Below are 121,896 nucleotides of genomic sequence, written 5' to 3'. Positions count from 1 at the left end.
ACTTAGCACTCATTACTTTGTAATGATCTATTTATTTGTTTATTATTTGTTGAGCCACAAGAGATTATAAGCTTCAGAAGAAAGCGCTTGTTTGTTCCCAGCTGGACCTCCCACCCTCCTTCTGTAGGACTCTGCACAGAGAAAGCACTGATTACTGTGGCATCAACGCACAGATGGATGGAGCTTCCCTTACTTCCAGGTCACCTGGGCTGGACCACACCGCAGAAGGCAGATCTGAGGATTTTCACCAATTTTGGCTTCCAGAAACCACTCAGGCAAAGGTTCTTAACCTTTTTAGGGTCACAGATCTCTTTAGGTATTCGATAAAACCGACTCTCCCAAACGAACATAAAAATGCACTCATAACTCTGCTTACAACTTGGGGGTTTGGAGACTCCTAACGGCCCAGGTGGAAACTCCAGACATAAGAAAAACTAAGGGGAGAAGGAGATAGATTAGAGGCTCCACGCCAGTCTTAGGAGAGACCTCTTAAAACCGGGCCAGTTTAAAATGACCTATGCCCTTGGATTGCAGAGATTTTATATATATATATATATATATATATATATATATATATATATATATATATATATATATATATATATATATATATAATGCATGAATATGTGTGATTATGTATATATATATGAAAAGAAAGAAATCCGAGGCAAGAAATCGCTTCTTGCCAGCAGAGTTCCAGATCTGCCAAACGCTCCCCCCCTTATGCGGTTTAGGACAAGACAACCAGTGACACTTCCCGCAAGTGTCTCGGGAGATCTCTTAGCCAGGTCTGATCAACGTTTGTGGGATGAATGAATGGCACACTCGCTCGCAGAGTCAGGAAAGCAGCTCCCTCGGCGCTCCCCGCGCGCGGCTGCTCAGCGCGGAGCCCGCAGGCTCTGGTTCCGGGCGCCTGGGCTTAAGAGGCTGGAGGCAGAGGCGCGCGCGCAGGTGTATTCGCACCTAGGGCAGCCCGCGCGGCGCGGGGCGGGGCCAGCTGCGGCGGGGCGGGGCGGGGCGGGGCGGGAGGAGGGGGGAGGAGGGGGAGGAGGGAGGAGGGAGGAGGAGGGAGGTGGGGGAGGGAGGGGGCAGGGAGGGAGCTGGTAGGAGCAGGAGGGGAGGGAGGGCAGAGGCGCGGGGAGGAGTCTGCAAACTTTCGCTTCGAGGGCATTGTGGGAAGCAGCCATGGTCTGAGGCGGGCACCTCACCTGTCAGCCGCGCCGGCTCCTGCGCTCGCCTCTCGCCCTCGAGTCCACCGCGGTCGTCTCTCGCCCGCGGGGACGGCGGCGGCGGCCCGGCCACCATGGTTAGTGCTGGAGAGCGGGGCGGCGGCGCGGACCAGGGCGGACGTGTGTGTGCGCGCTCCCGGGAGGCACCTGTTGCGCCGAGCCGGGCGCGCGGCCGGGTGGGCGAGCAGCCTCGTCCCGCCCCGCTGGTCCCCCAGCCCCGCCGGCCCGCCCGCGCCTGTAGTCCCGGCGCCCGGACGGTGCGGATGCGCCCGGGGCGCTAGGGACGCCAGCTTGGGACTCTCGGGCACTGCCGCTTCATTCATTCCACCGTTTGCTGAGCGCTTAGTCTGTGCCAGGCGCGGTGCCAGGCGGTTGGAGATGTCGCGGGGACCAGGTGGAGCCCTTGCTATTGGCGGCTTACCTTCTAGGAGGACGATGTGGAAGGAGGGAGATGAGTAATATACCAGTAAAATGAAGATAACTTCCTAGAGTAAGTGCTCTAAAGTCTCAAGTACAACCGGATGGAGGGATGGAGAGGCGGCAGCTGCAGAGCGGGCAGGCAGTGAAGGCCTCCTTGAGGAGGTGACCTCTGAGCTGTTGGAAGTCCTAGGGGGGCTCTGCAGGCAGTGGGAGCAGAGAGAGCAAAGGCCAGAGAGAAGGGACCCTTGCTTGTAGGGAGAAAGGTAGGCAGGGGCCAGATGAGGCAGGTCCTAAGAAACCAAGTGAAGGAGTTTGGATTTTATTTCCACTGAGTGGGGGAGACTTGGGAGCGGTTTAAGCATGAAAACTGACTTTATCCCTTCTATACTTTTTAAAGATCGCTTTGGCTGTTTGTGGAGAGTAGCCTGGGGTACGTGTGTGAGGAGGTGTGGAAGTGGAGACAGGGAGACCAGTTTGCAGTGCTCCAGGTGAGAGATCCTGGTTGCCTGCCCTTGGATGGAAGCAATAGCTTCAGGCACCTCTTGTTCTTGCCTTCTGTTTAGGGTAGTGTTTTGAGAGTTCAATGGCCTGAACTGCACGAGTTCCACTTCCCCAGCTGAGCTTACTTCCCATTCAGAGGAGGAACAGAAGTGACCTGCACTCTGGGCTTGAGTACCCACCACAGGCAGGAGGAGGAGGGCCATGTGGGTTATGATAGTTGATGGACAAGGAGAGATGTGGAGTGCCGAGCCCCTGGACGGGAAGACCACAGATGCTTTCCAAGGAGAGGTTTGGCTGCACAGACTGGAGGCGCCATTGTTGTTTGTTGAGGGTTCCTTGTAAATATAGCATGATGCAAAAAGGAGGCTGTAAATAATGGAGCAGCTCTCCTGGCTTGCTCAGGTTTCCCAAGGAAGAAGGTGACATGTGTACAGCCCGCCACATTTTTTGCCTAATGGAGGGTGGAGTAAGGCCCTGGAGTTTCTCAGTAGCAAAAATCTTCCATCCCGAGAGCTTGTGTAGGGTCCATGCTCTGGACAACACCTGCAGTGGAATTTTATTTTTTCTTGCTGGTGTCAAATGATGAGTTGATCAGAAATGTGCAGTTTCCCTAGCTTTTCTACTAGATCTAGCCCAGTGGGAAATATTGATGTCGTTGAGTGCCTGTGATAGGCGGATGCTCAACTCTTTACCTTCATGATCTCAGTCAGTTCTTGCAACAAACAACCAAATGAGCGTATCATGCTCTTTGTATTTTACCTGCTCTGACCTGTCCCAGCAATGTGTCCTTGGACCATGACTTGACCTCTCTATGCCAGTTTGCTCATTTGTAAAATGGAGATAATAACTGTTCCCAACTCATAAGGCAGTGGTTCTCAAAGTGTGGTCTGGGTACACTTAGGAGTCCCCAAGACTTTAGAGGTCCACAAGGCCAAAACGATTTTCATAATAGCACAGAGATATTCTTTGCCCTTTACACGTTCATCCCTACATGACTGTACATGAAGTTTTCTCAAGGCTAACGTGACCTGGGAGAGTGCAACAGAGTGAATGCAAAACCGGTAGCAGAGTCCAGCTGTCTCCTATTGAGCCAGACATTAAGGAAATTTGCCAAAAAGTAAAACAGTGCCACTCTTCTGACTAATTTTTGTTTTTGCTTTGGAAAATATTGTTACTGTTCATTAAAGAGTTGTTTCTGATAATGTGTAATAGGTTGATTATAATTTTTAAGTGAATCAGTAAGTATCTAAAATTTTTCTCTATTTAAATTTGCAATACAATGCAGTAAATTCACCTTCCCAAGCTGAACTCTGAAGTTATTTCTTTGTCTGAATTTATGTTAGAAACAGCATGAGTGCTTCCTTTTCCTAAATAGGGTAATTCCAAGTTTCCCATGTTCATCATAATCTCACTGTATTACAGAGAAATAGGAACGGTGAGAAGCCGAGAGGGTGAGGGTGGAGATATCTAACTCTGAACCCGGAGATCCTGCATGTGACCCCCTCTCCAACACCCAATATATCAATTTTATTGTCTGAGGCTTAAGTAAATTGTGATTAGTATGTATTGTTATTTTGGTGGTTTAAATTCCAGCTTGAGAGTGAGGAAGCCTATTATGGCAGCGGTAGCGAGCGCCGTCCTCCACTGAGACGTGGTCTGGGCTGCTGGCCAGCACTTAATGTGGGGTTGAGGGGTTGGGAAGAGACCCTCTGCGGTGTTCGGTTCTCCCAAGAGGGTTCACCCGCAACAGGCCCTTCCCACGGGCCTCCCAACAGCACCAGTGAGACTTGTGTTTACCCCTCCCCAGGGTTGTTACTTCTGAGTTCCCATTACTGGTTTCTGTGACACATACTGTCAGCAGGTTATGATTTTTGTGTGGTATTTTATTGACAACAGCTGGCAGGAAATGGTCAGCAGATTGTGTATTTGCCCCACTGTTTCCAATGTCTGTCCTTTTGGGTCCCATGAATTATTTTATTACGGATGAAGACATAATGGATAAAGTCACCCCTTCCCCTAACACAAATAAAGAAAGTTCCTGTATGAGTCCCCAAAGATTAGCAGTCCTTGACATCTCTATGAATCATTCTTTCAATTTTATTTTCTTGTTACTGTACAGAGATTCTCTGAGTGAGCTGAGATTTCACTGGTGTTCCTTCTTTCCTGGGGCTTGTCTTTGCCTCTCTCCCTTTTTTTTTTTTAATGTTTTCCACAGCAGCTACACCATTTTATTTAAATTATTTAATATTTATTTATTTATTTGTTTGCACCGGGTCTTAGTTGCGGCACGTGGGCTCCTTAGTTGCAGCTCATGGGCTCCTTAGTTGCAGCACGTGGGTTCCTTGGTTGTGGCATGTGAACTCTTAGTTGTGGCATGCATGTGGGATCTAGTTCCCTGGCCAGGGATTGAACCTGGGCCCTCTGCATCGGGAGCGTGGAGTCTTATCCACTGCGCCACCAGGGAAAGTCCCCTTGCCTCTCTTATAGTCTCCCTTTCTCACGAATCTTGTTTTTCTCTGATGCAATTCTTTGTTTTCTAGCCCTTTACCCAGGAGAAGCTCCCTTTCCAGATCCTGTGATGTAAAAGAATGTATGCAGAGATCAGAGGCAAGCACCCCTAAAATCCTCTCAGGGGTGTACTAAACTGTCTTGCCAGCACTCTGACTAACGAGAAAATGTACTTCTTGCATGACTGCTAACGTGGGATAAATTAAGAATTTTTACAGTGGAAAGGGGGTACTGCACACACTGTTTCAGTTAGAAATGAAATGCCACTGACCATTTTGAGGAAGCTGTCCTTCCTTCAAAAAATCTCCCACAAAGTCCCAAGTCTGAACACTTCCCAACAGGTAGAGCTGGGTTCTGAAATAGCTCTCTCTAAATAGTTTCTGAAAACTGCCTGGGGAAAAATAATATAACCACTTGTTAGTCCCTCAGTGCGATGGGGCATAGACCTATATTACATTCAGTCAAGAACGTAGGCATGCAGGATTCCATTTTTAATGTCCTTGTTGGATCTTCTCTAGCAGGGCTTCTGGGCCGGTAAGAAATGATGGGTGTGTGGCAAGGTTCAGTGGCCACTTAGATGCTACAGGAGCCTTCCTTCTACACTGGGTCTATTAAGGAGGAGGAACTAAGGCCACAATCTGCAAACTGTGGTGCTTCTGCCCTTTGTATACTCACCCTTGTCAAGGGGGGACCTCCAGGGGTTAAAGCAACTCATCCAGCTCATTATAGATTAAAAAAAAAAAAATTTTTTTTTTTTGCATTAAAACATCAATGCATTTGGATCCAAGAGGCAAAATTCACATAAACTTTAAAGATAAAAGCCTAAGAAATAGTTTGTTTATGGCTAGTTGCTTAAGGCTGACCCTCCAGGACTCACAAGGCTACCTGCCTTTTCTGCAGTTCTAATTATTTGGGAAGAGAAATTTGAGACAGTGTTCTAAGGCAGGTGTCAGAAACATTTTTCTGTAAAGGGCCGGATTGTAAATATTTTAGGCTTTCTGGGCCTTACAGTCTCTGTCACTATTACTCATCCCCTCTGTTGTAGAGTGAAAGCAGCCACGGACAAGATGCTGTGACTGTGTTTTTTTTGTTTTTGTTTTTTTTTAATAATCTTGGTTTTTTTTTTTTTAATTAATAGCTACTCTATTTATTTATTTATTTATTTATTTATTTATTTTTAGCTATGTTGGGTCTTCGTTTCGTGCGAGGGCTTTCTCTAGTTGCGGCAAGTGGGGGCCACTCTTCATCGCGGTGCGCGGACCTCTCACTATCACGGCCCCTCCCGTTGCAGGGCACAGGCTCCAGACGCGCAGGCTCAGCAGCTGTGGCTCACGGGCCCAGTTACTCCACGGCATGTGGGATCTTCCCAGACCAGGGCTCGAACCCGTGTCCCCTGGATGAGCAGGCAGATTCTCAACCACTGCGCCACCAGGGAAGCCCTGTGACTGTGTTTTATTTATTTATTTATTTATTTATTTACTTATTTTAAAATAAATGGAGGCCATTTAGCACTGGGCTGAGCTTTTTTTTTATTTTTATTTTTTTAATTTATTTTTGGCTGTGTTGGGTCTTCGTTTCTGTGCGAGGGCTTTCTCTAGTTGCAGCAAGCGGGGGCCACTCCTCATCGCGGTGCGCAGGCCTCTCACTATCGCGGCCTCTCTTGTTGCGGAGCACAGGCTCCAGACGCGCAGACTCAGTAGTTGTGGCTCACGGGCCCAGCCGCTCCGCGGCATGTGGGATCTTCCCAGACCAGGGCTCGAACCCGTGTCACCTGCATTGGTAGGCAGGTTCTCAACCACTGCACCACCAGGGAAGCCTTGTGACTGTGTTTTAATTAAACTTTATTTACCAGAAGAGGTGGAGGGCCAGAATTGACCTGGAGGCTGAGTTTGTTCTGTAGACCCATGTTTTCAGGCAACTTCCATTAATTCACTCATGTGTACATTTGACAAATAAATTGGACACCTGCCCTATGACAAGCAGTGTTCCAGGAAGGACTGGCTATATAATTTGTGGTGCCCAGTGCAAAATGAAAATGTAGGATTCCTCGTTCAGAATTTATTGAGAATTTCAAGACAATGGCAGCAGAGCATTAAATCAAGGGTGCTCCCTTTGTGAACCCAGGGCTCTGGTGTCCACAAAAGCCAGCCCTGGATCTAGGCCCCAGAGGTTGTATTGAACAAGCCAGAAGCTCTCCTGCTCTCCTGGAGCCCACGTTCTTGGCGGGAAGTTCTCTAAACTTTCTTAAGATGTGTTTTGTATCAAGCATACAGAAGAGGATTATACTATAAAGCACTGGTTCATCATCATCTCATTTTTACTTCATGGAAGTTGTAGATGATTCCCAGGCAGGTGGCATGGGGACCCGAGCAGTGCTAATCCTGGTGGCTATGTCAGGCCCTGCCACCGCTTCCCTTCTTGTCCTGAGGTCGTGGGGCCGTTCGTCCGGCTGGCTCGGACTGTGCTTGGCCATTTCCTGAACCAGTTCTGACTGGATGGGGAGTTCTCAGCCGTATCCGTCTCCCCGCGTTTGCTGCAGGTTAGATCCTTGGGTTAGTGCTTCTGCTACTCTCATTGCCTTTGTCCACGTCCCAGCGGAGCCCGGGGCACGGGATGCCATGGCTTCCCCAGCTCTTCCTGGGTCTGCCCTGATTGTCAGCTGTGGTATAATTTGTCAGCTTAGACAAATTTGTGTAAAATGATGACACAGATATACCTGCAAATAAATAGAAAACTTGTAGAAGGGTATGCTAGAGACAGTGATGGTTTCTGGGAAGGGCTCTAAGCATCTGGTGTTGTAAAAAGAGTCACTTTTTATTGTGTGTTCTATTAGACATCTCAGTTTTTTTTTTGTATTTGAACGTAGCACCTTTTAAATTATATGAAAAATGACTTAAAAAATGTTCCCATTTATATTACTTCTCCAGCAAAACTCTGCTTTGTTTTTCCCTATGTTTTGTAACTTCTTAAGCCTGGATGTGTCTGGAATTGGGATGGAAGCAGAAGTTTCCTTAAAATACGTACACACACACACACACACAGACACACACATGCATGTATACACACATACATGTGCACATACATACATGTACACACACACTTTCTCTCTTCTATTCTCTTTAACTTGGGCTCTTGGTCAGGCTTCCAGGACTCCTGTTTGTACCTTGCTTTTTTTTTTATATAAATTTATTTATTTTATTTATTTTTGGCTGCACTGGGTCTTTGTTGCTGTTCGCAGGCTTTCTCTAGTTGCGGTGAGCAGGGGCTACTCTTCGTTGCGGTGCGCGGGCTTCTCATTGCGGTGGCTTCTCTTGTTACGGAGCACGGGCTCTAGGCGTGCGGGCTTCAGTAGTTGTAGCACGCGGGCTCAGTAGTTGTGGCACACGGGCCCAGCTGCTCTGCGGCATGTGGGATCTTCCCGGACCAGGGCTCGAACCCGTGTCCCCTGCATTGGCAGGCAGGCTCTCAACCACTGTGCCACCAGGGAAGCCCTGTACCTTGCTTTTGAATGAGAATCGAGACTAGCTGAGGGGGAAAAAAATGTGATCCATCTTTCTCACTTCAGCGACTCTGAAAACTTTTGGTAAAAAGGTAAAATAATATTGCTAGTCACTTCACAGGACGGAACCATGAAAGCACAGAGATGCTTGTCAGATGAACTAGGGTTGGCCTCACTGTGTTCAGTAGACAGTGGAACATTCTAGCAAGATTGAGATGTCCTGTCCCTGAAAGAGTCAGGAAGGATCAGTCAAGCCCGGTACCAGATTCAGATTGGGACTGAATAGTTTAGCCCCCAGCTTCAGTGTCTGCTGCCCACCTACAGCTTCTCTTGGCTTCCCTGAAAAAAAAAAAAATCAGGGCAGCAACTTTTCATTATGCAGGTGAGGCTACAAGAGACCTGAAAAAGATGACTGTTTCTTTTAAGAGAAGTGTCAGAACTTCCTCGGGAGGCAGAAGTGCTGCTGGAGGAGACATCTCTGTTGTGTAAATGTTGAGCCACACGTTGCCTGTGGAGGTGACATGCCTACAGCGTTTCAGGAAGCCTGCCTGTGCTCATTTCCAAAGGCAGGTGTGGGATACAGGTGTGACGTGGTGGTGAGGCAGACGGCCCTGGGCTCCTGGGTGCAGGCTGCGTGATCTGGGAGGCTCTGTTCTTTGCTCTCGTAACCAGGCCCGCTTCCTAAATTTCCCTGAAGATTGAATGAGCCAATCCAGTTCAACCCTTAGCTCGGGGGCTGGCACCTGGCATACATTCCATAAACGTTAGCCAGGACGTTTTTAAGGGAAATAGGAAAAAGCTAATGAAAAACTTAAAAATAGTTAAGTTTTTTTTTTTTTTTAATGAGAAATTTATTTGAACGGATGAAACAAAGAAACAAAATATCACAGACTGCAGATATTGGGGAGGTGGGAGAAGATAAGGGTTATTGTAATACCACACTTTAAAAAATGTGATTCTAAACTCAGAGTGTGTACAGAACGTTTTCCTTTTATTTCTGAAACAACTGCTTGCCTCCAGTTTCTTTGTAAGAAGTCAGGTCCTCAATTCAAAGTGTCCTGTGTATGAGTCCTACCTTTCTAAGTCTGTTTGGCCTCACGATTTGGATACTTTAAGAATGCAGAAAATCTAGTCTACGTTGACAATCTTTGTAAAAAAATAAGGGGAAAAGAGGAGGCTTGACTATATAACAAGGCAGGTCTGTCTGTCAGATTGAACCTGAATTTTCAAAGAGTGTGATGGATGTGCAATCTCCCACCTCTTAAATTTTGTGCACAACCGTTGGCATGGTTGTCGAGGTATAAAGGCCCTGGGGACAGATTTTTAATGAGTGTGGAGTATAGGCTGCAATAGGAAGAAAAAGGAAGGTTCTTAATAAACGTTTAAGTGATCATTACGATGCAGGGCGCTGAGTTTAGCATAGTAATCATAGCAAGTTGTTCCCGGCCACAAAAAAGTTCACATTAAGAAAGATCAAATAAGCATCACTATGAAATATGAATGGGGCCCCAAGTTATTAAGGTTTCATTCGACTTCAAAGGCGAATTGAAAATTGCTTGGAATTTCTGCTCCCTGTTTCTAGGACCTTTTCCTCCTTGAATGATTTGAAATAGAACCAAAGGCCAGTCTGCCTCTCAAAAGACTCCAGGAGAAAACCTAATTAGGGACATATTGACTACAAGACAAAATTAAACCACCAACAGGTATTGTTGATATACCCTAAGTTGATTACCTTGTCCGGATGAAATGATAAATGGAGAAATAGTACATGAATCACTTTTCAGGGTTTTTTTTTTTCTTCTTCATTTGTTAATCCTTGTGTTCTTAACCAAGGAGGTTATTAGAAAAGAAAACCCCACAAGTGTGAGATCTGTTTCTTGATTACAAGAAACTTGTGTTGTTGGGAAGAAATTTCTCACATGCGTAGGAAACCTAGATGAGTATGGGAGTAGATAATTAAGCTGTGAAGTATGTCGTTCAGATTACATAATTGCTGCAGGAATTCCATGCAGGAGGACATGGGACGGGCTCATGGGAGAGACGGGCGTGGGGCTGAGCCCGGAAGAGCAGGTGACCCTGCCTTCAGCTTTTTAGAAAAGGGTGTGTGTGTCTGGTATGTATGTGAGTGGGATGGGGTTAATAAGTAGACAACACGGAAAGGTGGTGTTAAGAAAATGTAAGTCCTGGAGGAGGGCCTGCTGAAGGTCTACCATGACAAACTGGTTTCTTTCTTTTTTTTTTTTTTAAAGATGCACCTTTTTTTCTTAATCAGTTTTATTTTATTTATTTATATTTTTGGCTGTGTTGGGTCTTCATTGCTGCACACGGGCTTTCTCTAGTTGCGGCGAGCGGGGGCTACTCTTCGTTGCGGTGCTGGGCTTCTCATTGCGGTGGCTTCTCTTGTTGCGGAGCATGGGCTCTAGGATTGTCCAGAGTCAGGAGGAACCTCACTTCACGCAGCTGCATAGTTTTGGAGATGGGTTGCCTTCTTAGCAGCCAAGAAACAATGTTACTGAAGTTGCAGGTGTGTTCAGGGATGTGTGTGTGTGTTTTGTCTCTGAGTGGGCTAGTTTCCTTGTGTATCTCTAAGAAACAATTGCTGTTACCTTCCTCCATCACTCTAAGGAATGTTTTGAAAAGGAAAGCTTATTTTAATAGCAGCCTAAAACAAACATCACTAGAAAGACACAAGAGCATGACGCTTGGAAGGATTGCTAGACGGGAAGATAAGGGGATTCGGGTCCTGTACCCAGCTATGCCAATAACCATGACCTTTATTTACCATGTTACCTAACTTCCCGGGGCCAGTCCTCAGCTGTCACTTGAGGTGAGAGAGAATCTCAAAAATCCTTTCTGGCTCTCACAGTTTGTAATCAGCTACAAGAAAGTCATATGCCTCTCCAAACCCAATATACATTATTTTCTGCATGTGTCAGATTCAGAAGCATGGCAAGCCTGCTGCTGAACTGTTGGTTCATACGTTCTTCTGCTGCTGTTGATCAGGAGCTGGGCTCCTCTTAAGCGCAGCTTGCAGGTGGGGTTGTCATGTACCATGAAGGCCATACCCACAGAGCTCACGTAACTTTACATCGAATCATTGCATTGCTCACACATCTATCTGTGTGTGTGTTTAGGCACAGGATTAAGCGCACTTTTGGCTTCAATCAAGTCAAGTGTAAAAGAAGCACAGCATTATTATTTTGCTGTAGGTACACATTTACTGAATACCCACTGTGTGGTCTGTACCCGGAATTAGAGATTATTAAGAGATATAAAGGAGACAGAAATAATTAGGCTTCTTATCCCACAGGGAGGGAAAACATAAATAGAACAACTTGCACGTTTCTTTCAAGAATGTCGAAAATAGAGATGTAGCTGGGATGGGATAGGGTACATGGGGAAGTGTAAATTTTATGAGAGATTCTGGAAGGATGTTATAGACTTGGTTGGGTGAGGAGTATATTTCGGGCATGGGAGAGGAAGGAGGAGCTGGGGTGTGAGATGGGTTCTAACAAGGCGCGTTTCAGGACCTGCAAGCAGATTGGCATGGCTGCATCTGGGAATCAGTTTGGGAAACATACACACCCAGAAACCTAGTTCCCGAGAAAAAGTGGAGTCATTTGGCGGAGGATGTTGAATGCCAGAGGAGATTTTCTCCCTGTCATTTGTTGGGAGGACAGTTCAGGAAGGTCTGGCTTTTTTGTTTTCTGTTCAGAAAGATTTTAAAGTGAAATTTAAAGTTTTATGTTCATTTTCTTTTATAGTAGGTAAGTTGAACAACTACACCCATATCTCAGAAAAACTTGAATCTATCTTTCATAATTTTTTCTTTTTTCTTTCCTCTTTATTGAGATGAACCTCCTGATCATGAGCTTGGGTGTTGGGGCAATGCCAAATTGCTATAAAAATTTTTTTTTTGAGATGTAACTGACATATAACATTATATTAGTTTCAGGTGTAACTAATATAACATAATGATTCAGTATATGTATATATTGTGAAATGATCACTGCAATAAGTCTAGTTAACACCCATGGTCATTATTTTAAGGAAATTCAGGCCAAATATATTTATTTATTGAGCAGCTATATGTCATTGCTTGTTAAAATTCAAACCATTAAACTTATTGAAGAATAAAATATTTAAAAACATAATGGACCAACATGAAAACTTCAACTCTTGCTCCTGTGTAAAGCATTTGTTAAAAGACTTATCCTATGTCAATTGTAAGACAAATAACTTTTGGTCTGAGAAAAAACCTTTTTAAAGTGACTTGCTTTGTAATAATGGGCTTGTCTGATTAACTGATGTTGATCCATATTTATTAGTAAAATCAATATCAAAAATGCCTTTTAAATCATGATAGAAAGTAATTTTTGGAGCAACTGCTTAGCAAACATGATGCCAATAAAATTTGCGTTAGTGCCATCTCTGCTGCACATAAGTCAGTTTTGGGATCAAAACATTGATATTTTAAAGACCCCACTAAATCTTTCTAACAAGAATTATGTCAAGACTTTTAAACAAAGTCAGCTTTTAAATCTCATTTTTCTGAGCTCCTTTTTATAACCAGTGAAGACAATTGTGTTTTATCAGTAAGAGTTCAAGAACAGAATATTTAAGATAACTAACTGCAATAATCATTATATTTTTAGCAAATATTTACAACATGAATGCTTCCATAATATACTTCCAATTTAGAATTATATTCTGTACTAGAGTCTTAGATATGGAAGCTAAAAATTTTGGACCTTGAAAAAGTGACCAAAAAAAAAAAAAAAGGCACAAATTCTTTTTTAATTAACTGTGAAATAATCACAAACAGAATAGAACTTTACTTTCCAAAGCTTCTTTTTTCTTCCCAGTTTTATTGAGATATAATAGACCAAAGCATCGTGGAGTGGTATTTTTTTGGTAACATGCTTGAAAGATTTATAATTAAACATCAGTTTTACTGCCAACTGCCATATTTATTTATGGGTGCCAATGACTTTACAGTTTATATTGTAGTTATACATTGCTAAAATTAGGTTAGATTTCTGAATTTTAAATAAGTATTTAAAATGTTAGGCAAGGGAAAGAATTGAGAAAAATAGAGTGTGCTTTTCTTTCATTGCCTGTTTCTCTGCTGGATGACGTAAAGAATGGTTATTTCCCGCAAAAGTGACCCCAAAATATCTGTCGCATCCTCCCCTTAAAAAAGTCATACTATTTGTCAGGTCCAATGAAAAAAGAAACAAGTTTTCAGACTTGAAGATGTCAAGTCCATCTTCAGCCTGCACATGGCTGATTGCCATGAACCCAAGATGGGCCAGGCCAATGCTGGGTGTGGTCTGGTGTTCCCTGAGCTACTGCTGTGTAGGGATCCGGAGACCGCCAGGTAGAGAACGGGTGCACTCTAGCCAGTGCACGTTTATTTACTGCCCAGCCTTAGTCTCATCACGTTATAAGAATCGAGAGAGCCCAGAAAGGGGTTATATAATGAGATTTGAGCAGAAGCCCAGACTCACTATCATGTAACTGCCCTGAAATTACTTTGTTGGCAATTAAAATATATTTAAACTATTTCTCCATGACTGAAGCTTAAATCTGTGACTATTAAATAATGTCCTCTTCAAAGCAGCTGGTGATTCTTAAAAAGTTTTCTGGGATAAGAATCCTTTCGGAAATCTGATAAAATTTCTGCACTTTGTCCTTAGAGCAATGCTCATAAATCCAAAATATACTTTTAGGAAGTCTACCAACAAGTCTACCTTTTTCTTCCAGATTATCCTTAGACATTGGACATTTCTTGTAAAGCTATAGAATGCTACCTGAATTCAATACTTAGCCCTGCCATCTATAGCTTGATGACTCCAGGAAAGTCTTCTAAGTGTCAGAAACTTAATTTATTATTATTATTATTATTATTGTCTTTAATGTTGGTACATCGCCTCAATATGTGGATTAAACAATATAACGCATATAAACATACCCAGCATTGTGCCTGCCACGCAGTGGGCCATTTTTACTGATAACTATAATTGTCATGTGGAACACTGCACTCATTTTAGTTGGTCAGCAGATTCACATCTTCCTGGAGGAAAGGCCCCCTGAGAAGTTAGTTGATGACCAGAAGATTTTTGGGGGGCTTAGGACCGGAGTAGTGAGAGTTGGTGGGCCGGTGACAATGTCTCTAGTGTCATATAACTCATAGCTGTTGCATCTGTGTCCACTTGAGGTAGAGAAGTCAACAGCAGATAATCACAGAGGCCAGTTGGGGGTACCTTTGTCCCTGGAGATGTGTTCAGAAATTCTTCCAAACTGTCTTCTTTTTCAAGGAATCTAACCAGACCCCTGCTGTTAGCACAGCTTGCTTCAGACGGGCTCCTGTAGAGTAGATCCTGGAGCCACTTTCTGATTGTCATTCCAGCCGTGTCGTCCTCTGACCACACCGTGGTTGTGTTGATTGGAACATGTCTTCTGCAGAGGGCTAATCACGCTGCCTATGGACTATTTTATTTTAATTGCCAAGTTATGGGGATTGCATGTAGTCATTTGTGAACAGTCTGCAGTATTGTTGAGCCTAGTGTTGTGCATCTATTTAACACAGACTCAAAAGACTCATGTAGTGTAAAGCAGTCCCATCTACACTGTGCACATAAGAAGACTGCCTTTGATTGTGGGAAGGACTGATGTGTGGATAACGGGAACACCTCAGGCTTTACAGTCAGATCTGTGTTGGAATCCCTCTCTGCCATTTACTAGCCTTACAGCTCAGTCATGAATGTAGGTATTACGGTGCATCTATCCGTGCCCTCAAATGAACACTCACTATCTGTTCCTTGCTGGTGGTTAACTTGATGGTGATGGCTTGTGACTACTTACATTTCCTGCGTCTTTTAGCAGTGCTGCGTGTTCATGCCTGGAACCCTGGCTTTGTGCACAAAGGGCCATCTGATCTGTTGATTCGCTTTTGACAAGTGACCAGCTGAAGTAGTTTTTTCAAATGCATGGGGATGGAAAAAATAATCATCTACTATCTGTCATGGAGATTTATCATTGAATATATTACTTACATTCCTAATTTAACCAATTAACCTAGCTGATGACAAAGTTCATTCTAGTAGTATTGTGTTCTGTGGAATGCAGAATAATGTATAAATAAGAATGGTTTATGCGCTTGGATTATTTGCTGTGGAATTTTAAAAATTTTAGATTTTAGTCAACTAGGACCCATTGCCTTTGTTTTTCTTACAAGGTTCACATGTTAGTTTGGTTTCACAAATCTATGCAATATTCATTTTAGGCTTGTTTCTACCACAGTCCTTAGGAATTTGAAGTTAGTTCATAAACTTAGGAGGGAAAGTGATTGTTATCTGAGAGTTGAGTCAGACCCTGAAGAATCATTACTTGGGTCTGTCTAGAATTTAACCCAGTCTCTGCTTTCCTTGAATTACATCCAAAATCAACCCTGGATGGTTTCTTCCAGAATGAGTTCCTTCAGACTCTTCCTCTCAAAGAAAATATGACCTACACTGGAGGCCACAACTGAAGTTTACCAAACAAGGAGAACCAATGAATGTCCTAGTTTCATAGCAAAAGATTCTCAAAGGTTTTCCAATGTGGTTTATAGAACGTTGACATTTACTTTCAGAATCAATGGTATTGTTTTCCTAACTTTATCTATCCTATTGGTAGAATGAATTAAAAGTCCAAAGGTCCAAATCAAAAATGAAATCACATTCATTTAAAATAAAGATTGGGTCTTTGTTATTATTGTCAGCCTGAAATCTCCTATACAGTCTTAGTATTTTTTTGTTTAATGTACAAGCCTCGTTTTGATTGAAGTACAACTATATTTGAAACATGAGACTACATATTTTGCAAATGGTGGCTGTTACATGATCAGTGAGAATTTTATTTGTGCTATTTGGTAGTGTCATTGGAAAACCTGTCTTGGCCACATGCCCCTGATTATTGTGGCCTAGAGGGCGGCCAGGGATGGTTTAAATGTTAGCTTCCAAGCATATTCAGTTTCAGAATTAGGTGATGTCTGAGAAGCAGAAAGGCCAGCCCTTTGTCATTTTTGCCTCTTTGTTAAGCTCAGTACTGATGGGCATGGTCTCTGCTCCTGGGCTGTGAACTAAACAGAGCAGAACAGAAAAGGAAAGGCAGAGAACAGCTGCTTACCATTGTTATCGGATGAAACATAGAACAGAGGGTGGGATACTCAATGATGCCAGCTGTGTCCACCGTGGTCTCTTCCCTGTGATTTTTCTCTGACTTGCCCAGCACAGTCTTCCTGGCAATGAGAGCCACAGGGGGTTAGAGCCTGGGAGGCAGAGGGGGCGCAAAGCCCAGGCCACTTCCATAGTCTAAAGCCACTGGCATGTGACAAAACAAAGAAGTGCCCAAACACGGCTACAAGTATTGTGGCACCTTTTCAAACTTTATGCCTAACAAGATAATACATGCAGTGTTCATAAAATTCTGTGCACTTCCATTTTGCCTTTTGCAAAATATTTTAAGGATTTATAAAAATATATTGATTCATTGTGTATGCCAGGATCTTGAACTGGTAGTGGGATACAAGCTTATAGCCACATAAAAATGCCTCTTTCAGACTCATTGGGTTTTTTCTGTGATGGTCTGAGTAATGCATGATTCTAAATTTCATTCAGTGGGGTTACCTCCGATTCCGAGGCTGATTTGTCTGTCTTTGCTGTCCCACACATTGGCACTCATAGTGTCCATATTTTGGAAAATGGCTTACAAGAGGCATGCAGGGGCTGTGTCAGAGTGGGCTTAGCCAGGCTGTGTCCTCCAAACAGGGCTATAGTTGGTAAAAATTATTCAGAGTTGGGGATCTACTGCCAACCTGCCTGGCTTCCAAGCCCAGTTCTATCAACTATAGCTGTGTGACTTTGGACAAGTTACTTAACCACTCTGTTCCTCAGTTGCCCCAACTTAAGAAATGGAAACTGACTGGTAGCAAATGATATTCCGAATAATGTATAATGGTGATAAATTACTGTTATTTGTTGTACTATTTATTCTTCTCCCCAAGATTTTAATCTATTTGTTCTTTTGCTCTTGGGCTCAGGTAGGAGATGAAGGCCCATGAATATACCGCATGGAGATGCTGTACTCCATCTCTAGGTATCAATTCTAAACGACAGGCTTTGAAAGTCATAGACAAATCGCTCACACAGATTTTGCTCTCTGCTCTTGATCCATATAGCTCTTTTCTAATTTCTAAACCAAAAAAACTCCAAGATTGATTTTGAATGAACTATAGGAAGCCTAGCAGACTCAGTCAATAGCCCTGACTTGAGAAGGGCCATGGTCAAAGATGTAAAGGCCTCTTGATTTTAGAAGGTGTTCTATTACATCGTTCTCAATATTACTGATAGAAACATTATTGGGAAAACTGTTATGAAGCCCTTGATTCTAGTGCTGATGGAATCAGTTATTCACTCATTCTAGCGTTCTGCAGCTGGTGGACATTGCTGCTGTTCTGTGACTTGAAGGACACCTAGAAAAATCATAAAGAGAAGAGAAGGGGATGGATGATGACAAATGCTTGGATCCCCATTCTGAATTTAGTGGCTTGGAAATTAAAACTTAAGTTTTTCCAGAAAAACAAAAAAGTAAAATGGCTACCCCTAATAATGTCTTTAAGAAAACTCTTAAATTTCAATTCATACTTACCTATAGTTTCAAGTGTCCTTAGGTAGAGGCTTGTTTTCTGTTTTTGTACAGTGGGAATTCTCATATAATCTAGGTGCATCCCAGATGCACAGCCTAGTCTACTTTTGTGTTGTCAAGACTTTTCTTTTGGCCATTATTTGTTTTCTGATTGTTTATTGTCTCTGTCTCATTTTCTAGGAGGGGATAATGTTGAATGTATTGGAAAAACAGATATTTGGTAGCCAGTTGGAAAAGTTAAATGCTCATTTCTTAGTTTTGAGTTCAAGTAAATGTTCAGTCCCCATGGCAGTTACTTTATGATTGTTAGTCTTACCAATAAATGGGCTAAGGGAGATGTTTTTTGACTTTGCTATGATGGATCATTGCATCTTTTTTTTTTACAATGACATTTACAGGAAGGAAAATTCATAGTGTTTTCATGTTGCTTTTAGTATGTTGTCCTAGAATTATCCATCAGAGATTGACACCAAATATACTTGTATGCTGATAGTACATCAACAATTTCCAGAAAAAATTAATTTATCTCCTCTCCCACAGGCAAAATCTGCCATTAAAATGTGAGGCAGCAATGGATTTAGACATAATTCTAAACCCATCAATATTCTAAACATTAATCTTCTGAATTCTCACAGTTCTATTGTAAGTTAATTAAGTGATTACATTTTACACATTGTATTTTCTTTTTTGTATTATGGAACTACTATTAAGTAAATCGTTGTCTATCATCTTCACACAAGAGTTGATCTGCCATAGAACTTCATCCATTCATTCAGAAGGTATTTCTTGAGGACCTACTATGTGCTGGGCACTGTCCTGGAAGAGTGGGAAACAACAGTGAACAAAAGGCAAAATCATTGGCTCTGGAGCTTACATTGTAGGGTGTGGAGTAGCAACAACATAATAAGTAAAATAGTAGGTCAAAAATACTGTGAAAAGTAATGGAGCGGGGTTCAGTAGTAGGAGTGTTGAGGTAGGGTAGTGAGAGTGGCGCGTTTTATATGGAGTGTTCAGGGTAGGCCTTACTGAGAAGCAGATTTTTTAATAGACTTGATGGAGGTGAGTGAGTGAGGCAAGCAGATATTTGGGGGAAGGGAGCATTGAGCAGAGGGCAGGAGTAGATGATGACCTCAGAGGTAGAGAGGGGCATGTGGAGTAAGGCCTCGTGTAGGTCATGGTAAGGACTTGGCTCTTGCTTGGAGAGAAGGGTTTGAGGAGGGGAATGACCTGCTCTGGCCTACAATCGATCTGGCTGCTGAATTAAGAACAGATGGTAAGGGGGCAATGGTGGAAGTAATTGTTATGATCTTCCTCATGATCTCTCCTAAAACTTCACCAGCCTGTCAAAATTTATTGAAAAGAAAATGTTGAATACTTCCAAGGAAATTTAGCTACATTGTTTCCTAGTTCATGATGCTAGTGCATTCCAGTTGATTTGCCATCAAAGAATCAAAATGTAGGGGCCTATTTAGGTCTGCATTAATGAAAAGATGTCATTTAAAATTAGAACTTATACATCATACAACTTTCAAATGAAAAGTGATTGGAAAGAGTCCTTCCTTCTGTAATGCTTCCAGCGGCCTATGGAATGACCAAAAAAAAAAAAAAAAAAAAAAGAAATCCCCCGTCCATGTAGCATTAAATCCCCATTAATTAGCCTAGAATTTAAAACTCATCCAAAGGGGTGGGGCTACACAGGGTGAAGCAGAAGCAGAGCTCCTCAGCCTGGCTTCCCGGGGCCCTCAGGGATGATGTTGGTTAGTAGCTGCTGGTGAAGACAGGGTGACAAGACGGGCTTCTCCAAATCCTTGAAGCCCTTTCTACCTATGTCACCTTCTTGTGTTCTCAGGCCTTATCTTGCCATTGGGAAGAATTTATGTTACCGATTTTTTCACTTCTTTTTTTTTTTTTTAAATTTTATTTATTTATTTATTTATGGCTGTGTTGGGTCTTTGTTTCTGTGCGAGGGCTTTCTCTACTTGCGGCAAGCGGGGGCCACTCTTCATCGCGGTGCGCGGGCCTCTCACTGTCGCGGCCTCTCGTTGCGGAGCACAGGCTCCAGACGCGCAGGCTCAGTAGTTGTGGCTCACGGGCCCAGTTGCTCTGCGGCATGTGGGATCTTCCCAGACCAGGGCTCGAACCCGTGTCCCCTGCATTGGCAGGCAGACTCTCAACCACTGCGCCACCAGGGAAGCCCCTTTTCACTTCTGATTAAGGAAATTCTTATAAGTGTTAGTCTCTTTCTTGATGTAAGCCAAACATCAGCAAAGCCATATTTTCTTGGCTGGAGTGTGTTAGGGCATGGGCTGGGGTGTGTGGCAGAGTCCTTGCTCCAGTGTCCCTGAGTAATAGCTCTGCCTCTAGCTATGCAGCATTCCAGAAAGCCCAGTTCTTCCCTTCCTGTGTTGGATTAGCTACTATATTCTATATTTCCCTAGGAATTGTAACTTAAATTTTTTTAAAATTGTGACTAATACATAATTATTATAGAAAACTTGGGGAAAACCCCCGGAATGTGAAGAAGAAAATAAAAACCACCTGAAATGATGCCTTGGGAGAACCACTGCAATGTTGTTTATACTATTACTTTTTTCTTCAAATACTATAAAAAGTAAACATGAACAAGATCTCAGCATATATATATTATATATCTATATATAAGTATTTACATATATTCTGAATAGTGAAAGTATAAAGTTAACTTCCAAAAATAAGAAAAGAAAAAAGGGGAATCTAAAATGATATGCAGCTAAAATGATATAAAATACAGCTAAAGGACATAAAATTATATAAAAACAATCAGCTAAATGATATGAAAATATATACAGCTAAAATGATATAAAAATAATTCTTCCCTTATACCAAAAACTGAAATATGACCATGAATTTCACAAGACGTGCATTTTGCATTTACTGGCGTGATTACCAGGAGGGGTTATTTGGGTTTGGCACTTTCAGAAGTGAAAGCATCCACTCACTTGGAACCTGTCTGGTTTCTTTTTAACTTGGCAAGCATACCTGCTAGAGAGCTATGCAGTTTTTCTAGTGTTTGTACTCAAGTTTGTCTTTATTTTTGTTTTTCTAGAAATTAAAAGTTTGACATTCTTTCTCTGTCTCTCATTTGTTAAAACCTTTACTTAGTACCACCAACTCTCCTGTAACATTTGATTCTGTACTTGATCAGTGTTAGAAATGGAGGTTTCTGGTATACTCAAACTAGTGAAGGCACAGAAAGTATTCAAATTTAACCTCAGATTCACCATCATTTGCAAAAGTTCTGAAAAAAATTGTAACTCAATTATGTATACTACTTGGGTAAAACAAGTAAAGCAAAAGGGGAAAAGAAAACCCTCTCTGAGACTTCAAAGCAAAATAGGTCGAGGAACAGCCTGTGAGAAACCAAAATACTTTTTTTTAGAAGTATAAGAAGTTAGATGTAGCTCTGAATGACAACGAGGTATTAAGCATATATTTGTTAAAGTAATTTGGAATGGTATTAAATACACATCTAAAGTATCCTATGGATCACTTACCAAGCGGAATAAACTGAGACTAAATAATTTTGTCTTGACATCAGAAGTGTAGCACCATATATTGTAAATATAAAGGCACAATCTTCAGAAGTATTTTGGAAAATTGTACATCAACATATGTTAAAGCTGTAATGGTCACTATTTCCTACTTCCTATGCCCACTGACGGATTTAAAGGCTTCTGTTCAACGTTGGCCTTTTCTTTGCTGGCCACTCAGAGGCAGATTCTTACTTCACTTGTTTCTCCAGGAATGTTTTCTCACAGGTTCATTTTACTTGACTTGTACATGTATGAGCTTAACGCCTGTATAATTTTAGCTGTTAGTTTAAGGTGGTTTTCAACTAACTAGAAACAAAGTGCCCATTCCCTACAACACTGCTGCAAAATTAAGACTTTACCTAAGATTCAGTATTCAAGATGGACATACATACAAACGCAATTTGTAAATTTTACCATTAATATCCTAACTTTAGAAACTCCCCTTCCTTTCATTTGATCCAGAAGAGTCTTGTCTTTTCCAACCTCCCCTAGTTTGGAATCAGGCACCTGGAAAACTGGAAGAAAGGTGATTATGGCATTGGCAAAGCACACATGCTCACTTGAGAGTGCATTGTGGAGATAATTAGTGGTTCCACCTCCGTGTTGGCAGCGTAGATTTGCAGCCACTAATTTGGGTTTGGGATGTGTGCTCAGCCACTGGCTGCTGTGTCATGCTAGAGTCATGGGTGGGACCTAAATTTAGGGGCATGAACCTAGGCGTCAGTTGGGAGGTTCTCCACATCTAGCTTTACCTGACTCTCATCACACATTGTTTTTTGTTAAAGGGCCATTATTCAGCCTATGGAAAAGGGGAAATGCAGGGTAGGTTGGGTCAAAATCAACATTCTACTTAAGTTTGAATAGACATCCTTACACTCCACATTTGTGCTGTCCATTCCACCTTTCAAAGGTCAGGAAAATTGTACTCATTATTAAGTATTCTTTGGATACCTAATTTTCAAACCAGATAATCAGTGACCTGCCATCCTGGGACTTCTTAAGAACAATTTTCTTTGAGTCTGACCTGTCACTTTTACCCTCACGCTAGGTGCCGTGCTATTAGGGTAAAACCAATTAATTGTTGCGTGAAGTGAAAGCACTTACATATGGAATGCTGAGCAGTAACATTTAGTGACATTAAACTTGCACCATGAAATTGGGGCATTATAAACATTACCAACAGTCTCTAATTTTTGCATGCCATTTTGGTGCCTCTTGATCACTTTGGATATAAATTTTAAAAATTAACTGGTTGCATTCAACTTTGAATAAAGTTTTAGCTTTCTAAAAGAGGAAGACTGATAAGTGAATTTATGACCTATTTGAGGATAGATCTTGGAGTTAGGGTGGATTGTCTTCACTGAGTACCAATGATTTACACGAAGAAAAAACTTGACTGCTGATGTGTGTTTATTTGCATTTGATAACATCATTGCAGTTTAAAGTTACCCTAAACAGGGTTCAAGTAGTCATAGAAAAACGTTGGTCTGAACTATCAACCAATACAGAAATATTGGTTGATGGAAATGTTCAGACTTTAACACAATTAAGTAGATTGCCATAACTGGAAAACCATCTTACTTTGGTTCTAGCATATACTAGTTTATATAGCCAAGGATGTAGATGCTTATTTATTGCAGTTTCATCTATAAAAAATGCTTAATTGTTCAAAAATATTTCTGGATTATCTATGTTGCAGAAAGATATTCCTTTTGAGAACTGTGGATGGTGGAGAGGACTAAACACTTAAAAAAATGCTCCTTTTTGAAACCATTGATGAAACTCTTAGTTTACTTGACACTGAGGTTCAATAGAGGAAAACAGTTTGTCTTTGCTGCATTTGGGATTTGTGTGGTTTTTTGGTTAAAACTGTGTAAGAGCTACTATTCTTTAACATAGTTCACATACTGCTTAAGAACGTAATTTATGATTTTGGAAATTGTTTTTTAAAAATGGGATTCATTACTGGGAATCAAAAAGGCAAAAGACTGTTAGTAATTTTTACATTGTGTTTTATAAGAAAATACTTTTATTTGTCCTTATTTTGAAAACCTTTGAAATGGCTATAACAATCTAGCAAAAATCACTATGAATTTTTTTTACATGTTAAAATAACATTAATTGGGACCCTGCATAGAAGCATTGCTGATTACATGGTTTATTATTGGAAAGTGGTTCATTATTGCGAAATACTGAGACACTCCCAATCGACATAGTATTATTCTTTTTTTCTGAGACATTTTCAAATGTTCTTCTTTAGTGAATCCAAAATTTAAAAAGAAATAGATAAGCAGCACAGAATATAACTAATGCTGTCTTTCTCTCCAGGTTGTACAGATTGGCTCTAGGGAGGTGATGGGAAGGGGTAAAGAGTTTGACTCTTGCTTCATGAGAAGCACTGTAGGTTGGTGGACATGGGCTGGATACTACATCTGATCTTACTCACTTCCTTGTGGTCTTGGTGAGTCATTTCCCATCTCTGTGCCTCAGTTGCTTTATTTAAAAGCATGGGATTAGAGCCAGTGATTTAGAAAGGTTCTTCTCGCTTAACTCTATTCTAAGCCTCTGCTGGAAAACAGTCTCTACATTCCAGAGGATCTTGAAGCATGACCTGGTTGAGTCTCCAAGCCTGTTGCCACCGCCATGACTGCCCCCTCCTCTTTGGTGGTTTATCTCCTACTCTTCCTGGGTTCCCTGGCTCAGAAAATTTGCTACCACTCTTCGGAATTATCCTTGACCCTTCTCTCCCTCTCACACCCACAGCTAACCAAGTCCCATTGGTTCCACTACTTAAATAGCTTCGACTCCTTCAACTTCTCTCCATCCTCACTGCTACAGTGGAGGCCACTATTGTCATCTACTGCATGTGTTACTCCATTCTTGGGCTTTTTTTTTTTTTTAAATATTTGTTTCCCTTTTTAAGGGCCCCCCCTTTTCTCTTCCCTATTATGAAACTTTTTTTTTTTTTTTTTTTTTTTTTTTATGGCTGTGTTGGGTCTTCGTTTCTGTGCGAGGGCTTTCTCTAGTTGGGGCAAGCAGGGGCCACTCTTCATCGCGGTGCGCGGGCCTCTCACTATCACGGCCTCTCTTGTTGCGGAGCACAGGCTCCAGACGCGCAGGCTCAGTAATTGTGGCTCGTGGGCCCAGTTGCTCCGCGGCATGTGGGATCTTCCCAGACCAGGGCTCGAACCCGTGTCCCCTGCATTGGCAGGCAGATTCTCAACCACTGTGCCACCAGGGAAGCCCCATTCTTGGGCTTCTTTATTCCCCTTTCCCTTAGACTAAAGCCCAAGCTCCTTACCCTGGCTTACAAGACGCTCCTTCTGTTTGCCTCTGCCATCTCTCCCGTGCCATTTCTCCCCACTCTTCCTCTCCAGTCAACCAGCCACATGTGCTGTCCTCAGTTTGCAGAAGATGCCGTAGCCTTTCCTTCCTGTGGCTTTCCTGTCCACCGTTCCCTCTGCCTGGTCATTCTTACTTAGCTCGACCCTTTCCTTTCCCCGTTTCCCTTTGGCTGATCCTCTTCATCTTTCAGATCCTATCTTGAATGTCACTTCCCCAAGGGTTCCCTGACCATTAGACAAGGTTATTTTATTTTCCTGTAGCTCTTTGTGCTACTTGTGCTTTAACGCATCGGGCTTGGATAGAATTCATCCTGTTTAGTTGTCCATCTCGCTGTGTTAGAAGGTGTGCCCCATGAGGGTAGGAACTTTTCTGTTCTGCTCCTGGTGGTATCCTCATCTCTTGACACGGTACCTGGCACATAGTAGATATTCAGTAAATACTTGCTGAATGAATACGTGAAAGAAGGAAAGAAAGGAAGAAGGGTAAAATTCTATGCATTTGCAATAAGAAAGCAAGCCCAGCAGGCAGCAGCTGTACCTTCTTCCTCTCTTTTCTTGCCATGCTCCTCCCTACCTCCTACCCCATTTCTGTTAGGTACAGGGACTTCCCTACCAATACAGGCCCTGTTTTAGTTATCACCTCAAAGGAAGTAATGGCCTTCCCTCTCAATAATGTTACAGACCCTGAGTAGAGTTATCCATGCAAATTTTTCCCAAGTTCAAGTTCCTCATTGCTCCCATTTATATGAGAAGTGATACGGGCCCATGTTGGATCTAGCTAAACTGCATAGATGGCTTTAGATGATCTTTCTCTGCTAGCAAAAAGTTTCCAGTCCAATAAACTTCGCTTAATACTTTCTCTACCCATCTTGATGTCACTGCTGCGATATGTTTAATAGTAGTGACTCAGAGTGATTCAGTGCTAACGTCATTATTATCTTCAGTTGAATATTTATTTCTCTTATTTTGATTTCTATAAGTACAGATCGTTTGGCCCTTTCTGCTCATTTTTAAAATTGTTACAGAAGCTCTTGGTATTGGATAGGGCAGGGAGAGCTTCAGGGACTACCTTCTAGTAATAAAGATGGTCAATATCATATTGACTTTAGAAGTGGGTGAATCCAGCCTCATTGGTGCCTGTGTCTGTATCTGTGCTGTCTCCCCATGAGGTGATGTTGCAGAGCAATTTAAAAAGTGGGCTCCAGAATCAAAGCCCACCTCTGGAACCTTCTTGCTGATTAACTCAGAGCAAGGTACTTAACTTTGCTGGGACCCAGTTTCCTTACCAGTCAAATGAGGGTAATAATAGTATCTACATCTTACAGTTTTAATGAGGGTTAAATGAGGTACTGCATGTAATGTGCTTAGCATGGTGTTGGCACGTGTTCAACACATGCCAGTAATTGTAAATAGGTCTCTGGGATTAGCATAAGACTTGCCTATTGTAATTATTTGCATAAATGGGAAAAAAAGTAGTAGTTAATTAGCTTTGCCGGAAAAAAGTGGTTTAAGGTGCCAAGTGCAAAGAGCCTTGGGCTGGAAGCCAGGAGATTGTCTTAACTCTGCCACTTGCTAATTACCCATCTGAGGGTCCAGTCACCAGCTCTCTGTCTTCACTTGTTTTGTTTTGTTTTTTTTTTAATTAATTTATTTATGGCTGTGTTGGGCCTTCGTTTCTGTGCGAGGGCTTTCTCTAGTTGTGGCAAGCAGGGGCCACTCTTCATTGCAGTGCGCGGGCCTCTCACTATCGCGGCCTCTCTTATTGCGGAGCACAGGCTCCAGACGCGCAGGCTCAGTAGTTGTGGCTCACGGGCCCAGTTGCTCCGCGGCATGTGGGATCTTCCCAGACCAGGGCTCGAACCCGTGTCCCCTGCATTGGCAGGCAGATTCTCAACCACTGCGCCACCAGGGAAGCCCAGCTCTCTGTCTTGAGATGAGGTTTGCACCAAATCAGCTCTGCTGTACTTTCTAATGTTATTAGCATTTTGTGAGTCCAGGAATGAGTGGTTATTTCATTTTAAATACCACACTAGGGTAGACACTGAATAAATATTTGCTAAGTTGAATGGAATCTGCTGACTTTATCTCTGGAATGTAGATGATTTTTTTAAAAAGCTTTTTCTGCATCTGTTGAGATGATTGTATTTTTTTTTTTAAATAAATTTATTTATTTATTTTTGGCTGCGTTGGGTGTTCATTGCTGCGCACAGGCTTTCTCTAGTTGCGGCGAGCTGGGGCTACTCTTCGTTGTGGTGTGTGGACTTCTCATTGCGGTTGCTTCTCTTGTTGCAGAGCATGGGCTCTAGGCGCGCGGGCTTCAGTAGTTGCGGCTCGTGGGCTTAGTTACTCCACAGCATGTGGGATCTTCCCCCACCAGGGCTTGAACCTGTGTCCCCAGCATTGGCAGGCGGATTCTTAACCACTGCGCCACCAGGGAAGTCCCGATGATTTAGTTCTATGATATTGAATCGTAATGACAGAAAACAATGGTGGTGATATTGAGATTTAAAAAAAAAAAAAAAAAAAGACAAAATGAAAAGCCAGAGACAAGCTGTATATCAGGGCTGTGGTAACAAAGTACCACACACTGAGCGGCTTAAACAATAGAAATATATAGTTTCATAGTTGTGGAGGCTGGAAGTCCAAAATCAAGGTTTCAGCGGGGCTGGTTCCTTCTGAGGATTCTGAGAGACAGTCTGTTCCATGCTTCTCTTCCAGTTTCTGGTGCTTTGCTGCCAATCTTTGGTGTTCCTTGAACTTCTGCTGCATCACCTCGATCTGCCTTTATCTTCACATGGTGTTCTTTCTGTGTGCATGTCTTGTCCAAATTTCCCTTTTTTATAATGACACCCATCATATTGAATTAGGGGCCCACCCTACTCTAGTATGAGCTCATCTTAACTTATTACATCTGCAGTGACCAAGGTCACATTCTGAGGTGCTGGAGTTAGGAAGCATGTCAACATATGAATCTTTGGGTGATGCAATTCAACTCCTAACAGGCTGCTTATCCTGTCCTTTTTGTACAACTATTCATCTCTCCATCCTTCTTTCTTACCTTCCTTCCTTTCTTCCAATAAACTTTACTGTGTAATACAAGCAGATGGATAACAGACAATTTTAGAAGCATCTTTAAAGCTTTACATAAATGGCCTCGAGCTAATTCTCAGCAGTTAACTTTTTAATTTGTGGCTTACTCATGACTTTTGTTTCCATCTCATTTCCTTTTTTTTTTTTTTCTATTGCTGCCCCTCTTACTTTACTCTTCCTAACTCTTTCTTCTTCACCCAATTCACCTAATTTTCCTTCTTCACTGAGCATTTCACTTGTTATAAATAGATAGTTCTGCCACCAGATGGTGTGCAAGGCCTGGGAAAGGATTTGAAACACACTGGCCGATGTGGCAGCTTTTCAACATTTTATCTCAGGAAGAAAGTTGACATAATAAGCCAAAAATGAGATCCTGAGATTGTGTAGATTTTACTTCTCTATATATGTTTTCTCTTCCTGTACTGTGGAAGCAGAAACCTGAGCTGGAAATCTTGAGGGAAAAAAAACAGTTAAAAATTTTGATGAATAAGAGTTAACAGGAGACACTGATCTGAGAATAGTTTCAACAGTAATATTAGGCTGAGAGGTGGAAGCCAGGTTCTGGGGTCTGAGGGCCACTTCCTCAAACAGGTAGATTCAGAAACCACAAAAAAAGGGGAAATCTGTTGAGCGCAATAAAGCTGTAGAAAGGCATTCGTGAAATACGGCTCTTCAGCTGTCATTTAATTCAGCAGTTTCAAATGAGGCCTGCAGCCCAAATGCAGCTCACAGACCACAGCTACTCACAATGTGCTTTGTTTGGCTTGCACAGGGTTTTGTTATCATTATTCCTATTAATTGCCAATATTAAAACAGTCCCATTATTTCACGTAATCATCCAGGTTTCAGGCTTCTTCTGGAAAAAAGAAAAAAATATCTGAAGGCCTGGCAATACTGGCTGAATGTTTTTTCTTGGCAATACCTTCCTATGGCTGAGTTGAGGCTGTCCCTTCAGATGGAACTTGTGATTTACAGTTTGACTTTGTGTCTTGCACCCCTTTTGAATACGGAACCCTTACTCTCATTGAAAATGTTGCCTGCCTCTGCCCAGCCTGTGAAAGGTATTTGAATACGTGACCCTGCTCTCCTGTTAAAGGAGGAGATGAGGCCCAGAGAGGGGAGCTGACAGCAGATTCAGTGCCGCACCTGCCCCGGAATTCCCGCTGAGCCCTGTTGCCCCGTGAAAGAGAAACTGGTGGGGAAGGTGTGAGCGTGACCCGCCACAGAAGTGTGATGCAGTTCAAACAAAGAGTCAGGAGGGAAGGTGAAAAACCTGAACACCTGTTACTCAATTATAGAAGAAGAAACTAGAGCCATACACAGACACACAAGTGAAAAAATGAGGAACCCCCAAGTAAACACCTTACAGGGAACTTGGAGAGAACTAACAAATACATGATCAGAATACCACTGGTCAGCAGTTCAAAGAAAGAAAGGAACCCTAAAGGACTACCTGCACGTTTGGGCTATCTCTGGACCAAACTCCTTATTTAAGCATTGAGAAGGTGGTTGATGAGACAGAGTGACTGAGAAGGCAAGGTAGCAAATCAGCTAGAAATTGGATGGTTTATTATCCAAAGAAACAGCAGAATGCCTTTCTGGGTACCTATGAAATGGCTGTCACAGACACTTTCCATCAGAATGTGGGGACCAATGAGTGGAAAAGTGACGGGATAGACATGGAGTGATTCCAAAGGTGGAAGCAGGGAATTTTTTGCTTGCCTCAATGAAGATAAATGGGATTGTAAATGGGCTGGGCTGACTCCTGGATGATTCGTTAGCCATAGCAAGTATTTATTGAGAGCTTACTCTGTGCTAGGCTCCGCACTAAAAGGTAGACGTGTGACATCATCGTATCCCTCTAACATTACTGATGTCATTACTGTTGTCATCCCTACTTTATAGTTGAGGAGACTGAGGACCAGAGAGGTCAGGTAACTTGTCCAAGTCCACTTAGCTCAAATGACAGAACCAGGATTCAAATGCAAACTCTCAAGCTGCCTATCACCAGAGTCTTCCCACTTAACAACCAACCTGCTCTACTGCCCCCCAGCCCTGGCCAAGGCCTGGCCTAGTGATAAATGCCCTTCATGTCCTGAATCCAATTTGGGTTGGCCTGGTGGTAAACGCACAGCATGTCCTGGATCAAATCTGAAACAGCGGTGGAGGTACACCACTGTTTGGGCTGGGTGACATATAACGAGTTTGAAAAAACCAAAATTTAAATTTCCAGGGAACTCCCTGGTGGTCCAGTGGTTAGGATTCAGTGCTTTCACTGCCAGGGGCCTGGTTTCAATCCCTGGTTGGGGAACTAAGATCCTGTAAGCCGTGTGGTATGGCCAAAAAAAAAAAAAAAAAAATTTCCAGCATGCAACTAGTTAGTTTCAAAGAGTCACTAAGTTAGAGGTCTAGCCAGTTGTCCATGAACCTTTGTCCTAAGGACACGAGTAAATGACTTCTGGGAAACTTTGTGGTCTGACATCATCTTCTTTTTTTTTTTCAAATTGCGGTTTTTCTTTTTCTTATTTTTTTTTAAATTAATTGATTAATTAATTTATTTTTATGGCTGTGTTGGGTCTTCGTTTCTGCGCGAGGGCTTTCTCTAGTTGCGGCAAGCGGGGGCCACTCTTCATCGTGGTGCGCGGGCCTCACACTACCGCGGCCTCTCTTGTGGCGGAGCACAGGCTCCAGACGCGCAGGCTCAGTAATTGTGGCTCACGGGCCCAGCTGCTCCGCAGCATGTGGGATCTTCCCAGACCAGGGCTCGAACCCGTGTCCCCTGCATTGGCAGGCGGATTCTCAACCACTGCGCCACCAGGGAAGCCCTGACATCATCTTCTTATTTCCACCTGGGGCATGCTGGTAACATCTATAATAAAGGTAGATCACTGGAAGCTTAAGCAAATGACCTTTTTGGAGAGAAGGAAACTTGGCTTGTGGAAGAGGGAACTGGAGCCCAATGAGAAGGTGAATACATGAGGCTGGTGAAGAAGCAGTGGATATCCCTTCTTTCTACTTTCTGGAAACCCCTCTGATAGGGGTTCTGACCAAAGGGAGATGCATGAGAGGCAGCAGCCTTGGAGGGTTAGTCTTGTCACTTTCAGAGCAGGCTTAGAGGAAGGAAATCAGGCTAATTGTTAAAGGGATCATTCCTACGTGCAAGTATCAACTGTGGGACCCCAAAGGAATGAGTGCCCAGACCAGTTGTGGGTAACATTTTTTACAACTGATCTAGCAGAGAGAATAGGGCAGCGGGAGCTCTTGGTTTTTAAACGTTATTAACCTCTTCTGGCCAGAGAACTATTAAGCCGGACAGGATAAGCTGCCAGAAGATCTGGCAAATACAGCAAGTGAGAGTTGAGTTTATTGCATCTGGAGAAAAGTAATCCCAGTTACAAGCATATGATCCCAGTAAAACCCCAAACCACAGTGTTCTCTAACCCTTATAGAAAACTCAGTTCTCTACTCAGAATATTAATAAAGGGCTAGTTGCCGTTTCTCAAAATTCAACACTTCCACCAATATTTACTAAGTCCCTGTTATGAGCAAAGAGTCAAGTTAGACATGATCCAGGAAGAAACATGCAAAATGATAAGGGAATTGAGAAACCCATGGTATGAAAAGAAGCTTCAGAGGTGAATGTCTTTGCTGCACAGGTGAAAGCTAAGGGGGATGTATAGTGAATTGTTAGTACATGAAGGATAGGTACAGAATCTGCAAAAACTTTTTAATCCATCCTCTCTTTTTAAAAATTATATTAGGAACAGTAAAATTCTGGTCAAATGTTATGTGCTTGAAGTAAAATCAGGGCATAAAATGTATTATTCCACCTGGAAGCTAGTAAACTAATGGCACTCTTATTCATGAACTGGTACAGGTTGAAAAATAAAACTGCCTCAGATAAAATCAAATGAGAGCTCATAACTGATAGTTTAGAATAGTTAATGTATTTAAGGATTTTTCCCTCTAAATTTCAGAGTTTAATATTAGGAGGGAGAAGAGAAAATATCTTAGAATACGTTTTTTTAAAACTAAATTTATTTTTTATTTCTATTTATTTATTTTTGGCTGCATTGGGTCTTCGTTGCTGCCCGCAGGCTTTCTCTAGTTGCGGTGAGCAGGGACTACTCTTCGTTGTGGTGCGCAGGCTTCTCATCGCGGTGGCTTCTTTTGTTGCAGAGCATGGGCTCTAGGCACATGGGCTTCAGTAGTTGTGGCACACAGGATTAGTTGCTCCGTGGCATGTGGGATCTTCCTGGACCAGGGATTGAACCCGTATCCCCTGCACTGGCAGGCGGATTCTTAACCACTGCGCCACCAGGGAAGTCCCTCAGAATATGCTTTTAATGTCACTGTCAAATACAGGCATTCCACCATCCCTTATTTATTTATTTTTAATTCCTTAAAAAAATTTAAAATCTAAGTAATATAGGTACATAGTTAAAAAAAATCAAACAGACATATTTATAATGAAACACAGCAGCTCTTTTCGTTTACCACGTTCTTCTCCTAGAGGTAATTACTTTCAATAATTGCAGTCTTTCTTTGGGTAGTTACGTCTACATTTCTAAATAATATGCTTACGCTGGCAGTTTTCTACTCCTAATTCTTTACATTGTCTCCTGCCTTCCTGTCATGGTAATTGGGCATTTACTTCCTTCTCACACACGTATTTCCTCACTTCTCTTTCTCCCAAAGTAGTTTTAAGGATGATGATTTCTTGCTTGTATCATTTCTTTTTCTGGAGTTTATATTTTTTCCACTGGCCTGGTTTTCTATGTATCTATCCCTGTTTTTTCCCACCAATGCACTAGCAGATCTTTCAGATGGCTATCAATATTTTTTCCAACTGTAAAAAGAAATGAAATGATCAATAAATTCTATTTCTCCCTTCCCCTCCCCCTCCTCCAGCCTCCGTCTGGAATGCTGGCTTTCTTGGTCTGATATGTGGCTGTCATTCTGGCCTTTCCTTTCAGCATCATTTTGCTTTGGGTTCCCTGTGCCCTAGGTAACCATATCTAATTCTTTTCTCCTCTTTGCTCAGAGACGTCTTGCAGTGGCTTCCTAAGAAAGATATACTGAGTGCAAATTTCTTTATTTTTCTCTCTTTATTTTTAGTCTTTGCAAGTGTGAAAATTCAAAGGTCGTTTCCCCTCTTTCACTCGATTGATAATTTGGTTGGATGTAGGCCTGTAGTCTTCCAACAAATGCAGGTGAGGAGTCCAATGTTCTTTTGTTTTGTTTTGTTTTTTTAAATGTTTATTTCTTCATTTATTTGGTTGTGCTGGGTCTTAGTTGCGGCAGGTGGACTCCTTAGTTGTGGCACATGGGCTCCTTCGTTGCGGCATGTGGGCTCCTTAGTTGTGGCATGCAAACTCTTAGTTGTGGCGTGCATGTGGGATCTAGTTCCCTGACCAGGGATTGAACCCAGGCCCCTGCACTGGGAGAGTGGATTCTTAACCACTGCGCCACCAGGGAAGTCCCCTGATGCTCTTTTGATTGCTGATCCATTGAGTGTGAACTTTTTTTTTTTTTTTTTTTGAGTGTGAACTTTTTGTCCTCCTGGAATTTCTTAGGCTGCTCTCCTTATCATAACTGTTCTGAAGTTTCATGCAATGTACTTTTAAGATTCATTGTGCTGGGCACGTGATGAGCCTTCTAATCTAAAGTCCCATCTTGTTAGACCTAGGACATTTTTTGAATTCTTTCTTTGAGATTTTCTTCCTCTCCATTATCTCTGTTGTAGCTCTCTGGATTTTGCACCTTCTGGGTTGACCCCTTATTAGTTTTATTTTTTCCTCTAATTTTCCATCTGTTTTTCTGTTTGTTCCGATCTCTTAGAGAATCCTCTGACTTTATTTTGGTTATTTTAATTTGCAAGAGTTTTTTTCTCTTTTTTCCCCAATAGAATGCTGTTTTTGTTTTATTGATGTAGGAACTCCATCTTCTTTGAACTCTCTGAGCATATTCATGTTTGTGTGTGTGCGTGTATGTGTGTAACAGTTTGTCCTGCTCCATGCTTTCTTACTGTATCCAGTGCTTAATTTTTTTCTATTTGTTTTTTTCAGTCTCTTTCTTTGACATCAGAGACTATTCTCAAATGTCTGGTAATCCTTGGCCTCTGCTCATATTTAAAAGTGGGTGCTAAGATGCTAATAGGCAGTTCTGAGGGCATAGTCAGGTGGCCTGGAAATCTCCATTGTTAGTACCTAGAGGTCTTTTCTCTGCCATTTAGTGTCTCCAGGGAGGAATCATTCCATTTCCTGATTAGGAGATGTGTTTTTTATACAACAGAGTTGGTGGTAGAGGTGCAGGGACATGTTTCTCTTTTAGTGAAGATACATATATAGCTTTGCAGGCTCTGAATTACGTTTAAGGTCCAGGAGGGTTGCAGGTGTCTCTAAATATTTCTTCTTACGGGCATAGATTGCTTGTGTAAGGTCTCTGAGAGCCTTAAGTAGAGAAGAAATACGGCATTGCACAAATTTGAGCTTCTCAGGTTGAGTAAACCATGCCTTGTTTGGATCATCATTGGCAGCTGCTTGCTATCCATTACTGACTGGGGGCCAGAGGAAGCTGAGCTAAGAGGTGCTTCAACTGCATGACCTCCACTAAATTTCTGTGCCCTTGAATAAAGCAGCTGGGAACTTACTGAGGAGTGCTTGTATGTGCATGTGTGCTATGTGTGTACACATGCGTGAGTGTCCTCACTTAGCTGTAATCCCCTGGAAATGCCATGGGTGGTCCATGCCAACCACTCTGTAGGTGGACCTTTAGCCAGTGTCCCTGTTTTTAGAACTTTGTGGAGCCATGGTACCCACAAGTGCTGCCCTCAGGCTTTCTCTGGGAGAGTTGGCTGGTTTGTCTTTGTAATCTACCTCTTAAGCTACGATTTTCCTTATTTTGCTAAGTTAGTTATCAGTCTTCTGTCTCCTTCCATCTTCCAAAGATTTGTTGAAATCTCTTGGCTGCTATCACATCCCCTGTCATTCTCCTAGTCTTTGAGGGTTAATGCATTTAAGAAACTTCTACTATTGTCATTTTAGTGACATTTTGGGAGGTAGAGGAGATAAAGCCCTGTGGTTTAATTCAATATGTTTACTTTGGGTTTTTTTTTTTTTTTGTATTCTTTATGATGATTAAAAGCACTTCAAGGTAAAGAACCAAGTTTTACGTTGTAGGTTCATAGTGCACAGAGTAGGCCCTCAGTAAATATGCGTTGAGTGAATAAATGATCTGTGCCCTAAGGTCTCTAAAATACAATTAATTCAGCCGCCAATGTGATTATTTCCTCTGCGATTGTCTCAGGTTAACCTTGAATGAGGGAGGGGAGATCTCAGTGAAATCAGATGCCTTACCTAAGGCCAGAGCATTTGGGCCAAATGTAAGAAGTCAGCCTTGCTCATCACACTTCGTTGGATGTTATGGTTGTTTCTGGAGTTGGTGTTTCCCAGAAGAGGATTACCAATCAGCCTCTCCATTATTCCTTTCTTGCCAGCACTATTATTGAAACAAAATACCTGGGTGTTCTGAAGTCAGTTGAAGTTTGTTTATGACATCAACTTGAGTTGAAGTTGGCTCTTTGTAAATATTGGAAAAAAACCCAAACCCTCCCAATTGCCTTTTTCTCATACTCTCAAGCTAATGCTAATTAAAAATGGTATTTGATTAACCTCTTGAAACATATTATCCAAATATGCCTTGAATGACTAAACTGATAAATTGAATACAATTAATTGCTCGAGGTGATGAACTCCTGTGAATCACTACAATTCATTCCACCAGTTTTCTCATGCTACACTGTTAACTCTGGAGAGCGAGCGACACTACTTCTCCCTCAGAGCAGAACTTGAGAGGATGAAATCTGTCAACACTGTCTTATGCAATGCAATTATTGGATAAACTTGAACCTATTTGTTACTTCTTTTGAATTTGAAACACATTTTTATATTTTAAATCGCTTTATGGATGTGTGTATTACGTTCCTGATCATCCTTTCTCTTTGAATTCATTGTTAGAATGAAAAAGAGTTATTTGTTTATTGTCTACCTTGTTGAGCGGTTTAAGAAGGCAGGCACTTGATCTTGAGAGAAAGTTGCAATAAACGAAATAGAAAGTAATCCATAATTAAACTCAGCAATAGTTCCAGCCACTCACTGGAGCTCCTTGATCTGAGCTCCTTAAATTAAAAGCGACATTTATCTATGAAGTAATCCTGGAGGAATTGTAACAATGATGGTTTTGAAATCTGATAATAGAACCAATAAGAAGACATGAAACCAGGGTAGTTTCTTCCGGAAGGAAAGGACTCCAGGTACACTTTAAAGTCTGTCTTCAAGTATTTGTCTTTTAATATGCTCTGTGGATAAAATCAGGGAAAATCGGTTTAAATTGTAACAGAAAAGATTTAGGTTAGATGTGAAGAAGAAAATTTTCTGACAGGAAATGCAAAGTAAACACCAAGAAAATGTGTGGATTTCATTTCTCTAGCAAAGGTCTGACCAGTCACTAGAAATAGGATTGAAGAGTCTTAGCCACCGGTGATAATCCAAAGGTGAACCTTGTTCTCAAGATCCTGGGGTTTTATTATTCTATTCCGATTCAATTGTGTACTTTTAGAATATCACTTTTATGATGGTCTCTTCTTGGAAGCAAAAAATACCTTTCTCAATGTGATTCTTAGAAAGCGGTAGCTGTGTTTCATTATTGAATTATCTATACCTGTGCTGATAGTGAAACGTGTATTTAAGAAAATGCTCTGTTCTAAGCAGATGCTTAAAATTCCAGACTGAGGGTGATTTTTCTTAAAGCTGCTAGTTGAGCAGGGCTTTTTTTTTTTTTTAATATTTCATGAACATCTTTTATTTATTTATTTATTTATCTATTCATGGCTGTGTTGGGTCTTCGTTTCTGTGCGAAGGCTTCCTCTAGTTGTGGCGAGCGGGGGCCACTCTTCATCGCGGTGCGCTGGCCTCTCACTATTGCGGCCTCTCTTGTTGCGGAGCACAGGCTCCAGACGCGCAGGCTCAGCAATCGTGGCCCACGGGCCTAGTTGCTCCGCAGCATGTGGGATCCTCCCAGACCACGGCTCGAACCCGTGTCCCCTGCATTGGCAGGCGGATTCTCAACCACTGCGCCACCAGGGAAGCCCGAGCAGGGCTTTTTAACTTGCTTTCTTTTCACTGGCCATGTCTTGGTTTTCAAGTCCTTATTAACAGATGTTTCCTTTCTAAGAAAGAATAGAGTTTATTAAGAAGACCTCAACAGACACATGAAAGAATGCTCAACATCATTAATCATTAGAGAAATGCAAATCAAAACTACAATGAGATATCATCTCACACCAGTCAGAATGGCCATCATCAAAAAATCTAGAAACAATAAATGCTGGAGAGGGTGTGGAGGAAAGGGAACACTCTTGCACTGTTGGTGGGAATGTAAATTGATACAGCCACTATGGAGAACAGTATGGAGGTTCCTTAAAAAACTACAATACGACCCAGCAATCCCACTACTGGGCATGTACCCTGAGAAAACCATAGTTCAAAAAGAGTCATGTACCAAAATGTTCATTGCAGCTCTATTTACAATAGCCAGGACATGGAAACAACCTAAGTGTCCATCATCGGATGAATGGATGAAGAAGATGTGGCACATATATACAATGGAATATTACTCAGCCATAAAAAGAAATGAAATGGAGGTATTTGTAATGAGGTGGATGGAGTTAGAGTCTGTCATACAGAGTGAAGTAAGTCAGAAAGAGAAAAACAAATACAGTATGCTAACACATATGTACGGAATCTAAGGAAAAAAAAAAGGCCATGAAGAACCTAGTGGCAAGACGGGAATAAAGACACAGACCTACTAGAGAATGGACTTGAGGCTATGGGGAGGGGGTGGGGTGAGATGTGACAGGGTGAGAGAGTGGCATGGACATATATACACTACCAAATGTAAAATAGCTAGCTAGTGGGAAGCAGCCGCATAGCACAGGGAGATCAGCTCAGTGCTAAGTGACCACCTAGAGGGGTGGGATGGGGAGGGTGGGAGGGAGGGAGATGCAAAAGGGAAGAGATATGGGAACATATTGTATATGTATAACTGATTCACTTTGTTGTAAAGCAGAAACTAACACACCATTGTAAGGCAATTATACTTCAATAAAGATGTTTAAAAAAAAAAAAAGAAGACCTCAAATTCTATAGGTTGGGGGAGGGGATGCTGTGAGGAGAGGGCTTGGTCTGTTGGTCTTTGGATTTATCCGCCGACTGAGTTTGTACGATTTGTGCTGTGACATTCAGAGCCAAATCTCTTTAATAAAAAGAGTTGAATATTTTATTTGTAGAAAGTTTTAAAATTTTAATTATTTTGGCTCCTAGTATATATTGTTCCCTCCATGACACAATTAACCTCAATAATGAATTTTATTTTTTTAAAGACAAAACAAACACACCACAGAATAAATTATGATTCTAAACTTGATCTTCTCATACTGTGGATTGAGAAAACTTAATCTCATAAAATAAAGATCGGACCATCTGACAATTTCTGAAAAACAAATCTTCTGTACCTCCCAGGCGCCACAGTAAATTTCTACAGCGTCTTCTATTCATTGAAAGCTTTCAAAATTCATTGAAATAGGAATGTGCATTTCAAATACACACTTTGAAACTTAATTGAAAATAAAATCAGGTTTCTTCCTAATGTGGTCAACACACTATTTATATTGTAAACATTTACTGTGATGCCAAACTGTATCTTGAGATGGTTGATTCTAAAACTCTCAGCCAAGTAACCCACAAAGTGGAGTAAAGAGCTTACATTTGAGACTTAGTTTGAACTTTGAGAAAGGTGCCAAGAACGCCCAATGGGACAAGGACAGTCTCTTTAATAAATGGTGTTGGGAAAACTAACATCCACACACAGAAGAATGAAATTGGACCATTATCTCACTTCACATACAAAAATCAACTTAGAATGATTAAAGACTTAAATGTAAGGCCTGAAACTGTAAAACTATTAGAAGAAAACCTACGGAAAATGCTTCTTGACATTGATATTGACATTGACGTTGATCTGGGCAATTTGGATACGACTCTAGAAGCACAAGCAACAAAAGCAAAAATAGGCAAATGGGATTGCATCAAACTAAAAAGCCTCTGCACAGCAAAGGAGACAACAAAGTAAAGAGACAACGTATGGAATAGAAGAAAATTTTTGCAACCATACATCTGTTAAGGGGTTAATACCCAAAATGTATAAGGAATTCAAACAAGTCAATAGCAAGAAAACAAATTATCCAATTTTAAAAAAATGGGCAAAAGACCTGAATAGACATATCTCCAAAGAAGACATACCGATGCCCAACAGGTATATGAAAATATGCTCAATATCACTAATCATCAGGGAAATGCCAATCAAAACCACAATGAGACATCATCTTATACCTGTTAGAATGGTTATTATCAAAAAGATAGGAGATAAGAAGTGTTGGTGAAGGTGTGAAGAAAAGGGAACCCTTGCACACTGTTTGTGGGAATGTAAATTGGGATAGCCATTATGGAAAATAGTATGGAGGTCCCTCAAACAATTAAAAAATAGCAATACCATATGATAGTACTTTTGGGTATATTTCCAAGGGAAATCTTACTTCTGGGTATATTTCCAAAGGAAATGAAATCAGTTTCTCAAAGAGATATCTGCACTCCCATGTTCATTGCAGTGTTATTCACAATAGCTAAGACATGTAACCAACCTAAGTGTCCATTGACAGATGAATGGATAAAGAAAGTATGCTGTGTGTATGTGTATACATATGTACATACACATACAATGGAATATTATTCAGCCTTAAAAAGAAGGAAATTTGTAACAATGTGGATGAACCTAGAAGACATCATGCTAAATGAAATAAGACAGGCACAGAAAGACAGATACTACTAAAAACATCAAACTCACAGAAGCAGAGAGTAGAACAGTGGTTACAAGGGATGGGGAGGTGGGAGAAATGGAGAGACGCTGGTCAATGGGAACAAAGTTGCAGTTATGTAAGATGAATAAATCTAGAGATCTGGTGTACAGCATGCTGACTATAGTTTATGATACTAGATTGAATACAGGAAATTTGCTAAGAGAGTATATTTCAGGTGCTGTCATCATACAGAAAAACTGAGAACTGTGTGAGGAGATAATATGTTAATTAGCTTGACTATAGTAATCACTTCACCATGTATATGTATACCAAATCATCATGCTGTACACCTTAAATATATATATAATTTTTATTAAAAAATTAGAATATGGTCCCCTTCTAGTTTTCTCACTTTTCCCCCTTGCTTCATCCTTATTTCCTTCCCTTACTTCTCTTCTTTATGTCTATATTATCATTTGGTTTCTATACTTGTGATGTGAAGCAAGAGTATAATTTTTAAAGTAAACCCTTCTACTGTTTTTAACTTTTTTTTTGGCTTGTGAAGGAAGAATTTAATATTTTCTCAAAAGAGTTCTGTTCTGCCTTGATATATTTTTTCTCACTATGAGTCTGTGACTCATGAAAGAAAACTTATCTCTCTCCTATAGTATAAATAAGCTATGTTTGTGGTGTATACATTTCTTTGTTCTTTTTCGGTTAAATGTAATTGTCAGATGGGATAGTTTTCATGCTGGTAATTATTTTTTTCCTCTGTTCAGAATAATCCTTTGTAAACCCTGCTGCTGTATTTTAATATCTATGGTAGAATGATTTGGCTGACCAAATTCTGGTTTTTTTCTCTGCTTTATTTGTTCTAGATTCATTTCATATTGCTCTTCAGTCGACAAGGGAAATTACGGCTGCAGAAATGGTACACTACTCTCCCTGACAAGGAAAGGAAAAAGATCACCCGGGAAATTGTTCAGATTATTCTCTCTCGTGGTCAGAGGACAAGCAGTTTTGTTGATTGGAAGGAGCTAAAACTTGTTTATAAAAGGTGTGAGTAACTTTATGAGAACTGAATTTCTTACTACTATTTGGTTTATTTAGTCCTGAGCATTTTAGATTGCAACACCAATTCTATTATTTACTGAAATCTTTGAAGGCTGGAGCCCAAATGTTTGTACCAGTAGACTAAATAGAAGAGAACTCTCATTTATTGAAAGGCTTTCCATGTGCCAGGATGGATTCTAGATACTTATTCTAGATATTAATTTATGTGTTGATAATGCACACATGCATTCAAGAAATTATGAGCATCTATTATATTTCCAGCACTGTTCTAATGACTGTGCATACAGTAGCAAACAAGACACAGAACATTCCTGCTCTCTTGGAACTTATTCATCTGTTAAGCAAACAGAACAGTTTCAGTTAGTAACAAATGCTATAGAAAAAAGGTTAACATGATAGAGAGATGGGCAGCTCTTTATTATTCACGTTTGCAGATGAGGAAACTGAAGCCGCAGAGAGTTTAAGTAATTAGTTCCCAGTCACAGTAATTGAGTGGTAATCAGCAGAGCCAGGATTCAAATCCAGATTTTTCTGACTTTAAAGACTGTATATCCTCTCTTTACTGTACCTGCTTGCCATGGCAAGACCATACTAGAAAGGGACCTCAATTTCTAGGTGAGGAAACTGAGGCCCTGAGAGGTAAAGCCATTTTGCTCATAAAGACCCAGATAACTGATGCCTAAACCGGGACCAGAACACAGCCGATCTGACCCTGCATCCAACATCATACTGCAACTTTCAGAGGGAAAACACACATTAGAAAGGGATGTGTTTGCTCTCACAAGGTGTGTTTATAAAACTGGAAGGGGAAAGACAGAGGTAACATCAAAGGCTGTTTTCAATGGAGTAAATTACCAGGAAGTGCCTGGAGCAAGCTTCTCTTGTTGGGCCCAGGGTCAAAACTTTTCGTACTAGCATCGTGGGAGATGTCAGCAAAGGCCCCTTATAGTGATAAGCATCCCAGGGATAGAAAGACAGAGTCCCAGAAATACTTGCCGACAAAAGGCTTGTCCCTACTCTCTGCCTGGTTTCTACAACTTGGGGTTCAATTGTGATTTAAACCATTACATGAAGAATAGGCTTCAGCAGTTCTCTCAACAGATATCTATAACTACTGAGTAAACAACGGTGAACAACTCAGACTCAGTACCTGCCTTTGGGAAGTCACTGATTTAGTGGAGGAGAGACAGGCCATGAAATACGGAATGAAGAGCTCTGGATGCGGGCTTCCCTGGTGGTGCCGTGGTTAAGAATCCGCCTGCCAATGCAGGGGTCATGGGTTCGATCCCTGGTCCAGGAAGATCCCACATGCTGTAGAGCAACTGAGCCCATGCACCACAACTACTGAGCCTGCGCTCTAGAGCCTACGAGCCACAACTACTGAGCCCACGTGCCACAACTACTGAAGCCCACATGCCTGGAGCCCGTGCTCTGCAACAAGAGAAGCCACTGCAGTGAGAAGCCCGTGCACTGCAACGGAGAGTAGCCCCCGCTCACCACAACTAGAGAAAGCCCGCGTGCAACAACGAAGACCCAACGCTGCCAAAAATAAATAAATAAATAAAATAAATTTATAAAAAAGAAGAAAGAGCTCTGGATGCTCTGTGAGGGAGGCACAGGAATGCATAGCCAGGGCATCCAGTGCAGTCAGAGAGGACAGAGATTTCCTGGGGGAAAGGACATCCAAGCTCAGAGCTACAGGAGAAGCAGGAGTGAGCCACATGTATGGGGTGAGGAGGAGTATTTTAGGCAGAAGAAACACACATGGGAGGCGAGGACTTGATAAGCTGAGGATGGGAGACACACTGCAGTACAGTATGAAGTAAGAGGGTGGGCACGTGGGCCCCTGGACCCCTTGGTCAGGGCTCTGGAGTTTAGAAAGGACAATTCACAATCCAGGGCGGGGCATGAACGGGCACCCTGATTGCCATGGGTCAAAGGACTCTGTCCCCTGATCACAGCTCCTCAAGGTAAAGTTTTGAGGACCTTTCACATAATTAACAGAAGTAACCCAATCCCCACCATATTTTTTATATATTCTATTTTACATTTTGGGAGGATATTGGATATGATGAATAATGATTTCCCTCTTGGATGTGGACAGGAGAATCCCCGGTGAGGTAGTGGTAACTGCATATTCATGGAAAAAACCATCTTCAGGTTGTGTAATGTGTCATTATATTTTACGTTATCTTCTTTTCTTTTCAAGGTATGCTAGTTTATATTTTTGCTGTGCAGTAGAAAATCAGGACAATGAGCTCTTGACACTAGAGATTGTGCATCGTTATGTGGAGATGCTGGACAAATACTTTGGAAATGTAAGTGGTGTCCTGGTCTCTAGAATGAGTCAGTCTCCACCCCAGCTCTGACTTCAGTTCTGTCTGTCATCACATTCCTTCTCTCTCTCAAGTCTAAAATATGAACTGCATTTGCACCGAGGATCAGAATGCAAGGCTTTCCCCCTTTCCTGTAATTCTTAGTAAATGGAAGATCCAGAGCTTTCCAGAGGCAGGTGGTGTGTGTATGTCCAGACCACAGCCACACTAGACACCTTGTTTCAATAAACTAGAATTTAATTGTGAAGGGTTCCTTGATATTTTGTCCTTTACTCCCCATTGACTGTCTTCTCTTTTCTATTGTGACTTTTTATCCTCTCTCTGGTTTCTTTTACTAAGCTCCAAGTGTTCTTTAATATTATTTATACATAAGAAAAAAAAGAACAAAACACCAGACAAACAAAACCAAAATCCTTTTCCTTCACATTGCTATTCAGTCTCCATGCATTTACTGCCAAGGAATACACTCTATGAGGTGCCCTGATCCCCAGAACACATTCACTCTGCGGCAGCTTATGGCTTGGCTTCACCTTTACTCCTGCAAGGAAATCATAATGGTCAACACCAGTGATGCTGCTTTTATCTTCACCTGCCTTAACCTCTCTGCAGCACTGGACCCTTGCTCAGTGCAATCCTTTCTTTAAATCTGCTCCTCTTTATTTTGCCCTGACACTGAGTTCTGCTAATTCTCATCCTGTGTTTCTGAAGGCCCCAACTTGGTTTCTTCCCCAGCTCCCTCCCTCCCCCTGCCCTCTAAATGCCCTCCTGCTCTTTCTTTCTTCTCTCCTGTGTGTCTACTAGACTCTCTTTCCTGGAAATCCATCACCAGATGACTCTTCTTCACTTTGCTGATGACGGTCTTCTCTGGGCTTCTCACAGTCACCTCAGTCTTCACGTGACAAGAACTAAAAATCAGCTCCTGAAAACCTGTTCAGTCTTGTGCTTGAAATTATTATGTCCTAGGATCTTTCAATGCAGAAGGACAGTGTTCCTTACATATTTCTCCACCCTTTACTTAAGTCTGCCTCTGTCTATTCAAATTGGACGAAAATTCATCTCCTTTCACTCTCACTAGTATAGTTTCACTTGGGATTACAGTTTTGCCTTTCCTTTAAACCTCACCTCTCCCCCTTTCTGCCTCTGGGCTCATCTCTGCCTGCCTTTCCTGGCCTGTTTGTTACCATATTCCTTCCAATGTAAAGATCTCTGGTGACATTCAGTCACTCTCCTCCATCTTTAATGAATACAATTCAAATTTCTTAGCTTGGCATTTACTCATTGCAAACATTGGTCCCAGACCACTGCTCCAACCTTCTCACTTCTCTGTCTTTTTACCCCTGACATATCCAGGGCTCCAGCCACACAGAGCAGCCTTGTATCATCCTCAACTTGTACAGGATTTGCCTGACCACCAAATTGCTAGTATCTCGAGATCATGACTTGGGACTTATCTGTTCGATTTTTCAACACTTGGAACCAGCTCTGGGCCAGATTTTAGAGAATGTTCCAGAAACATTTTATCTAGTTCACAGTCTCAAGAAATGAATCAGTGGATTAGGAAAATGTTTTCTTCTCAGTAATACTCTCTTCCCTATTTCCTGGCTCACTGAAGATTTTTATTAAGTGCTGTTAGGAGAATTTGCTTTCAGAAGAGTTTTCTGTACTGTATTCTATATAATGGAATGAACAGCAGTTGAAGTATTGCTTAAGGTTTTATCAGATTTGTTGAAACAGTTTTCACAAGGATGAGTACCTGAAAGGTTTCTGAAATAATTTTCCCTCCCTCTCTCCCTCTCTTTGATTCTTCTTCTTCTTTTTTTTTTTTGTCTTGTAAGTTATGTTATAAGACCTAAATATTGCTTCAGAGATTTCAGTTTGTTCGTCAGTGTATAGAAATAATAAGACAGACCATTTTTCTTTTGCTGTCTCCTGGTTCACCAAGTTTACTTTCATTTTTTAAAAGAGAGATTTTTAAAATATATAGTGGCAAGTTTTCAAACCTGAGATTATTTAATTTTATGCTTTCAAATATTCAGAGGAATTCTGACATTGCAGTGCTTTCTTTTGAAATAAACCACAGACTTGGCCTTTAGCAAAGCCCTGAAAGAGTTCTCCTAAGGCCCAGAGATTCCCATAGCCTGCCTTTTCCCCCTCATTTCCACACTCTGGTTTGACCTGTTGTGTTTTCTTAGATTTATCCAACTGTGGTAATGTGAATTGGGATTGAATTTTATCTCAATCTTATCTGACCAAATATCAGATATTTCAGAACACGTTGCTTTCTCGAGAGAATTTGAATCAACTTCACTAATTCTAAGCCCAGTTAAAGTGTCAGTAGAATCAGGATGCATTCCTATTTCTCTAACATTATTAATTTTTCATCCTATTTTGGCATACCTTTAGAAGCTCTGTCTTTGTCATGGACCAAAATTTAATTCACTAAAAAAATTCAATGAATCTTTCATTAAGCTAAGAGCAGCTAAGAGCAGTTCAAGCCTCTGTGCCCAGTACATGTTCAATTCTCATTAATTCACTGTGATGAGTAAGCCCAGCAATACTGATTCTTATGACATTGTCTCAGGAATGATATATTTCTCTTTGGTTTTCTTTTCCTCTTGTGTTAATCCTGAAGGTTTCCTTGAATTTTGCCCTTATATTATCCCAGAAAAGAACTCTGTACTGAGTTTCTCGTAAGACTAGAAAATATTACCTTCCTATGACAGATAAATCAAAATCTCTGTCTACTAATTTATTTATTTATTTATTTATTTTAGCACTTTTCAATTCCCAGGAGATTTACAAGGATTAACTAGTTAATCTTTCGGTCTTCAGTAAGTAGCATGAAGCCCAGTTTATAGAGGCTAAGAGGCAATGCCTCAGAGTCTCACAGTAGATAAGGGTCAGTTTGAGGACTTAGACACCTGCCATATTTTCCCATTACAGGCTGTTATGGGAGGTTTTACTGATGCCCCCAGACGGTGCAGAGGTTGCTGTGCTGGAGAGGTTCTGTCTTGATTCAGGGAGTTTTCTTGTTGTCGGGGGAGGGGTGCTCTATGTCCTCCTGGATCCTGGTGTCAGCTGGCTTTCTCACCAAACCCATGATTTGACTCATCATAGCTCTCTATTTCACAGATAAGAAAAATGACATTCAAAAAGTTGAATAGAAATATTTACTCTGCTCATCTCATGGGGGCTATTATGAGGATCAAAGACATAGTGTAACTAACAATACTTATAAACTGTCAATCGCTATGTAACTGTACTTTGCATCATTATTTTATGCATCCTTTTATGCATTTGCTGTACATAACTGGAACTTTTTGTACTTACTTTAGAACAGAATTCAGTAAAGGAAGGTCCCTCTTAGATTCTATCCAAAAAGATTTAGTTATTTAAATGTCAGAAATAATCTCACTACATCATGTATTATGCTATAACAGAAGTCCCTCAAGCCAAATTATAGTAAAATTGTAGTAAAGCACAAGGCTAGGAGATCAAAGATAACATTAAATTACCACTGTTTTTTCCTTTTATAAGCTTTCTTCCAGAATAGAGAGACATGAGAAAATGAGAAAAAATAAGGAAAGAGGCTCATGTGTTTATTAACACAGAAGCCATGTGCTTTTGTGGAATTAGATGGAGTGCAGTCATCTGAGCATCAAGGGTACATTTCTGATATACTGGGGCAGCACCCTGAAGGTAGAATTAGGAGTAGTATTTGAGGAATTAGACAGTAGCTGAAGAAATCTACATTATGTCTCAGGTTCTGAGGTTTTTTCTCTTCTTACTCTCAGGTACAATAACCCCTTGGGGTTAGACTCAAAGAATAGCAAATAGAGTAGTATTTTGAAGTTGCTGTATATGAATGACTTGCTTGTTTGTAACATTCTCCATAAGGCCAGCAGAACTTGTGTAGCCATTTCCCTTATGATCTGGAGACAGTAACTGTATAATCAAGGTGTGTGTGTGTGTGTGTGTGTGTGTGTGTGTGTGTATCTGGCTTTGCATATTACCTAACCTTATCCCTACCCCTTGAAACTAGGTGCAGTAAATTAATTGCCCCGTGGCCATTGGCAAGCCCTACAGCCTTGGGGATGGGTTGCTGCTAGGAGAGTGGAAAGTGGGGTATGAAAAGTTCCCAGAGAACTTGCATTAGTATCTGTCAAGTTCACTTCGCAGGATTCTGGTTGCTCGTTTCTTCTCATGAGGTTCCTGTCTGTCCTGGATTCCTGGTCTACACCTGCCTTGAACTCTGGGGTTCCTCCCCAGCTCTTGCTACTATAAATCCTGACTTCCCACCTCTTCTGATCTCTGGTAACTGCTTACTTCTTGTACCTTCTTTAATGTGCATGAATGTGTAATCTACTGTGCTTTCTTTCTGTTTATCTATATTGTTTAAAATTGCAAAATAATGCATATTGTTACATATCCTTCTAGACATATACAGTTTTTAAAATAAAAAATGGTATTGTATTATGCATATTATTCTGCAACTTTCTTTTGTTCCCCTTACCAGTCTGTCTATCTTAGAGCTATTTCCACGTCTATTCATGGAAATCTACTTCATTCTTTCCAACTTTATTCATGGAATTCCCATGGTATATAATATGATACACAAGTAGGGGTAGACCATACTTTATTTAAGCAATTCTATCATGGCTGGATTTTTGAGTTGTTTCCAATTTTTATTATAAATGATGCTGCCATCATCCTTGTTGTTAATATATATTATTATGCACTGGTTTGGGTATAGCATAGGAATAAATTCCTTGCGGAATTATTGGGTCAAAGGATTTATACATTTGAAACTGATGGACACTACAATTTGAGCCTTCAAAATGCCTATAAAATTTACAAATTCCACCAACAGTGAGTGCGAGTACCTATTTATCCATACACTTAACCAGCAATGGATATTATCTCTTCTTAATAGTCAGATGGTCATTAATTCAATTTGCATTTTTCTGATTACTAGTGAGGCTGTATATATTATTAGATGTGCATTGGCCTTTTCCATTTCTTGCCTTGTCTATTAATTGCTTCTTGACAGCCTTTATTTGATTTTTTATGTTGTGGTGTTTATCTTAGGGATTCATGAGAATTCTTTCTATATCATGGATACTATGCTTTCCTTTCTGTTATATATGTTGCAAATACTATTCCCAATCCATTGTTGTACTTTTAACCTGTACTCTGATCTCTACATTTTTGCCTGGGAAGCTGAATTCTAGTCTCATTCAAATTCCTGGAGTGAGTGTTCTAGAAATAAAGGGGTTTATAAGCTGAGAATGTTTCCTTCTGTGATGCCATCCTTTTTCTGATGGTTGTTCTCAAGAGGGAACCCTAAAGTTCTGGGGAAGTCGTGGATTATAGTATCATGTCCCAGTGAATACACTCTTATTTTCAACTGGTTTTACACATATATGTGTGTGTATGTGTATGTGTGGAGAGAGAGAGAAAGAGACAGACCCTGTAGGGAGGGGGAAATTAGCTGTGTGTGTGTGTATATACATACACACACACACACACACACTTGTTGATTTGATGCTGTTTTCTAATGAATGAAGAGACCATAACCTTTGCAGATTCATTAGATTAGTTTTTCTGAGCTGGCCATTTATTATAGTGGTTTTGTACTTATTTGTTCTTATGCTTCTAGATTCAGTTGGATCTGTCAATATAAACCATTTTCCTTGGAGAGTCTGCAAGTTTATTGACCTAAATCCTAAATATATGGAGCAATTTGTTAAAATATTGGCATCCATTTTATGTAAAGTCATAGAATTCAGCAGGATCAGAGGATTGTCGATCTGGGAAGCCATTAGTCCCCAGCATCATAAAAATAAGGCCTGTGTGGTGGCCGACTCATTCATTTATCCTGCGAACATTTATTGCATCCTACTATGTGCCAGGCTCCAGGGGTATATGGATGACTGAGACAATTTCTGTACCTGAGCTCACAATACAAGGGGAAGTGATTGATAAGTAAACATATACTTGGGCACACAAGATGTAAGAGAACACAAAGGAAGTGATGCAGAATCTCTATGGGAGAAAAGAGGATTTGGGGGAATCATTGTGCTCATACCTTTTGAATATGGCCTTGAAAAATTAGTTTGATTTTGCCAGCAGAATAAAGGAAAAGACATTTGGGGAACATTCCAGGAATTTCTGGAATGTGCAAAGGGCAAAGGCATGAAAGAACGGGGTGAGTTTGTGGAATGTGTAGCTTTAACATGGTGTGGGTACCGGCACAGGAAGCCAGAGAGCTGGGCTGTAAAGATTCCTATATGCCATGCTGAGGAATCAAAACTGTCCTGAACAGAAGACCTCACCCAGGAAAGGACCCAGATCAGCATTTTAGCAAAGTGCTAGTGGTCATTGGACTCACGTGGGTAGACACCACCTAGAAAGTCACTGCAGCACCCCAAGCGAGAGACGTTGCAGGCCTGAGCAGCGGTGAAAATGGACGAGAGGTTAGGGGTTTATTTACAAGATGGAATCAATAGAAATTGGTGATCAAATTGAGAGGGATGAGATCAAGGGGGAGAGAGGAATGAGAGGGAGGGGAACTTAAGCTGAACTGTAGAATGAATTAGATTTAGCCACTAGATAGAGCTTGCAGCTACTAAGCAAAATAGGGACTAAAGGGAAAAGAATATGCCTGATTCAGTTTGGAATATGGGGACGTGGATTGAGGAATATCCAGGCAGAAATGTCTGGTGAGTGGGTGAAAATATTGGATTAGCGCTGCAGAGGGAGATCAGGCCCAGACAAAGATCTCACGTTGTTAAGCCACCTGCATGGAAGACCCAGATGTAGAGAGTCAATGAGATTATCTAGGAGAATGTACGTGTTGCAAAGAGAAGAGGCTCTCTTGGGAAGCACCAGTCTTTAAGAAGAAGGTGGGTCCCTAGAATGTAAGCATCCTGCTGCAGAGATGTTTGTTTTGCCGATTGATGTGTCCCAAGCATTTTGTAAATACTTCTTAAATGAATGCAAGTTTCAGGGGGGGGAGATAAATCATCCAAGGAGCCTGAGAAGGATCATCAGAGATGGCAGAGGAAAACGGTCACTGAGTGGTATTGCCAACATCAGGGAGTAAGCAAGGGGAGATTTTCAAGCAAGGGATGGGTGAAGTGTATCAGTTGCTGTTGAGCCATAAAGGTGGGAGAGGACTGAAAACTTTCAGTGAGCAGACCTTCCGTAAGGTGTGGAAAGCGAGAGTTGAGGGATATGTGAGAAGGGAAACAGCAAAGATGGTGCCTGAGTGGCTGTCTGGTTGAAGCATTGGAATTGAGCCTTATTTGGATTATGGGGAGTGGTCTTGCTACTTGCTACATTTAACCAAATCTATCAGACTCTGCTTTGGTCTGTGACAGTGGTAGCGGTCGAAGTGTGGTCCCCACACCAGCATCATTAGCATCACCTGGGAACCCATTAGAAGTTCAAACTGTCGGGCTTTACCCAGACCTACTGAATCAGAAACTCCAGGGTAGGGCCCAGTAGTGTGTGTTTCAATGAGCTTTCTGGGTGATTGGGATATACTCTGTAGTTAGAGAAGCACCGGCCTGGGACATAATTTTGAGAAAAATTAACACAGTTGAGCTAATTTGCCTCTGAAGAATGAGCTTCTGAGAGGTCTAAAGCTAGGAGCCAAATGTACAGACCAGAGGGCAGGAGCAACGAAGCACTGCCCTCGTGCCTGAAACGCAGGGCGGCTCAGCTTTTATCTGGGCGGATGGAGAGATTAGCTGGGCAGCTTGACTCCTGGACTGAGTCTCAAATTTCCTGTTGTGACATTAAACAATATTATCTAAGGACATGCTCTGCTTTAATAGAATGTGGTTTTACTTTTATTCAGGGCCCGGATTTCCGTAGTTCTACTTTTCTGGCTTTAAAATACCATCTGATATTTTAATCTTTGGTGTGCCACGTGGGTGTCACTGTTGAAAAGCTTGAATCACTGGCCCATGTCTCCCCTGATACTACTGCAAGTTTATCAAAATATTCGTTTTTGTCTTACCAGGTCTGCGAGCTAGATATTATCTTTAATTTTGAAAAGGCTTATTTTATCCTGGACGAGTTTATAATAGGTGGAGAAATTCAGGAAACATCCAAGAAATCTGCTGTTAAAGCCATTGAGGATTCTGATATGTTACAGGAGGTCAGTACACAGTTTCTCATGCCCCGGGAAAAGATGATGGTGGTGCTGTGACGGTGATGGTGGTAGTGGTGATAGATTGGCTGACACTTACTGGGTGTTTACTCTGTGCTGGGTACAGTTTTTTTTTTTTTTAAGGTAAATTCTTTATTTTTAATTTTTATTTTATTTTTTAAATTTTCGGCTGCATTGGGTCTTAGTTGCAGCATGCGGGATCTTTTGTTGTGGCACGTGGGCTCCAGAGTGCATAGGCTCTGTAGTTTGCAGCACGCGGGCTCTAGTTGAGGCGTGCAGCCTTAGTAGTTGTGGCGCACAGGCTTAGTTGCCCCGTGGTATGTGGGATCTTAGTTCCTTGACCAGGGATCGAACCTGAGTCCCCTGCATTGGAAGACGGATTCTTTACCTCTGGACTACCGGGGAAGTCCCAGGGTACCAGTTTCTAAGTAAGATACGTGTATTAACTTATTTAATTATCACAGCAACTCTAAGAGGTAGGTATATTGTTACCCTCATTTTAAAGATGAGTAAACTAAGACACAGAGAGGTTTAATGACTGCTCAACCTCACACAGCTAGTAAGCATGGGATAGAGATTTGAACCCAGGTAATTGGGCTCCAGAGTCTTTGCTCTTCATGTCTGAGCTTTTCAGTGAGGACACCACACTATCGAAAAGGGATTACATACTTGGTGCTATTCTTTTCAAGAATAATTTTATGGGAGGTATAAAAAGCCTTTCATTAAAATATCTGTGCTGCCCTGGGAAAGGAGACTAGCAATACATCATGATTTTACTTGCCAGGGATACTAGAGCTTTATTATTGAAGATGACGATCATCATATTAATGAAAATTTCCTACCTTCCTCGGAGGCTGTATGTGTGCTCCTATTTGCATAAATAAACTGGGAATTCTGTGGCTTGCTTGTCAAGGGATAAATGGGCCCTGCAGCAGCCGTTTGGTCATGTTCCTGACTCTGTGATACTTGTATAAAATACACTGGGGCTTTTCTTGTAGATACAGTCCAGATTTGCATCGTCCCTAATAACGGAACGTACCTACATTAACCCCTTCAGTCCTCCCGTGGGCACTGTGAGAAAGAGCGCTTCACCCCACTGAACTTTGCCCTCCCAGCATGCCTTTGGGGAGCTGGGTTCCATCCCAGCTCTGCCACCTCTAGGTTCTTCTTCTCACAGCATCATTGAATCTATCTTTCTGTTTCCATGATAGCTGGTCAGAAGATTCCAGAGCATTATCAAGTGTCTTTTAAAAATTGGCATTAAAGCCATTCTTGCTGCTGTTTGGAAATAAGAGCCTGCTTCAGTTAATAAAACATTAGACACGACTTCCAAGCAACAGTTTTGGAACATCTTTGAGCTGATTACTTGCTGCTGCCCATCTAGGGAACCAGTCCTCAGGTGAATGGATACCGAGAAAGATACAGGGTACCCCTGAACCTCTGTGCTTGCCTATTAGGAAGCTGATGCATTTATTTCTAGATGTGTTATCACCTCAAAAAAAATGCATTTAAACTTTCTGATGTTCACTTGGCTCTCTCCAAATGACACAGGAAGGGAATTTTACAAGGTACTTGAGAAATCGAGTGGTTTGGAAATTCTACATAACCTTTCTTAAAATATGCCAGGGGGTTATTTATAATTCTATCCTCAGGGTCCTTACTGTGGAATCACGTTATAGGAGAAACAGACATTTAACAGGGTCTTTGGCACTTCAGTAATTAAAGCTCCTTGAATTAGGGCCAAGATATACCTGGGTTATTTTGAATTTCCCCTCTGTAGGAAGTAGAATTTAAAGGGCTTGTGGGTTATCTGGTGCTTCTAGTTCCATTTAAATCTGGGAAGCAGGCATTGACTGCTATTTCAAGAGAGAGGCCTTTCACAATTAAACATTAATTGGTCGTTCCCTGGTGTCCCTGGTGTCCCTGGTGATTGAGTGGAAGGTCTTGATAGGTGAGTCTCAGGGGACCCTCCATTTAGCTGCCGTTTCCCCATAGTGGGCAGGCAGTATCATGACTGCCCTCTAAATCTTTCACTGAATTCACAGCACCTGCCAAATAGAAACAGTGTTACCGGTGTTCTCTTGGGATCTGGTACTTCAGCTAAATCAAGGAACATCTGGGGAGCTGGCTGAAAAATTGACTTTGTATATATGGTTTGCTTAGTATATCTGGTCAGAGCAGTTGAGCATATGAATAGGCACAAGTAATATAATTGCATAAAGAGAAAAAAATTATTGCTTTCTTTTTTCCCTGTCCTTTGGACCTGAGCACGTATTTGTATTGAATACAAACTTAGTTGCTTAAGTTTAAGGGAGGCCTTTGTAATATTGCTTTTACTTTTAGCACAACTGAAAATCTCAGAGTAGGCCCTGGTCTTTTCCCTGACCCCTACCCAATAAAAGTTTTTTAGAATAAAAAGACTGTCTCTACATTTTTAGTAAGAAGATACGTAGTCTTAAAGCCCTAAATGCTCAGAGCTTATTCTGAGTGTACCGGGGCTAGATGTTGATAATATGGAAAGAAAGGAACAGTTTAATTGGTTGGGAATGACTTTAAGAGGTACCTTATTTTGAAGGTACCTGTGGACAATGGTGCAAAAATGATTAGAAGGAAAAAGAAACTCTGAAAGGAGAAGGTAGTGATCCTTAAATACAGAGGTTGCAATTCTTGGGATCACCAGTGGGGGCGACAAACAGTAGATGTTCCGACCACAGAATAAGAAAGCAAGTTAAGAAGGGAGGGTCAGATGGTACCTCATTAGGTCAAGCAATGGGATACCTCATATGTGTATGTGTGGATTCATGAGAACTGGCTAGGTGCACCCCAACACTGTCACCCTTAAAAACACAGACCATGTTAAACAGCTATTGCATTATGGTTTAACCAGGTTAAACCATAATGCAATAAAAACTCGTAGCATGCATAGTGCTGAATGCACAAGAAACACTGCTGTGCTGGATGGATAACTGGGGTCCCAAGATACCCTAGTCCTCTTGTGAAAGGCTAGGGCAGAGCTCTTTAAGTTTGTGCCAGCCTTAAAAGTCTGTTCCAGCTTTTAAAGGGGCAAGCCCAAGAAAGTACCAACCTCGTATGTCACTGGCTCGTGTAACTCTAAGTAACAGCACAGCTCAGAAAGGGCAGCCAGCGCAGTCTCAGGCAGATTGACTTATCCGGTGGTGTGAAGCAGTGCCAATAGCTAGAGGCCAATGAACTGTGAAGCCAGTGAAGTGACAACTCCAGGGCCTTTCCTGGCCCAGACCCCTTCTAAGGCTGCAGGCTCATATGGTCAAATTTGCAAAGGTAAGATAGCTCAGCTGCAAAGAATTTGTGGCCACGTAATGAACATATAAGATGTTATAGAAGTGTGTCAGGCACTTAATGAATGAAACCCATTCTGCTATTGTTCTGGATTTTGTGATATTTGTAATTTAAAACAAAATTGTAATCTACTTTCATTTTTTTCTCATTCTAAGTAAACTTTATACCCAATTTTATATTTGTAATTTTGTATACTCTTCTAAATGGGATAAACTCTAGGTACCAAGAAACAGTCATGGGCCCCTGGCCAATGTGATACCCCTGCCAAGTTGACAGACATGGGCAGTATCTGTAAGAGGAGAGACAGGGCAGAGGTCTTAAGGTGTGGGCTTCTCTTGGCCATTGCTCATCCAGGAGGTTCAAGAGCTTTATAAGAAAGTGTGGATAATGGACCACAGGTATTTTCAACAGAGGAGGACTGGAGTTCTACGTAGAGCTGGTGAACACAGTTAGAAAACCTGATTTCTAACCCTAGTATCTTCTGAGCAGTCTTGCTTAGCCACGGTCTCGGTCTCTTTGGGCAAGTCTGGTTGATGTCTTCCCGGGCAGGTGCACGTGAATCACATCTCCTGGGGTTCAAGCTTAAGAACAGGTTAAGCATTGCTGGTTACGCTGTGACTTCCATGGAAGAGGTAGGGGTGTTACCAAGGGCTGGCCCCTTGAGCTCCCTGATTGATTCAACCCAGGGGCCTTGTTACACAAATATATTTGTTACACAAACATATGTTTATAACAGGAGAGGGTGGAAGAGGAAGTCCATCCATCATGCATAATAAAGGGCTTGCAACATGACTGTAACTTTGAACTCTGCCTGTGGCTGTGAATCCATTTAAACATTTTTTTAAAGTACTGGGAAAAAATTAGGGCCTTGTGGCATGTTAACAAACTTGGTAAGTGATGAGGAGGATGAAGAAACATAATTTATGTACTTTGGAGGAAAGCCTTTTCAAAATACGTGAAAGAAATTCTTAAGAATTATGGTCTGTTTATCCCTTATGTCTTGGCAATAAGATGTTCTGTACGTGTAATGATACGTATGTTATGTATGTATGTAATGATGCATACGTTATACAAATACAATTCAAATTTCTCTAATACCTGTGTCTGGAGGTAGTCCTCATGGTTATTTTAGCAGGCACATTTTTCTGAAGTCAACAGTGATAGCTTCGCAGCTGTTGCTTTAGCATTTCTCTTATCAGACATTCCTTTTATGGTCAAGCTTAGCCATTTCTCTGTTGAAAGTTATTTAATTCCAGCCGTATGGATGTGTATACAAATTATATTCAAACTTTGAACCACCTTTCTTGATTAGAATGCAAAGATTTATGACCATGTACACTTCAAAAACTTCTTTTTGGGAATTCCCTGGTGGTCCAGTGCTTAGGACTCTGGACTTTTACTGCTGCGGGCCTGGGTTCGATCCCTGGTCGGGGAACTAAGATCCCACAAGCTGTGTGGTGCAGCCAAAACAAAAACAAAAACAGAAACTTCTTTCGTCTAATGGCAAAATAAATGAGTAAGAGAATGAAGAATTTTCACAGTCTGCTAAAGGATGTGGTTTAAGGGAAAATTGCTCTAATCTATGGTTCTCTTTCAGACAATGGAAGAATACATGAACAAGCCTACGTTTTAACCATGCATCTACTTGAAGACTCCAAGTGCTACATGTTGTGAACCTGTAAATAAGCAGTGCCTTGCATCCAGTTATTTGACAGAGCCTCTGGCACCATGCCAAAAATAACTTAAAAGGGATTTTTTTTTAATTAGCAAAAATTAAAGTTGTTTAACATAATGTATTTATCATTATTCGTGTCTGTATTATACTGTATATGACTACTTGGATGTTAAAACAACTGCTTCATTGCTCAATAGGCTGAATGTTTGTTTGCAGTGTTTTAACTCCATGTCATATTTTTGAGCTAATTTAAATACATTTATTTTGTTGCATTTGGTCCTCTACTGACAGGGTGTAAACTATATTGTCATTAGCCATGATTTTGAATGTAAAGTATATCTTGTATCGATAATACTTTTTCTAAATGTTTAGCTTTTTAAATTGTATAATGATTCAAAATTATGTTAATAGTTCAGAGTTCATACATGACGTTAGACATTTTTAATACACTTAATACTGTAATTTCAGTCCAGATACAGTGTATCTGATTTTAATGTCCTGAATTCATTAATTTTTCAGAGCTGGAATTAAGGGCAACAACCAAAGATAGTATAGGCCTTAAGTGTTTTTGATGCCTTGGAAGCTGCTATCTAGGCTGAGGTTTTAATTTTACCTTTTAATTGAATATAAGGGGCATTCCAATAAGGTTGTGTTTTGTATAAACTCTATGTATTTATTAAGGTTTTGAGACATCTGAAAAAGTGTCTATAACTTCCCTTACTTAAAAATAGTATAATAAAGATTAATAACAGTAGCAATAATACTTATTAATACTATTATTTTAATAATCTTTTATGTTACAAGCACCCTTAGTTGCTTGAGAGATTTTTGTTTCCAGTATGTTTTCATGTATATCTAATATATTTGAAGACACTGTTTATTAGGCTTACTTGGAGCATTTAATATTATTGCAGCCTGTATAGTAGGTACCTTTCCTCCTTTTTCTTTCCTCATCTCCCAAAGAAAATATTTGCTGCTGACTGTTATTATTATGACTATGTCGCATTCATGCTTCCTGGAAAGTTCTATATAACCAGGTGGTAGAAGTGATCAGACATTCTAGGGAAATAGCTTGTACTGTTCCGTCTGGTGCCCCACTTCTGATGTCTTCCCTGTGCATTTTCAATGTTAGTTTTGAGGTCAAATGTCATCATGTTGCAGTGGTTAGGGACCTTCTAGTATTCTTCCTAAGAGAAGAGTGTGCTTGCTGTTGGAGAATCCAACATGAGGGGAAAATGTCCTCTTTGATTCATCATGCCGGACGTATTTAGGGAAAGATGGCAAGACAAGAGTAGAAGAACATGAGGAAAAATTGACCAACTCTAAAATATAACCATTATTAAAAGGAAATACTTCAGGTTAGTATATGAAGTAATTATGGGGCTTTTAATATCTAATATTTCCTCAAATTAATCATGTATTTACAATTAGGGCATCAGATTGAAGTTTGTCATTTTTATCACTTTGTTTACTTTAGATCTTTGATTTTGTGCTTTAGCTTTTTTTTTTTTAATATGGCAGAACTCTTTATTTTAAAAAACATTGTGTAAAGATAAACTTTATGTAAATTGATGTAAGTTTTTCTGGTCCTTTTGAAGCTCTCCACCATTTTTGGATGAAGGTATTGATTGAATCTCATTCAAATGTACTCCACATATTCTGGGGAATTCCATATTAGACACTGTCTAGTTATAGCGGGGCCTCCTCAGACTTCGTGTCAACAGCACACGTAGAGCGTGAACATAATGATATGGCACTCGGGTAAATTTGAGGGATTTGGGGGACATCTTACATGGACTTTGGTGAAAATAATCATTATGTTTTCTTTATATCATATAATTGTCATTATGTTTTCTTTATATCATATAATTGTAATAAAACCACCAAGGGAAAGGAAAGATAAGAAATATTAAACTTGTATAAAAACTTCCAAATAAATTTTTTTTTAAGTTTTTTATTGAGGAGCTTAAGTGTGTTTTTATGAATATAATTTTTTTTAATCAGATTTTATGCTTGAAATTGCTACCCATAATTCTTGGTGAAGTCCTTCTAATATAACCTCTTCATTTTTTTTTTAAGTTTTTTATTGAGGAACTTGAGCATGTTTTTATGAATATAATTTTTTTAAATCAGATTTTATGCTTGAAATTGCTACCCATAATTCTTGGTGAAGTCCTTCTAATATAACCTCTTCATTTTCTAGGCAATTACCTATCAAGGTGGAACTTCATAAGCAGGTGACAGCAAATGAGAGAAGAGAAGTTACTGTTTTGCTCCTATTGGATTTTTTCTCACCATTCACCCACATTTTGATAATCTGATCTCTTTACATGTAGTTAATGACTCAATCACCCTTTAAATCTACTACTTTTCTTTCATTAACAAATGTAAAGTTGACATTTCTTATGATAAATCAAGTGAATTTTTTTTAAAAATTATTTATTTTTGGCTGCATTGGTTCTTCGTTGCCGCATTCAGGCTTTCTCTAGTTGTGGAGAGCGGGGGCTACTCTTTGTTGTGGTGCGTGTGCTTCTCATTGCGGTGGCTTCTCTTGTTGCGGAGCACGGGCTCTAGGCGTGCGGGCTTAAGTAGCTGTGGCATGCAGGCTCAGTAGTTGTGGTTTGAGGGCTCTAGAGCGCAGGCTCATTAATTGTGGCAGAGGGGCTTAGTTGCTCTGCGGCATGTGGGATCTTCCCGGACCAGGGCTCGAACCTGTGTCCCCTGCATTGGCAGGCGGATTCTTAACCACTGCATGACCAGGGAAGCCCAAGTGAATTGTTAATTCAAACTTTTTCCCATGTCAAGTCTTCTAAAACAGTATAAAGCTTTTTCATCAAACATACAACAAATGTTGTTCTTCTACAGCTAGTAATTCTTCTTTAGGATTTGTATTATAATACCCATGAAATATCACTCAGAACTGTCTTTAACTTTACTTTTCTAAGTTTTAATCAATAAACTTTATTGGTAAGTGTTAATATATTTTTTTCACATGGTCCCTGCAATTTTAAATTAAGTTCAGTAGATGCTCTAGAATGTAAGCAAGCCAATGACTCTTTCAATAATTTGTGATGAGAGGGTCATTAAATTTTTTTTTAATCCTTATTGAATGTTCTAAGCATTTCCCTTCAGGGCTTAACAGCATAGTTCCTAACAAGGGTAGACTTAACCGTCTTCTAGATTAGATAGAGTTTTCATGTCGTTGACTTGTCCTTTGTTTAACTAATAGTATTATTCCAAAGTGGTAATTTTTACTCATTCCTTTGGAAAATAGTGAGTGTTTCCATGGAGGGTGGTAAAGAGAGCATTTATGCAATTGTGTGAGTTAATGTGGGCTTTTGCTGTTGTTAGCATGATCTTATAACTAGCTTTATGAGCTACACCTGATATTGCTACAATTTATAAGAGAACTTTGCTTCTTATTTTATACTTGTGCATGTTTAAAATGTTAATCTTGTGTAAAGTGGATGTTTAGTAGAAAGATGCCAGCATAGTTTACTTGATAATATTTTGAAGTAAATAAGACATTTAGACTGAAGAAGAGGAAAAATTACGAGAACACTTGGTTCCAAATGTGAGATAATCCTCATACGGCTTTAATAGTGACTTTAAACTCTCTTTTGTACTGTTTTTTGGAGGGAGAGAAATCTGTTGAATTTGTGAAGCCTCCAGTTTTAATAAAATTTTTCCTCTACGATAGAAAAATATCTGTAAAATTTGAGACTATATAAATGTGAAGAAAAAAAACTAACGGACTTGTAAGGGGTTTATGGTCAAAAATTGTTTCAAAAATAATTTAAGTTTTTATGTGTTTAAGAATGGTACAAAAATAAATTTTAAAATTATAAAAATATAATTTTGAAGATGAATGCAGTCAGTGTTGGAAGTATTAAAATATTAATTTCCCTTTAATAAAATAAACTTCGAAAAATGTCTTAAAGTATAAACATAACTTTCACTTATGTAGGATTAAATAATTTTGGAGAATCTGTATTTAAAGGATTGATTATATTTTCCTGTTTTTAGAAATTAGTATTTTTATTTCTTGAAGCCAAATTTTAATGCTCTTTTATTGGGTCAGAGTTTGGCTAATTATAATATTAAAAGCTAAAACTGAAACGATGGATGGATGAGTGAATAAACCAAGGCACATAATAAGAAAAATGGATAAAATCAATTATGTTCTGCTTAAAATGTCTAATCTTATATGATGATAGTAATAGTTGTAAAGAAAATGATGTATACATACTTCCGCTATTAGTTGAACACTTCATTAAAAATGTAAGCGCAGAGAGCAAATTAAGTTGGAAGAAAATTTAAATTTTTTACATACACACAAAGAAGCTCAAAAATGATAAATCATAAAGTAAAAATCAGACTACCTCATCTGGAAGTGTTACATGTGTGTATATATATATATTTTTTAATTTATTCATTTATTTATTTATGGCTGTGTTGGGTCTTTGTTTCTGTGCGAGGACTTTCTCTAGTTGCGGCGAGCGGGGGCCTCTCACTATCGCGGCCTCTCCTGTTGCGGAGCACAGGCTCCAGACGCGCAGGCTCAGTAATTGTGGCTCACGGGCCCAGCTGCTCCGTGGCATGTGGGATCTTCCCAGACCAGGGCTCGAACCCGTGTCCTCTGCATTGGCAGGCAGATTCTCAACCACTGTGCCACCAGGGAAGCCCCATGTGTGTATATTTTATTTACGCCCTATCAGTTCTCTGTGCTTTCTGTATTCAAAATCGTATGAGCATAATTACTGAATTTAGGAATTTTTCTGAGGCAGCCATCCAAATGCTATTCAAATATAAGTTCAACTCTTGTGAACTTTTGAATCGATGGGAAATAATTGCTTATCATTTCTAAAACTTCTGTATATGATTTTCACCCATCAGTCTCAGAGCGAGCAAGTGGGTTTTCTGTCTGGTAGGGATGTTCTGAGACATAAGACTAAGTGTCATAATGATGTTTAGAGCATCAAAATGGACTAGGGGTTGGGAGCCTTCACGCTTGTCCTGCATGTACCACTGACAAGGTTCATGCACTTGCTCTTTGGAATGGATGGAATGGCAGAATCAGATGGGATCACGGAAGTGAGCTAGTCTGAACCACTCATTATACAGAAGAGGAAAGAATAATCATTACATTGACATTTATGTTTTGATCAGGTCCCAGTGCTAATCATTTGCTTAATTAAATCTTGCCTTGATCAAAGGTGTTACCTCATGAAAGTATTTTTTAAAATTTTATTGCATTTTTATTTCTTTTTATATTTATTTTTAGCTGTGTTGGGTCTTCGTTTCTGTGTGAGGGCTTTCTCCAGTTGCGGCAAGCGGGGGCCACTCTTCATCCCGGTGCGTGGGCCTCTCACTGTCGCGGCCTCTCTTGTTGCGGAGCACAGGCTCCAGATGCGCAGGCTCAGTAGTTGTGGCTCATGGGCCCAGTTGCTCTGCGGCATGTGGGATCTTCCCAGACCAGGGCTCGAACCCGTGTCCCCTGCATTGGCAGGCAGATTCTCAACCACTGCGCCACCAGGGAAGCCCCTCATGAAAGTATTTGATGAGCTTGTTTCCTGGTATGAAATAAAAGCCTAATGACATTCAAGCATGTTTTTCACCCTTTTAAATGATACAAGTGAAGTATATTGAGTGCACTTTAGATGAAGGGTGCCATTATAGGAGTAGAAAGAAGAGCTGCTCTTGGATTACAGATAAAGAGTGAATCACCAAGGTTGCATTGGTGAATTTTGGAGGTGGAATATCTTACGTGTTTTAGGTGAAAGGAGAGAACAGAAGAGCAATACATTTTTTGGCTAATGTGAATAAAAGGGACTAATGATCTAGAAAAGTCATTGAATTATGTGACATTTCTTGCATTCAGCTAAAGCTTGTCATTTCAACCTTGTTTATACCTAACTATGAAGTAAGACCTTCACATGTAGTTCTGAGTCAAGGAGCCAGTGCTGGATGAAACCAAAGCACTGCTTGGAAAATATGATAGAGACCAGATGTTCGTTTACCAGACCATTTCCTGTTTCCTCCTGGGTTTACAGCTAGACTTCACTTCCCACCCTTCTTGAAGTTTGGTTTATCCATAATGGAATCATAACCAGTGGCATGTGGGTCCAAGTAACATATACCCAACTGCAGGTCTGACTCTTAAAACACTCCCACGTGTGACCCTCCATTCTCTGTCTTTCCCAGTTTATAGCCAAAGGAAAATACTCTAGGATCCAGAGAAGGCAGAGAGCCATGAGATGGAAGGAACCTAAAAACGGCTGTCAGGAAAGCCAACCAAGCAGGAATAGTCACACTGGACAGAAGTACACATGTGTGACAGAAGTAAACTTCTATGGTGTTAAGTCCCTGAACTCCTGGATTTGTTGGTTAGGGCGGTGAACCTACCCTGACACATGAAACAATCGTGGGCTACCATCAGTGGGATCAGAGAAAGCCCATGCACAGCAACAAAGACCCAACACAGCCAAAAATGAAAATTAAAAAAAAAAAAAAACTAAATAAATTTATTTTTAAAAAAAAAGAATTGAGGCTGCTGAGAAGTAGAAAGATAATGTATCCACACAAGAAGTCAGTTTTGTAGAGGTACAAATTGGGTACCACAAGCTACCCTGAGCCTGCATACAAATTTTGTTTGGCCCTCACTGTATGAAAAATGGAATCAATTTTGTGATTTTATATAAAACTTAGATTTTTTTCCCCTTCTCTTGAAAAATTGTAAGAACTGGCCACTTACGGCCTGCACATCTGCATGCAATAATCAACTGAAGCTGGAGGGTGTGCAGTGCTGACTTCAGTCCCCACCACTATACCTGCCCACCTCACTGATTTACATACTTGTCACCCTGTACTAAATTTTTACCTTGCTTCTGTGGTTGCTGATGCAGTTTCTTAGTCTGGCTTTTGAGACCTTCCATGATCTGAATTCCAAGTCACATATCCCATCCTTTCACAGGTCGATGTATTACTCTTCTTCTTGGCTGTTGCTTGTTCTACTTTTTCCCTTTACCTGAAATGTTATTTACCCCCTCCCTATGTCCAGATTCTTTAATACCCAGCTCAAGTGTCACTTTCATGACTCCTTTCTTATTCCAGCCTTCCTTCCTCCTCTAAAACTCCTTTGTTTTACATTTGTACCTCCCAGGGTACTTATTTTTAGTATTATATTATAAATATTTATATATGTGCCCTATCTCTTGCTGACATGAACAATCCTTGAGAGCCATGTGTGTGTGTGTGTGTGTTTATGTGTGTGTGTGTGTGTGTGTGTGTGTGAGTGAGAGACAGAGAGCCAGAGAAAGATTGCTTTTCTGAATATCCTAAAGGGCCTGTTAAAGTCTTATATTCACTGACACAATTTCTCATATAGTTATTCCTTACTTTACGAAAGTTCGCTTTACGCCCCTTGGCTTTTACAAAAGACCTGCATTAGTACCTGTTTTCTATAACCAAAAGAAATCTGAAGAGGATTTTTGATTTTACAAAAAAGCAGAAAACGAAATAGGGTTCAGTGTGTGTTTTGCGGGGAGCCATTATAAAGGCAGCGGGCACCCTGAACAGGAGACTGGCGCTGCCAAGCTCCTTCCCCAGGAGCTACAGTCAGCATCTCAGCCTCAAGCCACCATAGCTTTGAACTGTATCTATAAGCATCTGTGCTTTATCTGCTTTTATACCATTTTGGCTTACGAAATGTTTCATAGGACACCCTGCTTTCGGATAATGGAGGAAACCTATAGATATCAAACCAGAATCTGGAACTCCCCCGTTTAAAAAGGTATGGTTTTTTTGGCAATTCCCTGGTGGTCCAGTGGTTAGGACTCGGCGCTTTCACTGCCATGGGCCTGGGTTCAAACCCTGGTCGGGGAACTAAGATCCCACAACCCGCATGGTGTGGCCAAAAAAAAAAAAAAAAAAAAATGAAAAAAGTATATTTTCCTTAACACTCCCAGATTGGAATGCTTTTGAAGAACCTTAAGGAATTCATTAAAAAAAAAAAAAAAAGAAATTCATTAGACCAGCAAGCAGTCTGTTCATTTCTAGAGTATCACCAGAATAGTTTATTTTTGATCAAGATATACAATCTCTTGTATTGTCTTGAGTTCAGAAATTAGGGACTTCCCTGGTGGTCCAACAGGGAACTAGATCCCACATGCTTGCTGCAACTAAGAGCCCACATGCCACAACGAAGATCCCACATGCCTCAACTAAGACCCGGTGCAGCCTAAATAAACAAACAAACAAATAAATAAGAAATAGCATTAAAATCTTGTATTTCTGAAGCACGACAGGCTCCCGAAACTTCAGGTGACACTGCTGCACTTCTGTCTGCAGCTGGGTCCCCAGAAATCTTACCAGTGCCTGACACTCAGTAAAATATCAATAAATGTTTGCTAAATGAAACTGGATGACAAAAAACTAAATTCAATATGGCAACTAATTGGCTGCAGTTGTTCCTGTGATAGTAAAGTGACTTAAGTTTAAAACTGAGCGCTTAGTGGTGGTACCATAAAGATATATTTATTTTCTTGAGAAAGAAGAAACAAGAAAAGAACACAAGTGAGTTGGGACCGGAAGTTAAACTATCACATTTCCAGGTCAGCATTAATTCAATATCTTTTATGTGAGTGACACTGAGCTTTTATGTTGAAGCCATTCATCTGGGTGGCAAACCCATCACCAGCTCTTACCAGCAAGGTGAGAGAACCCGAGGGTTTTGTTGATGAGGTTGTACAAGAAGAACAGCCTCCTAAAAAAAAAAATATATATATATATATATGGGCTTCCCTGGTGGCGCAGTGGTTGAGAATCTGCCTGCCAATGCAGGGGACACGGGTTCAAGCGCTGGTCTGGGAAGATCCCACATGCCGCGGAGCAACTAGGCCCGTGAGCCACAACTACTGAGCGAGCCATAACTACTGAGCCTGCGCGTCTGGAGCCTGTGCTCCGCAACAAGAGAGGCCGCAATAGTGAGAGGCCCGCGCACCGCGATGAAGAGTGGCTCCCACTCTCTGCAACTAGAGAAAGCCCTCGCACAGAAACGAAGACCCAACACAGCCAAAAATAAATAAATAAAAATTAAAAAAAAAAAAATATATGGTTCACTTTTACCCAAAGGTGTACACTCTTTGTGTTTTTAACTGTGTCACATGGACAATGTATGACTCCTCTATGTGATTATTACAGGGGTTCGCTTTTTGTTAGAATGGAACCTCCCTTTCTGATTATTTTTTTCTAACTCATGGAGTAGAAAGTAGTGATGTGCTAATTCCTCTCTGTCTCTTCAGTCTTCCTTTGCCCTCTGCTCCAAAAATGAGTTGACTTGCTTTTTAGGTACCATGTGAGATCTGTACAAATGCAAGTGATGTGAAAACAAAGGTATGAAGGCACATTGGTAAACAGAAATGGAAAAACACCTTTCAAAGAAGCTTACTATAGCAGAAGGTGGTATTTGCCATGGGAATGGTAACCACCAATAAATTACAATTCACAGTAGACCTAGCTAAGATATTACTTATAAGGGACAAGAAAGGCAGTTTCTTTTAAAAATTTAGAACAGATGAGCAGGTAAGGAAGGACAGGCAGCATAAAAGACAGTAAGTTATTTGTGTTGGTAAATGTAAAAGTTCTCCATTTATTGATTCTCTCATCTCATGCTCCTGTTAATAGATGAAAAATAGTAGCATAAGAATTTAGAATGAGCAAAAATTGTCAAGGAGGTCTGAGAGCCAAGTTGGATTATTTTTTATGAGTGCTATGATGTAAAAAATGTTGGGAAACTGCCATAAACTACCCAGTAAAAACTAGCCTTACAAAGTTGACCTTAGAGAGAGGACTTAGAAAAGTAACCTTATTTATATATCTATATCTATATCTATATACATATATATATATATATATATATCTTTTTCTCAGATCACAACTAGTACAGAAAAGGGTTAATTCAGCAGGTCTGGGTTGCTCAGACCCTGCACATTCTAAATAAAAACCTGCCTCCAGCTGGCTGGCTCTAGGGAGATAACCTCTGAGCCCTTGGAGTGTTCTGCCTGATAAGAGTGTTTTTTATGCCTGAGGGCTGGGCCATGCTACCGCAGTGTGACAGTTTATCCTGACAATGTGATTGATGGTGAACACCTGTTTTTTTTTTTTAACTCTGGGTTGGGGCTGAAGTCTGAGTACCTGAGATCAGTCACATGGGCTCTGCTCTTCTTCAGGACTGATCCCCAGTAGAACTCCTGGATACCAAGGCCCGGTGAGCATCCCCAGTTGGCAGCACTTAGCATGTTTTGTGCACATGGCTGCTGGGAGAATTAAGCGTATTCCCATGTGACACTGAAACCGTGCAACTCAGATTGGGTCTTGAACCCATGGTTCTCTAACTGAGATCACACACCTGGTAACAGGACTTAATGAAGCTCAGGTTCTTGATGTCTCATCACAGAAAGAATTCAGTGAGAGAGAGATTAACTAGAGTTATCATGATAATCATTGTGCAATACATACAAATATTGAATCAATATGTTGTACCCCAAACTAATATAATGTTATATATCAATTATACCTCAATAAAATATTACACTATATATTGAAAAAAAAGAATTCAGTGAGAGACAAAGTGATAGGTAAGAAGTGGATTTATTTAGAGAGAAACACACTCCATAGACAGAGTGTGGGCCATCTCAGAAGGTGAGAAAGGCACCAGGGTATGGGGTTGTCAGTTTTTATAGGGGTGGGTCATTTCATAGGCTAATGAATGGGAGGATTATTCCAGCTATTTTGGGGAAGGAGTGAGGATTTCCAGGAATTGGGCCACTGCCCACTTTTTGACCTTTATGGCCAGCCTTGGAACTGTCATGGAGCGTGTGGGTGTGTCATTTAGCTTCTTGATGTGTTACAATGAGCATATACTGAGGTTCAAGGTCTAGTGGAAGTCGACTCGTCTGCCATCTTGGACCTGTTTGGTTCTAATCAGTTTATGTCATGTCCTTGGGCTATGTCATTCTTTTAAAAGTTGTGCCCTGCCCCTTTCCCTCCTGTTTCAACACCACCAAGAGAGGACACATGGAAACTTGTGCCTGGTTTCTCTTGGACTTTGCCCCACATCTCTTTTCCCTTTGCTGATTCTATTTTCTATCCTTTTACTGCCATAAACTGTAACTGTGCCTCATAGCTTCTGAGACTTGTGAGTCCTAGTGAATTATCGAGCCTGAGGTTGGTCTTGCGGACCCCCGACAACATCCGTAGTCAGATGCTATCGCTTAGGAGTATGGTATTGAAAACAAATAATTATGGAGACCAGTAAGGGGAAAGCCAGGGAAGGTGTTTTGGAGGCAGAGTGTAGTGGGTCCTGTGAGGAGTTTGGGTCTTTCCTCTTTCCTGGGATTACATAGTTAGAGCCAGAGTTGAAGTGGCTGGGGAAAGACTCTTAGCTCTATTTCTTCTGACATTGGAGGCATCTCCACTTTCCCAAGGGAAAAACATGAGGTAAACAAAAGGTAAGTATGTAGAACTGACAATTTTGCAGACTTGGGGTTCTAACTCTGCCCGGGGAAGGTTGTCCATCAGCCTTGCTGAGACTGGTCCCTCTGAGGGTCAGGAAAGGCAGACCTGCACGGGAGCAAGGGGAGAGGTGGGTCTTTCTCAGCTTCGAAGACCAGGGGAATCTCTTTACGTATTCCATTTTATAAACTCTTGAAATTAGTACCTAGAATCTCTGAATTGATTAGTAAGGTGGGTTTTGGACCTGGAACTTCAGGATTCAGTCACACACCAGTTGTGTGACTTTGGCAGGTATATTCCGCTGGCCTCAATTTCCTGTCTGTGCTCAGGACAGGGTCTGGAACTTCAAAAGTGCTCAGTCAATGCTGGTGTTGGTTTCTCTTCTGGATCATCTTGAGCCAGGAGATAGATAGGCCCCAGGCTGAGCAGTGAAGTCTGTCCCCTGTAGACAGATACTCCAAGATAAAGACAGTGGTGGGGGAAAGGAGGAGCTGAGTCCTGCCCAGATAAGAGATAAACAGACCACATATTTCTCATTCTTGAGGTCAAGGAGAACTTCCTGACTACACTTGTGCAGAAAGGTTCCTCGGGGGCCAAAAAGGGAGGAGGAACCCCCCCATAATAGGTGGTGTCAACCTTCCCACAGGCCTCTCTCTGGACTGGAATCCATCTTGGCTAAGAGATGCACACGCGCACGGGGAGGACCCTGAGATAAACCAAATGCAGACTCAGAGCCAGACAAAGCAAGATAATTGGCCAGAGGAAACCCGGAAGAAATGCCCCACATAAGTGATTAAAACTACTATGGAGGTGTGACTCTCTCTCTGAACCCGCCCGTGTGTCTATCCACAAGTACTATACTCTTTTCCCTCCTATTAAACACCTTACTTGCTTCACTACTTTCCATCTCTTTGTTGAAATTCATTTCTACAAAGCAGACAAGCCAGAGCCTTGTCGCTAGCCACTGGCCCTCATGGTCTAGTGGTTAGGATTCAGGGCTCTCACTGCTGTGGCCTGGCTTCAATCTCTGGTCGGGGAACTGAGATCCTGCTTCAAGCTGCTGCCGATCCAGGCCATCTGAGATCAATCTGATAAGTGGCAGAAGAGCTATCCCAACTCTGATGTTGGCCAGGTGGTTTGTTTTGCCTAAAATAGCTTCATGGAAGAAAAATAGAGCATCCTGTGAGTTTACAGAAACTAGAGATGACAGAAATTGCACTTGAATACCAGTTCTTACATATTGAATTCAAAGAAGAGGATTCCTTTAAGGCAAACGTGGTGGTCTTCCTCCTCCCCCTCTCCCCGTGGGGTCCTTCCTGGACTCCTGCCTGCAGCTGTGATGGGGGCCAGGACGAATTTCTCGTTTCACTGCACAAAGCGAGCGTGAGACTAATATCACCCCTGAGGCCAAGAGGACAAATCTGACACAAGACGAGCTTTAATCATAGGCAAACTCTAGGTTTAAAATAGTCTCTTCCTTTGACATATTCAGGGTAATTCCCAAATGAAAAGCTAATTTTTACATAGCTTGGAAAGGCCACAGGCTAATCTTGGAGGATAATATCCTCAGTGTGCTGAGGGTCTGACATGACACGGCTACCTTCTATGATATGGTTAGGCTTCCTCTCCACGGTACAGTTAAAAGAAAGGCATAAGGAGGCACTTTATTTTTCTGGGGCCATGGGCTCCATTTCCAAACTCTTAAAAGTTTCAGTAAAATTGAAATGATAAGAATTTCTGGCAAAATTTCTTTAATGAAAATTCAAGTGATATTTAGCAAAAAAAGAATGAAAACTAAAAATAACACCCAATATTGGATGCCACAGGTGAACAGCATACATTGCTGAAGAAGCAATGTTAATGCCTGTAAATAACATTTTAATGGTCATATCTTTTGACCCAGGAATTTTGAGAATGTAATGCAGGGGTTGGCAAACTGGTCCATGGGCCAAATCCAACCCAAGGACTCTTTTTGTATGACCAGCCAGGTAAGGATGGATGTGCAGTTTTAAAGAATTATTAAAAGAGGAAAGAGAAAAAAAAGGAGGAGGAGGAGGAAGACTGCATGCCCCACAAAGCCTAAAATTTTTGCTCTCTGGCCCTTTCCCAATAAATTTGCCTATTCCAGATCTTACTTAGGGAATAATCCAAAATATGGAGCATCTACTTGAACAAGGATGATCTTTGCAATAGTTTTGCAATAGTTCAAAAGATTAGGACCAATCTAAATGGATAGATTTAGATCTATTGGTCCTAGGATAGAGGGATAGTTATGTAGCTATTAAGTAATTCATGTGAGGATGTTTGACCACCAATAAAGTGATGGCTAGTGAGGGCCACGGGTCTGTGATTGTGAATTTTGTCTGTCTTAGGAACGCTTTCTGGATTGCCATGGCTCACCCACGTCTTCTCACTCCTAAGTGCTCAACGCAGATGTTGGATAAACTGCACATTTAAAAATTTGAGGATGTTCTGCCTTGAACTTAAGGAATAGACCTGACAGCTCCTGACACCAGTGCTCTGGCTTTTAGGACCCTTGTAGCAAGGAGGTGACCAGGGTTGCACAGTTTACTTGGAGAGGTGTTCAAACTCAGGACACTCTGTTCTTCATTTTCACTTAAAGAAGATTCTCCTTTTCCCAGCATCTCTCAGGACCCCTTCCTCCACGTTTCCACAGAGTATGCTGTGGGTGTGTGGGATTCTTACGCTCTTTAATTGATTTATGTCTTTCTGAAACCAGATACTGTAAGGCTTGTTACATATATCTCATTTCTTGTGACTTTTGTGGTTATTTCTGTAAAAGTCTGTCTTCAGAGCCTTGACCAGGAATATAATCATGGTCACATTTTTGTTCTGTTGAAAAACATCAGATATAGTTCACAATGTTTGCCCTTTTTTTTAAAAAAACATCTTTATTGGAGTATAATTGCTTTACTATGGTATGTTAGTTTCTGCTCTATAACAAAGTGAATCAGTCATACATATACATATGTTCTCACATCTCCTCCCTCCTGCATCTCCCTCCCTCCCACCCTCCCCATCCCACCCCCTAGGCGGTCACAAAGCACAGAGCTGATCTCCCTGCGCTGTGCGGTTGCTTCCCACTAGCTATCTATTTTACGTTTGGTAGTGTATATATGTCCATGCCACTCTCTCACTTTGTCACATCTTACCCTTCCCCCTCCCCATATCCTGAAGTCCATTCTCTAGTAGGTCTGTGTCTTTATTCCTGTCCTGCCACTAGGTTCTTCATGACCTTTTTTTTTTTTTTTTTTATCCCTTAGATTCCATATATATGTGTTAGCATACTGTATTTGTTTTTCTCTTTCTGACTTACTTCACTCTGTACGACAGACTCTAACTCCATCCACCTCACTACAAATAACTCCATTTCGTTTCTTTTTATGGCTGAGTAATATTCCATTGTATATATGTGCCACATCTTCTTTATCCATTCATCCGATGATGGACATTTAGGCTGCTTCCATGTCCTGGCTATTGTAAATAGAGCTGCAATGAACATTGTGGTACATGACTCTTTTTGAATTATGGTTTTCTCAGGATATATGCCCAGTGGTGGGATTGCTGGGTCATGTGGTAATTCTATTTTTAGTTTTTTAGGAACCTCCATACTGTTCTCCATAGTGGCTGTATCAATTTACATTCCCACCAACAGTGCAAGAGGGTTCCCTTTTCTCCACACCCTCTCCAGCATTTATTGTTTGTAGATTTTTTGATGATGGCCATTCCGACTTGTGTGAGGCGATACCTCATTGTAGTTTTGATTTGCATTTCTCTAATGATTAATGATGTTGACCATTCTTTCATGTGTCTGTTGGCAATCTGTATATCTTCTTTGGAGAAATGTCTATTTAGATCTTCTGCCCATTTTTGGATTGGGTTGTTTGTTTTTTTGTTATTGAGCTGCATGTGCTGCTTGTAAATCTTGGAGATTAATCCTTTGTCAGTTGCTTCATTTGCAAATATTTTCTCCCATTGTGAGGGCTGTCTTTTGGTCTTGTTTATGGTTTCCTTTGCTGTACAAAAGCTTTTAAGTTTCATTAGGTCCCATTTGTTTATTTTTGTTTTTATTTCCATTTCTCTAGGAGCAGTGTCAAAAAGGATCTTGCTGTGATTTATGTCATACAGTGTTCTGCCTATGTTTTCCTCTAAGAGTTTGATAGTGTCTGACCTTACATTTAGGTCTTTAATCCATTTTGAGTTTATTTTTGTGTATGGTGTTAGGGAGTGTTCTAATTTCATACTTTTACACGTACCTGTCCAGTTTTCCCAGCACCACGTATTGAAGAGGCTGTCTTTTCTCCACTGTATATGCTTGCCTTATTTATCAAAGATAAGGTGACCATATGTGTGTGGGTTTATCTCTGGGCTTTCTATCCTGTTCCATTGATCTATGTTTCTGTTTTTGTGCCAGTACCATACTGTCTTGATTACTGTAGCTTTGTAGTATAGTCTGAAGTCAGGGAGCCTGATTCCTCCAGCTCCATTTTTCGTTCTCAAGATTGCTTTGGCTATTCTGGGTCTTTTGTGTTTCCATACAAATTGTGAAATTTTTTGTTCTAGGTCAGTGAAAAATGCCAGTGGTAGTTTGATAGGGATTGCATTGAATCTGTAGATTGCTTTGGGTAATAGAGTCATTTTCACAATGTTGATTCTTCCAATCCAAGAACATGGTATACCTCTCCATCTATTTGTATCATCTTTAATTTCTTTCATCAGTGTCTTATAATTTTCTGTATACAGGTCTTTTGTCTCCTTAGGTAGGTTTATTCCTAGATATTTTATTCTTTTTGTTGCAATGGTAAATGGGAGTGTTTTCTTAATTTCACTTTCAGATTTTTCATCATTAGTGTATAGGAATGCAAGAGACTTCTGTGCATTAATTTTGTATCCTGCTACTTTACCAAATTCATTGGTTAGCTCTAGTAGTTTTCTGGTAGCATCTTTAGGATTCTCTATGTATAGTATCATGTCATCTGCAAACAGTGACAGCTTTACTTCTTCTTTTCCGATTTGGATTCCTTTTATTTCTTTTTCTTCTCTGATTGCTGTGGCTAACACTTCCAAAACTATGTTGAATAATAGTGGTGAGAGTGGGCAACCTTGTCTTGTTCCTGATCTTAGTGAAAATGGTTTCAGTGTTTCACCATTGAGGACGATGTTGGCTGTGGGTATGTCATATATAGCCTTTATTATGTTGAGGAAAGTTCTCTCTATGCCTACTTTCTGCAGGGCTTTTATCATAAATGGGTGTTGAATTTTGTTGAAAGCTTTCTCTGCATCTATTGAGATGATCATATTGTTTTTCTCCTTCAATTTGTTAATATGGTGTATCACATTGATTGATTTGCGTATATTGAAGAATCCTTGCATTCCTGGGATAAACCTCACTTCATCATGGTGTATGATCCTTTTAATGTGCTGTTGGATTCTGTTTGCTAGTATTTTGTTGAGGATTTTTGCATCTATGTTCATCAGTGATATTGGCCTGTAGTTTTCTTTCTTTGTGATATCTTTGTCTGGTTTTGGTATCAGGGTGATGGTGGCCTCGTAGAATGAGTTTGGGAGTGTTCCTCCCTCTGCAATATTTTGGAAGAGTTTGAGAAAGACAGGTGTTAGCTCTTCCCTAAATGTTTGATAGAATTCGCCTGTGAAGCCATCTGGTCCTGGGCTTTTGTTTGTTGGAAGATTTTTCATCACAGTTTCAATTTCAGTGCTTGTGATTGGTCTGTTCATATTTTCTGTTTCTTCCTGGTTCAGTCTCAGCAGGTTGTGCATTTCTAAGAATTTGTCCATTTCTTCCAGGTTGTCCATTTTATTGGCATAGAGTTGCTTGTAGTAATCTCTCATGATCCTTTGTATTTCTGCAGTGTCAGTTGTTACTTCTCCTTTTTCATTTCTAATTCTACTGATTTGAGTCTTCTCCCTTTTTTTCTTGATGAGTCTGGCTAATGGTTTATCAATTTTCTTTATCTTCTCAAAGACCCAGCTTTTAGTTTTTTTGATCTTTGTTATTGTTTCCTTCATTTCTTTTTCATTTATTTCTGATCTGATCTTTATGATTTCTTTCCTTCTGCTAACTTTGGGGGTCTTTTGTTCTTCTTTCTCTATTTGCTTTAGGTGCAAGGTTAGGTTGTTTATTTGAGATGTTTCCTGTTTCTTGAGGTAGGCTTGTATTGCTATAAACTTCCCTCTTAGAACTGCTTTTGCTGCATCCCATAGGTTTTGGGTCATCGTGTCTCCATTGTCATTTGTTTCTAGGTAGTTTTTGATTTCCCCTTTGATTTCTTCAGTGATCACTTCGTTATTAAGTAGTGTATTGTGTAGCCTCCATGTGTTTGTATTTTTTACAGATCTTTTCCTGTAATTGATATCTAGTCTCATAGCATTGTGGTCGGAAAAGATACTTGATACGATTTCAATTTTCTTAAATTTACCAATGCTTGATTTGTGACCCAAGATATGATCTATCCTGGAGAATGTTCCATGAGCACTTGAGAAGAATGTGTCTTCTGTTGTTTTTGGGTGGAATGTCCTATAAATATCAATTAAGTCCATCTTGTTTAATGTATCATTTAAAGCTTGTGTTTCCTTATTTATTTTCATTTTGGATGATCTGTCCATTGGTGAAAGTGGGGTGTTAAAGTCCCCTACTATGATTGTGTTACTGTCGATTTCCCCTTTTATGGCTGTTAGTATTTGCCTTATGTATTGAGGTGCTCCTATGTTGGGTGCATAAATAATTACAATTGTTATATCTTCTCCTTGGCTTTATCACTTCATCATTATGTAGTGTCCTTCTTTGTCTCTTGTAATAGTCTTTATTTTAAAGTCTATTTTGTCTGATATGAGAATTGCTACTCCAGCTTTCTTTTGATTTCCATTTGCATGGAATATCTTTTTCCATACCCTCACTTTCAGTCTGTATGTGTCCCTAGGTCTGATATGGGTCTCTTGTAGACAGCATATATATGGGTCTTGTTTTTGTATTCATTCATTCAGCCAGTCTGTGTCTTTTGGTGGGAGCATTTAATCCATTTACATTTAAGGTAATTATCAATATGTATGTTCCTATTCCCATTTTCTTAAATGTTTTGGGTTTGTTATTGTAGGTGTTTTCCTTCTCTTGTGTTTCTTGCCTAGAGAAGTTCCTTTAGCATTTGTTGTAAAGCTGGTTTGGTGGTGCTGAACTCTCTCAGCTTTTGCTTGTCTGTAAAGGCTTTAATTTCTCCATCAAATCTGAATGAGATCCTTGCTGGGTAGAGTAATCTTGGTTGTCGGTTTTTCTCCTTCATCACTTTCAATATGTTCTGCCACTCCCTTCTGGCTTGCAGAGTTTCTGCTGAAAGATCAGCTGTTAACCTTATGGGGATTCCCTTGTGTGTTATTTGTTGTTTTTCCCTTGCTGCTTTTAATATTTTTTCTTTGTATTTAATTTTTGATAGTTTGATTAATGTGTGTCTTGGCATGTTTCTCCTTGGATTTATCCTGTATGGGACTCTCTGTGCTTCCAGGACTTGATTAACTATTTCCTTTCCCATATTAGGGAAGTTTTCAACTATAATCTCTTCAAATATTTTCTCAGTCCCTTTCTTTTTCTCTTCTTCTTCTGGGACCCCTATAATTCGAATGTTGGTGCGTTTAATGTTGTCCCAGAGGTCTCTGAGACTGTCCTCAGTTCTTTTCATTCTTTTTTCTTTATTCTGCTCTGCAGTAGTTATTTCCACTATTTTATCTTCCAGGTCACTTATCCATTCTTCTGCCTCAGTTATTCTGCTATTGATCCCATCTAGAGTATTTTTAATTTCATTTATTGTGTTTTTCATCATTGCTTGGTTCCTCTTTAGTTCTTCTAAGTCCTTGTTAAATGTTTCTTGCATTTTGTCTATTCTATTTCCAAGATTTTGGATCATCTTTACTATCATTATTCTGAATTCTTTTTCAGGTAGACTGCCTATTTCCTCTTCATTTTTTAGGTCTGGTGTGTTTTTACCTTGCTCCTTCATCTGCTGTGTGTTTTTCTGTCTTCTCATTTTGCTTACCTTACTGTGTTTGTGGTCTCCTTTTCACAGGCTGCAGGTTCGTAGTTCCTGTTGTTTTTTGGTATCTGTCCCCATTGGCTAAGGTTGGTTCAGTGGGTTGTGTAGGCTTCCTGGTGGAGGGGACTAGTGCCTGTGTTCTGGTGGATGAGGCTGGATCTTGTCTTTCTGGTGGGCACGTCCACATCTGGTGGTGTGTTTTGGGGTGTCTGTGGCCTTATTATGATTTTAGGCAGCCTCTCTGCTAATGGATGGGGCTGTGTTCCTGTCTTGCTAGTTGTTTGGCATAGGGTGTCCAGCACTGTAGCTTGCTGGTCATTGAGTGGAGCTGGGTCTTGGCGTTGAGATGGAGATCTCTGGGAGATTTACTCCATTTGATATTACGTGGAGCTGGGAGGTCTCTTGTGGACCAATGTCCTGAAGTTGGCTCTGCCACCTCAGAGGCACAGCCCTGATGCCTGGCTGGAGCACCAAGAGCCTTTCCACCACATGGCTCAGAATAAAAGGGAGAAAAAATGGAAAGAAAGAAAGAAGGAAAGAGGATAAAATAAAATAAAATAAAATAAAGTAAGATAAAATAAAATAAAGCTATTAAAATAAAAAATAAGAAAAAAATTATTAAGAAAAAATTTATTAAGAAAAAATTTTTTTAATTTTTTAAAATAAATTTTTTAATTTTTTAAAATAAAAATAAGAAAAAATTAAGAAAAAAAAATTTAATTTTTTAAAAGAAAAAGAAAAAAATTATTAAGAAAAAAATTTTTTTAATTTTTTAAAATAAAAAATAAGAAAAAAATTATTAAGACAAAATTTATTGAGAAAAAAAAATTTTTTTTAAGTAAAAAAAAAAAAATGGACGGACCGAACCCTAAGACAAATGGTGAAAGCAAAGCTATACAGACAAAATCTCACACAGAAGCATACACATACACACTCACAAAAAGAGGAAAAGGGGAAAAAATAGTATATCCTGCTTCCAAAGTCCACCTCCTCAATTTGGGATGATTCGTTGTCTATTCAGGTATTCAACAGATGCAGGTACATCAAGTTGTTTGTGGAGCTTTAATCCGCTGCTTCTGAGGCTGCTGGGAGAGATTTCCCTTTCTCTTTGTTCGCACAGCTCCTGGGGTTCAGCTTTGGATTTGGACCCGCCTCTGCGTGTAGGTCGCCTGAGGGCGTCTGTTCTTCGCTCAGACAGGACGGGGTTAAAGGAGCAGCTGCTTCGGGGGCTCTGGCTCACTCAGGCGGGGGGAGGGAGGCGTACGGAGGAGGCGGGGCGAGGCTGCGGCGGCAGAGGCGTCGTGACGTTGCAGCAGCCTGAGGTGTGCAGTGCGTTCTCCCGGGGAAGTTGTTCCTGGGTCACGGGAGCCTGGCCGTGGCGGGCTGCACAGGCTCCCGGGAGGGGCGGTGTGGAGAGTGACCTGTGCTCGCACACAGGCTTCTTGGTGGCGGCAGCAGCAGCCTTAGCGTCTCATGCCTGTCTCTGGGGTGTGCGCTGATTGCTGCGGCTCGCGCCCGTCTCTGGGGCCCCTTTAAGCGGCGCTCTGAATCCCCTCTCCTCGCGCACCAGGAAACAAAGAGGTAAGAAAAAGTCTCTTGCCTCTTCGGCAGCTGCAGACTTTTTCCCGGACTCCCTCCCGGCTAGCTGTGGTGCGCTAACCCCTTCAGGCTGTGTTCACGCCTCCAACCCCAGTCCTCGCCCTGCGATCCGACCGAAACCCGAGCCTCAGCTCCCAGCCCCGCCCTCCCCGGCGGGTGAGCAGACAAGCCTCTCAGGCTGGTGAGCGCTGCTCGGCGCCGAGCCTCCGTGCGGAACTCTCTCCGCTTTGCCCTCCGCACCCCTGTGGCTGCGCTCTCCTCCGTGGCTCCGAAGCTTCCCCCCTCCGCCTCCCGCAGTCTCCTCCCGCGAAGGGGCTTCTAGTGTGTGGAAACCTTTCCTCCTTCACGGCTCCCTCCCACTGGTGCAGGTCCCGTCCCTATTCTTTTGTCTCTGTTATTTCTTTTTTCTTTTACCCTACCCAAGTACGGGGGGAGTTTCTTGCCTTTTGGGAGGTCTGACGTCTTCTGCCGCGTTCAGTGGGTGTTCTGTAGGAGCAGTTCCACGTGTAGATGTATTTCTGATGTATCTGCGGGGAGGAAGGTGATCTCCGGGTCTTACTCTTCCGCCATCTTGCCCAGGCCCCCCTGTTTGCCCTTTTTCAGGGAAAGAGATGTTGATTGTTTCAGTCTTTCCAATGAAGAATTTGAGCGGAATTTTCTAACTCAGGTCCTGCGCCAGTGATTTCTTTGGGACTGAGCAAAGCGCAGCTAAGATACTTTTCCCTTTGTTACTCTAAACCCTGCCATGGTCCCCTGGTGCCAGTAAGATAATGTCCGAACTCCTTGGCGTGGAACGAGGTCTTGTCCCAGTCTCTCTACCTCAGTGATCACAGTACACCCCATGTAACTGCACCTCCAACATGTGATAAGCTCTTGCTTTCTTCTGCACTTTTGCATGTTTGGAACTTACTACCTACATGTCACCTCCTCAGAGAGTTCTTTGTTGATCACTCCAGTTAAGTTGCAATCTAGCTCTCTCACCCTTAACACTTTCCCGTACCCCACCATGTCTTTATTATAATTGAAAAGCTTTTGAATAAGTTTAAAATAAATTTATTTTCAGCAAGTGACTTTCCTATTGGATAGCGAATTGCGGAGTTGGAGCTCGAACCCACATCTCCAGATTTCTTGTTTAGTGCTGAAGTTAGACCAGAATTCCTTATTCAATGCCATGTTTAGACTAGAATTCCTTATTCGATGTCATAGTTAACATATTTAATATTGAAGCTGGAGCTGGGTTTAAATCTCAGCTCTGCCACTTATTCTCTGTGGGACCTTGTGTTTTGCCTAACTTCTCAATTTTTTCATCAGTGAAACTGAGGGGAAAAACATCCCCTTTTTGTTTAAGGTTGTTGTAGGAATTAAAAGAAGTAAAGCTTGTAAGAGCTTGGCTCAATGCCTAACAATCAGAAAGTCCTCAATAAATGTCAGCTAAAGCCAGTTATGGGTGCTTGAATGAGTGGAACTGAGCTGTTGCAGTGACAGACATTCTTCTGAGGCAGCACACTGCAGTCAGAAAGTAAATTGGTCCGGGATGCTGGTGAGTGGGTAGATGATAAATGTGTCGAGGAACTTTGCCAAAGAAACAGCTGAGTGAAAGGTCAAATTCCTGGCTCTCAGTGTTTTTAAAAATGGACTCCTGCCTATTCCTAGATTGGCCAAGAATGTACTCAAAACGGAAGAATGGAAGTTCGACCAAAAGGAGGAGGGCAAGAGAGGAATGTGGTTGTGTCTTTCAGGTGCTTCCAAGTTCTGGATGTCCTTGGAGATACACAGGATCCTGCACAGGGTCCTCCGTGGACTTGTGACCTAGAGTGAGAGAAATCGCTGTGGATTCAAGCTAAGCCCGTGCAACAGTGAGAAACAAGCCATTCACCATGCGGCCCGTCCCCGGCTCTTCTCTGCAGACTCTTGCTTGGAGTCCCTCCCTGTCCCCAACCTTCTCCAAGGAGTCTCTCCATGTTTGCTGCTCCAGCAGAGGTACCCGACCTTGGTGCAAAGTGACCCATTTCTGTCCCGTTGGCAAATCCATTCAAACATCCCAATCATCTAACCAGTCCTTGCCTCTAAGAGGCCCTGCCCCAGCCCAAATAGAACATGCCAAGCCAGAGATCAGGGGAGGGACACAGGGTCACAATTCCATAGTCACAAGGTTTGCCTTGAGCCAAGACTGAACATGGCTCCCTTTCTGTCGACCTATGCTCATCCCTGGCTCCGTATTCCCTCTTTTCTTTTGTGGCCCCCAGCTTTGGGGCCCATAGAGGTGGGGTTTTCCAACTCTGACCTCTGACCTCTGACCTCAGTTCCTTGCTTGCATTCTCCTCCCAGTTCTGTGTGGCTCCAGAAACTTCCCTGGTATTTGACCTCTGGGAATTGGCCTCGGAGTCCACTCCTCCGAACCACCCTTCCCAGCAGCTTGAAGGCTGGACCTCATCATACCCACTTCCCTGCAGAGAAGGTGAGTGGGTTAATGGTTTCTTCTCCTGAGTATTTACTAGGGGGTCCTTGGACTACTCTGCTTTTACCCCGCTCCTCCCCTAGGTGTGAAACATCCAAGTCTTTGCAGGAGATACTCAAGAAAATAAGGTCCTGTGATGAAAAATGCTTTAGAAACATTCAGAAATTTTGCAGTCTCTCCTCCCTCGTGGAGAGTCACAGTACATCTGAGCCCATTGCAGGCATGGGAAACTCCTACTGCAAAGAGACCTTTTAATTTGGTGTTTCCTAATTGTATTTGAGTGATAGAAACATTTTTTCCAGAAAGTACTTATTAACAACCCAGAGAACTAATGCTTCCTGGAGGACGCTGCCTTGGCTTCATGTAAAGTTGATGCTCCGATGGGGAGGGGGTCACACCATGGTAGGTGCTTGTCCACACGGTCTTCCCACTTAGTGCTCAAGAACCCTACAGAGTGGACATTATTACCCCCATTGAATTTTCTTATTTTTTAGGCATTTTTAGGTTTACAATAAAATATCGAAGGAGGTGTAGATGTTTTCCATATACTCCCTATCCCAGCACATGCATGGCCTCCCCCATTATCAACATCACTCACCAGAATGGTACATTTTTCTTTTTTTCACCAAGGATGAACCTACATTAACACATCATAATTACTCAAAGTCCATGATTTACTTAAGGCTTCACTCTTGGTGTTATACATTCTATGGGCCTGGACAAATTTATAAAGACATACATCCATCATTATAATACCATGCAGAATATTTTCATTGCCGTGAAAGTCCTCTGTGCTCTGCTTCTACCCCAATCCTGGCAACCACTGATCTTTTTACTTTCTCTGTAGTTTTGTCTTTTCCAGAATGTCATGTACTTGGACTCATACAGTATGTAGCTTTTTCAGATTGGCTTCTTTCACTTAGTAATTTGTATTTAAGTTTCCTCCATGACTTCATGGCTTGATAGCTCATTTCTTTTTAATGCTGAATAATATTCCATGGTCTGGAATTTATTTATCCATTTATTGACTGAAGGACATTTTGGTTGCTTCCAAGTTTTGGCAATTATGAATAAAGCTGCTATAAACATCCGTGTGCAGGTTTTTGTGTGGACTTATGTTTTCAACTCCTTTGGGTAAACACCAAGGAGTGTGATTTCTAGATTGTATGGTAAGAGTATGTTAGTTCTTTAAGAAACTGCCAGATTGTCTTCCAAACTGTCTGTACCATTTTGCATTCCCACCAGCAATGAATGAGAGTTCCTGTTGCTCCACATCTTTGCCAGCACTTGCTGCTGTCAGTCATTACTTCCATTGTAAAGAGGAAGTTAAGACTCAAGAGGTGAAGTAGTTTTGCAGAGACTGTAGAGACAGGGTTTAATCCCAAGACTGCTGACCCTGAGCCTGCTGGGTGTGGATTCAGTGTTCCCACTGGCAATCAGGGGTGAGGGACACTCCACTTTATGTCTAATCTGCTGATGCCCCCTGTCAGAGTGGAGGAGAGGGGCAATGTTACCTCTCTGGACAACTGTCAGAGGGGCTAAGAAGGGGACCCAATCTATGTTGCTGTGGGGCTGACTGGTGAGTCCAGCCTGCAGAATCTGCTTCTAGGCTTTGCTTATCCCTCTCCCTCACCTCCAGCTCACCTCTGAGACCTGTCAGATGTCTCTTCAAAAGCTTTTAAAAATTCAGACTATTTTTGTCACCTCTGCCTTTACTACCCTAGTTCAAGCCACCAAATTTTTAGAAAAATTTTATACAATTTTTAAAGGTTACTTTCCATTTACAAATTATTACAAAATATTGGCTATATTCCCTGGGTTGTACAATACATCCTTAAGCCCATCTTACACCCAACATTTTGTACCTCCCCCTCCCCCACCCCTATATAGCCCTTCCCTCCCCTCCGCACTGGTAACCACTAGTTTGTTCTCTATATCTGAGTCTGTCAAGCCACCAAAATTTATTGCCTGGATATCATAAAGGTCCTTTAGCTGGCCATTTCCATTCTTGCTTTACTACAGTTCACCCTGTAACAATGAGTGATCTTTTTGAAATAATAATCACATCATGACACTTCTTTTCTCAAAAGCCTCCAAAAGCTTCCCATCACACATATATCAAGTTCAAATTCTTTATCATCATCTGCATGAACCTGGCTCAAGCCAACATCTCTACCTTCAGGTTGCTCTCCCTTTTGGTTTACTGTGGCCATATTGGCTTTCACCCCTGATTTGTGATGGAGCCCAGCCAAGATCAGCAGACACCTAGCTAAGCCCCCTGGACATGTGGGCAACACAAGCTCAGTGCTGTATTCCACAGAGGTTCCATGCTTGTTTGTTATAGGCACCATTTGGCAACAAAGAGCCAATTATCTGTTATTGTACAACACAGGGAATATAGCCAATGTTTTATAATAACTATAAATGGAGTATAACTTTTAAAAATTGTGAATCATTATATTGTTTACCTGTAACTTATATAATATTGTACATCATCTGTACTTCAATTAAAAAAAAGGAATGTTAAAAAAAAAAGCCAACTGTCTGACTTCCTCACTTTACTCATTTATATTTGAATGTCTCCTACTCAAAGTGGTTGTTCCTGACTGTTCCATCGTTTTCTATTTCTTTATTTTTTTATTATTATTTTTTAATAAAATAAATTTATTTATTTATATTATTACCTTATTTATATTTCTTCAGAAGTTCTTTCTATTTCCTTACCTCGCTTTAGTTTCTTTTAGCAGTTATCAGTACCTAAAGTGATAGTATATGTTTATTATCTACTTATTTATTGTCAGTCTCTCTCAATAAACCACCTGAGGGCAGGGGTTCTGTCTTATTCATTACTGTATCCCCAAGGTTGTGCAGATAAGCGGCTCAATAAATATTTGTTGAATAAAGGACTGATATTAAATTCCTTCTACCTCAGCCTGTATGTTACCCTCAGGAGGCCTCCTCTGATTCCCCCTACTCAGTAGTAATGTACTCATATACTCAGGCTTGGTACTTCTTTACTCTCTAGTACTTCCCTGGCTTAGCACTTTATGCTGCTTGTCTATTTATCTGTATTCATCTCTAGACAATGAGTTCCTGGAGACCAGGGGCTCTGTGTTGGTTGTCCTTTTATCCCTAGAGTTTAGCACCAAGGCTTTGTATATGGCAATGGATGCTAAATATTTTCTGAAGGTATGAGTATATACTCAGCCTACAGTCTTTTCCAGGATGAATGAGTTTTTCTATTGTGCTAAGGAGGATGCAAATAGAGAGAAAAATACCTCCAAAAAGGAGAATAAGTTGCCCTTATGTTCATTTGTTTTATTGTAAGGATCTATGTTATAAAAATTGAAAAAGTTACTTTAGTTGGCTGAACTGTCTACCCACAGATGATTTAAAATTGTCCCTGAAGAAGGAATGACGCAGAAAAATAAGAATAACTGGTGTTGATGTGTGAATTATACCCCTCAAAAACACTCAGCAGCCTGCATATCAGTTACATCAGGCTCCTCTTAGTTACTGTATTTATGATGTGGACTTGAATTCAGAAGACTGAATATAGCTTCAAAAGCCCCAGGCAATTTATAAGAGAGATTGCCAAAAGTTTATCTCAGGGTTTCCATCTAGCTCCCATTCGAGCCTGTCCCTTTTAATCTGGTTTTATCTGGATAAACTGGGAGCAAGAAGCATTTTATTAAAGATATCCTCATTTAAGGTTAAAAAATACCTACACCTGTGACTTGCAGTACAGAACATATTCAAAGCTGATTTCGTTTGTTTGTTTTTGTCATTTTTCTCCCTCCCTTTCTTCCTTTCTCCCTTCCTTCTCTCTCTCTCCTTTCTTTCTTTCTTTCATTCTTCCTTTCTCCCTTCCTTCTTCCCTCCTTCCTTCTTTTTTTCTTTCCTCCCTCCCTCCCTCCCTTCTTTCCTTCCTTCCTTCCTTCCTTCCTCTCTTTTCTCTCTTTTCTCCCTTTCCCCCCTTTCCCCCTTCTCCTTCTCCTTCTCCCCCTCCTCCTCCTTCTTGGGCCACTGAAGCCTCATTAAACGAGTGGAAATACAACCATGACAGTAATTAGATCACTTGACAGTGAGATTGCTAACCAAGGTCCATGCTGAAGTCAGTCCCTATTCCAAAGGGCAAGTCGTAAAAGCAAGTCTGTGTTGCCCTGGAAGTGTCCAAAGCTTTTGTTCAGTTTTGGGAAAAAGTCCAAGGTCATGGTGTGACGATGTGATCTGTCCTATTGTTTTCTAAGCAGAAAGACTGAAAAGAATTATAGACATGAGTAGCTAATGGAGTAATGAATTATTCATACCTGTGCACAATTTTCTAATACAAGACTGTGAATGTGGGTAACTAAGGCAGTTGAAATTAAAATCTCATCTTCATTAGTTACATCTGGCTGAGAGAGCAAATGACAGTATCCACTGAGATGGTTAGCACAGTGCCTGGTATACAGTGAGTGAACAATAGATGCTAGTTGCAATTATTTTGTTGTTGTTGTTATTATTACTACTATTTACTGAGTTCTTACTATGTGGGACACACTTTTCTAGGGGCTTTGTATTTCTTTGTGCATTTAATTCTTACAACAATCTTATTAAGTAGATATTCTTATCATTTCCATTTAACATTTGAGGGAACAATCAGAGGGTACGAGATCACACAGCTGGTAAGTAAGTAGTGAAACTGGATTATCATCGTCACAGGCATCATTATTACCACCATTACTTATATCTGGCTTTGGGGACTGTATATGAAGGAGGATTATTGTGTAGCTATTAAATAGGATAGGGCTTTCTTTTGAGAGGATCTTATTTATTTATTTTTTAAATCTTATTTTATTTTATTATTTTTGGCCATGCTGCGTGGTTTGTGGGATCTTAACTCCCTGACCTGGGATCAAAACCCATGCCCCCTGCAATGGAAGTGTGGAGTCCTAACTACTGGACCACCAGGGAATTCCCTGAGAGGATTTTTAAACAAGATTTATTCAAATTATAAAACAAGTGTAAGTTTATTAGAGAGTTTAGAAAATTAAAAAAATTTTAATTTAAAAAAAGAAAATGGGGGCTTCCCTGGTGGTGCAGTGGTTGAGAACCTGCCTGCCAATGCAGGGACACGGGTTCGAGCCCTGGTCTGGGAAGATCCCACATGCCGCAGAGCAGCTGGGCTCGTGAGCCACAACTACTGAGCCTGCGCGTCTGGAGCCTGTGCTCCACAACAAGAGAGGCCGCGATAGTGAGAGGCTCACGCACCGCGATGAAGAGTGGCCCCCACTTGCCACAACTAGAGAAAGCCCTCGCACAGAAACGAAGACCCAACACAGCCATAAATAAATAAATAAATAAATTAATTAATTAATTAAAAAAAGGCAAACTCTGGACTGTGAGTTCCTCAAGGTCCAGGAAAAAAAAAAAGAAAATGAATCCTGCTGACTATTGTACTCTAACAAGAAGACCTGGATTATGCTACTAATACTGGCCTCAAGCCAGTTCCAAAATAATGTATTTACAGCCTTCTCAAGGATCTTTTCTATAAATGGTAGCTTTCTTCTTATGTAAAGTAGTCCCACATCACTTAAGTTTGTACATCATCATACCCTCTTAATGATTGTATTACAGTTTATCTGTGTACATGTACTTCTACTGCACTGCCTCTTCCAGAAAAAAACACTCCTTGAAGCCAGCCCTCTTGTTTCATCATCTTTTCATCCTTTGCTCAGTGTCTGATACATAGTAGTGCTGAGAAAATATCATTACTGATTGATTTAAACACACACACACACATGCACACACACACACACACACACACACACACACAGAATCACAGGTATATACTCTAAGTCTTTCCCTAAGCCTTTCACAAAATGACCTCAAAGACTTGTAAAATGCAGGGGTGGTAAAATCTAATATATCCACATTTTTCTTGCCTATTTGGCTTATGCAGAAGGAAGAGAGATGTGAGAGAATGCCTGTGGATTATTATAAACTTAATCAGATGGTAACTCCAATTGTAGCCTCTGTTCCAGATGTAGTATCTTTACTGCAGCAAATCAGAAAGCCCCTGGCGCTTGGTATGCAGTGATTGACCTCACGACTGCTTTTGTCCCTATGCCAATTTGCAAGGACTACTAGACGTAGTTTGCTTTTACCTGACAGGGCTAAAAGTATATCTTCTTAGTATAGGCTCAGGGCTGTGTTCACTCCCTTACTGTCTGCCACAATGTAGTATGCAGAGATGTTGATCATCTTGCTATTCCAAAAAATAATACACTAGTCTATAACATCAATGACATTGTGCCCATTGGACGAACAGGAAATACCAGTTACTTTAGGTACCTTACTAAAGCAAATGTGAGTCAGTGAGTGGGAAAGAACTTCAATTTCTGGTATCAATAACTGTATCAGTTAAGGTTCAGTCATGAAAATAGATATCCATCATTTTAGCAGAAAGAATTTAATATAAAGTATTTGTTGGACAGGATGGAAGGTTGAAAAGGCTAAAAGGGAATCATCATGTGTCACAGAGGTAGTTCACAGTTTTATGGAAAAGAGGAAAGAGGTTGGAGTTATTGGAACCTAGAATCTTGGAGGAGGAATATTCCAGAGCTGGGCCTGGGCCTCTGGTGAGTTTCAGGACTTGGGGGTTGGGGAAGCGGTGGCCCTGCAGAGTTACTGACATTCAGACCTTCCACCAATGGAAGAACGAGAGAAATAACAGTAGGAACTATTGTTGGACAGAAAATGAAGGTTCATTCAAGGCTGTTGGAACATCAGTTTATACTTAGACCATATTGGGAAATTTATTCGACTTGATGTATTTCAGGAATGGGATGAAGAAGTAAATATGTAAAATGAGGTAATAGTCAAGAAAATGTAGGATATATTTCATGCAGATATAGCTCATTTTTATTCCACTTTAACATCGATGTTGGCAGAGATGAAATGCCTACCGAAAACAAGTAGAAAGTCAATAGAAATACAGTGACTGATTCCTGGAGGTGAGAGGCAGCAACCCGCGGGCCCAGCACATGGTGGGAAATATAGAGAAGCATCTGAGCCAGACAAGAACTTAGTTCAAATCTCAGCTTTATCACAAGCTGTGACATTACTCACATGATTAAACCTTGAGATTATTATTACACCATCACACATGGATGTTATAGAGTTAAAATTGAAGTGCTATTATTCCTCCGGCACTTATCACATGCTTCATTCCGGGCCTGCTCTTTCCCTAAAGGTCCCCCGTATAATAACCATGAACCACCTGTCTTTTTCTGATCTCTAATAATAATTTTTTTATGATGAAGATACTTACGTGGATGACATATGAATATAGCTAGAATACCATTGTTTTCTTGAATGTGAATTGAAAAATCGCAGTATTTTTAATGATATTATCTTATGATACATGGTTTTATTTATTATTACGATTTAAAAAAAATTTTATTAGAGTGTAGTTGCTTTACAATGTTGTTAGTTTCTACTGTACAGCAAAGTGAATCAGTTATATATGTACTCTAGTAATTATTTATGATTCTCCCTTTTTTCCCCAGTAGATGCCGAGAGTTTGGATCTCTTTAGGATGAACTCCTGTAACTGATTCACTTTCTAGGCACACACCCAAACTTGGGACATTCCAGATTGAATGCTGAATACAAAGGGTTAGAGGCTACCAGGCAGATGTTCCTCAGGGGTCTATTAGTGAGAGTCTCAATGCGAGTGATAATAGTAACAACCAGCACAGCAATGACCCCCCTGAAGACAGGGGGAAAGGAAGAGAGTTTTGAAATAAAATGAAGATATAGAATTCAGAAGATACAGATTTACATAAACTTTAGAAAAAGGAGTCAGAGAACAAGAATTGGTCTTGGTGACTCTAGGCATTTCCCAAAGATTGGGGTTCCAATTTCAAGAGACCGAAATTTTATCCATCTAGAGAAGGACAGGGCAATTCATCAGCTTTCCAAAGCTTGTTGAGAATATCTCTGTTTAACTCTTATCCGATATTCATCAGGCATCTACTTTTTGTTGTAATTTGCTTTCCTTAGCAAACTTGTACTCTAGGAAGTACCCTCTGCTAGTGTTGTCGTGCATAGGCTAGGTCCTTCTCTCATGATGTTAACAACTGGTTTTCTGTTACTAATCAGTCCTGTGTGAATTTGGGTGATGACGTTACACTGAGGCCTAAGCTGGGGCAGGACTAGCATCAAATTAATTAGTTTCCCACATCAATAGTGTATACGTGGATATGTTAAGAGGTCCCAAAAGTCCTTCTTACCCCGAATTATCTTTCTTACCCACTTACTATAATATCTGAAATGCTACTATTAGATTTATGCCATTAGACTATAGTTCCAGAAGTCACCATCATGTCAATTATATTTAACCTCAAAAACTCTTATTGGGTGAACTTTTAGTGCAAAGCATTGTGATGGGTACTCTGAGTAAAAGAACAAAAGAAAAATTAGGATGACGATAAAGTAAGTTTACCTCCCTCAAGAGCCACAAAACAAACTATAAGGTACAATGAAAACTTAATAGTATATCAAAAAATGCTGAAAGGCGTGGCAAGGACCTTTATGAAATAGAAATTCAGAGAATCAAGTGATCTGTGGGTGTTGGAGTGGACAGTTACTTGAATGGAGATTTCAGAGGAAGACCAAGTAACCCATTAGCAATCATCAATTTAGGCTTGATCTGTTAATTAGATATCTAGTTTCCCTGGAAAGAAGAGAAGGATTTAGAATAGTTCAGATGACCCAGGAGACTAAACAATGAGACAGCCTGGGTGGGAGGCCCCAGGACCAATATCAAAGGGGACTGAACTGTGACATGGCCAGAAAGTTTCCAGGGGCACTTTTGTTTGACTTTTTTGACTATTGTCAGCTTTGTTGAACTGTGACCCAGGGGTTATTTGGTGCACTTGAACCTCTGTTTGAATAAGTATGATTAAATAGTGGAATGGCTCTGTGCATAACCTGGTAAAGTCCTTGGAAATCAGGAAGTAAAAGACAAACTGGAAGTGATCACTTTTAATATGTTGTAAGTAAATTATTATTTACTGCATGTTTGTGTCCCTCCCAAATTCATACGTTGATGCCCTAACCCCCAGTGTGATGGTGTTTGGAGGTGGGGCCTTTGGAAGTTCATTAGGCTTAGATGAAGTCATGATGGTGAACTCCCAGGTGCGATTAGTGTCCTTAAAAAACAAGGAAGAGACCAGAGCTCTCTCTCTCTCTCTCTCTCTCTCTCTCTCTCTCTCTTTCCATCACATGAGGATATAGCAAGAAGGCAGCCATCTGCAAACCAGAAAGGTGGTCTTGGTCAGACACCGAATCTGCTGGCACTTTGATCTTGGATCTCCCAGAAATAAACGTCTGTTGTTTAAGCCATCCAGTTGGTGGTATTTGATACAGTAGCCTGAACTAAGACGCAAATCAATACAAAACACACCATGAAAGGGACTGCATTCCTTCAGCATTTTCCAAAGAGAAGAAAACTCACAACAAAGATTGGCTATTACTTGACAGGAAGAAAAACTCCTGTTTTTAGTTTTCCAGTCAACTTGACAATGAAGTTGGAGTTTTCACAGCTTAAACTTTCTTTGGGTTGAAATCATCATCAGGCGGGGGAGGAGTAAGCCGTCATGACCCACACAGACTCATGAGGGCATCTGGGTCATTTTACCCAGGCCATTACCATTCTCTTCCTACTCCTCTGAAAGGAACAGAGGCTTTGATGTCAGGTGCAGATGAGTCATCTTTCCTCTCGGGGCCTCTGCCTGGGATTTGCAGGCTGCCTTTGCAGGAGCTATTCTGTTAGTCATTCACAAAAAAGGGCATATTGGAAAAGCTGAAGGGAAATGCTTGGATGAAAAAGAGATTAAATTTCTGTTTTCAAAGCAGAGAACCCACTTGCTTGCTCACAAATACAGTCTCATCCACTACCAGGCACCCTAAGGGCACACAGTAAATACTTGTTGATTGACTGACAAAAGCATCTGGGTCCTTGTAAATCTTGGTGCTGAAACTGAGTTTTCAGGTATGATTATGTGGTTGGAATACAGAGGTTTGTGCTTATTTACTCCTTAGAGCCGTGGAATGTCACTCAGGTTTATCAGATTTACATAAAGAAGTTAATAACATCCCTGGCTCCATTATCATAAACATTCTGAAAGCAAAATGAATAAGGACTTTTCTGGAGCTTTATCTGCAGGCCACATTCAGTGGAAGGAAAATTGAACTGTGTTCTAAGAATAATTCTTTGTTTTGCTCCAAAGCCCTCATCAGTCTTTCAACTTATTTGAGAAACTGTTAGGGAAAAGAATAAAAATATCTCCATACTCGCCAGCAATGTAGAGGAATGATCAAGAATGAATAAAAGGAATTCCTCCAGCCTGAGACAGGATGTATCACTATTGCTTTGCTTCCATTGAACTGGTAGGGAATCTGAGACCCAGAAAGGGATGGTGAACTAGCCAGTGATACCAAGGAACTATGGTCTAAGCCTTCTTCTCTTCTTTACCCTCTTGGGGGATCTCTATGGCTTTGTAGACCATACATGTCGATGACTCTTACATTTCTTTCTCTAGCCCTAGGGTCCAACTGCATATACAACTTTGTGCTTTACACCTTTACTTGAAGATCTGATTGGTATTTAAGTCTTCATATTCAAAGTGGAACTCATGACTTTTGCCCCCAAATTGCTCTTTCCTTGTCTCCCTTAGGAGGGACCACCATTTGTAGTTATTTAAGCCAAAATGTCTAAGAGTCATCTTTGGTTTTCCTGGCCTCATTCTCTACATCCAATTCATGAGTAAGACTTTAAATTTATATCTTTATTTCCATCTCTCCATGTCCAATGTCAATACTCTAATGTAAACCATCGCCACTTCTCACTGGGTTGACAACAGTAGCTCTGAACTGGTCTTTCTTCTTTCATTCTTTTTTTTTTTAAATTTATTTATTATTTATTTTTGGCTGCATTGGGTCTTCGTTGCTGCGCGCAGGCTTCTCTACTTGCCGTGAGCGGGGGCTACTCTTCATTGCGGTGCACGAGCTTTTCATTGCGGTGTCTTCTCTTGTTGCAGAGCACGGGCTCTAGGCACGCGGGCTTCAGTAGTTGTGGCACGTGGGCTCAGTAGTTGTGGCTTGCGGGCTCTAGAGCTCAGGCTTAGTAGTTGTGGTGCACGGGCTTAGTTGCTCCGCGGCATGTGGGATCTTCCCGGACCAGGGCTCGAACCCGTGTCCCCTGCATTAGCAGGCAGATTCTTAACGACTGCACCACCAGGGAAGCCCTCTACTTTCATTCTTGACTCCTATAATCTATTCTCCACTGTGAAAGTTAATGTGAAACTCTAAAAATATTAACCAGATCTTTTTACCCTGGTTCTTGTTTTAAAATGTCCACTGGCTTCCCATTGTTTTTCAGGTGACATTCAAACCTCCCATCATGGCAGCAGGGTCTTACATGATCTGGTTTATCTCCCTCCTCTTTCATCTTCTTGCTCTGGCTTCCTTTAGTCCTCCCATGCACCATTCTTGCCCTACCTCAAAATCTTTGCACCTGCTATTTCCTCTGCTGGGAATCTTTCCCCTTTTCAAAGAGCTGTCTCTTTTCCGTCTTTTAAGTGTCAGTTCTAAGGCCCCTTCCTCAAGAAGTCATCTCTGAATACTCTTTCTAAATCAGTGTTCCCCTGCCCACCCTTAATCCCTATTCATCACATCACTCAGTTTAGTTGCTTTGTAAGACTAATCACAAATGGCAATTATCCAGCTTATTCATTTACTTGTTTATTGAATTTCCACCACCTCCCTGCCTCTTTCCAAGTAGGTTGTAAGCTCTAGGTGAGCAAATGCCTTGTCTGTCTTCACAGAGGCAGTATGGAGCTCTCACATCCTGGAGACAGATTTCTTGCATTCCAAGTCGAGCCTTGCCACTCTCTAGGTATGTGGCCCTGGAGAAATTGTTTAACCTCTCTGTCCTCCATTGCTAAATGATGGCCATGAAAGTTCCTGCCTCATAAAATTGTTCTGAAGAGCTCACTACTCATAAGATATCCCTGGCACAAGAGTACATCCTCAGCAAATGTTAGCTGTCTTTATTGTTAATCACATACTTGCTTAACACGTATTTGCTAAATGAACAATACATTAACTTTATGTGTTCAAGGAAGACTTCTGCTATGTCACAGAATTTAGAATACGCATCGCAAGGGGTTCTCGCCTGGGGGCTGAGAGTACAGTTCTGTCATCCTCAGAAGCTGTTTGGAAGCTGGCTGGGAGAGCTGCAGCTGTGGAGAGAGGTGGGAGTTGGCATGTTGAAATGGAAAATGATAATAATAGAAGCCCAAGTTTATTTAGTACTTATTCTGTGCTAAGTACTGTGACCCATTTTTCTATTTTTTCCCTCAAAATGACTGATGCATTACTGTGACGTTATATTATGAAGCACTTCTTATGGCTCCTATTACACCAACCTTCTGCAGAAAACAGAAGGTTTGTACAGTCCGTTCCCCTACCCGACTACTCTGCTCATCCTCTACCCCATGCCTAGTTACCACCCATCTTCAACTCTCAACCACAATGCCATTTCCTTAGGGAAGTCTCATTTGACCCTGATGGAATGCTCCAGATCTCCCTGTAATATGTGCTCATCATGCCACCTACCTTTCCTTTCTTGCATGCTCCAAACTTACATTAATTTACATGATTATTTAATTAATCTTCTGACTTGATTCTATACTTTGTGAGGTCAGGTTTCTGTCTTGTTTTTCTCACCATTTTATCCCCAGAGTCCAGCAACACCCCTTCCCAGTGGCTGGCACGCAGGATATACTTACTGAATAAGAAGTGGGTATCAATACTGCAGCAGAATGAACGTCCCTCCCAAACCTAACTGTGACTCTTCTTTGAAGACTGAAAAATGCAAAAGCCAGTTTTATTTGAATTGAATTTTTGTGCTTATCAACTCTTATGCTTCTCATTTCTTTCCCAACTGAATTTAACCCAAGATAATGATGAAAAACAAAATTTGTCTTAAACTCTAAAAGAAAAGAGAAGTCACAGAAGGAAGGAAATTGAAGAGAGATAGCAGAGGGAAGTGAAAGATAAAACCAGGACACTTTCTAGCATCTTTAAATTTTTATTCTATTGAGAATATTTAAGAAAAAATGATAAATAATTGTATTTTCCTCTTTGCAACTAAAAAGACACAGTCTCAACTGAATCTTATACAGAGTTATCTGTACATTCATTATAACTCCTCTAGAAGAAAAGCTTGATTTTCTTTAAAATTTTAAGTTCTGCTGACAGCATGAAACATATAAATGAAAAAATAGCACTGGTCCAATTAACATTATTTCTCAAGAGTCTGGCTCAACAAAAAAATAATCAAACTCAAAAGAAAGAATAATCAAAGAATAATCAAATAATCAAAGAATAATCAATAATCAGTAGCAATATTTTTTATCATTTGATAACAAAGGTCATTCAGTACTTTATTATTCCCATTAAAATAAGAATTACTTTAATTCATTGTGAATCACATAAATGGTTTTGATCGTTCATGCCAGTGATTTCCACTAGGGCTGATGGAATTCAGAGAAAAACACCCAATATCACAATGATGGCAAAAGTGAGGAAATGACAAAAAGAAACTTGTTTACTCACTCAAGTGATGGTTTATGAGAAGGAGAAATGCTTCTGAGGGGAGAGATCAGATTGTACCTCTAAGAGTTCAGAAGGAAACATGACAGGTTTGAATTCAAAGGCAGTTTGTAAGACATTGATCAAGTCCAATTGTGAAGAGACCTATTTCAAATGTAAAGCCAAATCTCTTGTTTGGAATTTGAATTTTTCCTAGCCTTTAACAAATTAATATTTTAAGCAGCAATAAGATTTTCAGAAGGGCATATGAAAGTTATATTTGACATTTGGGATTAGATGTAAGAACAATAAACTGAAATTACATTATTGATAAAGTTACTGGGAGATCTCCTAATATGCATTGAAGCCAAAAAAGAGAAATTTACATGAGAAAATTCTTTCTGAACCAGTGTTCAAGCTGAAAAATATGGAGGGAAATGGCAGAAGAGAGTACCAGGAAAAAAATAAAATGAATCAAAGTGAAGAACTTCAGAATAGGTAGGGAGTCTAGAATTCACTTTTTTAGTTTTTTAAAAGTTTTTTTAGTTCTTTTTATTTATTTTAATTTATACAAGCAATTTATAAACTTTCTATATTTCTTCTACAGCAATATATCTCTTTGAACTCTCTATCTAGTGAGTCAGTTTTGGAAAACTGTATTTTCCTACATAATTATCCATTTCATCTAATTTTTCAAATGTATTTGTATAGAGGTCTGCAAATTAATCTTTTTTTAAAAGTATTCTATTTCAATGATTATTTCCCCCAATGCATTAATTTTGTGTAAGTGTGCTTTCTCCTACAATTAAGTTAGTGTTTTATTCATTTTGTTAATGTTTAAAAAATAATATTTTGTATTACTAATTAGATATGCTGCTTTTCTGTCATCTCCCTCATTAATTTCTGTTTTTATAGTTATTATTTCTTTCCTTATTTTATATTTTGGTTTATTTATTTATATTTTTAAAGCTTTTTAAAAAATTATTTATTTTATTTTATTTATTTTTGGCTGTGTTCGATCTTTGTTGCTGTGCGTAGGTTTTCTCTAGTTGCGGCGAGCAAGGGTTACTCTTTGTTGCGATGCGCAGGCTTCTCATTGTGGTCGCTTCTCTTGTTGCGGAGCACAGGCTCTAGATGTGCGGGTTTCAGTAGTTGTGGCTCGTGGGCTCAGTAGTTGTGGCGCATGGGCTTAGTCACTCCGTGGCATGTGGGATCTTCCCAGAGCAGGGCTCGAACCCGTATCCCCTGCATTGGCAGACGGATTCTTAACCACTGCACCACCAGGGAAGCCCATGGTTTATTTTTCGTTGTAGTGGTGGTGGGTTTTTTTTTTTTCTTTTTGGCTTTTATGAGTTGGGAGTTTAGCTTTAAAAAAATTTTTTTTGTATTGATAAAGTATTTAAGACTTCGAATTTTCCTCTATTAACAGATTTAAATTTATCCCACAGATTCTGAATTGTAGTGTTTCAACCAATTATAAAGATTAATGAGGAACGGTGAGTCTTCTTTTGGCTTTTCTTACCTATATATTAGGTTCTATATCAAACTCTCTCAAGCACTCAGCTTTGCTATCATAATTCTTTAATAATATGGCTTGTAATGCTGATTTCATTGTACAGACATTAGAAAGTTTAATAGATTTTTGGAGGTTTTATGAATGATAAGTAGGCCCATTTGGTCATGTCTTAGAGAGTAATAAATATCTGAGTCAAAAATAATATAATAATTTTTAGAAGTTCTGTTATTTCGGTTATAAAGCTCTTTGTACTTAATAGCTATTTGATAGCAGTGTTTTTCAATTGAAAAATTTTAAAACAAACTTTTTATTTTGGAATGATTTCATATTTACAGAACTGTTACAAAGATAATACAGAGTTCCCATATAGTCTTCAACCAATATCCCCTGTTGTTAATATCTCAGGTTATCATGGTACATCTGTCAAAACTGAGAACCAATATTGGTACACTATACTGTGAACTATGCTCCAGACTGTATTTGGATTTTTCAGTTTTCCATTAATGTTCTTTCTGTTCCAAGATCCAATCCAGGGGATCACATTACATTTAGTTGTCATATCTCCCTAGTGTCCTCTGGCCTGTGCCAGTTAAATAGCAGCTTTCAAATTTCCAGGAGGAAGGGTCTTTCAGCTTTTTAAAAAATACTTTATTAATAATTACTGATTTTATTGCATTGTCATCAGAGAGTTATTTTTCTATCTTATGCAACTTACTATTGTTTTCCTTGTGACCTAATATTTGATCACTTTTGTAAATAGACTATGTGTTCCTGAGAAGAAAATGTGTTTTCTATTATCAGGGTTAAAGTTCAGTATACGTCTGTAAGAGCTATCTTATTAAATATATTATTTAGGTCTTCTATATATTTATTTATTGTCTATTGATTTATCTTGTACTGAGAGTGGAAATCTCCTATTATTAGTATGTTTCTATTTCTCTTTGCATCTCCTACGGTTTTGCTTAATAAAACTAGCTTCTACCTTATTTAGTGCTTTGATGCTCAGAGATGTTTGATCTTTTTTGTGAATTTTAAGACAGTATTTATATGAACCTTGGTTATCTTTAATGAATTTTGGCTTGAATTCTATTTATTTGAGACATCAGAATCTGAAAACTTGCTTTCTTATTATTTCCATTTTCCTAGTATATTTTTTCCCATTTCATTTAAACCTCTGAATCGCTTTGTTTTACATGTGTCCCTTGAATACAGCATAAAGTTAGGTCTTGCTCTGTGAATATAATTGAGATTTATTTCTTTTAATAGGTGAGTTAAGTCCATTCACATTTATTGATAGGGTTTTTGTGTTTGGTCTTAACTTTTTCAAATTATTTTCTAGGTACTATACTGTTTTCTGTGTTTCTTTATGTGATGTGTTTTTTTTTCTTTAATTTTTTTTTCCTTTTGATATTTAGGAAGGTTTTACTTTTCTAGTAGTTACTTTTGCACTGTTATCTTTTTGAAAGGCCTCCGTTCCTCTGTTTTATTATTTAATCTTCACTATCTGGTTTGGGAGTTTTTAATGTTATCCTTTGATACCCACCAACTGCCTACTCAACAATCAGTGAACTCACTCTGCTTTCCTCACTGATGAGTGGGCATGTGAGTTGTTTCTAGTTTTTGGCAATTATGAATAAAGCTACTATAAACGACAAAAAAGGGATCTCCAGGTAAAGATGGTGGGGCACATTTATAGCTTTTCGCTGAGCGCATTCAGCCTGTATCTAAAACTTGTCCAGATTGAATATGCTTTGTCTGCTGTAGCTGGAGGAGCCCCTTCAGTGGGAATTATAGCTGCAAATGGTGTAGTATCAGCAACTGAGAAGAAACAGAAATCCATTCTGTAAGATGAGTGAAACGTGCACCAAGTGGAAGTGATGACCGAGCGTAGAGGTTTGGTGTATGGTGGCATAAGTCCAGATCTCAGAGCGCGGGTGCGCAGAGCTGGAAAACTAGTTCAGCAATCTATCTCGTTTACCAAGAACGCATTCTCACAACTCTGCTAGTACAGAGCTTAACTTCTGTGATGCAAGAATACACCCAGTCAGTGTCTCCACTTGGAGTTTTTTTTTTTAATTACTTGTGGTTGGAATGAGGGATGGCCATATTTATTTCGGTCAGATCCATCTGGACCTTACTTTGCCTGGAAAGTCACATCAATGGGAAAGAACTATGTGAATGGGAAACCATTCCTTGAGAAAAGACATAACCAAGATCTGGAACTTGAAGATGCCACTCATATAGCCAAATTAATGCTAAAGGAAAGTTTGGAAGGGCAAAGGACAGAAGATTACATAGAAGTTGGAATCTTCAGTGAAGCCAGGTTTACACGTCTTACTCCAGCTGAAGTTAAGGATTACTTAGCTGCCCTAGCATAATAATAAAGTGACTGAAAAATCCAGAATTTCAGATAATCTATCTACTTAAACATATCTAAATTATACTTTGTCTTGTCAACTTTTTGCATACTTATTTCTACATAGTTTAATGGACTGATATTTTTAAAATGACACACAAATCATAATAAATTGTTAAAAAAAATTTCCCCACACCCTTTTATACCTCCATTCTTTCCTCAATGGTCTTCCCACTGATTAGAGAACACCTCTGCCATAGTGTGTGACTCCTACTTTTTGTTCAAAACTCAGCTCTGAAGGAAACTCACTTATGAAATTTTCCCGGAACTCCCCCCAGGCTGGGCTAGGTGCCCCTCTTATATTCAGCCCTGTAGCACAAAATTTGAAGCCTCCCAATAAATCTAATCACAAATTATTTTCCAGCTTTGTCTCTCACTATGGTCCATCATAGGCTTATAGGCAGGTTTGCATAGTGGTTAAGAGAGAGGACTCTGATATCAGACTGCTAGGATTAAAATTCTGGTTCTACTATTTCTAATTATGTGACCTTGGGAGAATTTCCTAATTCTGAGCCTCTTTCTTTTTTAAAAATTAATTATTAATTAATTATTAATTTTTGACTGCATTGGGTCTTTGTTGCTGCACGTAGGCTTTCTGTAGTTGCAACAAGTAGGGGCTACTCTTCGTTGTGGCGCCCAGGCTTCTCATTGTGGTGACTTCTCTTATTGCGGAGCACAGGCTCTAGGTGCGTGGGCTTCAGTAGTTGTGGCATGTGGGCTCAGTAGTTGTGGCTCACGGGCTCTAGAGCACAGGCTCAGTAGTTGTGCCACATGCACTGAGTTGCTCCGCAGCATGTGGGATCTTCCCGGACCAGGGCTCGAACCCATGTCCCCTGCATTGGCAGGCAGATTCTTAACCACTGTGCCACCAGGGAAGTCCCTGAGCCTCTTTCTTTGTAGGAAATATGGAGAGTTTAATATCACCAACCTCCAGATAAACTCAGGTGCCGTGATAATGAGGTAATTCACTTACTAAGTTGTCTCACACTTTCTAAGCACTCTCTACATATTAGCCGTAATGTTACTATTAGTGATAGTTGGCAATAGTGTATCTCATGCTGGACTTTGCTTGTTTTTCCTAAAGTCTGATTGACACTGGAAGCCCAAAACCTGTAGTTTGAGAACTTTCTACCATGTTAAAAGTTCAACCTAGAATTAAGTCCACAGGGAAGAAGGAAGTCAAGATATGTATAGTGATACAGGGGAGAAGACAGTGCACTCAACCTGTGAAAATAGATCAAGAGTGGGTTAGAGCTCAGAAAGAAATGCTTTGTAAGGCTTATTCTAATGGTGGAGAGAAGATCAGTCTGGCCAGAGGAGACATTTGCATCAACACAGGAGTGGTATTTCAAGTTATCCTTAGAAGAGGCTTTGGATTAGATTATACTGAGATTTATTTTAAGGGACTAAAAGTCATCAGAATTTATTATTTTATTTCATAAACCAAATTATAGATATATTATATGTATTTTATGTTTCAATTAAGGCAAATACCTTAGGTGATTCACATACTTTGATGAATTTTCTTTCTCCTTATGCCAAGCATTTGTAAAATAAAATGGTTGGGTGGGATGATTACTAAGGCAGCCTATAGTCTTTCAAGATTACCTCTACCTTGACATTCTATGACATTTCAAAAAATTCTCTTTTCCTAAGAAGATTTCTGTGGTAGAGAAAGAATTGTAATATAGCAACAATCTTCTTAATGCGCTTTCCTTGATGGAGGGTCATTTAGAGTTTAATAGGATTAATTTGGCTGACATGTTCAATTTTAAAAGGAATCTCTGTTCTTGGCCAGCCAGTATGGATTTTGACAGGCTAAAAGCTCAGATCCTGCCAATTTCACCCAGGAGTATGGCCCCTTAAGCCGTGGATCTGGCTGAAAGCTGCTTGCAGACACTGGTTGCGGAGATGATGCATAGATGGTTGGACGAAATGTTCTGCTCCTGAGCTCCCATATGGAGCAAATCCTCCTTGACCTCCAGGCTATCCTAGCCCAGTCTCTGGGACCCTCTTCCTAATCTGTGCTAATAGGATAATCAGATTTAGAGGGGAAGAGAGTTCCTCCACCACAGGCCTCATGCACAATTGAAGATGGATTTCATACTAAGAAAGTTCATCCCAAAAGGCAATGGAAAAATTTCCAGTTATGGAGGCAGCCTTGGCAGCCCCATAAATTCTCCTCTCCCTCTGCAGCTCTTCTCTTTCTGTATCTTCAGGATCATGGAAGAATAGCTTTCTATTGGTGGTACTGGTGTTTTCAGTAGCAACGGTTCTTTTATCTTCTTCCAGGTCTGGCAGGGACACTTTTAAATTCCAGCTGCTTTAAAATTTTTGCATCTTATTTAAAATGGATAACCAACAAGGACCTATACTGTACTCTGCTCAATATTATGTAACAACCTAAATGGAAAAAGAATTTGAAAAAGAATAGATATATGTATATGTATAACTGAATCACTTTGCTGTACACCTGAAACTATCACAACATTGTTAATCAACTATACCCCAATATAACATAAAAAGTTAAAAAAATTTGTTTGCATCTTATGCTTCTTCCTCTGGATAAGAGGGACCTTAGCGACTGAGAGCAGGGAAGCGATAAATAATTAGGGCCAACCCAGCAGAAGCTGAACCCACTGGGATATAGGATAGATTGGTCCCCTTACACAAGAAAATATTGCCAATTAGCTAGATAGATTCCATCTTTATCTTTCCTCTAAAGTTGAAGTTGAAGGAGAGGATAACAGAAAAAAACAGGTATTGATCCATGGAACAAATTACTATGACTACCATGTTTTGGCACATTGAACTTAATTGATTGGAGAGGACTTGTCCTGGAGTAAAAGCATGGTGATGCCGTCAGGTTACCTTATGACCTGAGTACCTGACCCTGGAAGGCAACACTTGTATTGGTTAAGACTTATGTTTTGACTTGACTTCAGTCTAGGCCTACTGTACATATATGCATTACCTGGACAAGTTACTTAATTTCTCTCTATATTAGTCTTCTCTTCTCTAAAGTTAGGGTAATAATAATGTTTCCCTCATAGAGTTGTAGTAAGATTAGATGAATTAATTTAAATGCTCAATACATACCAGTTAATTTAAGGCCTGGACGATATCTTTTTTCCCTCTGTATTCTTTAACCCCAAATCCAGGTTTCTTGGCCCAAAGTGACATGTTCTGTATCCTGAATTAGATTGGAGGCAGGGGCAGTGGAAAGAAAAGTTTAGTTTAGAGAAACTTTGTAATTAAAAAATAGTCAGGACATGGTCAATCCTTTTATGAGAGGTAAGAGGAAACCAAAGCTCATTTTTAAGTTTGGGACTTCAGAGGCAACGACAATGGTGAAACTAGGGAGTGAGAAGTTAGGAGAGAAAACGTTTCAAGACAGAAGGTGACTTTAACTGCTGATATATAGATACTGAGGCATTGTTAGAGCACCCAGAGCAAATGTCCAGCAGGCAAATGCAGGAACTGGGAAAATAATTTTTTTTTGTTTACCTCTAGAAACTAGGAAAAGATTCTGAATATAATATGATTTTGATGACTTTATTTTGGATAGTTTTGCTCAAGATTTTAAATAGTATATAATTTCCTTCTTCTGTCCACCAGCATTTGAATGCATTTTTAACTTAATTTTTAAATTACACTTTGTTTTTTGGAGGAATTTTACATTATAATTCTTTTCCAGGGGGTATAAATTTTATTGTTTTCCTCTAAGAATTTTACCCTTATCTGAACATGTTTCGATCTTTATTTTAACTTTAATGTCAGCAGAGTCAATAAACAAAGTACATGTTCTGGGACCTAGGAGTTCTAACTACACAGGAGTGTGTTCATTATTTATTGCTTCATTGATTCACAACTCAGAAATCTCTTTAAAAGAAAGTCTATTAGGAAATGTCTCCCTTTCAAAAGAGATGTTCTGAGAATAATCCTGTTAGGCTAGAAGCTTGCTAAGCTTGTTAACTCTAGACACATTTCTCTACAAAGGGGAGAAAAAAATGTAAATAGAATGAATGTGACAAGTAAATGTTGATAGAAAACATATATTTAATTTCAGAAAATAGTAACTACATTATATTCAAATGTCAGTTTCATGCCAGGACACATTTGATGACCTTGTAAGATCTAAACTTGATAACATTTAGATGAAAAGTGAAAAATTCTGTCTATCTTCAAATATTTGGATCAATGTGATTCTTTAAATAGTCATATGTATTTTTAAATTTAAGAGAAAAATAATCTCTTACATATTTTCATATATTTTTCAACTTTCATACTCTTTATTTCTTCCTGAAGATTTAGGTTTCCATTCCCTTCAGCCTGAAGAACTTTAGCATTTTTGGCAGTGCAGGTCTGCAGGCCATGAAATCTTAGTTTTCTCTTATTTGAAAATGTCCTTATTTGATCTTGATTTTTGAGGGATAATTTTGCTGGAGATAAAATTTTGCATTCACTATTTAAAAAAAACATTTCAGCACTTTAAAAATCATTGTTTCTGATGAGAAGTCAGTGATTCTTTTTCCTTTGTGTGCAATGTGTTATTTTTCTTTGTCTACTGTTAAGATTTTCTCTTTGGTTTTCACCAGATTGACTATGATGGGTCTAGGAATAGTTCTTTTTGCATTAATTCTGCTTGGTGTTTACTGTAAATTTATTACTTTGACCAAATTTGAAAACAATTCAACTATTGAAATTGAAAATTCTTTCAAAAATTTTTTCTACCCCATACTTTCTCTTCACTCATTCTGGGACTCCAATTACACATATAGTAGGCCTTTTGATATTGTCCCACAAGTCCCTGAGGCTCTGTTCCTTTCATATTTTCAATCTTCTTTTCTACTTGTCTTTATTTTTTTTAATATTTATTTATTTAATTTACTTATTTAATTAATTTTTTTGGCTGCGTCGGGTCTTAGTTGTGGCACATGGTCTCTTTGTTGTGGCACGCAGGCTACAGTGTGAGTGGGCTCTGTAGTTTGTGGAAAGCAGGCTCTCTCATTGAGGTGTGTGAGCTCAGTAGTTGCCCCACAGCATGTGGGATCTTAGTTCCCCGACCAGGGATTGAACTCGTGCCCCCTGCATTGGAAGGCAGATTTCTTACCACTGGACCACCAGGGAAGTTCCTCTACTCGTCTTTAGATGGGATCACATCCACTGATCTAGTTTCAAGTTGGCTGATCTTTCCTCTATCATCTCCACTCTGATGCTAAGCCCATCTGGTAACACTTTAATTTCAGATATAACATGTTCTAGGTGAAGAAATTATATTTGATTCCTTTATAGTTTTTATTTTTCTGCTGAGATGTCCTAATTTTCACACACTATGAGAGTATTTTCCTTTGCATCCTTGTGCATAATTATAGTAGCTGCTTTAAAATCCTAGTCTGCTAATGTCAACATCAGAGTCATCTCAGGACTGGTCTATATTATATTGTCTTTTCTCTTGAGAATGGGCCATGTTTTTCTATTTATTTATATGTTGAGAAATTTTGTATTGTATCCTGGACATTGTGAAGAATGTGTTATAGAAACTCTTGATTCTATTATGTTCCTTTGAAGAATATTGATTTTTTTAAAAAAGAATCAGGCTGGTAACTTGGCTGAACTGAAATTGAAAATTTTTGTCTCTCCTGCAATAGGTGGCAGCTCAAATTTCAATTCAGTTCTTTTATCCTTAAGACTCCCATCCATCAGAAAGTTATAAAGCTAAAATTTTACCCAGTGCCATTCCCTTTTTACAAGTATTGACTCCACTCCATTTTCTGCCTGCTTCTGTTCACCCTTCCGTACCTTCAGTTAATTGTTTTATACCTTGTCCAGAGTTTGTAGTTGTTATTTCCTGGAGGGTTGGTCTGATAGGAGCCACTCAACCATACTGAAAGTAAAACTACACCACCTCTTTCCCCATTCTCCAGAAAATGGAATGGCTGTTTACAAAAAATTCATTGTCTTGAGCATTTTTGTTCTTCTCTCACTTATTATTCACTTTTCCTTTTCCTATTGCCTTCCTAAAAATAGGGAGTAGTCTTGTACATGTGAAGGGTAGAATGTTTGAGCAGATGACAGAAAGTATCCACTCTTTTTTGTCCTCTTCACATTATTAAACTGCAGGGAATTTACCTATATCTCTGGGCAGGTAACACCAAAAGAGGGAGTGCATTGAGTATACTATATAGATAGAAATAAAAATGCAGTACAAGTCTGAATTGCAGAGATTATTTGAAATCAGCAGCTTTTCTTCATGCTGGGAAGGCTAGTATTATCCCTTTGACTAGAAAAAAATAGGTGATGTGTATAAGAAAATGAATTTATTAAAAAATGTTATACTATGGAAATTCCCTGGTGGTCCAGTGGTTAGGGCTCTGCACTTACACTGCAGGGGGCATGGGTTCAATCCCTGGTTGGGGAACTAAGCTCCTGCATACTGCACTGCGTGACTAAAAAAAAAAAAAAAAAAGCTATATTAAATATATTACACTAATCACAATTATAAGCATTTCCCAAATTTTGTTTAGATGAACATGTACACCAAGACAGTTCTTGGAAAAAGGTTATGTGATTCAATAAATTTGAAAAAAAATGATTTGGGGAATAAAAAAGTGGGTTTATTGCCACTCACATATTATAGGTTCCCCAAGATTGAGAGTACAATAAAATCCTCTTAGCACTGGTTAACTATGCTGAACGTGATTAGTTCTTTCTTGGATGATTCAGAAAGTACATGAAGATCTTTCCTTGTCTTGCTTTCTCTTTTTACATCCTCTGCCTAATTTCATCCATTTCTATGTCTTTAAATGCCATCAATGAGTTGATGACTCCCAAATTTATTTTAGTCAAAAACCTCTTCTCTGAGTACATTCAACAGCCTACCTGGCAGTTCTACTTTGATGTTTCATAGACATTTCAAAATCAACATTCCAATCTAGAATTTTAATTCTAACCCCAGCCACAAGTATATTCCTACCTAGTCTTTCTTATTTTAATAAATGACATCACCATTTACTTATGCTGAAAAGTTTGGAGTCATCACTGATTCCTCTTTCACATTAGTGAGTCCTATTTGCTGTTGCTTCTCTTGCCAAAGTATACTTTGAACCCATCTACTAGTTCAAGACATTACTATCAGTTAAATATGGAGGAAAAGATGTTTGTCATGTTATTCTCTGAGAACTAAAGTCCTATGGATTATTTTCATGACTAAATTTTACTGTTTTATATTTTTCATTTTCTCATTACTACCTGATTAATGAAGAGTAGGACATGTAAAATCACCTGTGATAATTTAGATAAGGGGTCAGAAAAACTATGTCTATGGGCCATATTTGACTTACCACATGTTTTTGTAGATAAAGTTTTATTGGAACACAGCAAGGTCCATTCTTTTAAATACAGTCTATGGCTGCTTTTGTGTTACAACAGCAGAGAAGTTGTGACAGAGGCTGTGACAGAGGCTGTAAAACCCACTAAACTTAAGATATTTACTATCTGATCGCTTATAGAAAATGCCAATTTGCCAATTCCTGATTTAAATTAGTGAATCTTTGGGTCATTATCATTTTTTTTTCCCTACACCAGATGAGGTTACATTTCTCAGGAGATGTCAAGCCATGGAGATCAGGAAAGGAAAATAAAAATCTTGAGCAGCTATTTGATTTTCTACCTATCAAAAGTAATTTGTACATCCTGCCAACACCTTTAGGTAATGAAGATTGATCAAATATTTTAAATAAATTATATATATTCAAGATATGATGTTGCATATTGAAGCCAAGAAGACAAATAACAAGACAAGGATAATAACAAGGTGACTATAGTAAGTCCTTATGTATCAATAATTACTTTAAATGTAAATAAATTATTTATCCAGTCAAAACACAGAGAATGGCTGAATGGATTTAAAAAGGACCCAACTATATGTTGCCTACAAGACTCACTTCACTTTAAGAACAGACATTGGGTGAAAGTGAAGGGATGGAAAAATATATTACACATAAATGGAAACTAAAACAGAGTAGGGGTAACTATACTTATATTGGAAAAATAGCCTTTAAATAAAAAGTTGTAACAAAAGACAAAACAGGTTATTGCATAATGACAGAGGCATCAATTCCACAACAGGATACAAAAATTGTAAATACATATGCACTAAACATTAGAGTACCCAAATATATTAAGCAAATGCTAACAAATCTGAAGATAAAAATAGACAGTGATGCAATAATAGCAGGGGACTTAAATACTGTACTGTCAACAATGGATAGATCATCTAGACAGAAACTCAGTACGGAAACACTGGTCTTGAACTACACTTAGACCAAATGGACCTAGCAGACATTACAGAACATTCCATTCAACAGTAACATTAATATACATTCTTCTTGAACACACAGAGAGCATTCTCCAGGATAGACCATATTTTAGGTCACAAAACAAGACTTAGCGAATTTAAGAAGATGGAAGTATCAAGTATGTTTTCTGATCACAATTGCATAAAACTAGAAATCAGGAGGAAAACTGGAAAATTCACAGATATGTGGAATTAAATAGCACCCTTCTGAGCAAAGATTCAAAGAAGAAATCAAAGGGAAAATCAAAAAGTATCTTAAAAAAAGAAAAATGGAAACACAACATACCAAAACTTATGAAACACAGCAAAAGAAGTTATAAGAGGGAAGTTTATAGTGAAAAATGCTTACATTAAGAGAAAATAAAGATCTCAGATAAACAACCTACATTTACATCTTGAGGAACTAGAAAAAGAAGAATACACTAAGCCCAAAATTAGCAGAAGGAAGGAAATAATAAAGATCAGAGCAGAAAATGAAATACAGACTAGAAAAACAGCAGAAAAGATCAGCAAAACTAAGTGCTGTTTTTTAAAAAAATAAACAAAGTTGACAAACCTGTAGCTAAACTAAGAAAAAAGGAGAGATGACTCAAATAAATAAAATTAGAAGTGAAAGAGGAGATATTACAACTGTTATCACAGAAATACAAAGGATCATAAGAGATTGCTAGGAACAATTACAAACCAACAAATTGGATAACCTAGAAGAAATGGAAAAATTCCTAGAAACATACAACCTACCAAGAGTGAACCATGAAGAAATAGAAAATCTGAAAAGACCAATTACTAGTAAGATCGAATTGGTAATTAAAGGTCTCCAAACAAAGAAAAGCCCAGGATCAGATGGCTTCCTGGGTGAATTCTACTAAAAATTTAAAGAAGAAGTAACACCAATCCTTCTTAAACTTCCAAAAATTGAAGGGGAAGGAAAACTTCCTAACTCATTTTATGAGGCTGGCATTAACATCATACCAAAGCCAGATAAGGACATTACAAGCAAAGAAAATTACAGGCAATATCTTTGATGAACATAAATTCAAAACACTTTAACAAAATATTAGAAAACAGATTCAATAGCATGTTGAAAGGATTAAACACCATAATCAAGTGGGATTTGTGCTTGGGATACAGGGATGATTCTATATAAGCTGATCAATAAATTTGATAATATACCACATTAACAGTATAAAAGGCAAAAATCATATGATCATTTCAATAGATGCAGAAAAAGCATTTAACAAAATTCAACATCCTTTCATGATAGAAATTCAACAAATTAGGTATAGAAAGAATGTACCTCAACATAATAAAGTCCACATATGAAAAACTCACTCAACAGTGAAAAGTTGAAAACATTTCCTCTAAGATCAGGAACAAGACAAAGGTGCCCACTCTCACCACATTTACTCACACAGTGCTGTAAGTCCTAGCTAGAACAATTAGGCAAGACAAAGAAATAAAAAGCATCCAAATAGGAAAGGAAGAAGTGAAATTGTCTCTGTTTGCAGATGACATGATCTTATATATAGAAAACCCCAAAGATTCCACCAAAAAACTGTTAGGACTAATAAACAAATTCAGTAAAGTTGCAGGATACAAAGTAAATATATAAAACCAGTTGTGTTTCTATATACTAACAATGAGTTATCTGAAAGAGAAATTAAGAAAACAACCTCATTAATATCATCAAAAAGAATGAAATACTTAGGAATAAATTTAACAAAGGAAGTGAAAAACCTTACACTGGAAAGTATAACATGGATAAAAGAAATTGGAAAAGACAAAAATAAGTGGAAAGATTTCCTGCATTCATGGTTGGAAGAATTAATATTGTTAAAATATCCATACTACACAAAGCAATCTAGAGATTTCATGAAATCCCTATCGAAATCCCAATGGCATTTTTCATAGAAATAGAAAAAATAGTTCTAAAATTCATATGGAACCACAAAGACCCTGGATAGCCAAAGCAATCTTGAGAAAGAGGAACAAAGCTGGAGGCATCACACTTCCTGATTTCAAACTATATTACAAAGCTATAGTAATTAAAACAGTATGGTACCAGGATTAAAAACAGACACATAGGTCAATGGAACAAAATAGAGAGCCCGGAAATAAAACCCCATACATGGTCAACTAATCTTTGACAAGAGCTCCAAGAACACACAATGGGAAAAGGACAGTCTCTGCAATAAATGGTGTTAGGAAAACTGGACAGCCATAAGCTGAAGAATGAAACTGGACCCCTATCTTATACCACTCACAAAAATTAACTCATAATGAATTAAAGACTTAAATGTAAGACTGAAACCATAAAAATCCCAGAAGAAAACATAGGGATAAATATCCTTGACATAGGCAGCAAAAGCAAAAATAAAGTGAGACTATATCAAACTTAAAAGCTTCTGCACAGCAAAGGAAACAATCAACAAAATTTAAAGACAACCTATAGAATAGGAGAGAATATTTGCAAACCATACATCTGTTAAGGGGTTAATATCTAAAATGTATAAGGCGCTCAAACTCAATAGCAAAACAAACAAACAAACAAAACCCCAAGTAATCCAAATTGGCAAATAACCTGAATAGACATTTCTCAAAAGAAGACATAAAAATGGCCAACACATACATAACAATGTGCTCAACATCACTAATCGTTAGGGAAATACAAATCAAAACCACAATGAGATATCACCTCACACCTGTTAGGATGGCTGTTATCAAAAAACCAAGAAATAAGCAAGTGTTGTCGAGGACGTGGAGAAAAGGGAACCCTTGTGCACTGTTGGTGGGAATGTAAACTGGTGCAACAATAATGGAAAACAGTACAGAGGTTCCTCAAAAGATAAAAAATATAACAACCATAAGATCCAGCAAACTCACTTCTGAGTTTATATCTGAAGAAAACATGCACTTCTGTGTTCGTTGCAGCATTATACATAACCAAGATATGGAAATAACCTCATTGTCTTGACAGATGAATGGATAAAGAAAATGTGGTATAATATATACAATGAAATATTATTTAGCCAGAAAAAAAACAAATCTGCCATTTGTGACAACATGTATAAACCTGGAGGACGTTATAAGTGAAATAAACCAGACAGAGAAAGACAAATACTATATGATCACATTCATATATGGAATCTTAAAAAAAGGTCAAGCTCATAAAGCAGAGTAGAACAGTGGTTGTCAGAGGTGAGGGAGGGGAAGTGGGGAGATGTTGGTCAAAGGATACAGACTTCCAGTTATGAATAAGTTCTGGAGATCTAATGTACAGCATGGTTACTATTGCTAATAATATTGTACTGTATACTTGAAATTTGCTAAGAGAGTAGATCTTAAACATTCTCACCATAGATAGATTTGTGTGGGGGTGTTTGTGTTAACTTGATTATGGCTATTGATACATAATACATATTTATCAATTCCTCAAGTTGTACACTTTATGTACAATCCTATTTGTCAATTATACTTCAATAAAGCTGGAAAAAAGAAAATATGTTCTATCTTCAGGGTCTCACTTTGCTTTAAAAAGAGATGTTTATTCATTATGAATATGAATCCAAGCGTTTGGATGAATATAAGAGAACCAAATGCAACAGAAATTTAAGATCATCTTTTCCTTTAACATGAAAAATTTGGTATTTTGTATTTCATTGGATAAATTATGAATCATTTTCTAGACCCTGAGGTTGTATATTTTATGATGCGGCTGTGACATAGCTGCCATGATTGGCTTCTTTTTAATACATATGAATTTTTATGCCCCACAGGAAGAGAGCATAGATTATTTCATTGTATTTATGAGTCTCCTGTAATTTGAATAAATTCCATGATCAATGCAGATGTTTACTTGGAAAAAAAAAACAAAAGAAAATAAAAATCTCTTGGCTCTTGAGAGAAAACTTCATTATAAAGTTGGATCTCAAGTTACAGGATCAAGAAATGCATGTTATATTGATAAATTAATATATTAACAATAGTAATAGTGTTCAGTAAGTTTACAAACTGAATGTCATATTGGCTGATTTTGGTGCAGAAGATCAAACAGCTACATACTCCATCTTATGACTCATTTCCTCCAGTTAGTCACTGAGTCATAACTCATCTTTGTTCATCATATCCACGCAAGATGTCTCATGATGAACTCCAAAGTACCTTATGTTCTTTTTAACTAGGTAGGGAGGTATCTAAATGCATCTTCATTTTCTTTCAACAATATATTAAGTGACTCATGGGCAGCACCATGAGTTATCATTAAACATTAACTGAATGGTTCAGGCTCTTTCTCCTCATTTTCCTTTCTTACATACTTGTCCTCCTTTAAACTTTCTCTAACTTTCACATCCCCTTTTCTGCCTCTAACACAATCCAAGTAAACTAACTTTGTGCTTGGAACTGATGTGAAATTTTCCCATAATTGAGGTCAAGTTTTACAACTGAGTCAAAAATCCACTCCCTTTCAATTGTTACCTACCTCAAGTTACCTGACAATTATCCCTCTCTTTCCTGGATTTAGCTTCTGCACCAAAAGAATAATTTCCTCCCCTGTCACATCTTAATGCCCCTCTACCAGCGAGAAGGGCTAGTTGTTGAGATGGGATAATAAAGCCATTCCTAAGAGGACAAGGTGGCTGGATTCAAAACACAGAGGCAGGAGTCTGAGACATAGATGACTTGAATTCGTTCTTGTATTGTAGTCAGGATGATAAAGACATTAGTTTGGTATGTGTGTGCAGACTGAGTCAATCTCCATTTCCTGTGTTGGAGAGAAGGAGACCTTAGAGAAAATTTGGTTGAATGACAAGGAAAGAGTAGAAACAATGTGTGCTAGATTTTATGAAATTGAGAGACTTCAAAAGGTGCTAAGAATAGATTGGGACATCTTTTCTAACAGTATTTGTACTTGTTTGTAATGAACAAAAAACCCTGCCTTCTTCATCTGAATGAATGTCATTTAGAGGTAAGAAATAACCTCTGGGAAAGGATAAGACTTTGGGTCCATATAGCTTAGATCTCAGTTTGTTCCAAGAGTCCATACAAAGTCATTTTAAAGAATACATCCTATAGTTTCTCTTTCTTTAGGACAGTGATGACATGATTTAGTGACCATTTAAAATCTGTTAATGACAAGAAGAAGCACTGCTAGGGGAAGAGCAGGATAAACAGTCTTTCTCCTTGAGCACACTCTGCAAATGTAGCTCCTTTTCAACAATATTTTTATAATAATATGTTGCCTAAAGTTAACAGCACTGTATTGTGCACTTAAAACTTTTGTTAAGAGAGTAGATCTCATGTTAAGTGTATTTACCACACACACACACAATAACAACAAAGAAAAACACCGCACAGGGGCAGGAGGAGTCTTTTGAAGGTGAGGGATATGTTTATTACGTTAATCGTAGTGATGGTCTCACAGGTATATGCATATGTCTAAACTCATCAAGTTGTATACATTAAATATATACAGTTTTTTGTATATCAATTGTACCTCAATAAAGCTATTTAAAAAAAGAGTAGGGCTTCCCTGGTGGTGCAGTGGTTGGGAATCTGCCTGCCAACGCGGGGGATGCGGGTTCGAGCCCTGGTCTGGGAGGATCCCACGTGCCGCGGAGCAACTGGGCCCGTGAGCCACAACTACTGAGCCTGCGCGTCTGGAGCCTGTGCTCCGCAACAGGAGGGGCCGCGATGATGGTGAGAGGCCCGCGCACTGCGATGAAGAGTGGCCCCCGCTTGCCACAACTAGAGAAAGCCCTCGCATGGAAACGAAGACCCAACACAGCCATAAATAAATAAATAAATAAATAGCGTTCCCTTTAAAAAAAAAAAAAAAGAGTAATGTGTTAACTCAACAGGGAAGGCTATGTTGAGAATATTTTAGGAAAAGCAAGACTGTGAAATAAAGGGAAGGTATATAGATGGTTATGGGGATGGGGGGCTATACATATGTTGCCCCACCAATGAAGGAGACAGATTCCGGACCCCTTGTAGTTAGAATCAAATTGTGCCTCAGATGATAATGTGGGTACAAAACGTATAGGTGATTTACTGCCTGAATCGGGAGAGCAGTGGGAATCAGTACTCCCAATGCAGGTGATAAATCAGTCCTTAGCCTCCCTCTCAGAGTTGACCCTGGAAGCTGCTGTGTCAGAGAGAATTACCCTCCTGACCTGCAAGCCCAGGTGGGTGTTGTGTCACACACCTTGACAGACAACTTCTATCACCGTGCTGTATATGTATGTATGTGTATATATATATATATGTATTTGTAAAATGTACTGGTTTTTTCCTATGCTGAGTAAAACCTATCTCTCAGCTTCTCTGAGGTTATCTCAATATTGATGAGAAAGTAGTTTGTTTATTTCGAAACCCCAGGGGCCAGATCATAGTGTTCTCTAGACTGAGTCATAAAAAGAAAGCTAAATGCATTACCTGTTCCTTAATGAAAAACATGGGTGTGAGATCTCACTAAAGTTCATATGATTCACAAGGAAGAAATGAAAAGGACAGCCTATGGAACAGTATCAATGCAGTTGAACTTTCCTTCTCCTGGTAATTACAAGCCCTCAATTTTATTTGGGTTCAGCATGTTTAATGAAGGAAAATCAGTTTCTAAGGAGAATCATTTTACTAAAATAGATGAACTAATAACTGGTACTAATGACATTTTTTAGCTATGGAAATTATACTTATACTCTGCATTTAGTACCTTTTAAAAAATATTTATTTATTTATTTTTAACATCTTTATTGGAGTATAATTGCTTTAAAATGGTGTGTTAGTTTCTGCTGTATAACCAAGTGAATCAGCTATACATATACATATATCCCCATATCTCCTCCCTCTTGTGTCTTCCTCCCACCCTCCCTATTCCACCACTCTAGGTGGACACAAAGCACCGAGCTGATCTCCCTGTGCTATGCAGCTGCTTCCCACTAGCTATCTATTTTACATTTGGTAGTGTATATATGTCCATGCCATTCTCTCACGTCGTCCCAGTTTACCCTTCCCCCTCCCCATGTCCTCAAGTCCATTCTCTACGTCTGTGTCTTTATTCCTGTCCTGCCCCTAGGTTCTTCAGAACCAATTTTTTTTTTACATTCCATATATATGTGTTAGCATAAGGTATTTGTTTTTCTCTTTCTGACTTACTTCACTCTGTATGACAGTCTCTGGGTCCATCCACCTCACTACAAATAACTCAATTTCATTTCTTTTCATGACTGAGTAATATTCCATTTTATATATGTGCCACATCTTCTTTATCCATTCATCTGTTGATGGACACTTAGGTTGCTTCCATGTCCTGGCTATTATATATAGAGCTGCAATGAACATTGTGGTTCATGAGTCCTTTTGAATTGTGGTTTTCTCAGGGTATATGCCCAGTAGTGGAATTGCTGGGTTGTATGGTAGTTCTATTTTTAGTTTTTTAAGGAACCTCCATACTGTTCTCCATAGTGGCTGTATCAATTTACATTCCCACCAACAGTGCAAGAGGGTTCCCTTTTCTTGACACCCTCTCCAGCATTTATTGTTTCTAGATTTTTTGATGATGGCCATTCTGAATTGTGTGAGGCGATACCTCATTGTAGTTTTGATTTGCATTTCTCTAATGATTAGTGATGTTGAGCATCCTTTCATGTGTTTCTTGGAAATCAGTCTATCTTCTTTGGAGAAATATCTATTTAGGTCTTCTGCCTATTTTTGGATTGGGTTGTTTGTTTTTTGATATTAAGCTGCATGAGCTGCTTGTAAATTTTGGAGATTAATCCTTTGTCAGTTGCTTTGTTTGCAAATATTTTCTCCCATTCTGAGGGTTGTCTTTTCATCTTGTTTATGGTTTCCTTTGCTGTGCAAAATATTTTAAGTTTCATTGGGTTCCATTTGTTTATTTTTGTTTTTATTTCCATTTCTCTAGTAAGTGGGTCAAAAAGGATCTTGCTGTGATTTATGTCATAGAAGGTTCTGCCTACGTTTTCCTCTAAGACTTTTATACTGTCTGGCCTTACATTTAGGTCTTTAATCCATTTTGAGTTTATTTTTGTGTATGGTGTTAGGGAGTATTCTAATTTCATTCTTTGACATGTAGCTGTCTAATTTTCCCAGCACCACTTATTGAAGAGGCTGTCTTTTCTCCACTGTATATTCTTGCTTCCTTTACCAAAAAATAAGGTGACCATATGTGCGTGGGTTTATCTCTGGGCTCTCTATCCTGTTCCATTGATCTATATTTCTTTTTTGTGCCAGTACCATATTGTTTTGATCACTGTAGCTTTGTAGTATAGTCTGAAGTCAGGGAGCCTGATTCCTCCAGCTCCGTTTTTCTTTCTCAAGATTGCTTTGGCTATTCAGGGTCTTTTGTGTTTCCATACAAATTGTGAAATTTTTTGTTCTTGTTCTGTGAAAAATGCCAGTGGTAGTTTGATAGGGATTGCATTGAATCTGTAGATTGCTTTGGGTAGTATAGTCATTTTCACAATGTTGATTCTTCCAATCCAAGAACATGGTATATCTCTCCATCTGTTTGTATCATCTTTAATTTCTTTCATCAGTGTCTTATAGTTTTCTGCATACTGGTCTTTTGTCTCCTTAGGTAGGTATATTCCTAGGTATTTTGTTATTTTTGTTGCAATGGTAAATGAGAGTGTTTCCTTAATTTCTCTTTCAGATTTTTCATCATTAGTGTATAAGAATGCAAGAGATTTCTGTACATTAATTTTATATCCTGCTACTTTACCAAATTCATTGATTAGCTCTAGTAGTTTTCTGGTAGCATCTTTAGGATTCTCTATGTATAGTATCACGTCATCTGCAAACAGTGACAGCTTTACTTCTTCTTTTCCAATTTGGATTCCTTTTATTTCCTTTTCTTCTCTGTTTGCTGTGACTACAACTCCCAACACTATGTTGAATAATAGTGGTGAGAGTGGGCAACCTTGTCTTGTTCCTGATCTTAGTGAAAATGGTTTCAGTTTTTCACCATTGAGAACGATGTTGGCTGTGGGTTTGTCATGTATGACCTTTACTATGTTGAGGTAAGTTCCATCTATGCCTACTTTCTGGAAGGTTTTTATTATAAATGGGTGTTGAATTTTGTCAAAAGCTTTTTCTACATCTATTGAGATGATCATATGGTTTTTGTCTTTCAGTTTTTTAATGATTTATCACATTGATTCTTTTGTGTATATTGAAGAATCCTTGCACTCCTGGGATAAACCCCACTTCTTCATGGTGTATGATCCTTTGAATGGACTGTTGGATTCTGTTTGCTAGTATTTTGTTGAGGATATTTGTATCTATGTTCATCAGTGATATTGGTCTGTAGTTTTTGTTTTTTGTGACATCTTTGTCTGGTTTTGGTATCAGGGTGATGGTAGCCTCGTAGAATGTGTTTTGGACTGTTCCTCCGTCAGCTGTATTTTGGAAGAGTTTGAGAAGTATAGGTGTTAGCTATTCTCTAAATGTTTGATAGAATTCTCCTTTGAAGCCATCTGGTCCTGAATTTTTGTTTGTTGGAAGAGTTTTAATCACAGTTTCAATTTCAGTGCTTGTGATTGGTCTGTTTATATTTTCTATTTCTTCCTGGTTCAGTCTTGGAAGGTTGTGCTTTTCTAAAAATTTGTCCATTTCTTCCAGGTTGTGCATTTTATTGGCATATAGTTTCTTGTTTGTATCTCTCATGATCCTTTGTATTTCTGCAGTGTCAGTTGTTACTTCTCTGTTTTCATTTCTAATTCTATTGATTTGAGTCTTCTCCCTTTTTTTCTTGATGAGTCTGGCTAATGGTTTTTCAATTTTGTTTAACTTCTCGAAGAACCAGCTTTTGTTTTCCTGTTTTTTGCTATCGTTTCCTTCATTCTTTTTCATTCATTTCTGATCCTATCTTTATGATTTCCTTCCTTCTGCCAACTTTGGGGTTTTTTGTTCTTCTTTCTCTAATTGCTTTAGGTGTAAAGTTAGGTTGTTTACTTGAGATGTTTCTTGTTTCTTGAGGTAGGATTGTATTGCTATAAACTTCCCTCTTAGAACTGCTTTTGCTGCATCCCATAGCTTTTGGGTTGTCGTGCTTTCATTGTTATTTGTTTCTAGGAATTTTTGGATTTCTTTGATTTCTTCAGTGATCTGTTGGTTATTTAGTAATGTATTTTTTTAGCCTCCATGTGTTTGTATTTTTTACAGATTTTTTCCTGTAATTGATATCTAGTCTCACAGCATTGTGGTCAGAAAAGATACTTGATATGATTTCAATTTTCTTAAATTTATGAAGGCCTGATTTGTGACCCAAGATATGATCTATCCTGGAGAATGTTCCATGAGCACTTGAGAAGAAAGTGCATTCTGTTGTTTTTGGGTGGAATGTCCTATAAATATCAATTAAGTCCATCTTGTTTAATGTATCATTTAAAGGTTGTTTTTTCTTATTTATTTTCATTTTGGATGATCTGCCCTTTGGTGAAAGTGGGGTGTTAAAGTCCCCTACTATGATTGTGTTACTGTCAGTTTCCCCTTTTATGGCTGTTAGCATTTGCCTTATATATTGAGGTGCTCCTATGTTGGGTGCATAAATATTGACAATTGTTATATCTTCTTCTCAGATTGAGCCCTTGCTCATTATGTAGTATCCTTCTTTGTCTCTTATAATAGTCTTTATTTTAAAGTCTATTTTGTCTGATATGAGAATTGCTACTACAGCTTTCCTTTGACTTCCATTTGCATGGAATATGTTCTTCCATCCCTTCACTTTCAGTCTGTATGTGTCCCTAGGTCTGAATTGGGTCTCTTGTAGACAGCATATATACAGGTCTTGTTTTTGTATCCATTCAGCCAGTCTATGTCTTTTGGTTGGAGCATTGAATCCATTCACACTTAACGTAATTATCAATATGTATGCCTCTATTACCATTTTCTGAATTGTTTTGGGTTTGTTATTGTAATTCTTTTCCTTCTCTTGTGTTTCCTGCCTAGAGAAGGTCCTTTAGCATTTGTTGTAAAGCTGGTTTGGTGGTGCTGAATTCTGTTAGCTTTTGCTTGTCTGTAAAACTTTTAATTTCTTGGTCGAATCTGAATGAGAGCCTTGTTGGGTAGAGTAATCTTGGTTTTAGTTTTTTCCCTTTTATCACTTTAAATATGTCCTGCCACTCTCTTCTGTCTTGCAGAATTTCTGCTTAAAGATAAGCTGTTAACTTTATGGGGATTCCCTTGTATGTTATTTGTTGTTTTTCCCTTGCTGCTTTTAATATTTTTTCTTCATATTTAATTTTTGATAGTTTGATTAATATGTGTCTTGGCATGTTTCTCCTTGGATTTATCCTCTATGGGACTTTCTGTGCTTCATGGACTCGATTGACTATTTCCTTACCCATATTACGTAAGTTTTCAACTATAATCTCTTCAAATATCTTCTCAGTCAGGTTTTTTTTTTTTTTTCTCTTCTTCTTCTGGGACCCCTATGATTCAAAATTTGGTGTGTTTAATGTTGTCCCAGAGGTTTCTGAGATTGTCCTCAATTCTTTTCATTCTTTTTTCTTTATTGTGCTCTGTGGTAGTTATTTCCACTATTTTATCTTCCAGGTCACTTATCTGTTCTTCTGCCTCAGTGATTCTGCTATTGATTCCTTCTATAGAATTTTTAATTTCATTTATTGTGTTGTTCATCTTTATTTGTTTGTTCTTTAGTTCTTCTAGGTCCTTCTTAAACATTTCTTGTATTTTTTCCATTCTATTTCCAAGATTTTGGATCATCTTTACTATCATTACTCTGAATTCTTTTTCAGGTATACTGCCTATTTCCTCTTCATTTGTTTGGTCTGGTGGGTTTTTACCTTGCTCCTTCATTTGCTGTGTATTTGTCTGTCTGCTCATTTTGCTTAACTTACTATGTTTGGGGTCTGCTTTTTGCAAGCTGCAGGTTTGTAGTTCCCAATGTTTTTGGTGTCTGCTCCCAGTCGGTAAGGTTGGTTCAGTGGGTTGTGTAGGCTTCCTGGTGGAGGGGACTGGTGCCTGTGTTCTGGTGGATGAGGCTGGATCTTGTCTTTCTGGTGTGCAGGATCATGTCCAGTGGTGTGTTTTGGGGTGTCTGTGACCTTACTATGATTTTAGGCAGCCTGTCTGCTAATGGGTGGGGTTGTGTTCCTGTCTTGGTAGTTGTTTGGCATAGGGTGTCCAGCACTGTAGCTTGCTAGTCATTGAGTGGAGCTGGGTCTTTATTGTTTGTAGAGTTTTTGATGATTGCCATTCTGACTGGTGTGTGTCTTCAGTCATAACACTTCTAAGCCTGTGCCGTTTTTACATTTTAGGTTTCTTTGTGTGAGGGGTTAAAAATCATTAAAATGAAGTGTCCACAGCTTCTCCACTCTCTGTACCCTTCTTGAATTCTTCTTGCTCCTCCCATTCTCTTAGACGAGTAAGGAAATAACCGGTGAATGTACTCTGTCCTCCGAGAGAGGACAGAGCATTGTGAGGAGGAATGAAAGACTCAAGGGACCTCAAGGTGAAGCAAGATGACTTGGGTAAGATAGTTCTGTTTTTGAGGTCGGGGGCAGAAGAATGAAAGACCTCCAAGATTAGACAGGGTGGAAGTAGAGATGGAGTCTGGGTTACAAGAGTTTATATATTAGGCTTTGTAGACTAATTCTTGGACAATATTAAATGCTTGAAAAGGAATAAAAATTGAGACTTCTAATGCATCATGCTTCTTTGAATGTGATTCTTCTGTGGAATGGATTATGGAGGAAAGTCCTTTATCAGTTAGGAATGCTGAAATCATTTGTAGACTTCTTAATGATATCAACCAGCCAGCGTCGTTCCATTGTTTTACTTCTTCAGCCATAGTGTGCTGGTCTTTTGTCTTTTCTCTTGCTCCTCTGTGGTCACAAGATGGCATCATATCCAGTTTCAAAGGTGCAGAAAGAACAGGGAAGAGGTGAAGCCAGGAGTATGTAGCTTGTACAAGTCCTTCTTATAAAGAAGCAAGAGTTTCTCAGTCACACTAGCAGGTCTCCCCTTGTGAGTTATTTGCCAAACTGGGTCATAGTGACATCATATTTCTAGTAGCTGAGAGAGATCCTACAAAAGTGAATATTCAGCTTTTCTGGCATCTACATTGGAAGGCAAGTGGGAGAAACAGGCTAGAATTGGCTACTGGGTCAGCCAGCCAACAGTGTGTATCATGGCATGTCCTCGGTCTTGCCTTTGAGTGACAAAAATTGACCAAAAATAAGCCCCAACAAAAGAAATTGGGAAACTACTGTTTTAGAACAGTCACTTTCGAGTTTTCCGAATCATTTAAAACTTGTTGAAAGCAGATTTCTGGGTCTCAGTCTCACGGATTCTGATTCAGTAGGTTTGGGGTAAGACCTGGAAATTTACCTTTTTAATAATCTTCCCAGACGACTCTGATGCAGGAAGTCTGTGGATCACACATTCAGAAACAATGGTTTTGAGATACAGGCTAAAGTTAATTCAGCGGTTCTTAAACTGGCTGAATGTTAGAATCACTGGGAAGCTCTTCAAAAATATCAAAGCAATGCTTGTGCATGGACCCTTTTCACAACTAATTAAATCAGAAAATTTGGGGTTGAGAGATCAGAATCACTTACATCTCCCAAGGTGATTCTAATATGCAGTCAGGGATAAGAATCACTGACTTATATTTAAGATTCTCCTGATTAACAAGCTTCTTGTACAAAGAGTGAAACCAGGGACAGATGGGGTAGCAGAAAGACATCCTATCCTCTCCATGCTGGCTCTTGGAAATCTGTGAAAGGAATGGGTAAAGCGGAGAGAGTAAAACAGGCTGGCAACTTTAGATAAGCTAAATAACAACAGATATGCAAGAAATAAAGAGTAAAAGGTAAGGAATCTCAAATAGATCAGTCTTTCTTGTCTTTTAAATACTAGCTTTAGGTGCAGGCATTTAAATGCTGCTTTTAAGGTATTACATCACGTGCATGAACATAAACTTCTTAATATTTATGTAGATGCTGTGATTAAATGTGTATTTTTTTCAGGGAAAGGAAATAACATTAGAAGTAGTAGTCTCTGGAATCCTCTGCAATCCTTACCTATAAACCCCCTAGTTGTCTGAGATGCTACTAGTGTCAATTAGAAAAAGCCACACAACACAGGCTCCTTGGAATCTGAAGAGGCTCTTGTCTTCAGCTGCAGGTTTAGCAGGTTAGATACGTCAATTCTTTATGGTAAGTCTAGTGGCATTCTGCTAGTAGAGCAAGAATTTAAACATGTGTATAATTACCTGTGTAAGACACTAGCCTGGTGTTCTGGACCAAGTGGCTTTATTTATGAGAAATGTCTGTGCTTCTATGGTAAAGCTTCTAAAACATCAGCTAAAATGTTAAGGAATGTGGTTACTTCATGTATGTCACCAGCTCAGCTCTGTGGTGATGTATGTTGGCAGGGAATGAACACCCTCTGTGGTGTGGCTTCTTGGTAGAAAAAGAGGAATGAAAAAGTGACTACACGAGAATGAAGAGGAGATTAAAATTCTATACTGCAAACATGGATGAGGCATTATTCATGAAGAGAAAATGAAGATCAACGAGACATCAATCTTACCTTCAGGAGAAAAACATACATGGTGAACAACTAGGAAACACAGAAGTGTATGGTGTACCATAAGACATTTGAAAGTCATTCAATGTGAATCAACCTTGTAAATTCAGAGGAGAGGAACTTACAACTTGCCTTGGAATTTGGGGATTTTTTTTTTTGAGGGGGGAGCATTTTTAAATGAAGTGGTAGTTTTTGATGTAAGAATTGAGCCATTGTGTTATGGGTTGAATTGTATTCCCCCAAATTCCTATGTTAAAGCCCTTAGCCTTGGTACCTCAGAATGTAAACTTATTTGGAAATAGGGTGGTTGCAGATGTAATTAGTTAAGATGAAGTCAAACTAGAGTGGGGTGGGTCTCAAAACCACTTTGATTGGTGTCCTGATAAAAAGGGGTGATTTGGACACTGACACACCTGGAGAATGTAATGGGAACATGAAGGCAGGGATCGGGATGATTCATCTACAAGGCAAGGCATGCCAAAAATGACGAGAACACCACCAGAAGCTGGGGAGAGGCATGGACCAGATTCTCCCTCACAGTCATCAGGAGGAACAAACCCTGCCAACACTTTGATCTTAGACTTCTAGCTTCCAGAATCGTGAGACAATAAATTTCTGGTCTTTCAGCCACCCAGTTTGTGACACTTTGTTACATCAGTCCTAGCACACTAATACACATGGATGTTGTTTTGACAGACAATGGTTAGGAAAAAGGTATAATTGGTAGAGGGATCAGCATGAACAAAGACATGGAGGGAAAGGCATGTTCTGGTAACAGAGGTACGAGGTCCTGTGACCTAGGGTCAGTGTATGTGCTTGGGGGGAAGATAAAGGTGGCTGAAGGGTATGTTTGGGGAAGATTCTGAAGACCTGTGGTTCCTTGTTTAGGGTTATGGACATTTTCCTTTGGGTACTGAGCTGTTGAAGGTTTCAAATGGGTAGGGTAAGATGTCTAGAGCTATTTAAATTATTTTTAATTTACATGGAACATTTTTGGAGGAAAATATCTGAGGAAATGCTCATTCAACCCAGTGTGAAGAAACTGACCAACTCACTTTAGCCTGTAAATGATGTAGCCTTATTTCTGTCCAGTTCTGCCGAATTCTATCTAATACTCACACACTGCTGTCTTACATCTCACCTTTAGTAAATGTCACTGCTCTGCTTGGCAGGAGATATTTCCTAACTGACCCACTGTCCCTTGATTGTACCAGAGATTAATTACACAGACATTTCAGAATCCTGTCTCCCTGAATATAGTTGGCAGATGTACAGAAGAATTGACCATTATAGGAGTTTAAAAAAAGGAATTGTTTGATGAACTGAAAGCAACACTTTTGTCTGCAGTACACCTCATTTTCCCTCAGTTCCCCAGTCTAGAAAACCAGGGTAATGATACAGT

General features: G+C 39.7%; 1 protein-coding gene, 1 non-coding gene and 1 pseudogene across 6 annotated transcripts; all 3 read left to right on the top strand.

Moving 5' to 3' along the window:
- Nucleotides 1-1,168: 1,168 nt before the first annotated feature.
- On the top strand, nt 1,169-60,158 carry AP1S3 (adaptor related protein complex 1 subunit sigma 3). 5 transcript variants are annotated; one of them, XR_009009141.1, is made up of 7 exons: nt 1,169-1,306; nt 32,972-33,066; nt 40,646-40,824; nt 43,051-43,159; nt 51,207-51,344; nt 56,272-57,707; nt 58,553-60,158. XR_009009141.1 is itself a non-coding variant. In XM_057551982.1 (6 exons), exons 2-6 carry the CDS (start codon nt 33,061-33,063, stop codon nt 56,305-56,307), a joined length of 468 nt encoding a protein of 155 aa, XP_057407965.1. In that variant the 5' UTR covers nt 1,195-1,306; nt 32,972-33,060; the 3' UTR covers nt 56,308-58,505. The 5 variants fall into 5 exon arrangements, 2 of the variants coding, with proteins under 2 accessions (XP_057407964.1, XP_057407965.1); XR_009009139.1 differs by having other exon boundaries at nt 56,272-58,110; XR_009009140.1 differs by lacking the exon at nt 58,553-60,158 and adding an exon at nt 57,948-58,494.
- Nucleotides 60,159-96,818: 36,660 nt separating this feature from the next.
- Nucleotides 96,819-97,520, top strand: LOC102998094 (proteasome subunit alpha type-2-like; annotated as a pseudogene).
- Nucleotides 97,521-103,906: 6,386 nt separating this feature from the next.
- TRNAV-UAC (transfer RNA valine (anticodon UAC)) lies at nt 103,907-103,979 on the top strand. The gene has a single exon. It is a non-coding gene; the product is annotated as a tRNA-Val (tRNA).
- The last annotated feature ends 17,917 nt before the right edge of the window (nt 103,980-121,896 follow it).

This window comes from Balaenoptera acutorostrata, chromosome 8, assembly GCF_949987535.1.
Source record: "Balaenoptera acutorostrata chromosome 8, mBalAcu1.1, whole genome shotgun sequence".
NCBI classification, from domain to species: Eukaryota; Metazoa; Chordata; class Mammalia; order Artiodactyla; family Balaenopteridae; genus Balaenoptera; species Balaenoptera acutorostrata.
Note: the sequence above shows the minus strand (reverse complement) of the source record. Positions and strands in the feature narration are given on the sequence as shown.

Coding starts and splice junctions, on each gene's coding strand:
- AP1S3 (XM_057551982.1), top strand. Junction 40,825..43,050: donor CTAAAACTTGTTTATAAAAG/GTGTGAGTAACT, acceptor TTTCTTTTCAAG/GTATGCTAGTTTATATTTTT. Junction 43,160..51,206: donor TGGACAAATACTTTGGAAAT/GTAAGTGGTGTC, acceptor TTGTCTTACCAG/GTCTGCGAGCTAGATATTAT.